Source organism: Watersipora subatra, chromosome 6 (assembly GCF_963576615.1).
Source record: "Watersipora subatra chromosome 6, tzWatSuba1.1, whole genome shotgun sequence".
Classification (NCBI taxonomy): Eukaryota; Metazoa; Bryozoa; class Gymnolaemata; order Cheilostomatida; family Watersiporidae; genus Watersipora; species Watersipora subatra.
This window is the reverse complement of record NC_088713.1, coordinates 47,984,188-48,128,366: the sequence shown is the minus strand read 5'-3', so window position 1 is coordinate 48,128,366 and position 144,179 is coordinate 47,984,188. Positions and strand designations below refer to the sequence as shown.

The 144,179-nt window shown below is 35.0% G+C and overlaps 4 protein-coding genes across 10 annotated transcripts; 3 read left to right on the top strand and 1 right to left on the bottom strand.

Annotated features, from left to right (window-relative positions):
• Nucleotides 1–62,356: 62,356 nt before the first annotated feature.
• On the top strand, nucleotides 62,357–92,743 carry LOC137398532 (70 kDa neurofilament protein-like). 7 transcript variants are annotated; one of them, XM_068084652.1, is made up of 17 exons: nucleotides 62,357–62,495; nucleotides 75,046–75,196; nucleotides 75,825–75,836; nucleotides 76,925–77,014; nucleotides 77,729–77,976; nucleotides 79,643–79,829; nucleotides 80,341–80,424; nucleotides 80,671–80,844; nucleotides 83,200–83,376; nucleotides 84,402–84,571; nucleotides 84,742–84,980; nucleotides 87,576–87,658; nucleotides 87,746–87,829; nucleotides 88,609–88,689; nucleotides 89,255–89,359; nucleotides 90,111–90,157; nucleotides 92,204–92,743. In XM_068084652.1, the coding sequence occupies exons 1-16, from the start codon at nucleotides 62,461–62,463 to the stop codon at nucleotides 90,150–90,152; spliced, it is 1,962 nt and encodes a 653-aa protein (XP_067940753.1). In that variant the 5' UTR covers nucleotides 62,357–62,460; the 3' UTR covers nucleotides 90,153–90,157; nucleotides 92,204–92,743. The 7 variants fall into 7 exon arrangements, with proteins under 7 accessions (XP_067940753.1, XP_067940758.1, XP_067940757.1 ...); XM_068084657.1 differs by lacking the exons at nucleotides 84,742–84,980; nucleotides 90,111–90,157 and adding an exon at nucleotides 86,091–86,182; XM_068084656.1 differs by lacking the exons at nucleotides 84,742–84,980; nucleotides 90,111–90,157 and adding an exon at nucleotides 85,637–85,737.
• Nucleotides 92,744–96,213: 3,470 nt separating this feature from the next.
• Nucleotides 96,214–118,271, top strand: LOC137398645 (uncharacterized). Its single transcript, XM_068084824.1, has 7 exons — nucleotides 96,214–96,332; nucleotides 101,036–101,094; nucleotides 107,155–108,071; nucleotides 110,023–110,188; nucleotides 111,925–112,055; nucleotides 116,787–116,925; nucleotides 117,405–118,271. Exons 1-7 carry the CDS (start codon nucleotides 96,300–96,302, stop codon nucleotides 117,562–117,564), a joined length of 1,605 nt encoding a protein of 534 aa, XP_067940925.1. The 5' UTR covers nucleotides 96,214–96,299; the 3' UTR covers nucleotides 117,565–118,271.
• Nucleotides 118,272–120,041: 1,770 nt separating this feature from the next.
• LOC137398328 (uncharacterized) lies at nucleotides 120,042–123,826 on the bottom strand. Its single transcript, XM_068084436.1, has 2 exons — nucleotides 120,912–123,826; nucleotides 120,042–120,114 (listed from the first exon to the last, which is right to left on the bottom strand). Exons 1-2 carry the CDS (start codon nucleotides 123,824–123,826, stop codon nucleotides 120,042–120,044), a joined length of 2,988 nt encoding a protein of 995 aa, XP_067940537.1.
• A 6,506-nt stretch (nucleotides 123,827–130,332) lies between these two features.
• LOC137398888 (uncharacterized) lies at nucleotides 130,333–142,238 on the top strand. The gene is made up of 6 exons (XM_068085054.1): nucleotides 130,333–130,409; nucleotides 133,637–133,791; nucleotides 137,345–137,458; nucleotides 140,299–140,407; nucleotides 140,851–140,968; nucleotides 142,123–142,238. The coding sequence occupies exons 1-6, from the start codon at nucleotides 130,367–130,369 to the stop codon at nucleotides 142,181–142,183; spliced, it is 600 nt and encodes a 199-aa protein (XP_067941155.1). The 5' UTR covers nucleotides 130,333–130,366; the 3' UTR covers nucleotides 142,184–142,238.
• The last annotated feature ends 1,941 nt before the right edge of the window (nucleotides 142,239–144,179 follow it).

Genomic DNA, 144,179 nt, shown 5'->3' with positions numbered 1-144,179 from the left:
TGTTCTCCAAAAACCACAGTTAAAAATAGCCTTAATAGCATTAGGTGAGTTTGCAACAAACCGATTTAAAATTAATAATCATATGATTATAATTTTGAATAACTATAATTATTACGCATACATGTACATGGCATGTAGCAATGCATTGGCTTTTTTGAGATTTAAGCTGACCAGCGGTCAAAAATAAATCGATATCAATAATGCATTTCATTGACAAAAACGCTGACTTATTTAGTAGTCGGAGTTGACTGCAGTTTAACATAGTCTTTGCAAAAATGTCTTGTAAAGACTAAATAGTCAGAAAACCTTATCAATTGAAACTCTTTTATCAGAAACAACTGTGACAGATCATTTTGGTGTGAACGTACCTTTAGTTTGAAGGCAAACCAAGCCATACTAAAAAGAAAAATCCTAGCTGTGAATCTGGTAAACTCTTCACCCCTGTATGACTGCTTGTTTTTGCTGTTCAGGCAATCCAGCTCCAGTTGTAGTTAAAAACACTAATGATTCATTCTTGTCACACAGAAATATTCTGATTAATTGTAAATTTAAATCATATTCTAGCATATCTTATTCCAAAAAATGACCTTTCAAAATATCCTAATTATTTTACTTTACTTATGCTAAATGTTTGTTTTATGTCGATTAAAGATTTTAAGATTTTCAAAGCATCTTATTTCTTTTAACAGGAAAGTTACAGGTTTAAATTAATTTTAACTTAAGTGTCTTTTGACTAAACATGTTCAACCAATTATTTTACTTTAGTGGCTAATGGCTACTCTTTTTTTCTTTTTTGATCTGTGGTTTTTATTTAACGATGTATGAAAAAGGAACATTTGAGATGAAATTATTGTCAGTAAAGTATTATTTATGTAAACACAACCGCAATATTGATAAGCAAAATATGTTAACCAACCTGCACGCTGTGAATTTTCTTTCACATCTTCACCATTACTAGATACCAAATATCTCAGGTCAGTCATTCCGTGGGTCCTAAATATAATTGTGCTTACATAGAAGATTGTTTCCTCAGCCATGTTCACTTAACTAGATGTCAAAATATACTCACACTCAGGTCTCCTATCAGAGACCTAAAAATTGAAATTCTCACTTTAGGATCTTAACCCTATGAGTAGCTTCTCTGAGACTAACTTGAGTTGATTGTTGCTTGTATGTAAAAAAGCTATATTTGATGTCGGTTGGTTTATTTGCACCCTACACTCCGATGACTCTCTCCCTCTTTCTCCCTCTCTCTTCCTCTCTCTCCCTTTCTCTCTCCCTCTCTCTCCCTCTCTCTCTCTCTTCCTCTCTCTCCCTCTCTCTCCCACTCTCTCTCTCTCTCTCTCTCCCCCTCTCTCTCCCTCTCTCTCCCTCTCTCTCCCTCTCTCTCCCTCTCTCTCCCTCTCTCTCCCTCTCTCTCCCTCTCTCTCCTTCCCTCTTTCTCCCTCTCTCTCCCCCTCTCTCCCTCTCTCTCCCTCTCTCTCCCTCTCTCCCTCTCTTTCCTTTTCTCTCCCTCTCTCTCCCTCTCTCTCCCTCTCTCTCCCTCTCTCTCCCTCTCTCTCCCTCTCTCTCCCTCTCTCTCTCTCTCCCTCTCTCTATCTCCCTCTACCTCTCTCTCCCTTTCTCTCCTTCTCATTTCTTATCTCTCCTTCTCTTTTCTTCTCTTTCCCTCTCTCTCCCCCTCCCTCCCTCCCTCTCTCTCTCATTTCTTCTCTCTCTCTCCTTTATTCTTTCTCTCTCTCTCCCTCTCTCTCTCTCCTTTCTTCCTCTTCCCTCTCCTTTCTTCCCTTCCCCTCTCCTTTCTTCTCTTTCCCTCTCCCTCCCTCTCCTTTCTTCTTTCTCTCTCTCTCACTTCCTCAGTTCAGAGTTTTTCATTATAAGTTATACTCAAGGTATATTTTCCAAACTAAGATTTAATTTAACCCTTTTCTAAAGTTTGGTGACTGTCTAAAATTGGTGATAAAATTTTAGACAGTCATTAAACTTTAGACAAAGAAAAAATTAAAGTTTAGTTTGGAAAATACAAATTACAACTTAGCTCTAAACATGTGTTTAGTAAGCTAAACTCATTTTAAGTTGAATTCAACATTTATGTTGTACCTCCGAATCAGTAAAAGCTCTGCAGTTGTAGAAATTTAAATTTTGACTTCATCAGAATACCAGCCAGCACTATGCATCCAACAGCCACAACAAAGACGGAAATGCCTTTTTGGCTAATAGACATTTGGCTAGTTTCTTTCAGATCTGGAAGCAATTACAACAACCACATGCATAAGTGTCAACTTTTGCACCCCCGTCTACTTAGTACTCGACTTATGAAAATGTGAGTGTAGAAGCAAAAATGAATGCATGGCTAATCTAGGGCCAAAGATGTAATGGTGTATATAATGTATACACTATTACGTCTTTGGCATATGTACATGTATATGTACATATTTATACATATATATATACACATATTTGATAATGTATATATATAATATATATATATATATGTATATATGCATATATATATGTATATGTATATGTATATAATATACATGTATGTATATATACGTCTGTATATTTACTTACATATAATCATAAAAAATGAAAAAAACTAATTTTCTCAAGTTACGGCCTAATGAGAGCAGAAATATGTCTAATCAAAACAGATCCCTTGCTCTTACTAGCAGTTACATGCATATTCTTTCCACATTATGCTTTATATTATAATTCACTCTGCACAAAGCGTTTTGAGTCCTTTTAATTTATTGTTTTTTACAAAATAAAAAACAATAAATAAAAAATAATAAATGTACCGATAATAAATAAATATAGATATATATAGTCAAATCGTAGTGAATAGGAGGCCACTTTGAAAAATATATCCACGATATAGGGCTATATATATATAAATATATATATATATATATATATGTATATATATGTATATATATATATGTGTATATGTATATATAGGACAGATAGCGCAGTTGGTAAGGTATCGGGACCGTGATCATTAGGTCCTCGGTTCAAACCCCAACAACTGCACTTTTCTGGTGGTCCTTGGACAAGACCCTTGCTTGTATAACGTCTACAACTTCTATGATGAGTGCAATAACCAAAGCCATGCCGGCTCGGACGTCGCCCGGTCAAACAAGGTCCGCGCTGCCTGTAGCTGAACCAGAACAAGGCAGTGAAAAATGGGCTACTGGTTCAAAACGGATGAAATGGACTCGGACTGATAACACGGACCTCATGCAGTGCTACTTTATGAGTGAACCTCAAAAGTGGGGCAATATGGAAAGGATGCATCAACTGTGGATAAACATGCGCCCTGAATTGCCACTAACCGCTAAGCAACTTGTAGCTCAGAGGAGTATCATAATCAAGCGGCGCCTCATATCGGAACTTGAGGTAGATGAATTTAGGGAACAGTTCACCCAAGTAACCTCAAACGGATCTAACCACAGTTTGGAGCGTCCAAAAAGGGAAGCCACAATAGAAGCTCTAGAATCTGCCAAACAGCAGCTAGTACCAAAACCAAATAGTACCAAAAAGTAGCACTCTCGGCACGACAGAAGCGGTACACCAAAGAGCGGGATAACAAGAGAATGAACAAACTGTTCATCAATAATCCATCTAGAGTGTATTCCCAGTTCAAAGGTGACCTGCAGAGGCCAATGTCTGAGCCTCCCCGATCTAGCACTTCAAAGTTCTGGAAGGACATCTGGGAGAAAGAGACTACTCATAACACTACTGCAAATTGGCTGAAGAGGCTTAAAGAGAACCATCAACACACTGTGGCTCAGCAAGGACTCACCATCAGCAAAGAGGACATCAAGTGCAGAGTGCAGCGTATGAAGAACTGGGCAGCACCTGGCCATGACATGATTCAAGCCTTCTGGTTACAAAAATTGACATCACTTCACACTAGAATGGCTAAGCAGATGGAATGCCTAATAGAACAAGGTGACCATCCAGAATGGCTGACCAAAGGACGAACTGTACTTCTGATAAAAGATCCAAAGCAGGGGCCGATTCCCAAAAACTATCGACCAATAACGTGCTTGCCCACCACTTGGAAACTGCTCTCAGGAATAGTTGAAGACAAACTGGAAGAGCACATGAGTCACTATATGACCAGTGCTCAGAAAGGAATTGGGCGCAAAACCCGAGGAGCTAAACTTCAGTTACTGGTAGATCGGACGGTCTGTCAAAACAGCAGGAGAAGGCAAACCAATCTTTCCATGGCTTGGATTGACTACAAAAAGGCCTATGACTCAATTCCCCATAGTTGGATACTTGAGTGCCTCAGTATGTACAATGTTCACCCTGCTCTTGTGGCATTCATCAAGATGTCAATGACAAAATGGAAGACGGAACTGGAGGCTAATGGCAAAAAACTGGCGAGTGTAAAAATTAAGCGAGGCATCTATCAAGGGGACTCCTTATCACCGCTGCTCTTCTGCATATGCCTAAACCCTTTAAGCAATATGCTGGAGGAGACTCAATATGGGTACCGGTTTAAGAGTGGCACCAAGATAAACCACCTCTTCTACATGGATGACATCAAGCTGTACGCTAACAAAGAAAGGGACATTGATTCGCTAATACACCTCACTCAGGTATACAGCAAGGACATCGGAATGACCTTCGGTATTGAGAAATGTGGAAGGCTAATTCTTAAGAAAGGCCATTCTATGCTCACAGATGGCGTAAGAATGCCAAAGGGTACCATCAAAGATATAAAAGAAGGGTACAAGTACTTGGGGATTATGCAAAGCAACATCAACCACGAAGCCGAGGTACGTCACAAAGCCATTACCGAATACAAAAAACGCCTTCGGCAGGTCTTACGGAGCCAGCTCAATGCCAAGAACCAAATCATGGCAATAAATACCTACGCACTGCCAGTAATAAGATATCCAGCAGGCATAATAAAGTGGACTGAGGAAGCCATCAAAAAACCAGATATAGCAACTCGTAAACTGCTGACCATGCATAGAGCACCCCACCCAAAATCTGATACTATTAGATTGTATCTTGATAGAAAAGATGGCGGTAGGGGACTCAAAAGTGTACAGCAGACAGTGAAAGAGGAGGAGCAAAGCATGAAAGCATATGCAGCCTCCATGGCCATCTCAGATAAGTTGCTAGCTGAAATTCAATCGGCTGCTCTTACAACAGACCTACGCCCTGATGATGAGGAAATTGACTGGCACACGAAACCTCTTCATGGTGCTTACCACCAACAAATATCTAAGGTTGGTGATTTTCACCAGACATATATGTGGCTGAACAAAGGAAACCTAACGACCAATACAGAGTCGCTAATCATGGCAGCCCAGGAGCAAGTGCTCCCAACAAGGCAACTCCAAACGAAAATCTATCACACTAGAGACGATCCTAGATGCAGACTGTGCAAAGATGCACATGAGACCATCCAACACATCATCAGTGGATGCAGGCAGCTAGCAGGGAACGCATACACTGAGCTATATATAAATTTATAAAAAAAAATTGTTTCCTCACCCCAGATACCCCGTATGGGTGGTAAATTCTGCTCTAACTCGGGTCTCCTACCAGAGACCTGGGAGTTTGAGCACTCGCCTCAAGATCTTAGCTGTTCCCAATAGCGCACTTTTCTGCAACTCACCTGAGTTGATTGTTGTTGGTATTTGGTCAAGCCACATTTTATGCGCCGGTGTTGTTGCGCCCAGTGCCCCAATGACTACTGGGATTACAGTTGTTCATACATTCCAGCATTTTTCAATTTCTTCTCTAAGAGGGAGATATTTCTCTAGCTTTTCTTTTTCTTTGCTGGCTATATTGTAGTCATTGGGTACTGCTATATCTATTATAGTAGCCCTCTTGTTCTCCTTGTCTACCACCACTATATCTGGTTGGTTTGCTAGAACATGCTTGTCAGTTTGGATGTAGAAGTCCCAGAGGATCTTAGCGCGGTCATTTTCATTGACCTTACCAGGAGCTTCCCACCAGTGTTGTGGTTTATTAAGGCCATACTCATCACATAGACTTCTATACACAATACCTGTGACATGATTATGCCGCTCAGTGTATGCGTTCCCTGCTAGCTGCCTGCATCCGCTGATGATGTGTTGGATGGTCTCATGTGCATCTTTGCACAGTCTGCATCTAGGATCGTCTCTAGTGTGATAGATTTTCGTTTGGAGTTGCCTTGTTGGGAGCACTTGCTCCTGGGCTGCCATGATTAGCGACTCTGTATTGGTCGTTAGGTTTCCTTTGTTCAGCCACATATATGTCTGGTGAAAATCACCAACCTTAGATATTTGTTGGTGGTAAGCACCATGAAGAGGTTTCGTGTGCCAGTCAATTTCCTCATCATCAGGGCGTAGGTCTGTTGTAAGAGCAGCCGATTGAATTTCAGCTAGCAACTTATCTGAGATGGCCATGGAGGCTGCATATGCTTTCATGCTTTGCTCCTCCTCTTTCACTGTCTGCTGTACACTCTTGAGTCCCCTACCGCCATCTTTTCTATCAAGATGGCAGTGCAAAGGTATTTATTGCCATGATTTGGTTCTTGGCATTGAGCTGGCTCCGTAAGACCTGCCGAAGACATTTCTTGTATTCGGTAATGGCTTTGTGACGTACCTCGGCTTTGTGGTTGATGTTGCTTTGCATAATCCCCAAGTACTTGTACCCTTCTTCTATATCTTTGATGGTACCCTTTGGCATTCTTACGCCATCTGTGAGCATAGAATGGCTTTTCTTAAAAATTAGCCTTCCACATTTCTCAATACCGAAGGTCATTCCGATGTCCTTGCTGTATACATGAGTGAGGTGTATTAACGAATCAATGTCCCTTTCTTTGTTAGCGTACAGCTTGATGTCATCCATGTAGAAGAAGTGGTTTATCTTGGTGCCACTCTTAAACCGGTACCCATATTGAGTCTCCTCCAGCATATTGCTTAGAGGGTTTAGGCATATGCAGAAGAGCAGCGGTGATAAGGAGTCACCTTGATAGATGCCTCGCTTAATTTGTACACTCGCCAGCTTTTTGCCATTAGCCTCCAGTTCCGTCTTCCATTTGGTCATTGACATCTTGATGAATGCCACAAGAGCAGGGTGAACATTGTACATACTGAGGCACTCAAGTATCCAACTATGGGGAATTGAGTCATAGGCCTTTTTGTAGTCAATCCAAGCCATGGAAAGATTGGTTTGCCTTCTCCTGCTGTTTTGACAGACCGTCCGATCTACCAGTAACTGAAGTTTAGCTCCTCGGGTGTTGCGCCCAATTCCTTTCTGAGCACTGGTCATATAGTGACTCATGTGCTCTTCCAGTTTGTCTGCAACTATTTCTGAGAGCAGTTTCCAAGTGGTGGGCAAGCACGTTATCAGTCGATAGTTTTTGGGAATCGGCCCCTGCTTTGGATCGTTTATCAGAAGTACAGTTCGTCCTTTGGTCAGCCATTCTGGATGGTCACCTTGTTCTATTAGGCATTCCATCTGCTTAGCCATTCTAGTGTGAAGTAATGTCAATTTCTTTAACCAGAAGGCTTGAATCATGTCATGGCCAGGTGCTGCCCAGTTCTTCATACGCTGCACTCTGCACTTGATGTCCTCTTTGCTGATGGTGAGTCCTTGCTGAGCCACAGTGTGTTGATGGTTCTCTTTAAGCCTCTTCAGCCAATTTGCAGTGGTGTTATGAGTAGTCTCTTTCTCCCAAATGTCCTTCCAGAACTTTGAAGTGCTAGATCGGGTTGGCTCAGACATTGGCCTCTGCAGTTCACCTTTGAACTGGGAATACACTCTAGATGGATTATTGATGAACAGTTTGTTCATTCTCTTGTTATCCCGCTCTTTGGTGTGCCGCTTCAGTCATGCCGAGAGTGCTACTAGCTGCTGTTTGGCAGATTCTAGAGCTTCTATTGTGGCTTCCCTTTTTGGATGCTCCAAACTGTGGTTAGATCTCTCACTGAGCCTACTAACTTTCTTGCGCAAGTCCTTGATCTTATTTTGTAGTCTCAGCTGCCAGGATGGAATGGCTTGAAGCCTTGTTGGCATTGGCTTAATATCCATCTCCTCCAAGATGACGGTTGCTGTACTGTAGATTAAGGCATTAGTCTCACTGATTGATCCAGTTGAGATCGACTCCAGTGCCATGTTAATGTCTTCTAACAGCTTCTTAGGTATGGCCTTGCTAACTCTTTGTAGTGGTACCCTGCTTCCATAATCATTAGCAGCTGACATCTTGTTGATGATATTTTCCGCAAGCTCTCTCACCCTTGGGTCAAGGTCCAAGTGCATGTCTTCTTCAACTCGTGAGTCAACACATGATCGTGTATGCGTGACAGTGTGTGTTGATATGCACTCCTCGTTGGTTGAGGTTACTTGGGTGAACTGTTCCCTAATTTCATCAAGTTCCGATATGAGGTGCCGCTTGATTATGTTACTCCTCTGAGCAACAAGTTGCTTAGCGGTTAGTGGCAATTCAGGGTGCTTGTTTATCCACAGTTAGCGCATCCTTCCCATATATCACCACTTTTGAGGTTCACTCATAAAGTAGCACTGCATGAGGTCCGTGTTATCAGTCCGAGTCCATTTCATCCGTTTTGAACCAGTAGCCCATTTTTCACTGCCTTGTCCTGGTTCAGGCAGCGCGGACCGGGCGACGTCCGAGCCGGCATGGCTTTGGTTATTGCACTCATCATAGAGGTTGTAGACGTTATACAAGCAAGGGTCTTGTCCAAGGACCACCAGAAAAGTGCAGTTGTTGGGGTTTGAACCGAGGACCTAATGATCACGGTCCCGATACCTTACCAACTGCGCTATCTGTCCTGTATATCTGTCCTGTGTGTATATATATATATATATCTGTCTTATATAGATAGATATATATATATATATGTATATATACATATATATATATGAAAATGAAAGAGAAATATGAATGAAAATGAAAGAGTAAAATTAAAAGTAATAAGGTCAATTTAGTCACCGTTAACTGTCCGACGTAGACTAGAATAATAAATTAGACATGTCATCACTAAGAAAACATATCAATAACACTTAAACAAGAAAGCTTGACTTTACCTTAATATACTGGTTGAGGCAACTGAGGGAACAAGTTCAATGTCGTAGTATGGGTAGTCAAGCAGCAAATAGAATGCGTTGTGAAAAGAAATACAAACTGTAGGTCAATGCTAGTTGACCAGTGGAAGATCCCAGACAAAGGATTTATTTACCACTGGTTTTTTGACAGTTGCGCAAAAACCAACAATGCAATCGGCTGTAAGTCGTTGTGAGCTTTAGTAATTGAATCACCTACTAGCTAAATAAGTTGTGACACGCTGAGCAAGGAAATAATTTTTTAATTGCCAAAATTCTATATAGTGTCGTGCAGTGTTGTGACAATGGTACCCGGTGTTGAGAAGTGTTACAAATGTCATACAACAGGGCTACTCAGGGTTACAACTGTGATATAATATCATCACTAAGAAAAAGTTTCAATAATATATAAACAACAAGCACCACTTTACCTTAATATACTTGTAATAAGTACTTTTATTCTTGTATAGTGCACCAGCTAAATTGACATCAAGACCGCTTGTATTCGAATGACAAAGATGAAGGTATAACATAATGAATGACGTAACGAATGGCGTAACCACTAGGTAAGAAACACAAAGACAGCAATCCATGAGACAGCAATTAATTGTACACAGAAATGAGTAATAGTATTACATGCAGTAGCAAGAGTAAATGATATAGGCTTATAAAATAATACACGCACGCATAGGTTACTATATATATATATAGACTATACCTCCACCTGATCTCCAAGCTCAATTAAAAGCAGCTACATAAAAATCTGGGTGTTTCCTAGCCCTAGCTGGTCTAGTGGCATTTTTAGCTGCAGTTGTATAATTTTTGTGACTGTTTTTAGTTACAGGTGGAGTTTCAACGTTTACTAAACCCTCAGTTGACTTGTTAGTATTAGTATTAGAATTAGCTGTTTAATTCACAGTCTAAAGTAGCTGGCTGTTTATCAACTCTTCAGCAAAATTGTATGTCTCTCATATGGCGAGTCATGTCATCCAATTTAGCTGCTGTGTTGGAGACCAAGGAAGTTACCTTGCCAGTTTTCCATCCTGATGTGCACTTGGCGTTACCTGGTTTTACATATACCTGATCGCCCACTTTGTAAGGGTTTAAACTAATGTTTCATCTAGCCGATATTCTAGTAGTCTCTTGTTTTAAAGGATTGTAATTAAACAATCTCCAAAATGGCACAACACCATCAGCATTAGGAGACTTGTTGTACCAATATAGCATGCCATCGACAGTGCCACCGGAGCGGGCAAGCATGCGCTTAATAGTACAATGATTGTGTTCTATCATTCCATTGCCAGAAGCTCTATAAGCACAGCTGTAGATATGATTTACACCCCATTTGTCAAGAAGAGGCTTCTTGAACAATCTATTGCAAGGTCCATTATCTGACAATATTTCCACTGTAAATCCACGCTCAAAAATATGTGGTCTAACTGTTCCATGGCAGCAGGACAAGTGTCGTTTCTTAAATTTTTCCAAATTGCCGACCTGCTCGGTCCACAGTCCATAACAAGCAAGTACAGGATTCTCTGGTAGTGTGTTATGTCAGTTGCTAAACGATACCAATCACTTTCCACGTCAATTTGACCAGTTTCCCAATGAGCTGGTGTAGGATCGACTCGTTTGCACACATGACAGTGCTTCATTACTTCGTCAATGTCTTTATTTTTTACAATAGGCCTCCACCTTTCTGTAGCTGGCTGGATACCATGTACAATCAACGCTTAGGTGATGAGCTTCATGTAGATCAAGCAGTTTCCCTTCTATACTGTCAGAAGTTGTTACATTGACAGCACATACTCGTTTCTCCAACCATTTGCAGGGAACTCTAGTCAGTTCATCAGCTTTATTGTCTTCAGACTTTACGAGAGTTATTTGTAAGACCAACTGATACTCACTGATTAAATCATTTAGTAGATTGAGACGTCGTTTCACCAGCATTTCACCGAGGCCGCTCACCTTTGGTCTTTTACAGTCCCGTAGTTCAAATTTCGCTCATTCAAATACTGTGGCAGAATCTGTCAAAATTGTCACATTTTTGAGATTCCATTTCATAGCCATATTTAATGCTTTAATAACTCCTTCTAACTCTGCCATATTGATATGGGCCCCATCATTGACACCTCTCAACCAACTTGCATCCCCTACTATCTGATTATCAATCTCGATACATGCTCCTATTGCCAAGCTGCTAGCATCACACCACACTTTACCACTCTCAGATGCAGGTACTTTCCATTGGCCAGTTACAGGGTCATGGTGGTGTATGCTGTTATCAATCTCATCTAATTTTTTCTTGACATTACTAGGTACCTCATCCTTCCACCCATAGGCGTTAATTCCTTTTTTGAGATAGTTACATGCTACTCGCAACCACCTTGCTACTGGAAAGGGACCAATATACTTTCCACATAATGAGTACAGTTTTCGTTTGGTCACAGTGGAATACACTTCTGGCAGCTCAGAGTCTCTACTCCAGTTGTGAGTACCGCTATTGGAAGCCTCTACTCTCAAACCCAGTACTCGTGCGCTTGACAGACTTTTTGGTTCTTTTGACAGTAAGCCGTACTTCTGCAGATGATCCTTCACTTTCAACACTGACACAACATCTTTAGTTACCACAATATCATCTATGTAATGATCTGTGCCTTTGGCTATCTTTTCTTTCATTGACAGAACCTTTGCTAAGATACGAGACATTATCTTAAGTGCCACATCTAAGCCAAACCTTAATCTTGTTATCATATACAACTGACCATTGCATCAAACAGCTTGAAACCGTTGTAGTGATCTGTCCACATGAAGTTGTAGGTATGACTTTTTCAGATCTAACATACATACATTGTCCCCTAATGTTCTCTACTGCCTCAGTTTTTCTTGACATACAGCTACATCATTTCCAGGATTACTGTTCAAATGCTTGTTTAACTCCCTGCTATAGTCCATCACTGGTCTCACCTTTCTACCTTTGCTTGACTGAAAGACTGCCATCAGTGGAATTACGCCACTTACGTTGCCATTGTAATATTCTCCTAGTAATATTGTACTAGTTTATGTGTTATCAAGATTCAACTGTTTTCTCTGCTCTCTAGCATAAAACTGAATAATATGGTCAAAGCTGTAGGGTTAAGCCAAGCATAGTCAAGGCTAATGTGAGTATAATAGCTATATAAACATAAATGTGGGAAAGTCAGTGTTTATACAAACATTCCGTAGTATGCTATTGCTATGAGAAAATAACATCATCAATGTCAACATACAACAGCCATGAATCTTCCCATCATGTGGCTCCAGCTAGCCATTAGAGATCCACTGCTCAATCTCACAGTTGTATTGTTCTTTATAGTCTGTGTTTATAGCATACTCAGCGCATTGGTTTTTCAACTCTGGTTCGTGGCTTTTCCGTTTCCATACTACCGTCCACTTAGTTCCATCAAATACAGCTTTAAAGTCAGTATCTTCGATAGTCAACTTGTCTGTCCAAGGCTTTTGCAACTCGTCGTTATCTTCATATAACATAGCAACCACAGGTTGTGATGCACATCCAAATGTTACCCTGTCTCTTGCATGTATTGTCATACATTTAAGTTTGTAGATTCCGTGTACACCCATATACTAACTCAGGTACTACCAAGCAACGTACAGTGCACCCTCGAGATACGATTACCCTGATATACGATTTTTTCACCTTACGAAGTCAAACATTGTGAGATCTTCACCACGCTATACGAATTTTATTTCACCATACGATTTTGAGAAATGTTCCGCCCATGTTAAAATTTGGCGGTCGGTGTGCTCATATTGCACGTCGAAAAAAAAAGACACCAAAATATAGTTTACCGAAAACATTTTCAGAACGTTTAGAAGAGACACGATGATCGACTTCTGTCATGGTGGCATTCCACGTTCAAAACTTTGTGTGAAATACACAAGCGAGAGCAAATGTTTATTTGTTGCGTTATAATATATTTCACTTTAAAATTTTAGTCAGCATACGTAAACAACTACAAGTATTTATAATTCATTCGTTTGCTATGGAATCTGAGACCGTTACAAACTTTACAAATCGAAGGAAAAATGATTTCTGTCAACAAAGTTGGACGTCGTAAATAAGAAGGCACACGTATTATAAACATTGTCAAGGAATATGATTGTAACCAATCAGCATTTGCAATTATTATCGAAACAAGAACTCCATTAAAGCAAGCACAAGAAGGAGCTTACGACTGAAGATTTGAAGAAGTTAGAAGGCCATGCACGCAACCAGCATTGAAAAGGAGCAAACATTTAGTAAGAACGAGGAAGTAGAAGATACCACAAAACCCCCACATCGGCGGAAATATTTCAAGTGTTTAATTTACTGATGTGGACCGGTACATTAAAATAATGCATGTATAATATATATTGTTTATCTCTTGTGTCGCATGTTTTTCATATTTTATTCATTTATTTATTTCCTTCTGTTTTTATGTTTTATTTTCTTGTTTAACCATGTCTTTGCAGGTGGGCTTGTTATCTCCTCCATAAATACAATTCATCGTATGTATGTAACTCATATAAGAAGAGTAAAACTAAAAGTAATAAGGTCAATTTAGTCACCGTTAGCTGTCCGGAGTAGACTAGAATCATGAATTAGACATGTCATCACTAAGAAAACATTTCAATAATATGTAAACAACAAAGCACCACTTTACCTTAATATACTGGTTGAGGCAACTGAGGGAACAAGTTCAATGTATCAGTATGAGTAGTCAGGCAGCTACTCATAACAGAAGAGTGAAAGTACTAACGTCAATTGAGTCGATGTTAGCTGTACGAGGTATACTAGAATCATGAATTAGACATGTCATCACTGAGAAAACATTTCAATAATATGTAAACAACAAAGCATCACTTTACCTTAATATACTGGTTGAGGCAACTGAGGGAAGAAGTTCAATGTATCAGTATGAGAAGTCAGGCAGCATTAGGATAGCAATAAGCAGCAATAGGATGCATTGTGAAAAAAAAAACAAACTGTAGATCAATGCTAGTTGATCAATGGAAGATCCCAGACAAAGGATTTATTTACAACTTGTTTTTGATAGTTGCGCCAAAGCCAACAATGCAATTTGTAAGTCGTTGTGAGCTTTAGTAGTTGAATTACCTACTAGCTAAATGAGTTGTGATTGGCTAAGCAGGGAAATAATTTTTTAATCGCCAAAATATTATTTAGCGAGGCAAAGTGATACAGGGCTCTTTTAAGTGACTCAAACAAATGTTTGTAGTAAAAGCGAGGCAAGCTTGTATGTATATTTATGTATGTATATTTATGTATGTATATTTATGTATGTATATTTATGTATGTATATTTATGTATGTATATTTATGTATGTATATTTATGTATGTATATTTATGTATGTATATTTATGTATGTATATTTATGTATGTATATTTATGTATGTATATTTATGTATGTATATTTATGTATGTATATATATTTATGTATGTATATTTATGTATGTATATTTATGTATGTATATTTATGTATGTATAATTATGTATGTATATTTATGTATGTATATTTATGTATGTATATTTATGTATGTATATTTATGTATGTATATTTATGTATGTATATTTATGTATGTATATTTATGTATATATATATATATATATATATATATATATATATATATATATATGTATATATATATAGTATCTAAAAGCAGGTGCAAAAGCATATAAAAAGAGACCTCTACACTAAAAACCTAAAAGATAATTAGTGGAGTACGAAATATTTGAAAAAAATGTTAAGAAGAAAGTAGACTTTTAGTAATTGCGCTACAAATTTGTTTTGTGTGATGCACTCATCAGAACCGCGTCTGATGAGTGCATCACACGAAACAAATTTGTAGCGCAATTACTAAAAGTTTACTTTCTTCTTAACATTTTTTCAAATAGTGTATATATATTGTTTTAGCTTTGGTTCGATTATCATTAGCTAACTTATAACTTTGTGCAAAGCTCATCACTTTTGTGATTTGAGCACTCTGGTGCCAGCACATTGGCTTTCTTAAAGTCTCTGAGGCAACTTAGTTGTTTCATGGCAGGAAGTCAACTCTCATTAGTAATGGGATTTGTGTACCTTGCCTAAGCTCGGAACTGCGCTGATGAGGCTTCAATAGCCGATACAGTACTGTCTGGAGTATATATATATATATATATATATATATATAAATATGCACTATATATAAAAATTGTTTCCTCACCCCGGATACTCCGTATGGGTAGTAAATTCTGCTCGAACTCGGGTCTCCTACCAGAGACCTGGGAGTTTGAGCACTTGCCTCAAGATCTTAGCTGTTCCCAATAGCGCACTTTTCTGCACCTCACCTGAGTTGATTTTTGTTGGTATTTGGGCAAGCCACATTTTATGCGCCGGTGTTATTGCGCCCAGTGCCCCAATGACTACTGGGATTACAGTTGTTCTTACATTCCAGCATTTTTCAATCTCTTCTCCAAGAGGGAGATATTTCTCTACCTTTTCCTTTTCTTTGCTGGCTATATTGTAGTCATTGGGTACTGCTATATCTATTATAGTAGCTCTCTTGTTCTCCTTGTCTACCACCACTATATCTGGTTGGTTTGCTAGGACATGCTTGTCAGTTCAGATGTAGAAGTCCCAGAGGATCTTAGCGCGGTCATTTTCATTGACCTTACCAGGAGCTTCCCACCAGTGTTGTGGTTTATTAAGGCCATACTCATCACATAGACTTCTATACACAACACCTGCGACATGGTTATGCCGCTCAGTGTATGCGTTTCCAGCTAGCTGTTTGCATCCACTGATGATACTACACCATAATATATATATATATATATATATATATATATATATATATATATATATATATATATATATATATAAAGAGTGCAATAACCAAAGCCATGCTGGCTTGGATGTCGCCTAGCCAAACAAGGTCTGCACTGCCTGTAGTTGAACCAGGACAAGGCAGTGACAAATGGGCTACTGGTTCAAAACGGTTGAGTGCTCAAACTCTCAGGTCTCTGGTAGGAGACCCGAGTTAAAGCAGAAATTACCGCCCAAATGGGTTAACTGGGGTGAGGAAACAATTTTTTTTTAAATAGTATAATTATACTCTTTAGGTAGTAGAAAGTTATCTACCTGACTCTATGTAGTAATTAGTTGTTATCTTGTGTCGGTTATGAGCTGCGCAAGCGTTACACAATAGGTAAACAAAAATTGAAAGTTGATGCACATTGCTAATCTATTTAGAGTTATCTTCTAACAACAACAGTTCCCACAGCTGTAAAAATTAAAGTGGCTGTACACACAGTTTTTTATAAAACTGTTGCAAAGGTGGCTATGCATCTTTTCCGCTGTTCATTGTGATTACAGCTAAATCAGTTGATGCTGTCCTAATTTATGACTCAACACTTTTACACCAGCAGAAATTACCAGGTTTTTTTGTTGGGGAAGACGGTTTATTTGAGAGAAAATTGAAAAGTAAATTAGCTGGAAGGGGCCCTTTCTTCTCATGAATAGAAGTCACGTTTTATAGTTTTTCACGAATCATGATAAAAAGTTTTAAAAACAGAAGACAACTCCTAAAATTTTAATATTCACATATTATGAAAAATTTAAAATTGGGTAAAAAAATAATAGTAAAATATAAATATATACAAGCTGACTGAAACCATTATAAAGCTATAACTTTACAATCGCCCATTTGTGCATCATCTTCAAGAAACTCCATATAACCAAGATCTGAGGGCGGAGCTTGTTCAGAAATATCTGATGCTCCACCATAATAGTCTGGATGAGTAGATTGACTGTCTGCTGAACGGGGTAGGGGTGGTGTGATGGCGTACCGGAAAGATCTACAACGCAAACAAGTTGATTGCACCATTTGTCATAATATTAATTTCTAATTAATTCACTTAATATTAATTTTAATCTACAATGCAGTTGATGTTATTAAACAAAAAGTTAGTAGAGCACCGCAGACATCAACTATTTTCTGTGTAGAAAAAATATATATAATGGCGTCTGGTTTACTTATTAGTAAATCACTAGTTTACAATCGGTTAGGTACATTTTTATGTTTTTATTCGTATAAACATCATTATTCTGTTACACAAAATTACAATTTATATCTTTCTTGTATTTTATGGTGTAGTATCAAAATTTTACTAATATTATGATCCGAAGAAATTCAATTCATCAAGTCTTTTTGAGGAATGAAGAGTAAATATGGAGTTGCGACTCCTTGTACAGATATTAGTTACGGTACCCAATCACACTGCTACGAATATACAAACATGCATTTGTACAACTTAACTTCCTGTAACTTGATTCTGCAAGCATCAACATAACAAGGCATCTACTAATCTGTGACTCTGCCATTATTAACTAAATCTACAGAGGTCAGACAAATCCCTCAAGGATAGGCCTGCTATTTGTAGTTAGCTTCATGACAATCACTCATAATCTGAGGCTAAAGTATGTAGAGGTTAAAGCTATATCAAATTTCTTCTGTTACAATTGCTGTAATATACTCATAACTGTTTATAAACACATTAATTGTACTTATTTTCATATTTTTTACTATCATTGCTTGTTGGAAGACATCTTTGTGATGTATTATGGGTAAAATCACTGCTATTTTAATTTGAGTCTTTTGAATTATAAATAATTAGTCATAACGTTTATCAAAGTGTTGATCACTAAATGTCGAACAGGAAGTGGTAGAAATTACATCACATTAGCTAATAAAATGAATGAAGCCATGAAAGAGTATAGCAGTGCACTAACGTAATAACTCAACTAATGCATTATGCACTACATATGATGTGACCTATTAAACTTGTTGTATAGAATTATTATTATGCTTACATTCTGCTAATTTTCAGACGCTCCCCGAGTCTCGGTGTTGGAGGCCCTTTGATCCTTGGTAGCTCCAAGAACTGATAAACATGGTCTAATTCTGCATATTCATTGTTGGGGTTTGTTGTTGTCTGATAGCCACTTGAGCAGCTCTCTTCTGCACATTTCACAAAGTTTAATCAGTGATTACTATACCAATCATATGCATTTATGTTACATGTACAGTTTAGTATATAATCCCTCAAGCTAATTTTCAAAAAAACATTTCAAATTAAAAGTTTAAGTTTAATTTTAAGTATTAAGTTAGTATTGTTTAATTACAACAATAATAAATAATATTTTATTCTTTTATTTTTTTAATTTCTAACAGAATTTTGTGTTTGTTCTATTGTCTTGTTAGAAGGACGGTGTCATTTCTAATGTTAACTATTTAGAGCGCATCTGAGAAGCAAAGCAGCGGTCCAGCAGCATCTTGGAAAGCTATTGAAAAATGCTAAGCCTTGAAGAAAATTCTATTGTCATAGAAAAAATGCTAGCAGATAGTTTCTCTTGTTTAATTTGCCACAGGCAACCTTTTATAGCGAGTTTTAAAATAATTAAGAAGTTACACCTACCTGAGTTTAGTTGCAGTTCACATCCTAGTTTAACATCAGTTTCTGACCCTGTTGGAGACTGTTTAGATAGTTGTAACCTGTAGGAAATACATACTTTATATTAAAAAAATAATTTAAATTATATTTTATTTAACCATGATATTTTTCTATTTTAACATAATATTACAATAATAAAAATATTAATTGTATTGTGTTTGTTTGGTGTGCACCATGGTTTTTAACTAATATATTTAAAATAAAACACTTTCACCAGCAAAATTCAAACTGGCAACATTCACTTAAGTGAGCACCCAATACCATGAGCACGCAAAGGCTATGTGAGTTTTGGGACTAAATGAGCACATGATCAGTTTCTGTGTTTTATCAACACTCCTGTTCATCACTCATGGTACACTGTCTGCCTGGGTACTAGCGTATGTCTTAGTTCGCAGTCTGTGACACTCTTCAGTAATTACATTGTAGATTAGAATAAATCGTAGAGTCAAATCCATAATTCATTCTTGTCCAATTAAATCCACAACTATAAATCAAATAAATTGTGGAGAATCACAAATTCAGAAGCTCTATTTAGCTTTGCTCAAACTCAATTAGCCTTTTTTGTCAAAACGATTTTTGCAATTTTTGTCACTTAAAAACAAGATTATTTTAATAAGTTCTTAGGATTCTCAGCGAGTATAAACACATTCTAATTAATATATATATATATTAATATATTATATTATATTTATATCAATTAATATATAATTATATTAATTGATATATATGTTAATATATTATATATATATTAATATATTATATATATATTAATATATATTTTTATTAATATAATATTAATATATTTATATATAAACATCAATATATATAAATTTATAATATTAATATACCAATATTATATTAAATATTAATTATATAATAAATATTAATTATTATATTAAATATTAATATATTATTCTAATTAATATATATATATACATGTATATATAGGTTTATATATTAATATATTATATATATCAATTAATTTATATTTTATTATTAATATGATATTAATATATATATACATAAACATATATAAACATTTATAAAATTAATATACATATATATTATTTAATCAATATGTATTAATTATTATTAATACACATGTTATTATTAATATAAAAATAATGTATATAAATAATAATATATATACATGCATATGCATATATTTATATAGCATGATATAATAATATATACCCTCAATTGTTTTCCCTCAATGTAAACAAAATGAAATGCAAAAAACGAGGCAACCAGAGAATGACTAAGAAGGAGCAGGGATCAGCCCAGAGCGAATGAAAAACAGGCCCGACCCAGTAGAGCCAGAGAACAAACGTGAAGGATGAGGAATCAAATAAGTGAATCAGAGATAGTTACATAATTATAATGGTCATTGTAGAGAACTATGGCATGTAAGATGAAATCCAATAGATAAAGAATAAAAATAATTTCAAAACATTTAGGCAAGAAAATGAACACAGGCTAGAAGAGATGTAATACACAAAGAGACAGGAGATGAGAGTTGTAAGAAATCACATGACATGACCGAAGACCTTATCACTCTCAATTTAGACATTTATTAGACAGTATAGTTCATGTTGAAAATATCCTGTCATGTAATTTGCAAGTATAAAAACATGAAGAAAGTAAACATGGTAAGAAATTTGAAATTGAGAAAAAAGTCAACATGGGTTTTCTCGGCTTTGTTAATAGACAACCGCAGACTAACATGAACTGTCGATTATTCGTGTTGAAGAGTTGAAATAAAACATAAAATACACAATCAAAAATGTTCACAGATAGCTATTAATAATCTGATCTTTACTATAATAGGAGCTGTGTCAGTCCATCTGCAGTAATGGCTATAAAACATTATTGCATTTTACAGGAATCAAAACTTCAACCTTCCACGTTCGACACAAATGCTCTAACACCTGCACCTTCCCCTTCTATGAATAATTGAAAATAGTTCTAGAACAATCTTTAGTTTAGTTAGATTGTTTTTAGAATATACTATAATAGATTATTTTTTAGAATAAGTTATAATAGATCATTCTCTGTGCTCTTTTTGGCACACTTGACTGTCAGTGTAATAGAGTAACTAATAATATATTCTGTTGTTAGAATGAAAGTGTTTGCTTTAGTCTATTGTTAGAAAAACTGCCTGTTCTATTTTATTGTTAGAAAGAAAATGGTAATCTATATGTAGATAAATTTCAAAGTCTGTGTGTCGTGTGTATGGTCAGCTATTGCAATTAAAAATCCACAAAACACTGAATTTGAGCTCATAACTCTAGAGGCAGTGAACTTAACCATTAGAATGCATTACCCAAACAACCAATTACAGTTATGACCTTTATTACATCGATTAGAAGGCTCACCCTTAAAGCGCTTGGGATCATGAACCAGCGTAGTTGTAACATGTAACAGTAACAGTAACAGCAGTAACATGTAACAGAAAGATTATTAATCCACCTGAAATCAGGCAATAGTTTTAGTGAAAGTAATCTTTCCTTTACTAGCTAACTCAGTAAGTTTCTCAAATTCATTTAGTATTCATCTAGTTCTGTTATATTGTTAGGGTAAATGTATTTGTTCTACCCATCAATAGAAGAAAAATCGTCATGCTGTTCTATTGTTAAAAATAACTTGTTTGTTCTTATGTTTAAAAATTGTTTGCCCTATCCTATTGTTGAAAAGAAATCAACTATTGTAACCATCTCGTACTATAAATCTATTAATAGTTTATAATTACTTTTTACTGGCAAGATGAAGTCTGATACCAGTCAAGGCAGCAATTACAGCTAGAAGGACAACTCCGACTGTGATAACTATAACCATTGCTAATCTTTGGCTGTCATTCATCCCTTCTACTGTTGGAGTTGTGCTCTTCCGGGCTTCATGGTTTTCTACAACAGATTTTTTAGTCTCTCAGTTTATCACATGCATATGAGAAATCAGCTCAAACTCAAATATATTGTGCTTTTGAATTTATATACAGTCATCTAAAATGTGTGCAATATTTGTTGTTCAAGGGATCATAAGTTGAGACAAGCAGTTATCCTCTCCTGGTCACAATCAAATACGTATATGCTATCCAAATAATTTATTGTTAGGTTTAGACTTTTGTCAAAAGTCAACATGGTTCCATATTTTTTATTGATTAGTTTTTACCATTTGAAATATTTTTCTCCTTTTGGATATATGTCTGTAAAGCATACTTATTGAGTTCAATGTATACAAAAAAATAGATATATTACATTTTATATATATAAATACATTACATTATATATATACTGATATATGTTTGAATATGTATCTATACATGTATAAATCTCAAAGTTAGTGTGCTACTCAATGAGTCTGTATTTCGATGGGTCCGGCTATAGCTTTTAAACTATCGAAACGAAAAGTTTGCATTTTGCTGGATATAAACTCACACAGATTTCAACTGCATGTTAGTAATCCAACTGGCTAACCATAAGTCTACGAAGGTCTTTTTTGGATTGCATAGCTCTTAATAAATACTTTTACTATATACCTCTTACCGTATACCTTGCCCAATTTCACACCATAAATGACATATGATTTATACATTGCGCGTACGAATTATGATGCCCCCGTGATAAAACATTTTTTGATCCAACTCTATAAAACACGATGCTTTGTCGTCTTCGCCATACTAAGGCGAATTCGTTTTCCCGCCATTAGTATCAACAAACATTTCTGTTGTGATTAATATTTGTGTACAGTCTGATTATATACGTTATTAAAAATTATACATTGCTTACCATGGCAAATTCAGCATTATCCATTATGGTAAAAAGCGGAATCTCAAATAAACAAGTAATAAAATTTTAGTTTAAAGTTTGAAGCTGACTAAAATATGTGTTTAGTAAGCTAAATTCAATTAAGAAAACTTTTCCCCTGTTTATTTTAGATGTAGTACATTGTAATGTTACATTTTATTGCAGACTGTATCCACAAAATGCACTAAATTTATTGTAGGTAACTATAGTTACTAAGCCTAACATATTTTGTTACTGTTTTAAAATGATAGGATTTTTAACAGGTGTTTGCATTATATAATTAATATGGGTTTCTACACCGCTCTATGCAATATTTGTGCCTAAAATCACTAAAATCATGTACTTGTTTACCAAATAGTTTTTTGATGTAATCATAGCAACACAGACTATATACAGCCAGTACTTGCTAATGGTTTCACTCAGATTCACTTTTAAACACCTGTACAGTTTTATTTTTCCTAATTTATTTCACCAAAATACTTATTTTATTATTTTATTCTTATTATTATTCATTCTTTTTACTTCTTCACTCATTCAAAAAAATGAAAGTTACAAAAAAGTTTTAAAAAGTTTGAAAACCTCTATTTTTCCTTTTAAATCATTGGAACTGAATAAAAACACTTTTTTCACTATACAAAGTTTAAAAGTTAGAATGTTGTATGCGTTAAATGAAAATAAAACTTCTGTCCAAAAACTTGTTGATTACTCGGGCAACACCGGGCATTACAATCCATCGTCCAACAAAGATTTGAATACGGTGATAGTGATACTTCGTGATGCTACCCAAATGTAAAAAAAAAAGATGGATTTTTAGTGCTTAAAGCTTTTAGCTGTTGCCTTTAGGAAGTCCCTAAAATGGAAAGCATGTAACAGCGCATTTGAACTCGAAGCGGCACAATTGCAAATGGTGACTGAAAAAATAAGTAATTGTTATAAAGCTTTTAAAAAATATTTTCAAAAAACAAACAAAAGGTAATATTAATTAATAATTAAAAGTATATATTTAGTTTGTAGCTCGCAATCGCCATAACGATAGATAAACTAGTTAGGAATGATAACAGCACCTTGGCTTGGTAGTTTAGCGCGCCTGTTTGTAGGCTTGCAAGTTGAGTGACGCCGGTTCAAATACAATGCAGTGATACATCGCACATTTTGAGATTTTAACTGCTATATCTGGATAAACACGCAACAGACTGATATTTATATATATGTATGTAAATATATTCATCGAAAAAAACTAGTTAAACATGCTCTTCGCTCTACCACAGGTACCAACCTTTATACGGAGATGCGAGTTGATCTTTCCGAGGTCTATCCATAGGTCCATCACCCCGTCGAGGAAGCCCTAAAACCATATTCGCTAAAACCTCATAAACCATGTTAACCATAGTCTATTCTGATTTACGCCTTCATTGCTTATTCTAAACTAGGAGACACATTTTTTATTAGTTAATCAGCACAAACGCTGCTGTCACTATTCAGTTTAAGTAATAAATGAGCACTAGCCTGTAATGTGAGCTATTCGGTCGCAAATGTTGCAACAGGGTTTTGTTTCTAATCTTCACACAGGTTGCATCTATTAAAAGCCCTGAATATGATAGTGCTTGATTTAAGATGCGACTAACGGTTTACAATAATCCTCTTTTCAAGGTCATTTGAAGGTCATCATGACTCGCGAGGTCAGGTTGTGTCCATACTAGAGCTACGAGTGCTTCAAATCCGACCAATTGTCAGTACAAAAAGAATTGGTTTTTGAAACTTGGAAAATTATTTTTATTTTATTTTATTCAGTTTGAATGTTCTGGAAACCTAACAATGACAAGTATTTTTACTGAAAAGTTAAAAAGCATTTGAAAAACTAGTTAATTTTTGAAATAAAGTTGATAGCTTCAAAAAGATCATGAGCATACCTAAAGTTATGTAATACAGAACATCATAACTTGATTATAAATATCACTTCTCAGTGTCTAGTGTAAGCCTAAGTGTTTAGTACAACTAAACCAACTGTGTCTAAGTCTGGCTACAACTCTTTTAGAACTACTTTCTACAGACACATTTACATTTATATTTTAATAATATTTTACTCTAATGGTTTTCTCTAGTACAGTTTATTCATACTCATTATTAATAATATTATTATTACTAATATTATTAAACATATTAATAGTAGTAGTATATTAATAATATTATTAGTAATAAACTGTGATTAATAATAATATTAATAATAATATTGTTAATAATATTTTTAATTTTATTAACAATAACATTATTAATAATATTATTATTAATAATAATATTAATAATATGTAATAATGTATTTTATCTTATGTAATTATTTTATACTATTTTATTATTTTATTATATTATTTTATTTATGTTTTTTTATTTAATAAGTTCAAGAAACCAATAAAATACTAACCATCATTTTTAGGAGAGTGCCAATTGTGGCCAGGTCTATCTTTTGGTGGTGGTGGTTGTGGTCCAGCAGCTTTAGAAAACTCTAAAACGTATAAAGATTTGAATAATTACCGTATATAAATTTATGTAGTTGAATGCTGAATAAAGTTTAGGTAACTATTGAGGTTTTCTATTTCAGCATAAATTTCATACATAAATATGCAAGTTTCATAAATCTCGTGCATCTCATCAAACATGCACTTTTGAAGCTGTGAGATATCAATGATGCCATTATTTTTCTATTCATTCATACATTCATTAATAAAAATGATATAAACAATTGATACCACAATGTTAATACTAACTATAACTTTAATAAGAAACAGTCTAACCGAGTCTGATAACACCTTAAGTGTTAATTCTAATGGTTGCAGCTTTGCTTTTTCAGTTTTCCTGTTTCTACCAAAATTTGATTGATTGGTCAGCCACATTGTTGGTATATTGTGTCAAGTTTCATAAAACTTTGTTGATAGTTTTTTATGTGACTAGTAGAAAAACTAAAAAATATAAACCGGGTAATTTAAAATGGAACAGTTAAAATAGTTGATCCACTATTTATACTCAGGTCATCTATTATATATACGATATTATAGCTGACTAATATAATCAAGATAATATAACTAAGATAATGATATAATTGAATTGTTAGTATATATAATATAATTACTATATATAAAATAATAACTATATATGATATATTATATATACGATATATAATATGTTATATAATATATATTCAATATATACTATTTATATATTATATTACATATATTATATATAATATATAAATAACATATATAAAACATATATATTATACTATTTATAATAATATATTATTCAAAAGAGTTATACATATATGGTAAATATTACATATAATATATTCTACAATTTACATACTATATATATTAAATAATATAATATATAAATTATATATTCGCTATAAATTATAATAATATATTATATACATATATGTTTATACACGTATATATTATATATAGGCCTAATATATAACATATAATATATGATGTAAAAAATATATATTATATTCTATAATAAGTGAGTATATATGAGAGGTTTTACCAAACTTCTTCCAGAGATGGCTTATATGCATTTATCTATTTGAAATCTATACCCACCTCTCCAGTAGTGAAGAACTCTCAGTTCTGTAGTGTTTGTACCAATTAGCATTAATCCAGGTCGAAGTCGCAAAAAGGAAAGGGGCTGTACAATTTGACATGTGGCAATACTTCTAGCAGAAGAAGTAAAGTTACTCTGGCCATTGCAGATGGAAGATATTATGGAAGAACCTAAATTGATCAGTCTGATCCGATTCATTTCTGGTTCAGTTATGAGTATGTCATGTCTGCCAAGCTTCACTATTGCAAATGGCTGAATGAAAGTATTAGAAAATGGACCGTCTCGATATACGGAAGATGTCGACTGTACCAGAGGGATGACTCTTCGATGCTTCATGCCTATTCTAAGGACTTGTGATGAAGTGGTGACAAAAAAATGTTTTACATTTTCATCAAATACAAAATCAATTGGTGGCTGTTCAAGTTCCACCCAATTTATCACTATATTTCTGTCGATGCTTATTTTACTAATAGCTTTGTTACCGAAGTCTGTTACATAAAGGTCATACTCGGCTTGCAGCACTTTTTTTGGAGTGTTAAACTGTGCTTCCTCACAAGAACCTTTCTGGTATCCAGAGCTCGTACAAGTGCCAGCAAACCTTGACGATTGTTGTGAATCTCTTTGAAGAAATCTGAGACAGTGGTTGTTGGAGTCGACCAACAGGATGTGGGTAGAGTTAATTTGTGAAAACCCTGTTATTTGGTTAAATAAAGCCCCTGTATCGATACCCTCTTGATAAGAATCTACTCCGCTTTGACCCGCTATTGTTGACTGTTCAGTATCATCAAAGCTGAACTTCATCTGTTTAAGAGCTGATCCGTCAGCAAGGATAAACTGACTCTCTCTGTTAATGTCACCTTCCATGTGCCAAACTCTTCTCTCGATGCGAATGTCACGGTCAAGGCTCGCCAACTTTCCAAACTTCAAACTAAAAAATATCAATTGATTCATAATGAAGAAGTGGTTATATTTTGTAAAATTATTGAACATGTGACTTATCTCTTGTGATGGCCTTTTTTAATTATAATATTAATATTTAGCAAAGCACCAACAAACCTAAAATGATCTTTAAATTACATTGAACAGCTTAACTATGTTGTCAAAATATGTATTCCTAGTACATATTATAAAGGAAATATGTAAGTATCAGATTTAAACAAGTTGTCATCAGTCGTCAGATGACAGATTGAGAAAATATGGGGTTTTTGAAACCTTGGAAAAATGTTTGAGAACATTTTATTTAGTTAAAAGAATTGATTCTCTAATTGACCTCAACTTTGGGGGATCTACATAAAAGATTTGGTTGAACAATATGGTCTCAACAAAAATAATTGAAATTTATAGTTTTAATTTTAATTTTCGATTTTATTCTGATAATTTAATATTAAATGTTTCCATTTAAAATTAGCTTAACAAGAGCTTGAAATTCTAATTCAACTTTCTCACGTAAGTCAAAACAGAGTTTTGCTAGCATATTGTGTAGGTGAAAAACTTGATCATGAATAATAAATAACTAGTCAAGGCTTTAAAAGTAGTCCTTGTATCTAAAGCTGATACAAGGCCATTGTGCCAAACACAAGGAAAGAGACTGCACGCATTCATGATGAGACAACTACGCATCATGAAAAAATGAAGTGAAAATTACTAAAATCTTAAAACGAGCTTGTCTTCTATTCACATTATGAAAAAGCTTAGGATTGTTGTGAAATGCGCAAAGAAGTGATAATATAAAAAAAGAGACACTCTTGCTTTTTCTTGAGAAAGAGTAAAAGCAAAAGAAAGAAAATGAGGGAGAGAGAACAAAAGAGAAAGAGAGAAAACGAAAGAAAGGGGAAAGGGGGGAAAGAGAAGAGGAGATAGAGAAAGAAGAGAAGAAGAGAAAGGGAGGAGATAAGTGAGAAGAGGAAAGAAAGAGAAAGAGTGACAGAGAAAAAGAGAGGGAGAAGGAGAGACAGAGGGAATGTGAAAGAAAATGAGAGACAGAGGAGAAAAGAGAGAGAGAGAGAGAGAGAGAGAGAGAGAGAGAGAGAGAGAGAGAAAGAAAGAGAGACAAAGGGAAGAGAGGGAGAAAGGGGCACAGAAGGAAAGAGAAGGAGAAAGCGAGACAGAGGGAAAGAGAGGGAGACAGAGGGGAAGAGAGAGAGAGAAAGAAAGAGAGAAAGCTTTTTATAGGCATTATTTTAATGAAGAAAAGCTATTAATTACTGATGCTTTTGGTTTAATTTTAAAATAATTCTTACAGTATATTTGTAATAAAAGAATATTTTCCAACTCTGTTGAGTCATTAAGACCTCTAAACTCTATTCCTTACTGTGGTAGTCAGAATGAGACTTTTCTAGACCTTTTGTACACTTTTGCTGAGAGCTTTTGGAAAGCTTGACCAAAACAAGCGTTTACCATTAAAGGTTTGAAGCAAACAGATTTTATCATTGCTGTTATTCTCAGCAATTATTATATTATTATATTGTATAGTAATATATTAATACTCTTATAATAATATTATATTACTATTATATTTGCTGCTTTTTTTCTAAATAAGACACTTTGCTTATGTGGTATGAAGCCAGTATGATACACTTTATTCTAACCTGACTAAGTAGCTTCAACTCAACTTAATAACTTGATAGGGATCTTAACCTAGCTTAATAACTCGATAATGTTGCAACATTCACAAATAAAATTTTTTGTCATTCGGTAATGTTACTAGTAATAAACAACTAAAAATTGTTGAAATATAACTCACTTGTCACCTGACTGGAGGTACAAGGCATTTTCATCCTCTCCTTGACTGGAGACAAGTACCTGCAATTAAATGTCAATTATTCTTTACGACACTGCTAGGATCTTTCACTTTACCTCTATCAATTGACAGTTGGTGTTCATCAGAGCATATTTTATGCATGAAAATGGCTAGTGCCATGGATAAACCAGATAATGACCCCTGATGCATCTGATTATTGACCTTTTCTATTAGCAAACTCCCATGAACTCAAATTTGGATGATGAGCTCAACAAAATACAACTACCGGTATGTCTTATTTCGCACTTCCCATAAACTCTAAAAATATTAGATATTAACTGAAGTTCCTAATCAAGCTATTCTTTTAGAAAGCTAAAAAAGTTGTTCTAGGTTAGAAAGTTTACTCATCTAAACAGACTACTAAGAAAGACAGTTTGCAATGTCCAAGATATACTCTATGATTACATGCTTTGGCTAAAATAGATGTTTCTAATTATCTAGGCTGACTACAATCTTTACTATAATGAGAGCCGTGTAAGTCTCTTGAGAAAACAGATTCTCAATCGATCCCAATCGCTTTCCAATCGATTCTCAATTGATTCCAAATTGATCTCCAATTGAGTCCCAATTGATTCCCAATCGAATCCCAATAAAATCAAATTTGTACGAGATTACCACTCATGATTTTTAGCATGTCAGGCCAACACTTTAACACCTGTGCCACTGGTACATTAGTGGCACATTATATTAATTACTGCGTATTTGTATGCATAGTTGTTACACCTAATGGTTTCTCACGGCATACTAGACTATCTGAGTATTAATCTTTATTATAAAATGAGTCATGGCTGTCTGTTCGTGGCCATAGTTGACGGTTGGAAAAGTAATTGCATCATTCAGGTTTTAAACTCACAACTGTTATCATGAAAAACAGTCTACCAAGCGCACCACTTCAATGCTCAGTGCCATCTCTGAATAATTTTACGTAGATTTCTCACACCTGATAATGCCACTAGTAGCTAGTAGTTATAGCAATCGGATTTTGCAGAAATAGAGTAAAAGAAGAAGTTTAATTTTATTATTTGTTTCTTCAGATGCACAGTTTATGTTTCTCATTGTCGTTTCTAAAGATTAGTAGTTTGTTTTATGAAATATTATTTATTTATCTTAACAACCTTTGTTTGAAACCGATCAACCACAACTACATTAAAGTTATATTTTGAAGTTATTATATAGTTTAGTACATTAATCAGTCAGAAAATATCCTGATGCATAAGATGTATGGCATCACTTCATCGTGAGTCTTTTATTTTGCCATATTAGGTTAGTCTAATATTCCTTATTATAACAATAACAATATTAACAATAATAATGTTTTTTGAGACTATACAAAGGACAGCCATCTTAGGAACAGCTCACATATTGAGGAAGGCCCTCTCTCAGTAGAATTGAGGAAGATGTTAGATCATTTAGCCTTTTGCTAAGACCCCAGACTCAATACGGACTAAAACCAGTCATCTACCACCACACGACTGTGAAGAAAAACTTTTATAATAATAATAGTCATCTCAATCATTGTGGGAGCACTGGGAGCAGTTGCAAACCTGCGTGAGCAAATGCAGCTGCTAGACATAGAGAAGAAGGAAGTCGATAGAGTACAATTCTCTGCCTTACTAAGATCAGCAAGGATACTGAGAAAGGTGTTAAATATCCCAGGTTAAGGGCTCTAGCCCGCTACCATCGTATTAAAGGCTGAAGAGCTGAGGTAATCAACAAGGACAGTAAAAATAATACCAACTTTGCCAATCGACCACCAATCAACTTTGCCACATTCCGGAATAATTGTGCCATTAGTTATGACACCTGATGATCTCTCAAGACACAATAAACTGCCAGGGCACTAGCATTAATACATAGAGGTCATGGCATGCAGAATGTTCTCATGCCTAGTTGGCCTCACATCATAAATAATAATTTTTGCGCAAAGACCCTTTTATTTCCCGAGCAGCTTTGGGCATTCATTTAGTCATGAATAAATTATTCTATGAACAATTGCAAAGAAACAGTTCTTTCCCAAAATGGCAAAAAAAGGTCTAAAAAGGTACAACCACTGATAAAGTGTAGTTCTAATGAGTACCTCTGACTTTCTGAAATTAGAGAAAGAGAAAAGGTAAAAAGTACATTAGAGTTTTATAGCCTATACGCATGTATTGGAAGCTCGAAGAGGCTTTATGTACCAGCGGAATGGCTTAATGATGGGTTCTTCAAAATGCAACCCGGTAACTTAAGGTCTGCATGTACCTTCAAATGACAGCAATACTGATATACTAGTACCAGATTACTAGTAATGTTCTAGAAGGCTTTCATTTTTTAAGCTGGTTATACTTTTGAAAAAAATACAATCTTAAAATATTTTTGCAAGTTGCTGCCTTTTTTATTCACTTCTGCGTAGACGAGGACACATTCAACTTCCTACTAAATCTACTGAGAACTAAAAAGTTTTTGAATGCCAGTCGATCAAAATATTGGTAGACAAATTGCAAAATATTAACTGCGCTTTTTTAGATTCCAGAAGTTTACAAAAAAATACTGTAATTAAGTTTCACTTGAAAATGAACTTACACAAAATTTTTATCTGAAAGTTTCATATTTTTCCATCATTTATGTTTGTTTTTGATGTTTGAGGGGATCTGACTGCCAGCATATGTTTCAAGATTAAAATCGACAAAACTTAATCGTTATTCAAATGTTCAGAAGAAAAATACATGTGAAGTGACTTCACTTTTTGTTAACATTACTATAGTTTATATCATCTGTTGCGCTCAATTAGCAGCAGAATTTGTGTCTCTATTCTGTTGTCTCCTCACAACTAATATATATCATAATTGCACTTTTGCTTAATCTGATCATTTTCATTTTATTCCAATTTTATTTTAATCTTGAAACATCTTGACAATCGGATCACCTGAAACATCAAAAATGATCGCAAATTATAAAAAATACTGATACTTTCTGATAAATTTGACTAAAATTCTGTGCATGCTCAGTTTTAATGATGTTTGATTTTGAGACACATCACAGACAAACTTTTTATTATGGTGAAGAATTATATAGTTGCTCATCAGCTTCATGAGGATGAATTGTGAGCAGAATGTTTTGAGTTCCTACAAAGGTTACTCTTCGTGACACAGAACGTATTCGGACTTCAATTACTTATCTACCACGGTACTAACCAGCAGTCTAAGCAACAGAAGTTTTATATTGAAAATTACGTTTAGAAGTTGAAATAAAACCATTTTTTGTCTAATTTTTAAAACTTTGTTGCTCGCTTACCAAAACCGCTTTTTGCGGTGCAATTCGTAACGCTGATATATAAGTCTATTTTAGAACAATAATATTACTTCGCTAAAGTTCATACATCAAGTTGCTTTGACAAGAAAGATGTTAGGCTCATATATGTACACTTACCAAAAAGGAGCAGAGAAAGGTCTTAACTGGCAACTCCATCGGAAGGTAAACAACAGCTTTCTGGGCAATGTGACTCTCACAGACTTGAAGCCTGTTTGTTGACTTACTATGGTTTTGTTGCCATGGAAATTGAGCTCTATATCATTTTTAATCCAGTACCTAATCGGTATTTTAGCTCGCTTTTGTGACCAGAAATTCTCAAGAGAACTGGTAAGTTCTTGCATTAAAATGTGACCTAGCAGTACCTTTTATTGTCATAGAGATATCTAACCATTAGCAGGACATCCGTGTAGACAGGTTGGACAAACATCTCTTTAAGTAAATAAAACGAAAATGTAATATGTCAAAGGTTAAATATCCTACAGGAAATATGTGACACGCACTAATTACATCAGCTTTTTATCTGGTATTAGCTCAGTGAAAGCTGCAATAATGCCTGAGCAGCAGATGACAAGTTAAAATTTAATTCCTATAAATTGCAACTAGTGGTGATAATAAACCAAACATAAATTGCTCTCTTTTTATTTCTCGCGTTATTATAATCTCTTTTTTTTTTTCCTCTTCTTCTTTCTTTCCTTCCTTCTTTTCTCTTTCAACTTCTCTTTTTCTCTCTTTTTCTCTCTTTTTCTCCTTTCTTTTCTTCCTCTTTCTCCTTCTCTCTCTCTCTCTCTCTCTCTTCTCCCCCTTCCTTTCCTCCCTATCCCTCCTCTCTCTCCTTCTCTCGTCTCTCTAGCTTTCTCGCTTTCTTCCGCCCTCCATCGCCTTCCCTCGCTCGTTCTCACTCGTCCTCTTTACCTTCTCTCACCCTCTCTCGCCCTCTTCTTTTCTCTCTCTCACCCTCTTTCTCTCACCCTCTCCTTTTCTCTCTCACCCTCTCTCTCTCGCCCTCTCCCCTTTTCCTCTCTCTCTCCCTGTATCTTCCCCTCTCTATTTCCCCTTTACTCTCTTTTTCTCCCCTTCCCCTCTCCTTCCCTTTCTTCTCTTCTATCTCCCACTCTCTTTCCCTCTCTCTATCTTACTCTCTCCCTCTTAGTCTCACCCTCTGTCTTTTTTTTCTCTTTTCCTCTCTTCCTCTTTTTCTTTCCTTTTCCCTATTCTTTGCTCCTTTTCCCTCTTCCTCTCTCACTCCTTCTCTCTTCTCCCCCCCCCCTCTATATCTACCCCTTTCTTTTCCCTTCTTTTTCCCCCTTCTCTCTTTTCCTTCTCCCTCTCAGGCTCACCCTTTCTCTCTTCCTTTCTCTTTTCCTCTCTCCCTCTCCTTCTCTCCTTTTCCCTTTTCGCTCTCTTTCCTCTTTCTCTCCTCTTTCTCCCTCTCTCTTTCCCTCTCTCTTCCTTTGTCCCTCTCAGCTTCACCCTCTTTCTGTCCCTTTCTCTTTTCTTCACTCCTTCTCCTTTTCCCTTTTCCCTCTCCCTCGCTCCCTCTCTCTCTCTCCCTTCTCCTCTCTATCTCCAACTCTCTCTTCCCCTTCTCTCTTCCCCCCTCTCTCTCTCTCTCTCTTTCTCTTTCCCTCCCACACCTCACCTTCTTTTTCTCTCCCTTTCTCTTTTTCTCTCTCCCTCTCAGCCTCACTCGCACTCTCTATTTCTTTTTTTGCCTTCCGTCTTTTCCACTTTCTCTCTTCTTTGCTTTCTCTCTTTATTTTGCTTTCACACTCTTTTTTGCTTTCTCTCTCAGTCTTTTTTGCTTTCTCTCTCACTCTTTTTGGCTCTCTCTCTCTTTTAATCATTTTCTCTCTCTTTTTCGATTTCTCTTTTTTCCCTCCTTTTCCTCTTTGTTTCTTTCCTTTTTTTCCCTCTCTTTGTTCCCTTTCTTCCTCTCTCTTTTTGCTTTCTCCCTCTTCCCTTCCTTTTTTCCTCTCTCTTTTTCACTTTCTCTCTCTCTTTTCCCTCCCTCTCTTCCTCTCTTTTTTTCGCTTTCTTTTCCCTTCCTCTCTTCTTCTCTCCTTTTCTTTTGCTCTCTTTCCTGCTCTCTCCTTCCCTCTGTTTTTCTATTTCTACCTTTCTTACTTTCTCTTTCTCATTTTCTCTTTTATCCTCTCTACCTTTCTGTTCCTCCCTCTTTCTGTTTTTCTATCTCTCCCTTTATTTCTTTCTTCTCGCCTTTTTTCTCTCTCTCATTCTTTCTCCCTTTCTGTCCATCTCTCATTTTTCCTTTCCCTCCTTCTCTTTTCCCTTTCTTTCCCTAACTCCCCCTCTCTCTTTCTCTCTTTTCCTTCAACTTTCTCTCCCTCTTTCTCTCTCTTTGCAAGTTTGTTGTTTTAAATAGGATTGCTGTTTTCCGTTTGTAAAGGCAATCTTCTTTAAAACCAAAAGCATAAATATCTCTATACGGTTTGTTTGTTTTTAAATTGATTGAAATGATGAGAAACAATACACTAGTTTTAAAAATTGTTTTCCAATAAAAATTTTACATTCTTTATTTTTGTAATATAGAATATTTTTGATTTAAGCATTATTTGCCAATAGCTCAAAATGTAAACTAGAATGCAGAGCTCCAGCACAACTGACTCAATTGATTAATACTAAAATTAATGAATCACACATTTCAAATGTCCATTGCGTAAAGGTGACCTGCAGATTAATCACATATAAGGAAGTGATCTGCAGAATAATTTTATTAGAGCTGTTTGATCAGATTTTTCTTTAAAAGCTTACAGGTGGAGTTGTGCTATACTACATCTGAAAAACCAGTTATTTTGTTCACAATAAAAAAAACAATAAAAATAAGTGTTTTAAATTAATGACAGGTTGTTGTAAAACTAAAAATTTTATTTTTTTATATCCTACAGCCTCTGCCGATAGTCCAATATTGCATATTAACTAAAACTTAAAGAGAAGGCTATGTTCCTCAAACTAAAAACGTTGGTTTATCTTGTTATTACTTGATATCTTATGTCAAAGCCTGAAATGTCTACATTAGATATTTTCTGTCAATAGTAGGCTGATGTTTTATAATGTACTTGAGGGGATGAATGCTTCATGGAAGGCTGTCGTAAAAGAGGTGTAGCAATTTAATTTGGTAATTTACGTGTGTGATTGGAAACAAAAAAATTCCAGACAGCACAAGGCTTAAATGGGTCACTCGTGTCAAACTTTAACCGATTTTATTGGAAAATATACACAACAGATATTTTTCTTTTATTTGAGCTTTATGTTGTTGCTTTAGATTATCTGCCATGATGTTTTAAAACTAAAAACGATCAAACTTTATTGCGACAAAAACGCTCAAAAAAGATGTGCCCAGACATTCTCAAGAATGACGTCAATAGTCATGCATATTCTTTATAGGAAATAAATATACGGTCTCATCAGTTCTAGGTACCTACATGTATATGTTTACAGAGCATTTAAAAGAACAATGAGACAAATTTTAACCTACTTCGCTTCAGAATGTTTTTAAACTTCTTTAGCAATGTATCTGAGGCTATATTTGAGGTCTTATTCCAAATTCATGAGCAAAAACCAAATACAGTGAAACACGGATAAATCACCCTCGGATATATCGAACACATGGTTAACTCGAATGGATTTGCTTTTTCCGTTCCCACGCAATGATAAATGGCTTTAGATAACTCGACCGAAACTCCGTTAACTCGAACAGTCTTTTGCCAAACGGCTACCGAGACGGTTGTTACTATCGCTTTAGAATATCACTTTATTCCAAGCCATAGAGATAAACATCGACTTTTAGTAGTTCTTAGGCCTTGTTATTACCAACATCGGCAAATATTTTCATTAACGACTTTTCTAAAGGTTTGCAAAAATCAAATTTTACCAAACATCTGCTTAGCGATAAGCCCTCCGAAAGCAAAAAAGCGAGGTAAAATTTGGATAACTTTAAAGTAATATTGGCAAAATTGATAATGGGTTTTTAATAATAAAGCAGTTTTGTAATAACTGACTTACTGCAAAATTGATTTTGGTTCAAACGCTCGGTAGAAAAATACGTATGTATTTTTTCTGAGCATTTTAACCGCGATCAAGTTTTGCCAATTTTAATCTGAGAACGTCCTGGCAGTCACATCACCTAAAGCAACAAACAAATCTCAATTGATTGAAAAATATCTATACTTTCTGATTAAAAATATTTAAAACTTCACACGAAAGACCTTTTAACTTGCAACAAGCAATCTATGCTTTTGATTGATATTTAGTTTGTATATGTACATGTATCTACTGATAAATACGTGCACTTATGACTGTCCTGATAACTTGAGCGCTCTAATAACTCAAACACTTTTGCTTGGTCCCTTGAAGTGTGAGTTATCCGTGTTTCACTGTAGTATCTATGACAATAGAAACGCGTAACACAGAGAGAGATTTGTTTCCTTTATCATCTTTTCAGGAGGGATTTTCTTTTGAACATTTTAACCCTTATTAACTTTGATAGTAATCTTAGAGCATTCTGGCAGTCAGATCATCGCAAACAACAACCAAAATCTCAAATGATAAAAAAATAACTATACTCTTTGGTAGAAGCATTTAAAAATTGATTTGAATTACACTTTAAATAAAAATGCTAAAAGACTTGAAAAATCTTCGAAAGTCATGATCTGTTCTATTTACTGTTGCAATATTAAAATGCATTTTATTCTTTAATTGCATGTTAAAATGCTAAAAAGTATTATTTTATCAAACTTACCAAAATATTTTTTTAAACTGCACATTGATATATTTGTTTTTATTTTGATAGCTCTCAGTTTATTTTCAACCTCAGGAAAAACACGTTATAGAAAGCAGCGCATGATGAACTACGTTTTCTAATCCTAGCAAAATAGCCTTCTCTTTAAGTTTTGTAAAGATACAATATTGGACTATCATTAAAGGCTGTAGGATATCTTTAAAATAAGTAAAAATGGTTAACTTTACAATAGCCTGTGAGTAATTAATCTAAAAACACTCATTTGTTATTCTTTCACTATTTGGATGGTGAACAACAGAATTGGATTTATCAAAAGTAATATTTTATAACTCTACTTTTAAATTCTCTTATGCAAATCTGTTTAAACTTTGAACAGTCAAAATAGAATTGTTCTTCAGATCCCTTCTTTGTATGTTATGGATTTGCAGATATCCTTTAAGCAAAACTGCTTACCAAAAATGAAATATGTTTCCAACTGCAAGTTATAATATTATCTGTTTTTATTTCAAGAGCTCCCAGTTAATTTTCAACCTCGGGAAAAAACTACTTATTTTTTGCAAACTGTAAATACTTACAAGCATATAAAAACCGTTTTTGTTCATATGCAACATTCTGAAGAGATCATCAGATAATGAAACACTAATGGTAAGTATATGTATATGCGGTACTATTGCAACTAATAATGCAGTAATATAATGATTCTAAAACTCAGGAAATCGAATGATTAGCGGAAGCGTTAGTATACTTTGCTGTAAAACTGGATGGCAGAAGTTCAAATCCTCTGTCATGGAGTTTGTTTTTTAATCACTTGTGCATAGATGGAAACAGCTCTTATTGCAGTAAAGAGAACATGTAGTTAACGAGTTTTTAAAAATGTGACAGAATATAAAACACGAGCTGAATGCCCGGCATTGCATGGGTAATAAACAAAGTGCTTCTAAACCTTACCTTAGCTACTAGATTAACTGCAACCATTACCTAAGCCGTTTTATCACATGTGCAACACCGAGCTTTCACCCAATGGAGCCAGTATCATAACCAATGTAATGAATATCTTTACCACTAAAATAGTGGTAAAGATAAATTGATCATTAAAATCAATTGAATCAATATAATCTAATAGATAAGCTCAATGCTGCCAGGACTGAAGGTTCCGGGATCTAATTCTCGGTAGAGTGAATATTTTGTTACTAAAACTCTATTGTTAACTGGACAAATGACACCAAGATTTACATACAAATTATTACAGTACTTAGATAGATACTAATACGAGATTCCTTTTTGCTCTGAAATCAGCCAAATGCTTTTCATTAATAATTTTACTGTTACCATAGCAACGATTCGTATCAGTTCATATAACAAAAACTTTGGCAATCAAGCTGGCTGCACATTTTTAGCATAAAAAAGATTAAAAGATTTTAAAAGCGTATTTTTTGTTACATATATGCTTCTTTACTGTATTAATAAACATATTTATAATTAATTTGCAAAAATATTTAAACATCTATATTAATAAATCATATTTTGGTAATGTGTCTGTCTGTTAGTCTGCGTAGATGCTGTTTGGTTTCATCCAAACTTTACGTTCGTTTTTATCCTTCCGCCAGGCGGCTAAAAATAATTTGGTTTCAAAATCCATCTGGTTTCTAAGAAGCAACTTCTTAAACACTCACCTGCACGCTATCTGGCTAAAAGTGAAAAGTATCCCGGGCCTACTGCTAGTTTATAATAGAAATAAAAAAATTTTTATATAGAATATACTGAGTGTTTCAAGTCAAGCTATTTGTAAAATAAATGTTATTTTCTCGACCTACGCTGAACAGTTGAACTATGTTTCATCATAAAGTTATTCTCACTTATAATATTTCCGCATATATTATAATATATAATGTAGTATATAATATATTATATACTATAGTATGATATATACTATATTATATATCATAATATATGCGGAAATAATATAAGTAAGAATACTTTTATGCTGAAACATATTACAAAGTAGTTCGAAAAAATATATTTTATATATTTCAATATATAGTACAGGTATATTATAAAATATCATATAATATAATAAATAATACATTACATACTATTTCATTTTTTAATATAAATTATATTATAATATATAATACCATATCGTATATTATAATATATTTTATGTTAAAATTTTATGTTAAAATATACCAGAATATGTAATATATTGTAAGCTTGTGAGGTGGTTTGTTTGTGTAAGCTTTCTGAATCTATATATAGAAGTTTGAGTTTTCCATTTTTTTGTCTGCCGTTTGTATGTCCAGTTTTAACGATTAAATTCTAGTAACAAAAAACCATTACTAGTGGCCTTGAACTCAGAAGTAACAGATCTGTTGACAATAGCTCTATCAATGATGCCACAAAGTTTATTAGCATTACTATGGATTTATGACGCTTATCTGGGCATGCTAATAATCTAGCACACTTTAAGATCATGATTGCGGGAGAGATCATGACACGTACCGATTATAAGTACAATGATTTCAAGAAGTAAAAGCTGACTAAGAGGGTTGGGTTAGTGGCAGTACTATTTGCTGCTTCTGTGAGACGCAATCTTTTTTCTTAATGTCCAGACGGAACGACGGACATAAGGTGTTAGCACTGACAAAATCTACAAATTGTTATCAAAGCCATGCGTGTCCAATGATTGATGCACATTGTCCATACTTGTTTGACTGAATTAGCATATTGCTTATTTAGCAACTCTTTACCATCTCGAAACTCCGGTCGCTATTTGAGCATATCATACAGTTTTGAACTGATTTTCTACTCAAAATTAAGTGTGTATGTTATACATGGGTAGTTCTATACATGTTATAAATATTATAAATGTGTAAATCTGACAAGGAAATATGTACCCTAGGACACTTTTATTTTTTATAGTATTTAGTTTCGTGAGTAGCATACAGAGTAAAATTTCGCTGCAACTTAATTTTGCGGATCTGATGAGTGTGAAAATATAGTGATGTGAAAATAAATGCAGTGGAACAAACATAATTAGATTCTTCAAGTCTAGTTCGCTAGTAAGTAAAAATTTTCGTAAAAGTTTGTATTTGTAAACCGCAGGTAGAAATGTGTGGGCGAGATCGATAATTCAATTTGATCGCTTGCTGCCATTTGTTTCTTGGACTATCAATGACGCCTAGGTCCCTCTATATGACAATTTTATTGTGAATATCAATGAAAAAAGCTATTAAATTTTGCGTTTTTTTCTCGTTCGTTACGATAGTTTAGTTTTACTCATGAAAATTTCGCAAGAGGGTGACTCCGCAAAAACGCGAAAGTTAGATGACGCGAATACATACGTGCCCTAGGGTATATTATGTTTTCCTGTCTGATTTACTGAGAATGGCTTGCCAAGGAATTATCTGATAATTTTTGTATTGAATGCTTGACACCTTACGAGGTTGGTGTTAGTGAGAAAACATGTTTCAAAGCCTCATTTCTCAAATGATTTATACGCGACTTCATCAGTTTGGGCAACACTCATTTTATGACATTATTGTAGCCTAAAGTCTTCATCCAAGGTTACAAATTATTAGTAGCAACCTCAAGGTCGAATCAATATATCAGCTACCTACACTATTTGTAAGAGTGAGAACTCTAGCCTTTTTTTAGTGTTTTCAAAATACACCAAACATCATTCCTGTACGTTGCAGCTAAGTAGCTTGACAACCCTGCACAAATGGATCCAGTAAAAAGACTGCTTACTTTGAAAAAAGGGTTTTTTTCGGAAAACTAAGCTGTTTATGCATTATTAGGTAATACAATATTTTTTCTGTCTTTGCACACATAAACTACTTGGCTGGCTCAAGGTCATGAGCTCAAGGCCGTGAGACTAATGCAGAAGCTATTAAGCAGCAACAATGCACCTAAATCTGGTCCAATTTTCAGTATTTACCAGGTTGGACTAAATCAGACTTCGCCTTTTTGTTTGTTTGATGTAAACTTGTGCCACGAGCTTGTAGATTTAGGCTGAGCTCCATGTCAACTTACCTCCCATAAATTTTATGGTCTTTTTGATCAGCCGTCCCCTGAATGTTTGCAGAGGGAAAACATGTGATAGCATTATGCAGCATGACACTGCACAGAACAAAAATCTGCAAGATTTCCACTTTGTGGCATAAAAATGAGTAGAGAGATGGATGTCAATGTACATAGTGATATTGCGCAGGCTGAAATTGTGCAGAGTAAAAATATGCCTAGTGACAACTTGCAGAGAGATACTGTACTGGGCAAAAATGTATATAGTGACATTTTGCAGGATGGAATCATGCGGGGTAGAAAGGTGCAGGGTAAAAACTTGCAGAGAGATACTGTATGGGGCGAAAATGTGCAGTGACATCGCACAGATTGGAATTGTGCAGGGTAAAAATGTACAGGGTGGTAAATTGCAGAGATATACTGGGCCAGGAGACAATGCTAAAGGTTAGTATGACAGGTGAACAAACTCTAAACTCAATTTTAGTAACAATGGAGAAGCCACACTCAACTATCATAACACACCGGAACCTTGAATTACAGTGTTTACCACGTAAAAGCTGAAAAAGTGCCTTCAATAGTTTTGATGTAAGACTTTTATTCCCTGATAAGGTTTAAGAAGTCTTTGTTTGGCATCTACTGGCTCTAACCTACCTAGTGTAACAGGCTTGCATTCAGCAAGTTTTAAGTCAGCACTTCTCTGTTTGTTCTCATTACCAAACCTCCCACAACCGACGAAGGTAATCTCGCTACACCTTGTTTTTAATGAAACAAACAGGCTCAAAACAATATAAAAAACAAGCATATTTAGAATATATAAAAATTTTATGTTATTGGAAGGTTATTCTAAAAAAAGTCCAACATGTCCCCATAGCAACAGCATTTAAAAAAACAACTAGCTTTATGAACTTTGACTTTTTTCTTGCTTTTCTCTGCTTTCATCTGATCGGAATGTGTCTTTGCTCGGGTGAGTGAAATGTAGAGATCATTTTCAGGATTGATGGTGTTACAATATTTATTTTTAATAAAAAGATAAAAAATTTGAATTCACATAGGTGAGTTGCTGTGATGTCAAATATACTTTCTTTAATTTCACGAGTGAATCTACTACAGCTTACACCTCTTAGAGATGTAAGTGTGTCCAATCTGGGGAGGGGAGAGCTTTGGTCCAAACAAAAGGAATGTCTAGTAGTTGCTACCAGGTGTATTACCTTCGACTGAAAAACCACGTAGCGCTTTTAATCTCCTAGTTAATATCATATGATCCTATTACAGAGATTAAAGATTAAGTGTCTCCTATACCATCATGTTGAAATATTAGCTTTTCATTCTCAGTTCAGTCACGTTTTGTAGAGACAGATATCGCAGAGTAGCTTATTCTGTTACGGCTCATTCTTCTGCAACCGCTTTTGTTGTGACCCTTTTTTTGTTTGGTCTTTTAGTTGAAGCCCTTTTCAAAGAAACCCTTTCTGTTAAAGCCTTTTCTGTCTGAGAATGATTTTGGGACTTTTTTTGCTTGATTGTGTCGGACTTTTTTTGTTGCATTTGCTCTTTTGAGTCTCCTTTAAACAAACCATCTTTTTGGCGATGTTTTTGCTACAAACGTTTCTTTCGATGTCCGCTTTGCTGGTGCATTTTCTGTTGGAGCTTTTTTAGCTTAAAATTGTTCTGTAAGCGCCCTTTTAGCTTGAAATTGTTTTTTTTTAACCTTAGCCGCAGAAGCTTGCTTTGTAGAGTTTGTTTCAGTCAGAACCTTTTTAGACAGAGCCAGTTAATTGTAGAGGTTTTCATCAACTCTAATGATGATAATTGACTCAAAAATACTTTGGGTTGTTTCTAAGGACTTAAGTTTATAGTTGAATAGTTTATCAGGTAACGTTAATTATTCTGCTACGTGAAATTCATTGTCTTGTTGTAGAAAAGCCACACACATCAATTATACTAGCAGATCTGAAAACCTATAAATCCAAATTCTTAGCTGCAATTGAATTGAAATCTAACTTAATTTTTAGAGGTTTCTAACTAGCTTTTAATAAAGAAACCTTAAAATAGTTGCTGGATGGAATGTTTGTGACCAAACGGATTAACAAACGTAGCTTGGCACACCATGTGAAAATAATACTTTGCTATGGAGTTCATTTGACTCTTTCCAAAGCAGTCACACCGATACCAGACTGTTCAGTGTGAGAAATCAAGTGGTTCCTTGAAGCATTTTTTAGTTTATAAGAATTGTTTTCAATGGCTGTATGCAGTGGTCACTTGTAGCCCAAGTACCAACTTTCTAGTAGCCAAAAAAGTAAAGAAAACAGTGAAAGCGTGAAATTTAAACTTAGAACAAACTAAGGTTTACCAAGTCTTTACCATCAGAATAGTTCCAGACCCTTCTAATGACTTGTTTAAAAACTGCTAGCGTCATATACTTCAAGGCTTTTTTAATAAGGGTCTCAGCTGAAGCTCCCTAACAGACATGGTCTTGAGCTTGTCTCTATATAAAATGCTCAGGTCTTCTTTTGTGTTTTCAGATGTACATAGAGTCTCAAATATATAAACTTTTCAACTCTACCATTCTTTCTAGCACCCATGATATTGTCAGCTAGAGTATTCAGAGCAAACTGGGCCTTTTTTGGTTTTGATCTTTACAGACTCTTGATTTAGTTTGATGATACCGTAACAATAAAAACTGTTAACCGTTAACTGTAAACTGTTAAAATTTTTAACTAGCCGTTAAGACTAAATATTGAAAATAAATATAAATATTACTAAAAACATTCAAGTTACTGATTAAATTTCCGGCTGATAAAGTCTTACAGAACCGAACATGCAAAATAAAAAATAAAAAAACTGTAAACATGATCTTAATTTGACTACAGACAGCGCAGCTACAATAATACATAATAAGGACGCATGTACATGTATGTAAAAATTTTGTATGACTCAGTCATCATCAATGAAAGGATGTTTTTATCACATGCAAAAGTAAAATAAAAATGGAAAAAACAGTAATCAGGAATTATTGAATGAGTTTAACAAAAGCGTTTAAAAGTTGGTAATATAATAGTATTGTGGAGAAATTGAGAGAGTGAATTGAAGGTTGCGGTAACAGAAAGTTCGTAAACTAAAATCTACAGTGTTGGATGTAGTATTTCAGTATAATGGAGTAGGAAATGATGTTTGCCATATGAGTAAAAAAAAATACCTCGGGCATATTTTGTGTAGGAGTTTGAAACTTGTAACACAAATGCAGAAACGACCAAGTTTGGTATGCGACATGTATAGTTACATATAGGCTGAGATAAAGGAAAACCAAACAGCTACAATGTACCACACTATTAGCTCCTTCAAATCATATAACTATATATAAATTTTACATAATTTACTGTAAGTTCAGTAATTTTGTGTTTTTATTGCTTTCCATAATCCTGAGCTTATGGATCCTGTAGTTCTGGTCTCACATCTCATGACTCTGCAGAATCTTGGGAGACATAACGTAAGATTACGGCAAGATGATGATTGATGGTCATTTCCTGTTGTTCATGGCTCAACGCAGGTAGCCTCATGTCCTAGAGTAAGGAGTTTGTAAGAAAACTACTCTATTTTTAAACTACTTATGATTTTAAAAGGAACTTTCATGTTTTAGTAGGTTTCATCAGAAACTAGTAAAGTTTTCTGATCAGTTGTAATTGTTTTTGAAGTTTGAGCTGTAACATTGTAACGATGTTTTAATGTAATAATGTTTCAACATTTACACTGACTGACACTGACTGCCAGAATATTTCAAGATTAAAGATGCCAAAATTTAATCTAGATTTAAATGCTCAGAAAACAAAATATGTGCAAAAATGATGTCACTAGTTATTACCAGTTGCTAGTTGCTATCGGTGGTTGTGTTGAAGTTGCAATGTTAGGAGTTTCTATTCTGTCAGTCTTTTTGCAACAAAAGTTGTCATAATCACACTTTCACTTGATGTGATTATTTGAATAGCGATCAAGTCTTGTCAATGTTAATATTAATACAACCCGGCAGTCAGATCATCTCAACCATCAAAAGCAATTGCGAATGATGAAAAAACCGATACTTTTTTAATGAAATGTATAAAATTTAGTGTAAGTTTCGGTTTAATTTAATGTAAATTTCAATGGTTGGTTTTACAGTTGAAATCACAAACTTTGAGCTTTGCTCTGAGTAAAAATACGCGCACAACTATTTAGAAATTTCAGTAGGAAACTGTTGGTCTATCGTTAAGAAAGTCGAATCCAATTTAATGCAATCTTTTTCCCAACCTTCACTCGTGGCTTCAGAAAGACGAATAAATATGGCTCTTATTATAGTAAAGATGTTAAAATAATTGTCTTCAAAGTTAGCATGGAATGTGTTTTTAAAATTTTTGTGAGGTTTTAAATTTTTATCTGTGTGCATCTTCATTATAAACCCTTTGTTTATTGCCTCCATTTAAAAGCTAATTACAAATAAACTGAAAAAGGTTACACGCGTGAGTAGACAACTCCTTAAAAATAAACTATTCCTTTTATAGCTTGCTGCACGAAGAGCTGCCTTTTATAGCTAGCTGCCTACATATTTACTAAAGCATTTTTTACAAAAAGTTATCTTAGCTAAATATATCTGAGCTCAGCGGTAGGTGAACTTGTCCTGACCTGTCCGGTTACCGAGAGTTGGCTGTCAATAAAAGTTGGATGCCAATTTTCATCACCGTTGGTAGTTTTTACTGGGAATTGTATGCAAGTTAGTCAGGTAGGCCTATCTCAATTGATCAGAGTGCGATTGAAAACTTTCATGGGCACTATGAGTCACAATGTGCCGTTTGGGTGATGCGAGACTGTGATACCACCACTGAGCTATCTAATGCACATCACAGATGCGAAAATGCTACAAATAGATTCCATTATTTCCATTAATCAAAAACTGCCATGTGCGTAGTTGACAAGTACTAGGCAGTGCTTTGCCAAGCTTAGCTAAAACAGATACAGTATATAATATGTGGGATTATCTTCAGACTAACTTCTTATTTCTTGTGTAATCCAAACTATTATAAATTTTGCTTCCGCAAACATTTCTGCACTTCTATAAGAAATAGGCTATATAATTTTATGTAGCCTCTTTTCTCTTTTAATCCTGTATGTAAACTTGTGCTTCTATCCCATAATTCCTTGTGTTTTTATGGAAACTGATATTAGTAATGAACCTTTTGCCTTCATTGTTGCAAAAGGTTACTATTGTTATAAATTTTCTTTTTAATTCACTAGCTTAAAAACATGTGCATTCTACCACATATACCATTATTGTGAGCATATACATCATTAGCCAAACATTGGTCGTAAAAAGCAAAACCCAACAAGCTGTACTATGACAACTCCAAATTTTCTAAATTAGGTGCAGTGCAAAACGAGTTGTGGCGTGACAACTCCAAATTCTATTTTTATCAGCTGCTGCACAAAATAAGATGTAGTAGGACAATTCCAAATTTTCTAAATAGATTGCAATGTAAAACAATTGTGGCGTGACAACGGGAAACTCTCTTTTTATTAATTGTTGTACAAAACAGTTTGGGGAATGACAACTCCAAATTCTTTAAATAGGTTGCTGTACAACACAAATTCAGACATGAGAACTTAAACTTCTTTATATTGGTTGCTACACAAAACATATGTTCACCTCTAGCTTCAACAATAGTTTGTTTGTTGACCATATCAGAATTTAAAGTATATCTCTTCTAATCTACTTTTTCCATTTAACACATTACATCGAACTTTTTTGTCATTTTCTCACTTTTCTGAATAGCCAAAAGACAGGCAGTGGTCAACCCTTCAATCCTTTTAACAACCTACCCAAGATTTTTGCTAAAATTGAAATTGAGCTCTTCTTTACTTAGACTAGCATACGCATGTAACTTTGTAACTTTGATGCATCTGCAGTTCCAAGCTCAAAATCTTTTGTTGGTTTGTTATCTCATTTTGGAATTGTCTTCTTTTGTGCACTGATTTGGGCACATGCTATTTACAAGCATAGGATTGCATCAAATGAGATACGGTTGACTGAGTAAACTTTTAGTCTACGAACATTATTACAATTTTTTTGGACAATTAGAAAAATGACAAACTATTTATGTTGTTAAAAAATTGCTTTTAAAACCGTTTTTTGTTTGCACCATAGGATGGTAGGTAGACATTACAGGTACTATCACCATCTAATAATAATTTTGTAAAAACACCGTTAAAGATTGATGAGGCCAAAATTTGTTTTTAAAAAAGCTATTTTACTACTTTGTGAGACAAATTCGTATACACTCCATCCTTGCTTGCTATTTTTTCAGGACAGAGAATGTTTTATTTATACGTTGATGTCATTGTTCACTACATATACAATAATCAACAAGGTTTAGAAATTGTCTATCCTTGTTCTTTGAGCTGTCATAAAAATATAGAATAGATTATCAATTTAAATTTTAAACATAATGTAATGATATAATATAAATATGTTAGATACATTGGTTCATAAGTTCAAAAGTTCTAAAACTGGCAATAGAGTTTGGCATTGCTTGAATTGTGACTACAATTGGGAATCAGCCCTTGTAACTCCTACCTCACATAAGAATTTGTTAACATCACAGAAAAACACTCCTATTATAGTGAAAACTATTTTAGCTTCAGTGTTTGGGTGTTAAGTGGCCCTAATGGTAGAGTATCAGTCTAACAACCAAATGATCATTAGTTCAAACCCCATACAAAGTAGTATTTTATGATGCACTTTAATTACTGTCTATATTATTTTTCACTGTGACAGTTTCAAGGAAGATTATAAGCTGCCCAGAATTTTACAATTATACTAGCTGAATACCCGGCATCTCTCAGGTAATAAAAAGCATTCGAGTTTCAAACAAAGTAAACTTTTATGAAGCATTCTAATAACTGCCTATATTATTTCTTCAATGTCACAGTTTTGAAGGAAGATTACAAGGTCAGAGTTTTATAACATAGTAGACAGGTAGTTGAGGTAACTAGACACAAACGGATGGTAAGAGAAGGCAAAATCAGAGCTGCATGGAAGTCAGTGATAAAGCCTAAACCATACGACAGTCATAGTTGAAACGATCGACTGCAAGAGGAATAAATACTAGATGTAATTATGTTTTTAAGAATGACTAAAAATTATTCTATGCTTCAAAATAAATATGCGCGCATATTTATTCACAAACAGCTTTTAATCCAAACATTGTGCTTTAAAGTCTCGCTGTACCATCTTATTTCTCAATATTTTTTGTTCATCATTAAGTAGTTGTCATTCCATGACTATAGAATTCGCCATTGTCAGAGTTTACCAGTTGGCCTGTTTGTGGTAAAATTAAAATAGAAAATCTGGGCTTTCTACCTCTGATTTGGTGAATGGACCAACAATTTCCAATTGTTTTTAACAAATAGAGCAATTTTGTGTGTAATTTGCCCAAACAATATTTCACAAAAAATTCGTCTAGTATCATTCATGAATGTTTGTTGTCTGACCTTGTTTGCGGTGCAACAACTCCCACATGGTAATGTTGCTGGCTCTGAATAAATTGACTTGGAGCAATAAAAACCAAAAAAACTGTGTGTACATACTTACTTGTACATATTTAGTTGTACATACATTCATGTACATACTTACTTACTTACATGCACATACTTGCATTCTTACCTGTACATATTTACATATACATACTGACATACTTACCTGTACATACATGCACACTTACGTGTACATATTTATATACTTACATGTGCATATTTACATGTTCTTTCAAAATTATGCGTACATACTTATATGCTCATACATAAATGTACGTGTTTACATACTTACATGTACATATTTACATTTACATACATGCATGTATTACAAGTTAGCTCGCACAACAAGTTTCTTTGAGAGCAAGCTTTAAGTGTGGGTGTATTTTTAACTATTTCCCCTCATCAACACAATGAAAATGATAACTTTTTATAAGAATAACAATCAATGAAAGCTGTTGAAGGCATATTCCATAGCATGCAGATTTTGTGATTATCAATGAATTATTTAGAGAGATTATCTAGTAGCATAGTTAGTTTTTTAATCTCTAAAGATGTTTATTCGGAGTTTTGAAAAGCCTAACAAAATTTTAGCTGACAGATGACCCTAAGGCTAGCTAGACATGAACTGTCAAGCAGGTATGTAAATCAACAGAATTGGGTAAGGCCGCTCAAGACCTGCTGTCACCAAAAGCTGGCTCAGAACTGTATTCAGAATATGAAATTTTTTCCTTATTATGCATTGTTGCTAGATGACCAACTAGCAAAAGGCTGTATATTAGACTTCCTGTTATGGTCTCTGTCTGTTTTTGGTGTCCGCAAAAATCTTTAAGTGACTGCAAGAAGAGTCTTCAGTCAGCTCAACTATTTACTAGTGTGTTCGCAGTTCTGTGCATCATGAGAATATCATGTGTAATGAGTATGCGCACAAGTAATCCAAAATATGGCAAGGTGGTTGCATGGTTTAATAGTGGTGTGCATTAGTTTGAATCTGTAGAAGCGAATATCTTGGTTCGAATCCTGTGCAGTGCATTTTTTTCCAATGCTTTTAGCCTGGCTTTAGGCAAACAGACATACATGGCTCTTATTATAGTAAAAAAAGTTTTATAGTTTCATCTAGAAGGTTTTGTAATCAATTTACTAAAACAAAATGCCTGATTACAAACACTTAACAATTATAGAGTGTGACAGCTCAAAGATCGAGTGTGATGTCGGCTTGGCTGACTCCAAGCAAAGGGTTTGGGCAGGTTTGTTACAATGGCTCTATGAATTTGGTTGATTATATTTGAGACTAGTGTCAAATGAAACTGGGTGACTGGAGATATGTTCGGTTGCGGAGAGCAATTTAAGATTAGATGACATTTCTGTCTTTCCTGGGCATTGAACCTTGACCTTTTGTTTGCAAGTCAAGCGTGCTAGATCACCAGACCACATAGTAATTATGACGTATCATTAATATATCAGTTGCTTTGATAGGATTGATTAACAAGCTAGTTGGAAGTAGCTAATCAGCAACAGGCTCCATTTTTATGATTTCTTTTTTAGAATTTTCTGACCATTTTGGTGCAAAAATATAGCTTATAAAATTCATTTTAAGTAAAAAGACAAATATGTAGCAGGTTGTATAGAAAAATAAAGTAATGCAAATATTCGTGAGGAGTTATACCCTGTTGCACGAAATACTTAGGGTATCAGGGTAAGCAATCAATGCTATGAAGTGCGAGCTAGTCTTCAGACGCCCCAATCTTTTTCAATATAAAAGTAAAGTATCGTAAGCTGAAATGACTATTTGCTGTTTTGTAGTAAAATAAATTTGCTTTTATACTGTTTTGTTACTAGAAACATGTTTTAACCACGTTTGCAAACTAGAAAATGTCTATTATAAATATGGCCTTTTGTATATATTACTTCATTGGTAATAAACTCATTTCAGATAAAAGTGTTTTTAAAATCATGCCATTCAACAATAAAACAAAAATAGAAAAAAGGGCAACAGCTAACCACTAAAATCGAATAAATATTTTGATAAGTAGTGTGTAAAATATCTTTCTCCGCTAAGAGAATGGATACGGTATTATTTGGAAGATAGTTAAAGCAGCTTGAAATGATATTTTCAAAATAATTATTAGTGGCTGTTTGCAATTTGTTCATATCACGTAAAATGAAATGGATTGAGACCTTGCAAATGGCACGCAAAAAATGAGGACACAAAACATGCAAAATCTTGACACTAAATCTTTGCCAATCTTTGCCTAAGAGCGAAAGTAAATGTGCTGTTTCCTCACTACACTTTAGCAACATCTACGCTAACATAGGTTGCCAATGACAGTGTTTTTGTATCAAGCTTCTCGCTACGGTCCACGTAATCACGATACTAAATTCAAGGTGAATGCATTCAGAGTCAATTAACCTTTGTTTATTGCCGAGTGAATCTCCCTGACTAACAAGCAAGGAATGCTTGAGCACCCAACAATGGTGTGAGCCAATAGCTACTATTCATGTATCCTGTGCCATGTCACTTCCTGTCTCCACACGTCTGATCTTTCTTCTCCCTTCCCTTGACTAGTTACTATCTTTATGTATTATAATTATTCGTGTTGCTACCTCGCTATGCACGAGCTGGCAAAGTATGTTATGCATTGCAGACTAACAGAAAAAGTTTACGACGTTTGGAATATTCAGTTTTTTATAAAAAGGGAATGATATGCAGCAAGTAACAATCCTATCAGCTGTCAGATGTCAGTCTTCATTTGCATGAGACAAAATTCTAGCTAAATAAAGGAGTGCATTACCGCATCAGCTGTTCTATAAGAGGCAGCGTTTAAGATATGCTAAGCCTGTCATGTTTTCCTTTGGAAAAAATAGATATGAATCGTATTATGACCGGTTAATGCGTACAAAACAAATTTGACCAAAAAACAAAAAGTTGGATAGCAAATATTAAACTTGGAAGTTTTATATGTGTCTAAAAAGTGTCTAAAAAGTGGCTAAAAGTGCCCATTCTTGCCGTTTATTCGTCTTTTTTAATTTATTTTCTTTAATTTAATTTATTTGTCTCTTTTGCATTTTATGCAAAAATGTTCTACATTTTCTAAATTTTCTACTTTTTCGTTTACCACCACACACCAATTTCCAAATTCAGATATTTTTGGTAACTTTTCAAACAGCGAAAAGTGGACTCATCACTGCCATAGTTAGCCAATTAGACATTGCTACACTAGACAACTACAACTTACAACTTACAGACGAAACATATCTGAGCTCTCCTCGTCATCTACTTCAGTGCTGATCCTCAGGCTGTGATGCCTTCACTTTGACCTTTTCATACAAACAAATATGCCAGCATTACTACTGTAGATGGGCGTAATCATATGACTATATGCTGTCAGACTAGAATCACAATATGTGACATGTCATTCCATTTTTAATACAGATGTGGCCAAATCATAAATTTGTTTTAGCTCTATGTATTAGAGGAGTTTCTAATCTTTTCAAAACTGTTTTCAGAATTGAAATCGAAGCAATTTAACCTGAGATACAGCTTTTTATCGAAGAAGGTGTTGGTCAAGATGGTCGACACCATAAACTGAGAAACTTGTCTTTAAAGTTGATAGATTGAATTTTAAACAGCAATATTTGTTGACTTTTTGGAAGGTCATAGCAACCGCACATGACAACATATTATGCTATGACAGTAACACTTAGCAGTACCAATTGACTCAGCGCAATTGAACAATATGATTAAGTAGTACCTTGAGTTAGTGACAGTTGACTAGTGTACCGAGGTAACACAGACTGAAAAATCTACAGTATATGACTGTGTACAGAATAGTTAAGCATTACTGCTGAGTACTTACTGCATACTTACTGTGTACTCACTGCATACTTACTGTGTACTTACTGCGTACTTACTGCGTACATACTGAGTACATACTGCCTAGTAGCTCCAGTACATATTTTGCATTTTCCGTACTCCGCTGGGTAAAAATATTCATTAAAAATAAAAGCTACAACAAAAGAATAAAATAAATGATAACAAATAAAATATGTAAAATATATATAGATGCATATACTCTGGCCTAGTGAGCTCTTTCTATGAGCATCATTGTGATAATAGCCAGTGAGTTTTACTGTTACGTTTTGTAAAGTGTAAGGCGTAGTGTTTTGACACCCGTCGTAATGCTTTCTCAGATTCTCTCAACCTTTCAAATTATCAAATGAATCAAAGAAACAGTAGAAAATGCTTATTACTAATAACAATTTGACTTTATTAATTATGTGTTGATGAGTGTTTCTATTTTGCAGATTTTCCCTGCAAAATAGAAATTGGCGGTAGGGAAGAAGAGGAGAGAGGAGGTCCTGATTAACAGCAAAAGGTCAGGGTTTGCTATAGTATTGTTGTGTTAGCAACTGTTGACTAGTGGCATGTTGAATAGAAGTCAAGTATGCTCATAGCAAGTAGATTTTCTGACTGAAGCAGGCTATAAGCAGGCAGTTGTTGGCTTGCTACTATCAAGTGACAGTGACAATCAGGTGAAAATATTTTTATGACACTTGATGAGTAGTATGTCAGCTCATAGCTCCATATCATAGCCCGTGAGTGTACGCCTCTTCATTTTAGGGGCGTTTGTAAACTCCCCCTGTTCTTCATAGACAAACAGAAACTATTTCAGACAGAGAATACTATGAAATATTTTTAATGGTTTTAAGCTTCTTTTGTCATTTTCTGATCATTAATATGTTGATGTCTATAATGAGACCAGAGTTTATCAATAAGGACAGAGCCTAAGTAAAGGAATTTAATTAAAATTGTTAATTTTTTCTGCCTTAGGAACCATATGTCTCTAGGAGCACACAGACAGCTCAGGTGTAAAGTTCTCTAAAAGTTATCATTGAAACAAGGTTCACTTGAAGAGTTCATTTTACAAATATGAGTGAACAATGGGAACTACTTGCCAAACTCGGAGATCATGGTAATGAGAAAAACATCAATTAATCTCCTCTAATGGTTAGAATGCGTTAATTCTAGCAATTGAATTTAAAAATTTTCAAGTTCAAAGTTTAAGCTCTTCAAGTCCTAAATCATTCCATTGATTGAATTTTTATGGGCATTCAGAATTGTATAAAGAAATATGACAGACTATTTACACAATCGTGATTCAGTCTTTAGGACGATGGCTTACAATCAGAGGGTCCCTGGTTCAAAACACACATGTACCATTTTTTGTGTTGGTGAAGGCATTCAACCGTAATTGTTTTTGTGCCAAATATTATGTTCAATACATCGCAATAAATCTTATATCACCGGCGACCCTGATGGAAAAGCTGAAAGAAAAAGAAAAAAATATTTTTAGTCACAGATAAAAATATATTAAACTTGTGCAGGCGCATTGTGTATAAGCTATAGTAGTTGATTAGTTACTATAACAAAAGTCATGTCTGTCTGTTTGTCTGTATTCCGTGGCTGGATTTAGAGGTTATAGTTGCACTGTTGGATGAAGTCAATAAAATAAAGAGAGGTTAAGGTAATTTTCATGAAAAAGCATTTTTAAAGGTGAAAATTAAACTAGGCATGGTAGATTACCGTACTATCTTCTTCTAACGCAATTTTTTATAGGATATGTTTACAGTTTTCTATAGATTTCTGTAGAATACGGTTTCGGCATCCTGTTGAGAAAAACTAGTCTGTGTTAGTCGCTTAATAAGCAGCGGCGGCAGCAGCCTAAGCCTCTTCAAAAGTAGATGTTTTTATTAATGCTGGAAGTATTTATCAATGTAATTACACTAGGAATATATGGGGTAATTTTATTGCTATTAGCAGTAGCAATATTAGAAGTGGTACCAGCATTTGTAGTTTGTAGTTAGCAGTTTGTAGTTTGTAGTTACTAGTAGCAGTTTGTACTGCTGTTCTTATTAGTAGTTGTCAGTAGTTATACTAAGAGTTTGTACTACTGCTCCTAGTAGGCGTTAGTGGTGTTGTTAGTAGCCACACTAGTAATTTGAGAATTGCTCATGAAGTTTTTGCTATAGTTGCAGATAGTAGTTTTAATACTGGGACTATAGTATAGCTCTGCTAGAAGTGGTGTCAGTATTTCTTAGTAGTATTACCAACAGTTCTTAGTAGAGATACTAGTAGCTGTTACTACTGATGCTAGTAGTCCTGTTAGGAGTAGTTGCAGCATTGTTTAGTAGTATTACTAATAGTTGCTAGTATTGGTATTCGTAGTTTTAGTATTGGTATGAGTAGTCATTTTTTTGGTGGTATCAATTTTAGTAGTGTCGTTAGTAGTTCTTGCTAGTAGCGTTCTTTGCTAGTAGTTAGTGTAAACTGAGTACCTAGTTGTGGTGAAAAAGTGGGTTTATCAAAGAGAGTAATAGTAGTATTAGTTTCAGTGGTTTGAGCATAGACACTAGTCAAAAAAGCTGTGAGCCATAACAAACACATTTTATTTAGAAAATTGACATCAAGGTAAATTGGACCTTGCAGATGTATTTCCAACATTTTGTTTGTGTAAATTTTTACTATAATAAGAGTCACTTTTGGTTGTTCATCTGTCTTAAGTTTCAGTTGGATCTGGGAAAAGATATTCCATCGCATGGGAATCGAACTCAGACTTTCAGCTTGGGGCCTCTCGGTCACTTTACCGCATTTCAGAATCAGATGCTTTTTGTATTTTAAAGTTATCTGATTAAATCTCTATTCTCATAGAGTTGTGTTTGTTCATCTGTCTGAAGCCACAGGTGGGTGTTGGAAAAAGATTGCACTGCACAGGGTTTGAACCCTCAACACTCAACTTACCCTTATAATAAAAGCTGTGTCTAGGCGAAGCCATAGTAGGATGTTGAAAAAAATATTGCATTGTATGGGATTCGAACTCAAACATTTGGTTCAGCACCACTTTACAACTTTGCTGCATTTTTATAATAATTGTGCAGACAGTTACTAAACATGACAATCTTTCTCATCACACCAGACTGTCAGGGTACTATTTGAAAAAAATTATGGTTTGTGCATTTAAAAATTTAAAAATTTTTAAATTATAAATTTAATTATAAAATCTCAATGTGTCTGGAATTTCACTGCCAGTTTGTGAAATAAGATCAACAAGATAATCCACATATGTTGATTAGCTGGGGTAAACGCTAAGAATGATCAAAAGCAGAGAGAGCGTAGGGGTCGTAGGGGTAAGTACAGCCTCTATTATGTTAGTTAGCTAGCTTAGTTTATAGGTCAAGGACAAATGATCATCTAGATTATTTTTATGTCAGAGACCCAGCAGGAGGTGTTCATATCAAGATGAATCTAATACCTGATGACAGGTTGTTTGCACTAGAGATAATCATAGATACGATAAGTACATACCTACATACAGAAGCAAGGACTGATAAGCACACTTATTTAAACAGGAGATCAACGAAGTCCCTCCTACCTTTCTGATGCTCATTATTTTGCTCTTGTTAAGATGTGTGGTCATAGTGTAGTGGTTAGAATGTTGGACGGTGGAGCAGGAGGTCGGTGGTTCGAACCCTATGGGATATGAACCATATAAAATCCTGAAATCCCATAAAATACGGGGAAAGTTTTCATATTTTATGGGATTTCCATGCCCCATTTCTGAAATCCCATAAAATATGGGATTTCAGAAATGGGACATGGTCTGTACTATACTAGTGCTGGGCAGAGCACGAGTACTTTTTGGCCGACAAGTTTAGACTCACCCTTCTCGCTCAAGTTTTTTCAAGTATTAAGTAGCTAGTATTGCTTGGTACTTGGTACTTCTTGGCTAACTGGTTTCTTTGGGTATCAGATTTGTTGATACGGATTTTATGTCTAAAATTTCCAAACATCAGACATGTATTAAAATTTGCAATGCAATCATAAATCTATTCAGTTAATTTTTTATTTTTTACTATTTCCTATCGACCGATATTCTTACTCGAAGCGTTAACAGGCGGGTTGTTAAACAGTGCTTAGAGCTCAGGGTGCAATAGACCGAGTTTTTGTCTACTCTACTCGACGGATTTGTGTACCGATACCGATACCGAACCTCGCAAGTCAAAACCCGAACCCGCAAGATCGAAATGCTCAAAATTTCTATAACTAGAAAGAAGATGAACCCGTGAGTTCAATGAGTTTTATTTACCACGCCCAGCACTAGTCAGTAGTTCGGATATGGGGATCTCAGGAATGGCAGACGGTCTGTGCTAATTTTTCTGTACTATGGAAAACTAAATATGAAGAAATATGAGGCTGGTAATAGAGCAATTATGACTCAGTGGTTAGGTTGCTGGCCTATGATCAATAGGTCAGTGGTTCGCGTCCGTCGCATAAGGGCCATTGGTAGCCTTAGGAAAGGCATCCAGCCCCAATTACTCCTTTGCTAAATCTGGTAGAGCCATCGGCAACTAGACTGGCTCTCAATCTGCGCTCCAGCATGGATGAGGAAGGTGGAAACCATGTAAAACTAAAAGAAAAACATGACTAACCATTGCGGAACTCCTTTGGGAGCCAACGACCAGCTAGTTAGAGATAGCGTCTCAAGAAAAACGCCCAACCGAAGGCTGTAGCAAACCACTGGTGAAACCTGCCAAGAAAGGTCGTGGGTGAGGGAAGTAGGGGAGAGAAAATTGATAGCCTACATCCTCACAGGACATGATACTTAAAGTTAGAGAATGGGAGACCACCTCTGCTTCCTCCTGAAGAACTTACAATAAACAACTTGGGAAAGATCATGATACAAGTGGCCTGCCTATAACAAAATACTCTGAGCCAATTAAACGTGACATATTGTCTTACTAGTAAATGCAATGGCAGTCTAGTGTGGCGTGAGAGGTAGTCAGGTGGGCCTACAAAACACCGAGAATAAAGGTACGGCCACACATAACGATTTTTCAGTTGCTTCTGACCGAAATCACGAAATGAACTAAAAACACAAAATTATTCGACCGAAATTCACAGAATTGTCAGAGCCGTGCATGCACACCAAAATCGTCGACAAAATGCTTTTAATTGGCTAAACAAATTATTAGCGAGCACGATTCTAGCAACTTTCGCAATTTATATAGTCTGAGGCACATACAGCGATACGCAAGAAAAATACTAACGCAATTCGCCATAGTAAATACGATGCAATTGACTTGATTATGCAATATGGCAACTCTTTCTACAATGGAAATTTTGCTACTAAACAAAAATTGTTATTATAAAAAAAGAAACGATTCGTAGCCATAGTTTTCGAACGATAAAACCCAACAATAGCGCAATCTAAGCAGTCGCATCGTATGTTGAATTGTGCTCGTACTTTTATTGTGTATCGTAATAAGTTTTTTAGACTATACCAACTGCGAAAGCTGCTAGAATCGGCTAATAATTTGTTTAGCCAATTAAAAACGTTTTGTCAACGATTTTGGTATGCATGCACAACTCTGACAATTCTGTGAATTTTTGCAGAATAATTCTGTGTTTTTCGTTCGTTTTGTGATTTCGGTCAGAACCAACAACAAAATTGTTACGTGTGGCCGTACCTTAACAACCTGCACAATTATATTTATACACCAAAAGGTGGTGTGTCGGACTATCGGTACCTAGCTGAGTGCCTCAAGTTTCACTACCATTAAAAACCATTAAAAGCATTTCTACTCTCAAACCATGGCTATGGGTAGACAGACAAACGAACAGCACACTTATCATAGTAAAGATTTTTACCTGCAATATATAGAACAAAATATATAGCAGAATGATAAAAAATAAAATGTTGTGAGATTTTAACTGTAGTCCGTCACAAATTTGTAGTGATTGACGAACAGCTAAGTGCTCTTTATATTGTATTAGGTATATATATCTACATATATGTATGTTTTTATATATACAAAAATATATATATTGTTTATATATATGAACAATATATATGTTTGTTATGTATATATATAGGCCTACATTAAAACATGTATACATAAAAAAAGTTGTTATGTATATATATATATATATATATATATATATATATATATATCTGAAATATTTGAGCTGCGATCAAGTTTTGCCAATTTTAATCTTGAAACATCCTAGCCGTCAGATCCCCTCAAACATAAAAGCAATCACAAATGATAGAAAAATACCGATACTTTCTGATAAAATCGGCTAAAATTTTATGTAAGTTCATGTTTAAAGGAGTCACAAGATTATTGACCCTGATTATTTGTGGAACAGACTTCCTTAGAAAACCAACTTATAAAAAGTAATTCATGATAAACAATTTAGTAAGGTGACGAAAAATCAATACGTTTCCTTGGCATGGACCATGCGGCTTTGGAGTAGTAAGTACGTTGAGTTGCTGTGTGATAAGTGTTTTAACCGACAATCGCATGATGCTGATTAAAGCCGGCACTTCGTTATAAAAAGATAATGGTTGCCAACACAGAGGTGATAGCGGCGCATTTAGAACTGCACAAATCAAAAGAAGAACGACTGAGCCACGCTAAATGTTTAAAATGGAATAGCTCGAACAGCATTTTTGTGCGCATCATTGGCAAGGGGTGTTTTCATCTTTTACCAGCATATAAAATTCAGTGACACTTGGTGAGTATCAAACTCACTTGACTTGTGGATTTTTGCTGTTTCTATTTGTGGTTGATGTAAACTTGTCATGGAAATGCAGCGATTGTGTTCTGTTGCTTTACTATAGAAATTCTAATTGATGTTTCTGAGAGTAAATTAACCTCTCACCAGGGGATGTTTTCAAGGCTACTATAATTGATAGTAGAACTAAAATCTTGTAGTCATCTTTTACATATGTAAAGTAGTATTGTGAAATCACTAAGTGGTTGAAAAGGTCACGGCTGAGCAACAATAATGATATAATGATGCTCCTTATCATATGGCCCGATCTACATGTAGGTGCTGGTGGGCGGCAACACTGCATTCAATAGATGAATGGTGGATCGCTGAACTCTTTAACCCACATGTGTCAAACTCACGGCCTGCGAACCAAATACATCCCACAATGTAATTCTATCTGGTCGCAAGATAATTTTACATTATTGTTATTCATGGCCCATCGATATGAAGCAATACGGGTTTTGGCTACAGATCCCATGATGCAATGCTTAAGCTGCCCTCCTGTGTACTTTTCTTGGTAATTAAGTCTATTTAAATATATTACAAAGTTGGAAAATTTGATTCTGAAAACAGAGCCTTTAATAACCAATAGGAAGCTAAGGATATGTTTACTGACAATGTTATGTAAATTTACTAGGAAATATTTTTTAAGGAAAGCAAAATATAAAATATAATTTATTTAAAGTTTAAGTTTGTTTCAGAATGATATTCCTGTCTATTTTTATCCATATTTATGTTCCAAAAACATTTAGTTTTATTGTGTTCAATAAATGTTTATCATGTTCGGCTGGTGACCTAGATCGTGTTGTGAATTTTTGGCCCCTTGTACAATTGAGTTTGACATCCCTGCAGTGAGTCTAACCTGATAGACTCATCACAAAACTTAAGTAGATTTTATCAGAAGGTATCAACATTTTTCTACCACTTACGATTGGTTTTAATGCTAGAGGTGATCTACCTGATCTTGATGTTTTAATCTTGATGTTTCAAGATTAAAACCGAATTTGCAAGAAGAGCATCACTCGATCTCTCTCAAAAGATTTAAAACGCTGGATAAAAGTGAAAGTAAAGGAGTCTTATATTAATGCAAAAAGAGGCAAACTGTTAGAAGCAAACAAGGCCAGAGAAAACAGGAGCAAAGTTAAAATTGAATTTGATATATTAATATAAATCTAACATAGATACAATGCGACATGAGATTAAAACTTATTTTTTAAATAAGCTAAATTTGTTTAAGTTAAAATTAAAGTTTATGTTATGTTACTTGGTGTCACAAAAGTGTGGAGTATTCAAAGTGTTGCCATAAAGTCTCTCTCACACCGCCGTTACCCACTAGCTTCTGTCTTGAAGGTATTAACTCTATTCTGTTTTGTACATAATATGTTTGCATTTTATTACTGATCATAACCACTAGGTATTTACTGCTTTCTGACCAAATGTGGTGAATTAAAACAATTAACAACATGTTTTTCATTGTAATATCCTGATTTTGGTGCTTTTATAAGGCAGGAATGGATTAATTCGTGTTTAGTTATTTTATATAGCAAAGCTTGATTTGAAATACGAGTGAATTGACATACAAGTCCCGGACTGCATAAAGCTCGTATCTCAAGGTATTACTGTAGTTGGTTATAGGGCGAGCTTTCAAGTATAGAAATCTTACTGGAAGCATTCCAGAGGAGCTCAGTCCTCAACAGTTTGTAATAAAGTATTCTGATACCATTGCTTGCACTTATTGCCAAAGCAGGTCAATTGAAAACCTTTTTATTTAAAAGCGGCCTTCAAGTGTAAGATCTCGGTTTACTGGGTCAAATTGCCCTTTGAAAGTTACAACACATGTACAACCCGAATAACGCACGCATTAAGGTGATCAAGTGTGAACTGTGATAGAGCTTTCCATTCTAAATAATAGCCTAAACTACCTGTTTATAGACCAAATTTTTTTGTTACAACGAAGATTGAATAAAGAGCAAAGAACTATTTTACATTTATATTAACTTCCTGTTTCTTCTAATTCACTAACCCGATTCCTCAGCAATACTATTAGATTAATTATATATATATAAATCTAGGTGTTAGTATACCATCTGTGATTCGGTCTGTCCAGTTATAACTATTCCTATCCAGTAGTGAGGAATCCATAACGCAGAAGATTAGATCTCAGAACTTCCTGTCTACCAGGCAATAAACTAACCCATTGAGCTGCTTGAGATGCAATTGATTCATTGGGCAATACGAGTGGTTATCTAGGTTAAAGTACCCATAACACTCTGCGTTACGGTGCAACGTCACTAAACATTGCTCTCACGGCTTTAATTAGTAAGTTCAGCAAAATTAGCTTTCTCAAATTAGCCATTGGCAATGTGCCAGGCTAATGGTAAGTAGCAGGCAACTACATTACCTGCTTCTGTTTATATACGCTGTTTTTAATACCCGCCCAACACTGGGTATTTGGCTAGTCAACTTATAAACATGTTTGTTCAATTCATTCAATAATTCATGATTTCTGTTTTTTTGGACGCAATGAAACCCATTATTTGATTGATGATTACCTATGCCAATATAAAGCTATATATATTATATATATATATTATATATAAGCTATATATAAGCTATATATAGGCTATATCTACATGTAAAATGCTTTGATTCAAGAGTCAAGATGGAGGTGGTATTTTATATACAACACTGAGTTGGTTGACTAGCAAACATCTGTCTTGCGCAGCCAATATCCTCAACATATTATAGCAATATAATAATCTTTATTTCTCCCTAATGGACTCCTGAGTGTTTTAGAAGTAAACAAAACAGTATTTGAAAGCTATGTTTCTTTGTTTACAAAGTTATCAAACTTCTCTGACGCAGAGCTGTCAGATAACTTCACTCTACTGCAGTATATAAGTAAAAACAGATAGTCATTCCATCACTGAACTTGTGCTGTCCAAAGAACATCATGGTATCTAAAGAACACATTCAATAGGATAATCCATTGAGATTTATCTCGAAACTTCCTAGCATTAGTCTAGCGTATCCGCCATACTATAAGTGACAGCATAGAATATGCCGATGAGTTGGCCTGCTGCATAGCAGGCCTGCTAGGCCTGCTAGCAGGCCTACAGAAACAAATTGATTCTAATCTAGGAGGTAACATGCCTTTGTGTCAAGTTGAATACAGCCAACGCGCTTGAGTCATTCAGCGATTTTGCGTCCTGAGAAATTCTCTGACCAATCAGTGAGTAGAGGCGGAGCCTATATTGAGAACCCCTACATAACATGTGCACGCTTTTGCAACTAATCACTCAGCAGCGTAGGCCCTCGATTAACCGGCTTCTTGCACTGATATTTGGAGATTTCTAAACACAAACTTTCGACACCTCCATTTGACACATCCTTGCAGGTGCCATGTCTCAACAATCAGTCACTAGTAAGACCTCCAGGTATGTAATAAATGGACAAACTCTGTCTATGCTCAATTTTTAATCAGTCGAATGAACTGATTTTAAAAATGAATTTTTTAATAGAGTTTCACAGTGTGCTTGCTTATTTATACTCCCTGAAAATGTAATAGCAACAGATTTGCGTTAAATTTATTAGAAAATGCCAAACAATTTTGCTAAATTTTGTACAAATTTTATTGATTTAAAATAGTGGCTGTAATAAACATGCAATACTGGCATATTGAATGCTTTGAATATATATTTGATTCTGAAAAGCCACAATTATTCTCTCAACAAGGTCATATATCAACGTCCAATATCAAAATATTTATTCCCACTAGTTTGCTATACGCTCCTTTTTTCTCACGCTTAACTGCTTCAGCCATATCTATGGAATCAAGTTACCGAATAAGCCTTGCCTTGGATCCAGTCTAGTGTTGAATGCGTTTTTATCATTTCCAATGTTCAACCAGCATCTTCCTTTTTCATCTACCTATGACTCTCTTATCTAGGATATATGGTATTGCTCTGTAAACACCGCAATCTTAAATACAGCTAATCAGACTTTATCCGTCTGCATAACGTTCAGTTATCAGCGACTGATCAAATATTACCAGACTGGGCCCTCGTCTACATTAGGATTTGATTAAACATACAAGACGTGTATGGTATGACTGTTTCCTGTTAGATTCCTAGCTACTCATTGGTTACCGATGGTTTCTAGGGCTTACGGGGAAACATTTAATGTTTGACAAAATATTAACTGACAAACATGAATTAACATCTCGTCAGCTGACTTTCAAGTTTTATCTCCAATATGATTAGTTGTGATAAGTTTCCAATTTTGGTAATTGAGTTAGCATAGGTTCGAGTATAACAAGAAATAACAACGGGTGGTGCCGCTGTGTCCCCCATTCAGTGTGTCAGTGATGGTATTGTAGCCTATAAGTGAAGATACATAATAAGTATTAGATGAAGGTATCTATGAGGAAAATCATTTTGAGGTTAAAATAAAGGATCCCATCCTTTTCGTTTCTTTACTGGTTTCCTTGTTGGTCAGCAGTTTCCTCTGCTGTGTAGACTATCAGCTGTCGCTGCCAAACCTCATCATGCTGCAATGTTTGCTTAACCTCTGTCCGAGAGCTCTGTTTGTTGATTTGATTAGAAAAAAGGATTGTCTGGACTTCCTGCCCTGCGCTTTGGCTCTTTCCATTTTTAGTTCTCTGATAGCCTACTTCAAAAGTTACTGTTCCTGTTCCTTAAAAAAATCATCGAGCTTTAATCACATCTCATTGGTTTAAAAAGCGATCTCTAATAGTATCGTCTTTCGTGATAAGGCAACTTCCAATTTATGATTTCGGTCATGTCTTGAATAGTTTTCAAATTAATCATTTAGGTTTTTTATGTCTTTCAGCAAACATATCTTGTTACCAGTGCTAAGATTATACTAGAATTATGGCTATAATAAATTGACATTAAGAGCATTAGAAAATACAATTACACTGCATGGGAATTGAACCCAGATCATCTGATTTCCCATCAAGCACCCTACCACTACACCACTGTCCACAGTCCATGATAGTAGGCAAGAAAGCAAAATTTCTAGCTAATAATTTGTGAAACTCTGGTTCTAATGTATTCCTTTTAGCACCAACTCATTTAGGTTTCATCACATTTCCCCGTATCTTTTTCTAGTATTTACCGTGGTTACTAGCTAAGCTTTAAGCCGTTGCCAGGCGCTACGCAGGAACTTGGTAAATATGTCTCCAATTTTATCGCATCATTAGTTCTGTCATCGTCTCTTTGTGTTACCCTACGGATAGCCTCTAACATCGTATGAAAGTAATTAGCTATGATTGTTCATTATTACTCTCACCTTTCCTCACTGATCTGCTTAGAATAAACATGCATGAAAATGTCTTTGAGACAGACTTTCATGTATAACATCGTCAAGATGGCGCAGAAGTGGCAGAGGTGTACATGTAAGTTGTGGACTTGTGTAAGTTGTGGACTTGTGGAGGCAAGGCTGGTGGTTCAAACCCCATTCATGATCATTTTTGAAAGAAAAGGTCGGGGCGTTGTACATTTATGTTTATTAGATATCTGTAGATGTATCTATGTATATTTTACCACCAGAAGCGCTAGTTATGTACATAAAAAATCAAAAACACTCAATAAACAATGTGCAGTGTGAATTATGGTATAATACTAAACTTGTGGTTTGAATGTTGCAAGTGCAACTCTAGTAAGCAGGTGATTTTTTGCTGCTAAAACTTTATCGCTATAACCGGACAGACGACAAACAGACAAACATCAAGATTTATGTATTTATAGAATATAAGGAGTACTTAGCAGTTAGGTAAACACTACAATATTGTTTCAAGCACATATAGTTCAGCTTTCATCAGGTGATAACTTCAAAGAGCTTTTTAGTTTCCATCTGATAAAAGCAGAATTATATCTGTTTGAGACAAGTTGGTAGTGATTGTCTAACAACTAAGTGCTTTTTATATATTGTATTCTGTGTATATATCTACATATATACACATATATATGCTTTATCCATACATGTACAGTGAATATGCATATACATATGTATATAAGCATGATTAGCTAGTTATCTTGAATTTATGTTTAAAAGTAATTTTATGACCAAAATTAGATAAGATAAGGTAATATTTACAGCTGCAATAGAACTCTAGAGTAATAGTAATAAACGGAGTAGTTGTTTAGACTAAGATGTATCTTGAAAGAAAAACTTTCTTCACTGCGAACCTGTTATGCAGTGTAAATCGTCACTTGTTTGTGTTTGAACAAAAATACCTGCGCGACACCGCAAAACAAATTTGCACAGAAAGAAAATTTGGCTTTTTATGTAGGTTTTCGTCTACACATATACAAGATTTCACCCTTAGTGTTAATTTATTAAATGTTCCAATTAAACTGCTACTATAACTATACTGGTGCCTTTAGATAAAGCATCAACTGTTTTGTTCTGGTATAAAGAATAAACTTTTGCCTGCTACTTGTGTATTTCATTTTGTTTCGTCAGTAGGCTATTTATAACTTAACCTAGTTTTCTAACCATAAAAGGGGATTTTCACATTATATCGTGTGTCTAGTTCTTAGGCTATTATTTGTCACAAAAAATGAAAACGTGGGTGTAAAACTCTACACCATGAGAACTTCATGTACTCCAAATGTGCCATAGGCTAATTTCTAACTCAAGCAAACTATATTGAGGCGGGCACCCGCTAGCACCCATCACTAATTTCATATTTTCTAAACAAACAGTTGTATCGGTTGGAAGGAAGTGCTTTGAGGCAGCAAAATATTGTGTCAGCAGGTGGTTAGCTTAGTTATTATAAGAGGGCGGGTGAAGTGACCTCAGCTTGCCTTTAATAGTTCAAACAAGCTCGTGAATAGGGAAAAGCGTCGCCCGAGAAAAGATGCAAATGGATTGAATACCCCTTTGTTACGCATCCAGTCACGAGTAACACCAAACAGGTTTGGCTGTATGCAAATCAGGTATTTTTATCTCTCAATCAATGGACACACTCCGGGGATTGCTAGATCAGCTTTTGTTACGCTAGCATTGTTTAAAAGTGCTCAGCCGACTGAGGGTGACCGGTTTCCACCCCTGAACTTTGCACTGTCTAGGATTTATGCTCTCATTCTATGTAATGTTTTTTTCACAATGGATGAAACAGAGGTCTATTCATGGCTGCAGGTCAAAGGATTAGACTAGATTGTGTAAAACTCATGAGATATTTTGGTTAACAATTGTTGTTATTGCGAACAGCCTGCCGGCTGCTTCACATCGATGAACATCTCGGTGACTTTCTGCGTACCGGTTATTTATCTGTCCCAGTTTATGGCAGCGAAGCAAAATACAAACGGTAGAAAAATAGCTTCAAGTTTTTCTTCTGAGCGCCGGCTGATGACTAGATAGCGGCTGCCTTGTTAGTACTAGTGAATATATTTTATATTTTATTTATCGCTGCAGAATTAGCTTGGTAAACTACCTTCTGGGTCGGTAATTGGCTTAGCATTTTGTTATGATTCGTTCTTAAGTACCTAATCATTGCTCGAGCATGCTAATTGCTGTCCAAATGACCAATAATACGACTCAGCAATACAATTACCTCTGAACCCATGAGCTGTTCTTTTTTGATCTTCTCTTATTTTATCGCTTCTTTTTTAAGGTTTGGTCTGATGCTTTCGTCTAAACAAGGAAAATTTTAAGTTTACCGTCGCCTAGGCTATGCGCAAAGCAATATAGATTAGATTAAGTTTTTAACTTACAATGCAGTTTGAACATTTGGTACTTAGCTAGATCTTGTTACTAGTTGTTGTAATGGTGCTGCCAGATGTGCGTAATGCTGATCCTGGCATTGTGAGTAGTTGCTTGTGCTTTTTTCACCACCAACGATCCTTGCAGGTTTTGAACCACTAACCTACTGTTCTTGAATTAGCGCACCAACCGCTGATCTATGACTGCTTCCTTCATGATAGCAAGTGATTTGATGGTTAAAAAAATAACATTTCTTAAAAATTAATTAACTTTTTTGTGATCTATCAAACAGCAATCAGCAAACAAAAACTAGTCAAAAATCAGTTCAAAGGCAATGTGGTAGTAATTGGTAGTAAGCGTTCAGTCTCCTGATATTTCTCGCAAAACATATTTTGCTAGTTTCAAATAACTTCATTTTTTAAAAGCATTACCACCTCAAATGTTGTGCAAAAAGTTCTTTAGTTTATTGCTGTATATTAATTAGCAATGAAATAGACAAAGAAAAGAGGCAGCGATGCCAATGATAATATTTATCTGGAGGCTGGAAGCTTTATGACTCATCAGCTTTGCAACCAGCAGCCTACGCAAATTGTGTTTGAAATTAGTAGTTGTTTTCTCTTGCCCGAGCAATGCAGCAACCAGATTTAATGGTCAAAATGAGGTTTAAGCGGACCTCATAAAGTTTGTAAATCAGTGGTAATTGACAAGAGTTTTCTTCCCTGTCTTCTTGATTTTCTTTGTTTACCAGATTTTTAGTTTCACAAAATAATTTTATTCATGTTCCATTATTTATATATTTATTTTCAATTTCCTATTTAAACTCTCTTTTTTATTGCTTTAGTTAGTTTTTCTCTTACATTTCAGTTTTAGCTTATTTAACTTTATCACCTCTAGTTTTGCAGTCTTCCAGTTAATGTTTCTGAAATTAAAAAAAAAAATTTGTAGTCATAGGATCTTACCTAATTTCTTACACTCGAACAATGAAGTTAATCTTTGATCCATTTATATGTTGATGCTAACCCGGCTGGCCCTTGAAATCATAAACATAGCACATCAGTGGCAGCAAGCTGGGATAGAAACATGCAACTGTTTATTTAGAAGGGAGCACTTATACCACTTTCTTTTTTCGTAGCGTTTGTTTGCATTTCAAGGGTGCAAATTCACATCTCCCTTTGAGTACTCTTTTGTCAGGAAAAATCGTACTAAATTCATTTCTTGTGGTGATGTAACAATATATTTTCAATAGCATATGCTGCCACTCATATGCTGCCACTCATATGCTGCCACTCATATGCTGCCACTCATATGTTGCCACTCATATGCTGCCACTCATATGCTGCCACTCATATGCTGCCACTCATATGCTGCCACTCATATGCTGCCATATATCACACTCATCTGAGTAAAATTCTACAAACGTTTATTTTTAAATAATCTACATCACAGCAGAAAAAACTTGCTAGCAAAAATAAATACTGTTTTAATGCAATAGCGGCTTGTAAAGAAACACAAAATTGCAGCGTCTGATTGTTTGTGTTTGAGCTAACTGGCCTAATCATAGCCCAGATGGCGACTCACAGAGTGATAAAGCTGTTTAAACGGTATATTTGTATCTGCATAGAGTCGTGCAGGAGCGGAGGAAGCCTGCTCATAAAGTACATTTAGAGTAACTATATGCATTAATTTCACAAATGGATGGTGAATAGTTATTATAGTAATTAGTGTTTTGGCTCAGCAAGCTGATGGGTTGCGAGTTCAAATCCTGCACCATGCACATATTTTTCCAACATCCAATTGTAGCTTTAGAGAAATGAACGTGCATCTTATTGTAATAAGGATTATTTGGTACATCACAGTTTTCTAAAGTTTTAAAAAACATTTCTTGCTAACTCCGTTGTTTTTAGTTTACGGCATCAACCAAATTTATATAAAGTGTCTGATGACTCCACAAAGATATATATTAGCAGGAAGTAATTCACAAATTATTGGGCTGCTCTCTACGACACTACATATTGCTTATCGTTTGCGCAAATAAATGACTATGTTGACCACTCCTTGGTACCGCTTCTATTTTCGCGAGCGTAGTTTGCGTTTCGCTTTCAATAGAGGAAGATTTCTTTAGATAAATATGGCTAAAATTTTATACACTGTAAAGGATCAACAAGTCCTACGTACAAGTCCAACTAGTCCAGCTGTAGAGCGTCTTCAGGCTCCTATTGGTCAGGAGCCATTTTGGAATGCAAGGTTTGTTAGTCTAAAGCAGGAACTCCCTAACTTGTTCGGAAGTTTTGATCCACGCCTTTGTCATACAAGCAGTCATCCAAGTTTTCAAAGTTTAAAAGTATATATTACATTGATATTAAGTTATAATATATTATCTTATAGCACATTGCATTATTGTTTACTATATTATGTTAAATGTACTATATTATGGTATGTTGTTACTATTGACTAGCCAACACAGCTTTCTATTTACTCCTACCTTGCTATCGGTTAACAACCAGGGCTTTCTATTTACTCCAGTACTTATTTTGTTATCAGGGTTTTTAATGTTACATTAAAATGCTTGATCTCCTTATATTGATATATTTTATTACAATTACTAAAGCCACTGTGTAAATACCAGATCACTGAGGATCCGCTCTAAATCAATTCGTTGTTCATACTGTAAACTCAGAGATATTCTAACACGCAATGGATTTTGTGACACGCGAAGGGCAGAGGACCTATGAGACAGATAGATGAATACAACAGTGTTCAGGGATCTTGTTTGAGACTGTCTGTCTATTTTGTCAACATGGTCAGTCAAAACATTTTGTAAATTTTAATAGAGTCTACTCTCGATTTTAAAGTTTACCAAATGCTCTGTTTATAATTATGACAACACGTCAACAAAAATACTCACAACATTGTGATTATGGCAAAAACTGATTAAATTTATGTTATAACTTTAATATATAAATTTTATAAAATATTTTTGAAAATAATCATTTTTGAATTTTTTTAAATGCTATTTGAGTATTATTTTAATAAGACATAGCTCTGTTGATGTAAGCTTTTCAAATTTCGAGTACATTTTGAAAAAAACAAAAATAAATTCTTTTTTTCTCTACGGTAAAAGTATTTTGGTTTAACAAGATAAGATTATACAGATAGACTTCTATTAAACATGGTCTTGACCTAGATGAGAAGACTGTAGGACATTGTTATCATGCAAAACTCATAACAACACAAGTTTAGTGGAGGTTATACAGTAGCAAACAGCGGATAACGCTACTAATCCTTTCAGCAAGCATATCTTAGGAGTCGTACAGTAGCTATCAATAATTCGTGTGAAGCGTGGGTTAGTACGTGTTTAAACAGGCTCAGTTCTCATGAGAGCAAACCCTTGACACTGACGGCCGTATATTATTAGCGTTATTAGACGGCAGCATATCAGCGACAGCTTTAGTAGGATCAGCAAGCATTCAGACTAAGAACATCGGCAATCTAGACTCAGTTGATTTGCTGCCATGGCGAAGTATTTTGCGAAATCTGGAGATCAGTGAGTTTGCGCATTTTTGTGTGATATGAGGTCGCTCTCGGTTGAAGAATGTAATTTTTAAAAGTATTCATAACTGTTTAAAACATAAATTAGATTTTCGAGATTTGTTTTGCAGTATGTTAACTGATAAAGTACTTTTATTGGTTTTTTTTCAAACTTGAAGAGACTGAATTTTATATTATTTACTTTAAAAAAGCTTCCACTGCAAGACAAATATGTTTCTGCAGATGAATTCTAATGCAAAGTATAAGCTAAGAAAGACCAAATTGATCTAAAAAAGTCATTTTAGATTTGACCAATTAGAATGCTTACAAATTATGATTGGTTGAATTAATCTTTTTTGCAGTTTTCAGTTCTCGCTTAAGATTGTGTTTGCCTATTAAACGCAACAATTATTTTTGTTTGTGCTCTTTTATAACAATGTTATTTCAGTTGAGCTTTGGTTAGCCATTCACATGTGTGTCACTTCAGTTAGAGGAATATTTCAGCGTTGTAAAGCCAGTATTGAAAGCCGAATGGGTGATTAATGAAATGTTTAAAATTTGTTCTTCGATAAGATAATATGCTTATAATATCAGAGCATTAGTTTCGTGTTGGCATTTTAAACCTGTATGATTGTCATAGCACAGTAGCGTAACGTTATGACAACATTTCTCAAGTGCTTCCTGATATGTATAATCTCTTCTGATTCCTATCTGAATTGGACAAGTTGATCTGTAGTAACTAGTATCGTGGATTCATCTCCCTTGTTTTGATGGAAACCTTTCGCACTCTTCTGGCCAATAAAAACTGTATGAACATAAAATGGAATAAAAGTTTCATTTTATTTTTGTTTTTTCAAAAGTAAATTTAAAAAGAACATAATTTTATTATTTTCAACGGAGTACTGGGAAACTTTAATGGCAGAGTAATTTGGAATCGTATTGACCAATCAGAGCTTTTGTTACTTGTTGGCTATCAGTCACCAGCTGCTTGATTGGTCAGCCATTTTTTGCAAAAAACCATGTTCTGACAGACAGCTGACATAAAATTACATATATATACTTTTATTGTGCAGACCATGAGTATTTTATAAAGAAAAAAGCTTTATATATAATACTGCCAAAAAATAAATATAAATGAACAAATTGAAAGATATTGCCATGTGGTATCATTAACGAAAAAGCATAAAAACGTCATTTTTATGGTTCAAAGTCAAAAGGGTGTGATTGTTGCACCGATAAGCTTTAAAGCAAACAGAAGAGCACTAGACATGTGTCATCAGTCGGTATCTTCTATCTTCGGTGTTTTATTCATCTTGGACTAAAGGCGTCACATTCCTATCATATCTTATTCTACTCCCTATGATCTTATCATTCTTATGTTACACAAAAATATGCATTTTGTCTCGGCTTTTGATTTCATAACTAACGAGCACCAGTTGTTAAGACCTATGGCTGAGTGTCATTCAAAGAACTGACAGCAACACTCAGGTGCCCTTGAGAGCATATAGAAGTGCTCAGACCTTTAGTTGAACTCTAGGAGAAAGCAACTCTAAGGTTTAAAGCCAGTCACGTGACCTAAATGTGATAGCTTAGTCTGTAGTAAGAGAACAGCTCCCTTTATTGAAGTGTCACTCCAAAATCTGACAGCAATACTCAGGTGATCTTGAGCATATTTGTGTAGCGCTCAGGTATTTACTGTAGCTTTTTTCTTGTAAATCTAGGAGGAAGCAACTCTAAGCCGGTCATAGGACTTCAATGTGGTAGAATTTAGCTGGCAGTGAGAGACAATAAAATAAAGAGAATGAACAGCCCGCTGTTCCTTAGGGTGATCTTTGCTTCAACTAAATTAGCTACTTTATGTCTAGAACAGTTCTAGAGGCTCAGGGGAGGAATATGTTATTAGTATGAACTAAGATCAATGCAAAATGATCAATAGTCACGCTTTTTGTGAAGCAGAAGGTCGCCTAATGTAGGTCATCGTGAGTTTATAATGTCTGGTCACGTTGCAAAACTAAAAGAAAGCATTTTTCAAACTGCTTTTCTTCTCCTAACAATTTTTCTGATAATTAAAACTTGCTAAAGTGTGTAGCAGTCTAAATCTATTTTATTTGATGTTTTCAATTTTGCTGTTGGAGACAGAGTGCATAAATGCATATGCAAAAGTCAGTTGATGTCTTTGATTACAAATTCAGAATTGCCTATTCTTACTGGTTGTCATGGAAATGAAAGTCTGTATAGTGTGGAATTTCAAGGGTCCAATCACCACACAATGGTCATATGGTTTACGAGATTCCAGACTTTTCACTCTCTCCTCTCACTCCCTGTCTTCTCTCTCTTTTCCTCCCTCCTCCTTGCACTTCTTGCACTCTCTTACCCTCTGTTTCTGTATTTTCTTCTTTTTTTCTCTCTCTTTCTCTCTCTTTGTCTCTCACCATTCCCTCTTCCATTCTCTCACTATCTCTCTTACTTTGCATCCCAGTATGTTGTCTGTGAGTTTTGTAAGAAGTTTTTTATTTTGCTCTAGTTTAAATACCTTTTTTCTCTGCATTGACTTAGAGCACACTTTGCTGTCATATTGACTGTCTGACCTCTGACGCCTTTACTCTGTGGTAAAACGTTTATAAATGATTCAAACTTTTTACAGCCTTTTGATCTGAATTCTTCTCTACTTTAACTTTATTGCATGCAAGCGTTTGAACTTTTGGTCTCCTTAAATAATGACTCTTATATTACAGTAAACCTCGGCAGCTGGGTCTGATACTCTGTCAAACGTTGTTAATAAAACTCTACCATATATATTTAGTATCAAAGCATCTGGATTCATTTTAGTTTGGCTCCAGTTAACTTGGTTGCAAGAAGCCCGTTTTAGCATGAGAAAGTAGCTATAAAACACAGCCTTATTGTGCAAGCTGAATCTGAAGTAATGGCGATGAAAACCCTCATCGCTTGAAGCTAAACTAAATGGCACTGTGCTTTTCACGACGTCTGCTGCCTTTGCAGACGCCTTTAAAACAACCCTGGTAGTTCAGCATATTGCCGGCTTTATTGATTTTAGTCCTGAAAAAGCCCTGTAGAGGCATTCGCACACGCGCGGTTCAAACACCCTCCTGTCAACAGCATTGTCTTTTTCTCTCCAACCGTGTCTGACTAAATTAGTTCCGCCCTACTTGGTGCTTCTCATTATGTTAGCTAATCAATGGCAAAGCAAATAGATATTTTCATAGCCCAAGAGTGAATCATACATCTTTTTACTCTCAGGCTACTGTACAAATACTGACACACAACAAACAGATACAGTTCATAATCAAATCACTTGTTTTTGCCGTAGTTAAGATTGGCCGTACTCGGGCATGAATAGTTCAGGCTACAAATGGCGTCACCCGAGTTTGCATAACCGAGTTCATTGCCTGTATGCAAACACGGCGTTTAGTTATTGTGGGAAAGTAATGTCTGGCAGAATAAGTGATTTTCGTTAACAATAGGTAACACGATGCGATTTCTCAGGTAGATAGCTTCATGTCATGTTTGTTCTTACATGAAATTCTAATTGTAAAATGCTATTTAAGACGTGAACAAATTGCCTGCCGGCCGGCTCATTGTTAGCCAAGCATCTCCGGATAACAACGCTAATATGGCATGCACTCAATGAAATGGACAAAATTATCATTTCTATACAAATGAAAAAGAACATGAATGTTCTTTAAAAGCTGTAAAATTTTCATATATTAAAGGTTTTTATTCTAATTGACCTTGAAATTATTGCAATTGACTTCGTTTGTCAAGTGACATGATGTCATCTGCAAACAGGTGCTTGAGGCAGGTCTTATTTTCCCATGTAGCTAGAATGAATTGCCCTGCAGCAGTACTTTACGCCATATCATACAGCACAATTCCATTGACCCGATATCTATATACTCATACTCTCTATGCCTGACATATCATTCAATCTCCTACGCATGTATTTTGACATTTACTGAAATGTCCATCTGTCATAAAAATACTGCTGAAAGATACATTCCTTGGCTGGCCTTAGACATGCCAAAACCTTGCTAACCGTGAGATGGAATGCTACATGATGGGCTTCGAAGCTATTGCACAAACCGTAGGATATTAGAAAGCCTACATTGTAAGTACTAGAGTAAACACGTGATGAGGACCACTCGTAGATCATTAGAAGATATAAGACTCTTTCTTGCTGGAGTCAGTAATCTGAGAGACATTTAACTAGAAAATAGCGCACTATAATTATTCTTGGTGTGTTCTAAGGTATTCTTGTTTCAATCCTAGAAAGAAATACACTGGGCTCCATTTCCAACTGATATAACTATGCAATTTTGCATGACCTTAAAATTTGCACAACACAAATTAAGAGTTGTGTTCTTTTTCTTCTCCGTGAACCTTTACTATAAAAAAACTGTATCCGTTTATCCAAAGCAATAGTAGAAGTTGGAAAAAAGATTACATCATGTAGGATTTGAACTTCTGACATTATCAACTGAACTCTCTTACACCTAAGCTCAGTTGTCCATCTTTGAGCAGATCAGAATAGTTGTGCACCTTTTTACTCTATGCCAGAGCACTAGTAATGAGGTAGAGGCTGTTCCACTTCCTCTGATACAGCCGGCTAATCATACTTTTACGCTGCGGTTTGATTTTATCTCAAGAGATTGCTTCCAACACGTCCTGGCACGCCCAAATGTATCCTCAATAAGTTGCTTATGTTTTTAGAACCTATGAATCGTCATCAGGTTCTAGCGGGGGCATCAACTACACGCCCGTTACCAAAAGTAGAAGCTCAACTGTGAGATCTTCCTTAGGAGGCATGGGTGGATTTGGTGGAGGCAGTGGCGCTGTCTCAAGGACTGTAACTATGAGCTATGTAAGTACACTGCGGAACATTCCGAAAATTCAGTTTGTGTCTTCACCTTTGACCTAATACTCAAACTTTACACAGTCAATATTTGGCATGCTTCAGGTTTTTTGGACTTTTGAATGGTTGCTACCGATTATCATAATGACAAATTTATGGAGTTGTCATACCTGAGCTACTTTCCAGAACATTCTATAAAATGTCATTGTACTTATTTATTTTTTTTATTTGGCAAGACCTTGTTTACATTTAAAGTTGTTTAGATCATCGAACTATTTATGTCACAGACCAATACAACAGATATATATATTAGGAGTTGTCATTCTTGGTCATTTATGACGGGGGGGGATTCGGCAAGTCTCAAGTTTATTATAGCAAAAAGAGATAGGTTACATTTGATCTTTAGCATAGCAGTAACTGGTCTCCATCATAAGTAAAAATCTAGTTCAGGTATGTCATATTCATGTGTTTCTAGTTAGCAAGATTAGACCCGAATGCATGATTTCATTAATGCCTCTGTGTGACCTAGTTCCCTCATCAATCCAACTAGTTTGTATCTATGAAATATGATAATAAATGAGGCTCCTAGGCTGTCTTATCCGCCTGTTTCATCTTTTGAGCTTTGCTTGTTTTCTAGCCTCAGTCCCAAGTAAGTGATTATCCGCTAATAAATATTTTCTGACACATCAACCTGTAGAGTAGATAACTCCTAACATTTTCAATGTTGTCCATTGCTTGTCTGTAAAAGCATCTATAAAACTGATAAAATCTGCTTACATCTTTTTAACAAATATCAGCATGTTCAAGTTTCTACACTGTTCTTATTCACTGGTCATTTGCATGTTCACTGATGCTTTTAATATTGTGAGAGATGGTTATGACATTGCATACCATGTTGTACTCATTTTGTACCTTCAGTTTTTAGGAGATAATTATTCAAGATGAGCCTGCACAAGGGTTTTGTATATTTTATCAGAAAATATCGACATTTTTTACCTTTTACGATTATTTTTTGTGGTGGAGATGATCTGACTGCCAGAACATTTCAAAATTAAAGTCGACAAAACTTGATCAAGGTTAAAATGCTCATAAGGAAATATGTGCCAAAATGATGTCAATAATTGCCATAGTTGACATTGGCTATTGCGTTCAAATTGCAGCTTTTTTCGTCTCTACTCTGTCAGTCTCTTTACATTTAAAGGTCGTCCTAATCACACTCTCTCTCTCTCTCTCTCTCTCTCTCTCTCTCTCTCTCTCTCTCTCTCTCTCTCTCTCTCTCTCTCTCTCTCTCTCTCTCTCTCTCTCTCTCTCTCTCTCTCTCTCTCTCTCTCTCTCTCTCTCTCTCTCTCTCTCTCTCTCTCTCTCTTGATTTGAGCATTTTAACTGCAATCAAGTTTTATCAATTTTAATCGTAAAATATCCTGGCAGAAGATTTTAAAAAATTTTTAAATCAACCTTAGAGGTAGAAAAAATACCAACAATTTCTAATAAAATATAGTAAAATATTGTGCAAGTCCATTTTTAATTATGTTGAACACAACTGTCAAAGCATCAGAATAGACACCTTAACAGGCTAATGTTCTAAATATTCTTTTTTGAATGTTGAATGGGGTATCGATAAAATCACGATAACCCATTCAACATTTAAATATTTATAGTAAATGTTTTATATATTGCTGCATTTCAGTTGCAGCCGGTTTGGTATATTTGTGAAATAGTTACTAACAATTGTTTTAGGGAAGCTCAATGGGAAATGCCGGAGTGATAGCTGAGGCAGGTGTTAAGAATATTGTTGACAACAGAACAAGTGAGAAGAAGAGTATGCAGGTAAATTTAGCCCACATTCTTGAGCAAAATCTGAATAAAATTAGGTCAGGCTAGCTGCTAGTAGAACTTGAGCCGGTGTTAACTTCTCTCCAGCTTGTTTAAATTATATCATTAGCTTCTGCGATGTTTCAGTCTGGTCGCTAGGCTCGGTGTTTAAGAAACCATCTAAAGTAAATTCTAGAAGTCCAATTAGTAGGCTAACTTTTATTGAATCAAGATAGAAGTCTGATAACAGCCGAGATATGACTGTCAATTTAAGTGACTTAATTTGAAAGTTGTTCATTTAATTCATGCGGCAAGTTCTCTTTATCCGTGGGCGTGAGAAAAGTAGTCCAGTTTCTATCAATAATGAGCACTGTGTAGACATTTCTCCTGCTCAATTAATCTTGTAGAATTCTTAGCAATTAAATACAAAAGGAGCACGATTGCCAAACAAAAGAATTCACCTCAATAGATGACCTCCCATTGCCAAAAAACTAGGGCGTGCATTAGATATCTTGCTCTGTCCTAAAAAATTATAAGAGAAAGCCACTAAACATTATTAAAAAATGGGTCAATGTTGAAACATTAAACAGCAAAAAAGAGTAAAATATTTTCCTATTAAAAGTTGTTGCCAGAAATATATTTTCTTTTGTAATATTACGTGTAAATAGGTAACTTTATTTAGCAGTTTTGCAGTGACAAGAAAAGTTAATTGCATTGTTAATTTTTTAGGACTTGAACAGTCGGTTCGCCAACTACATTGAGAAGAACCGCTTTCTGGAGGCTCAACTCAAATCTGTAGAGCAGAGGTTGAAAGACTTGCAGAGCAAATGGGGAAAGGAAACCGAGGTAGTCAAGCAGATGTATGAGGCAGAGCTTAAGAAAGCCACTGACCTCTACAATGACTCTGAGAAAGAGAAGGCAAGAGTAGAGCTCAAGTGTCAGTCACTAGAGGACCAGCTCGCTGACTATCGACGACGGTGAGTGGTGGAAATGCTTGCTGCCGAGTAATTAAAGCTAACTTGTGACAAGTGAGGTGGTCCTACAAATGTATTACCAAACATCTTCAAATACTAGACCCAGAAACATTTTACATGTCTAGAAGCCATCTTGATACTGATGTTAAGTTTTCTGGCTGTCTGTAATAATCATAGGTGAGAGAACCTGATGTCAAGTTAGGAATGCTGATAGCCTGACAGCGTAACAAATACACGAGAGCTGCCAAATTTTTGCAGACGTTTCATGGAGCAAGGTGTGAGCTTCATTACACCAGCATAACAAATTGTAATAATAGCGCTACTCAAGAAATCTAATGGGTGAAAACAAAAACAAAATTTTCCTTGATTTCGCTCTTTTCAATTCTCCTGGCATGATGCAAAAAAAACCTTTTCTGTGGTCATATCTCGTGGCATCTCTAAATAGTACGTTTTGGCTAGAAAATTTGTACAATTTTATTTGTGTTGAAAGATTTTATAAGATGATGCTGTCATCTTGTTTAAAACTACCCATCCCGCTCGCTAACCTAAATTATTGTATGCTATTCTGATGGAGATTGCTTTTTGGAATAGTTGTTTTGCTGAAACACAACTGGCAGCATCCTAATACCTAAACGAAAGCATACTGGTGTCTGAGCAACCACTCTATGTTATTGTTCAGACACAAGTAACCTGCTGTGGTGTGCCACTTTAGCAGACACATTGAGTATGGTGTATGCTAAAGTGATGCTGCGAAGGGATTTTTGAAAGCACTGTTGTGCAAACAATAGCTCTGTGATGTCGGCTGGACATTTCGACTCGAGACACGAGAGAGCAAGTTAAGGTTGGACGTCATTCCTGTCACCACCAGTGGCTATTTCTGGGAATTGAACCACAGCCTGTTGTTTACAGTCAAGTCAGTTCTAGACCTCTAGGCCACGGCGGCTTCCTTATAGCTATCTATTCAACCAGATTAGGAGTAGCTGACCTTGTCTGTTTGTGACAGCGAGCGGCATCACGACATGCCATGAAGAGTTGCAATTAGCCAGAGGCTGTAGAGTTTCTGATAAATTTCCAGTCTCCGATAAAGGTCATAAGAAATGCAGAATTGGTTCCACAGACTGCAAACATTTCTATTACGTGAGAGAGAACTGATATCACGCTGTTGCAGCCTGTTGGCTATTCGGTACAAAATTGAAAGCTATAAACATTCCGATGACATTTCAAAGTGGTGCTCATCCAATGCAAAATGGTGAGAGGATTTGATTGCGCAATGTTGTTTTACCACAGCAATAGATGGCCACAAGTCTTTCATTTTGTTTAACACAGACATGAAAAACAATTAAATGCATAAAATTACGTTTAAGTTGGCTTAGAATAAAACTTTGTACAGAACATAGCTTGTGAACCAGATATAAATGCAGTGATGGCATGTCGTAATGGTACACTCCTTGTAAGGCTTGGAGAGAGAATTTGATTGCGTGAAGCTATTTTACCATGATGGTGGAAGACCCATAAGTCTTCAATTTTTTCTGCTGAGATGTAAAAGAACAACTGACTGCATAATACTTATTTTTATCAGCTTTCTAAAATGGCTTAGAATAAAGCTTTGCATCGATCATAGCCTGTGAACCAAGCACTCGGTGTAGACATGACTTGTAACTATTAACAGACTTGATGACATGGAGAGGCTGAGGCAGCAGGACAAGGACACCATCAACAGGCAGAACCAGCAGCTCGCTGACTACGAGTCCGAACTGAACATGCTGAGGCGCAGGGTCAACGGCCTTGAGCAGGACCTCGAGCACGAGTCCAGCGAGAACAAGCGTATGCAAGAAGAACTCTTCAAAACAGTCCAGGTAGTACAGCTAATCTAAATGCAGATAATTTGTGTCAGCACTGGTGGTATTGTTTTCGTAACACGAAGCTAAAAGTCAGTCATAAAGAGGTCGGGTAACAGCGTGAAAGGTTAATTGAATTGCGGGGTGACTTAATTGAATACGCAATGTTTCTAAAGTACATAAAGCTGACAGCCAGACTGGCATGCCAATTGTCTGACAGGTGTAACGTGTGGGTGTGTGACACCGGGCTCAGGTGATTAGTAAGATGAGCGACAAAGTATAGGTCACATGCAGGGCGCACAGAAATTGTTGAAAGCTGGTCTATAGAAAAGTAATTCTATCTTTGTAACTTTAGGCTTCTTGCACTAATAAGTCATCATGTGAGTCATATGAATAGCCGGTTTTTTAGAGCATAACTATTCGCTTTTACCTTTACCATTCATGAGAAAGCAACTCCTTTTGCCATGATAAATGATAACAGACTATTATAGCGAGAGAGAGGATTGTAACCTATTGGCGATTGTTTTAGGAGAGGGATGCAGAAAGACTTCTCAACATTGAACTAGAGAATCAAGTGCAGGCCCTACAAGAAGAAATCGAGTTCCTCAAAAATGTAAGAATAAAGTAGAAGTTTTCCTATTGTAGGTAGCGCAAAAATTTTTTGGAAGGCAGGCATAGTTACATGTGTATTTAGTCTTTAGTCTGAAATGTGTTTAATGGAGAACTGGTAACCTACCTATCAAATTTTATTTCGTTTCAAAACTTAAAAAGACAAATTTTTCTCATCAATGATTTATTGAAAAACTATATGTTAAAAACGTTTTTCGGTATATTTTAGTGCAAACATTTTTGGTTTTAGCTGCATGAGCAGGAGATGAATGAGCTGAGGGCTCTGATTGGTCAGGACTCGTACAAGGACAACAGGAAGTTCTGGGAAGGAGAGATGTCTAACGCCATCAGAGAACTCCAGAGCGAGTTTGACAGAAGACTTGAGCACCAGAATCAGCAAATGCAGAGCTACTACCAGATGAAGGTGAGTAAACCAGCTTTCTCACAAATTCTTAAATGCTGGGCAAGTTTTATTGTATATATCACTTAGTAGAGAGAAGATAACTCCTTGTATTCAATGAGCATGTGCTTGCCTAAATTGAGTTTCATTTTATTGCTTGTTACATAAGAAAAACCCTGGTGGGTTTGCAAAACTTTTCTGAAATGTTTGATCAGAAAAAACTTTTTCCCTCTTTTATTGTCTTACTTTCTATTTTTGGAATCACTCTGCCTCTTTTCGCAGCTTTTCAAAAGAAGTTAAGTAGGCAAATTGTAAGGTAATAAAATTCCTCAAAGATTTTGAAAAGTTTAAAAAATTTACTTTGCCATGTTGTTAGTTTTAAAGAATAAGTAATGCACCTTTTTTCCTTTTTCAAACTGATCAGGTTTCTGTAGTTCTGACTAAATATATTTTATAAATATATAACTCTTTTAGCCCAGCAGCACTCAGACTGCAAATAGGAAAAAAAGAAGTTCAATGGCTCTCTTTAATGAACCCTAGTTTACTACACCTCTAACTTATAATATAAAAATGAAAAATGCATTTTAAATTATCACTTTAATTTATACTACATTAGTATTATTATTAATTTTATTATTATAAGTATTGGTAATATTATTATTATCATTATTATTATTATTCCAATCAGATTTTGTTTCATTGTATAGATAAAGGAATACTCTTTGTGATCTAAGCAATAGTTGTCAATTTCAATGCTCATTTATGGTAGGACAACTCCAAAGATCTATTGTCACATATGCGTCACATGGAGTACTAAAAAGCTAAGATGAATAAAATTATTTATGAAGTATAGTTTTCGTTAAAAATGAGCCTGCACAAAATTTTAGTAGATTTTATTAGAAATTATTGGCATTTTTCGTATCATTTGCGATTGCTTTTGATGTTTGAGATGATCTGACTGCCAAGACCGCAATCAAGTTTTGTCGATTTTAATCTTAAAACATCTCAGCATTCAGTTCACTTCAAGCATTTAAAGCAATCGCAAATGATAGAAAATACTGATACCTTCGAATAAAATTTATTAAAATTTTCTGCAAGCTTGTCTGTAGCATTACATAAAATTCTTACTGTGACTTTTAACCCTGGTCTATTGAAAGCCACTTATAAATCGACTATCTAGGACATCAGCTAACAAGAGTACTGGGGTTGAAATTTAGCTCAACATTTGATATATTGAGCGGCGTGAATTAACTAAACAATAGACCGGCAGCTGTGATCTTGAAATGAAACATATACCAATAATTGTTCACAGTGTGTAAAATTATTTGCTTTGATTCTTCAAGTGGCACTCTCTAGATAAGTTGGTCTTTCTATGTTAGCTTGGAGAAAGCAGCCATTTTGGTGTCACAAAACAATGAAAGATACTGTAAAACCTCTAATTAAATGCTATGGGGCTCTATTTTTTCTAGATCGTTATTGCTTATTTCTATAGCGTTGTTTTCAAAGTTTAACAAAAAAAAGTGAAAAGCTTTGGAGTTGAAAAATGAGAGAATTGATTGTTGTTAGTGTAAACGATTCATTATTAAGACGATTTTGTGGACACTTTTTTATTGATCACTTGATATTATGGTCTCGTAAAGATTTAAGATAGTTGCCGTCAAATAGAGGGTGGAGCTATATTTTTCAACTGTTTTCTCATAGTGGCCGTCAAATAGAGTTGGCGTTCAAATGAAGGTGCTGTTCAATTAGAGGTTTTATGGTAGGTTGGCATCATAAAAAGATTATATATGTTTTATATATTTACTCTCGTTAAATGTTGTTAAATTAATAACATTAACTTTATGGTATTAAAACAGTTAAAATCATGCGTGTTGGCATACAAGAACCACTGTAATTCTAATAGTCATTGAAGCTTTGAGCACATCAAAAGTGGCTTGTCCAAATGCTGTAATGATCAAAACAAGTCAGTTACAAAGATGGTCTAATTGGAACAGCTAAAATCTTGAGGCAAATGCTCTGACTCCCAGGTGTCTGGTAGGAGACCCTAGCTTGAGCAAACATTACTACCAACCTGGGTTTACCAGGGTGTGAAAACAATAATTTTTACAAAACTCAAATTGTGCCAGATCCTCTACTGCTATATTGATTCAGAAATTAAATTTAGTATTTTAATCTATTACTCAAGTACATCATCATCATTGGCATCAGAGCAGCTTGTTTATGCGACAAAGACTGTCCTCATTTTGGCCTGATCAAACATCTTTAACCATTTTTTATTAACAATTTATTCTTAGCTTTTTCTTGCCAACCATTCTTGTTCTCACAACTACTTAAGTTCTTATAAAAGAGAATAATAATGGCCTCCTATTCTCTTAACAGGTCCAGGAGTCGAAGACAGGTCAGGCCAAGGACGCCAGCAAGGTCGAACATTTGATGTCGGAGACAAAGAGACTGCAGAGCATCATTAATGACATGAAGAACCAGATGGGTGACCTTGAAGGTCGCAACAGCCAACTGGAAAGGCAATACGCTGACTTGCTGAGACAGCACGAGGATGTAAGCATTTAAATTTGGTTTATTGAAACTAGCTTGTTGAAACTAGAGCTCATCATTATAGTTTAATACTCATCAAAATTTGGTAAAAAATATATATCTCAGAATATTTTCGCATGAAAATTTCGCCTTAATAAAAACTTGTTTATTTGGAGTTGTGGCTCTTTTGCTCCCTTGAAGGTATACAACCAAAAATTGTATTTTTAATGCATATACATATGAATATGTACATATTTACGTATGCACCTTTGTATGTATGTGCCTATGTATCTATTTACGTGCTTATGAATGCATGTATGCATGTGCTCACATAGGTATGTATACATGTGTACATGTGTACACATGTACATGTATACATGTATACATGTATGCATGTACATGTGTACATGTATACATGTATACATATATATACATATGTATTTACATATGTACATATCTATTTATGTGTGTATAACTTTTTATTTGCATTACTAATCATCAACAAAATTATGTTTTTCTTAACATGCCAAAGCAAAAAGATCCGAAAAGACAGAAATCAAGAATTATTCAGCGAATTGAACAGTTTAAATAGTCAGTAATCTAATAGTATTGCTGGGGAGTTCATAGAGAAAGTTCATTAACTGAAACATGCGATGGTGGATGTAGAACGTTGGTGTCAGAGAATAAAAAACAATGTTTGTCCTGCGCAAACTGAGCCCAGAATATTTGTTTAAATACAAGTATTCTGGGCTTAGTTTGTGCAGGATTTTAAGACCGGTAACATAAATACTGAAACAAACAAATTCGTATGTAGGATTTGAAAATCGTTATTATTCATTTGTTGCTGAATTATACATCTGGACATACAAAAAAACAGACCTTAATAACTGACAATGAAAGTGTGAGTTTAAAGAAATACTGGTTATTTTATTTTCTGCATAAATTACGATCAAAAGTCGATATGAGTAGAAAGTGTTATAAAGGTTTGTTTGCGCGTTCAGGACATGATGTCTGTGTGTTTTTCATGATGTCTGTGTGTTTATTTTTAGGACATGAGAGCTTGGGATGAGGAGAAGAACAGATACGAGACTGACATCCACCGTCTTACGGCTGAGTGTGAGAAACTTCTGCGTGAGATGGAAGCTATCATGGACAGCAAGCTCTCTCTCGAGCTTGAGATTGCTGCCTACAGGAAGCTGCTCGAGGTTGAGGAGACAAGGTAACAATACTTTACGTAGTTGAGTGTATCTGTTGCAAATCGTTAGAGGGATTCATATCAAATGTATTGGATAGGAATTAATTTTACCCTTTTCTTACCAAGAATTAACTGTCATTCGTGTGCTATTCCGTTTTTAAGTAATTTTTAAATTTCACTTCAAAACTGCACAGGCTCGACGCAGCACAACAAGCCGCCAATAAAATCACCTCAACTACTATCCACACGGTGAGCTCTCACATGAGTGGAGGTAGTAGTGGCGGAAGCGGAAGTGGTGGCAGTCGAGGATATTCCTACAATGTTGATCTGGAAGCTTCTTCTGGAGGCTTAGGTCATGGGCTCGCCCATGGTCAAGGTCAATCTAGCTCTCAGTCCATGTCAATCAAAAGGGGGTCATCTAGCAGTTCAGAAAGTATGAATTATGCGCTCGTGTACAAAGAATGAAGAGTGGCTATCTGATTGGCTATTTAAAAAGGTCTTTGTACATTTGACACATGTCACCTTGTGTCAAATTTGGCACTTGCCACTGTGTGTGTTCCAAAGCTTTGTATGTTTAAAGTCAAAATTGACAGGTCAACCTTAGGACCCCACAAGCTGAACATTTTCAAGCGTTCTACATGTATATTGCATTCTTTGTGAACCAGACGGACATTTGCACGGAGTCTGATTAGCATGGAAGGTGCTATGAGCATGAAGAGAACCATGGCGTGGTGTGTGGTGTTAGCATTGTCAATTGTTTCTATAGGTTGAGTAGCTCAATGATGTCAGAAGGCGGTGGCGGCGGTGCCGGTGGCGCCGGTGGTGCCGGAGGTAGTGGTGGTGGATTTAGTGCATCTGATATGATGTTCACCCAGCAAGAGGCTTCAATGGCAAGAGACAAGGCATCAACTGGCGGTACAGCATACGTTGTGGCATGTTCTGTGTGGTGTGCACTGTACAATTAACACTCACTCGTCTTGCCTACTGCACTGGTTTGGAAGCGGTTGAAACTCAACTACAGCGGCTCTCAATGCACTCACTAATGTTTCCTCTGTCTTTCTTAACTCTATTTCACTCTCTGTCCTACAGATTGAATATGAGTCTACGGGATGTAGTTCAAAGCTATCAAACTACAACCACCGAACATCAAATGTTGCAAACCTCCTCATCGGGTTTGGCAATAACGGGTGGTATGTGATATTCAAAAGAGCTGTTCGCTAAAATTTGCCAAGGAACTCGAGCTAAATTGAAAGTGCTTGCGCTATCTAGCTGGTTTTTAGTTTCATTTTTTGTGAAACTCAAATTATTATAGAGTATTGAAAATTTTTGCTTCAGCTGAGGAAAAAAGCTTAGAGGAAGCTAAACTCATCAAACGTATCATGGCGCCATTATTCCTCCGGGTCTTATGACAATCCACCTTCCATATGCTACTAACCTTCCTAACTACTATGACCTCCTGCCTTCTAACTCCTCTTTATGGCCTCCCTAACCGAACTTGGGTGTTGATTTAGCTACATTAACCAACATGCTGTATCTTTCTCAGGTTGAGTATGAACATGCATAATGTTGTCAACGACTTTGGGGGAGAGCAATACGTGTCAAGGGCAGAGGTTGCCAAGGATTATAACATGTTTGGTAAAGACTTGAGTGCACCCAGAATGCCCTGCCCCCTTAGTTGAAAACAGAAAGTAGCATGTCAAAGAGATATATTAAAACTGCATCAGTTTAACGTTATGAATCCTTGGTGTTATATAACGTTATGAATCCTTGGTGTTATATAACGTTATGAATCCTTGGTGTTATATAACGTTATGAATCCTTGGTGTTATATAACGTTATGAATCCTTGGTGTTATATAATGTTATGAATCCTTGGTGTTATATAACGTTATGAATCCTTGGTGTTATATAACGTTATGAATCCTTGGTGTTATATAACGTTATGATTCCTTGGTGTTAACGTGATAACGTCCTTGGTGTTATATAACGTTATGAATCTTGGTGTTATATAACGTTATGAATCCTTGGTGTTATATAACGTTATGAATCCTTGGTGTTATATAACGTTATGAATCCTTGGTGTTAACGTGATAACGTCCTTGGTGTTATCAGGTTTGAAGATGAAGCTTACACAAATCTTTTGGTTAGTTTTGTCAGAAAAAGTTGGCATTTTTATCCTTTTAGATTGGCTTTGATGTTTGAGGTGATCTGATCGCTAGGATGTTTCTAGATTAAAATCAATAAAGCTTGCTAAAATGCTTAGAAGAAAATACATGCAAAAGGACGTCACTAGTTGGCATCGGCTATTGCGTTCAAGTTGAAGCATTATGGGTCTCTATTACGTAGTTTGCAGCAGACGTCATAATCAAACTTTCGCTTGATCTGAGCGCTTAAACCGTGATCAAGTTTTATTAATTTTGATCTCTGACCATCCTGGCAATCAGATCACCTCAAACATCCAAACAATCGCAAATGAAACAAAAATATCGAAACTTTCTGATAAAATCTACAGAACTGTTGTGTAAGTTAGTTTTAAGTCTACAAAACTTTGTTTGATAAAGCAAATTAGATAGAAGTCGGCGATTGAGTTGAAGTGTTTGGGAATCATTAAACACATCACAGACAGCGTTAGCTTCAATTATAATCTAAAGAAATTTGTCTAAATCATTATTTGAGGTTCATTAGTTCAACAAACTAAAAATGAGTTGATAAAGTCAAATTTAATAAAACAGGTTACAATCTAGCAATAAAACAGTAAGTCATAGAAAAGCCAGGTTAGTAGAAGGGCTAGTAGAACCGGTAGACTGGTAGAAATAATGTATCACCATCTTTCCATCCCACTCATTTCTAAGCTCCCTCTTCTGACTGTGCTTTGAACTTTGGCTAGTAGCTTGCTGCTCTATGTTCCAGCTAGTCTGTTTCATGCTTACAATTATTCAGATGTAAATACAATCAACTTGTATTCTTGACTTTACCATGTTTGGATTATAGAAACTTTTAGGATGCACCCACATCTTTCCACATTTTAGGTCAACAAGCTATTATGACAGGACAGATGTCCCAGAAAACGACCTTTCAGAGGTCAGCTAAAGGACCTTTGGCAATCAGTCAGGTAATGTGATTTATTACCAACCAAGTCAATTACAGGCAGCGCTAGCAACATGTCACCGAAATTGGTAATATTTTAATGACATTGCAGGTTGATCCCGCTGGCAACTGGATTGAGGTAGAGAACACTGGACGTAAGGAGGAGTCGATTGGAGGATGGAGAGTTGGCCGAAAGGTAGAATCTTGTTTTATTTACACGTATTGCTAGATGCAAAAAGAAAGCTAATTGGCTCATTAGGCAGGAAACAGGAAAGCCCTTTGCGCCTGAAATACATGTTGATTTAATCAATCTATCTTTTGATTCAGAGAATGGGAGGCTCTCAAAGTTTGTTCGAGATCAAACGCATATTCTTGTAAATATCGTGTAGCCAGACCGATGACTGATTCCGTCAGCAATATGTATGACCTATATTGACCTATATTGATAGAGTAATCAGGAAATCCTTTCTGAGTAGGCAGAGTTCCTTCCTCCGTTATAGTAGTTAGTATAGTAGTTAGTAGGTTATAGTCATCCTCCATGAATTTGGAATTGTGCGCTCATTGAGTTACGATGCGATGAGTATTTCAATGGATATTTGCATGTTGCGAATTATAACACAGGCACTTTGTTATAAAAAATAAGGAATTCTATATCAGGGGTCATTATAGCGCGGCACCCTTGTCTCGCTTAGCAGCACGCTTTCGAAATAGGAATGCTTGAAATAGGGAAAGTTTTTAAAATGGAATAGCTTGTGCGGCCTTTTCCTGAGCATCATTCACAAGTGTAATTTCCTTGTGAATCGAAACTTGTTTGACTTGCCAATTTTTGTCATTTTCATTCTGTCGATAATGCAAACTTGCCAATTAGCTGTGTCATGGAAACGTAGTAATAATCATTCATGGAGTTTGACTCGCGAGAAACTATATACAAACAACCACCTGTTGACATTTGCCAGTTTGTTACTTCTCGTTCAGGTTGATGGCAAGAATGTTGGACAGTTTGCTTTCCCCGAAGGAATGTCGCTTGGAAACACCAAGGACAGCCGAAGCGTGAAAGTACGTACCTACTATCTTGTGATAGCAACTTGGATTGTTGACTAAAAATTTTGGAAAGGTTTTAAAAAAAAACTGTAAAAAAATGCATTACATTTTCTAATAGATTCTCTGACAATATCGTATTATATAACGAATGCTCTAGATACTTTTAACATTTTTCTTTGTATATACTAAATTATTTCTGAAAGTTTCTGAGAGTTTTTGAATTTTTTTTCTGAAAAAAGGCATCACGTTTTCTAATTTATTCATCAACAGGATCATATTGTATGATAATGCTCGAAAGAATTTTCACATTTTTGTTTCTGGATTCATTAGATTATTCTGTTAATTTCCATTTGTGGTCAAAATAGTTGCAGTATGTTACAATATGTTTGTGCAGAGGATTATATTAAGTGACGTGATACAATACCTTCCATAGTTTTAATTTAAAAATTGAAAGGTTTTGTAAAATATCGTTGGAAAAAAAACTCAAAGAATGCAAGTTCTGAAGTTTGACTTCAACCTTTCAGAATAACTTGTCATAACTAGCAATTTAAATAAAACATTATTTGCAATGACTGTGTAGGTCTACGCCAAGGATAAGGGCCCAGCCGGTTCTCTAGAATATGAGCGAGACAACTGGGGCACAGGAAGTCAGGTGACCACCACATTGATGAGCCCATCCGGAGAGGTAAATCTTTTTAACTCAATTTTTGTATAAAAAAGCAGTTTCACATCGTTTTTTATATTATTTAAATATCTTCACATGTATGCATTTACAAATCAGTCTGTTAGGATAAAAAACCTATCTACAGCGGTGTGGAAAATAAACTGGACCACTTGTTGGAAAACTAAAATATTCTCATTTACTACAGTGTTAATCATTGTAAATTTAATCAATAGTCATAAGTTACATGTTAAGTTATTCCTCATTATTCCTGGTTTCAAATGTGTTTATTTCAAGTCATATACATGTACATGGTTTTAAATAATCCTAAAAATGTACATGATGTGATCATATATGTACAGATTGTTATCTTCAACCATTAAAAATGAAATTTTCAGAACTTAGCGTACAAAATCATTTAAAAATATAATTTTATAGATGTTTTGTTTCCATATTTAAAATCAGGACAAAATGAGGGTTAATTTAATATATAATTTATGGCTATTGACTAAATTCACGATGAGTAACAAGGTTGTAAATGAGAATTTTCTCGTAAAGGGGTCCAGTGTATTTCCTGTAAAGGGGTCCAGTGTATTTCTCACAGCACTGTATATCATATTACATTCATCCTTTCATAAGAGTAATAAAAACAGTATTAAGATTTGTCTGTGTGGCATAGACATTGATAAACAATCGTTATGCATGAACATGTTCCTGAAAACAAAATCTATGTTTGTGCTCTGACTAACCCGTGTGGCGTCTGCTGTGACTTCAGGAACGAGCGGAACTGCTGCAGACCCCTAAACAGTCTGCGTAGCTTATGTAAGATGCCAGCTGGCTTTCTCTGATTGGCTGTTATCGTCCGGCTTGTGATTGCCAGCTAAATATACTATTAGTTCTTCCTACTCCAGACATCGTAACAATTTTATCAGCATGCGCAACCATAACAACACGGTTTTCATGTTTTCCACTAGATGTCTTTCGTTTCAAGTAAACCTCCTGTTTAGAAGTTTATGTGATTCAACTGTAAAACAAAACAGCTTTAGAGTTCTTTCTAGTCATTCTTGTTTCACTTTAAAGTGAATTTCACCAAGTTTTTAGTAGTTTCTAACAGAAAGTATCGATATTTCTCTATCAACTGCGATTGGTTTTAATGTTTGAAGTGATCTGATTGCTAGGATGTTCCAAGATCAAAACGAACAAAGCTTAATCTGGATTAAGTTTTGTCCGTTTTAAAATAAAAGACAAATAAATGAGAAATGTCATCATGAGTTGCCACTGTTGCTATATTTGCTATCGGCTATTGCATTCAAGTCGGAGCGTTAAGCTTTGCTATTTTGTCGGTCTCTTTGCAACTACAGACATCATTGCACTTTTGCTTGATCTGAGCATTTTAACCGCGATTAAGTTTTGCTAATTTTAATCTTAAAACATTCTGGCTGTCACATCACCTTAAACATCAAAGCAATCACAAATTACAAAGATTCTAGATTTAAGAAAGTGAAGAACACCTCAACTTTTAGGCATTAATTCAAATTCTCGATCAGTAGTTTTTTATTCTGTTAATCAAAGCTCTTTCTACCAGTTTTCAAATCATTTTCTTAGATGTTCTTGATTATATACCAAATTTATAAATTTAAAAACTGCTATTCCAATTACTAACACCACAATTTTCTACTAAAGCTTTATGAGGGTCTATGATTCTAAGCAACATTGTAGACGCTTATTTTGAAAAGAGCTAGAAACACTACCGCTCAAAATGTCGAAACATAAAGTACGCCTAAATTTAAACACCTCAGTTTAGTAGCGAAAACTAATGTTTCAGGTCTTATACAGTACTTTACACCGAATATATTTTTGTTACAGAAAAACCATAATCTACGAACAACTCCGAAATTTTACTGAGCCGAAGTTTTAGCGACAAAAATCTATTACAACTCTCTAACGTTACTCTATTTTATTCGCATAAAACTCTTTATATTATTTTGTTTTGTTATTTCTTAATTGTGATAGACTCTGTTGTAGCCCTCATGCATGATATCTGTCACAAACTAAGCATGCCGTCATACTATTTGTTTCACAGGTCCTCTTCTGTTGTCAATTTCATAATAACATCACATTCGTCTTGCGTTCAGTGTTAATGTATTATAAGAAAATAGGGCGTCATGTCTAGCAGTATTGTTGGCAAAGTTCCAAACGTAAACTTTTAGAGATTGTTGAAAAAATTTGAATTACTAACACTAAAAAAGACTTCAGTGTCAAAAGACGACGTGAATTATAGCATTAATATTATATAAAACTGAAAAATTAAATGAAACAGGAAAAATTTAAAATTTGCATTTTTACTAAAACTAAAGTATGTTAGCAATTCAAAAGTTGATTTTTAAACTTCTAGTAAAATTTTCAAACCTAAATTTTCAAATTTAATGTTTAATTTTTGTAAAAATTATTACACTTTTAAATTAAATCATAAAAATTCATTATTTTTATTTCTGGTTGATTTAATAAAATGGCTAAACAAATATTCATTTATGTCATAAATTTTTATGCTAATATATTCTATGAGATTTTCTAACAATTGCCAATATACCATAATTAACAAATCTTTAATAAAACATTGCAATATCTAGAAATATATTAAAAAGGCTAGCTATGGAAACAAAAATAAATATTTTTGTCAAATTTTTTTGCGATACTGTTTGTTTTTTTTTCAATATAAAATAGAGCCTAACAAGGAATTACGCTTGTATAAAAACCTTTGATTTAGTTTTATTATAAATTTATACATTATTTTTGTATTATTACTCCAATATATGGAGCTAAGTTATTTTAAACAGTTTTTGAGATTCTCTGTGACTCCATTCGCAGGACAAGGCCACCCATATTCAGAAGACCACCTATGCTCAGTAAGCATCCAACAATCTAACCAATAGCTACACACGTGAGAACCTTAGCTATATAACCGACAGCTTGACAGCCAGCTATAGATCCCTTCAGCCAATCATTGATCGCATCTATTTAACTAATCAAAGGAAGGAAAGCAATACCGAAGAGTTGTCTTATTTTTAAACTTGTAATCGCGGATTCCAATCTCTTGCTGTGATTTGAAGGTGACAGCTTCAGTATTCATAGACTTTTCCCTATAATCAAGCCATCTGCATTTTATTATCAGCACATAAAGGCTGTTTTGACTCATAGCTATTCTATAATGCTTTCCTGCAGTTACTGTAGTAATGTATATCTATATTGTGTATCGTCACTTTAGCTAGAATAATTTGTACTTTTCTCAGTGATCTTAGAAGTGAATTGCTTGTCGTAGTTAACTAATGCATAGACTTTCATGCTGATATTATTTCACTATTTTCCGGTATGATGTACTTATACTTTAATGAAATATAACAAAACAAATCTGATTTAGAAAATCTTTCAAACCTATAGCAGTAATGTTGCAAATTACATTTTTAAGTGCCAGCACAAGTTGACATTTGCTTGACAAATTACTGTATATAGAAGAGAGGGGAAGTGACTCCAAATTTGTGCTCATTCAAGCTATGGGAGTAATGCCTTTTGGCCATTCAAGCTAGAACTTGCACAATTATAAAAAAGAAAGATGAGGCAACTCCAAAATAGTGTTTACTAAAACTGGAAGTAATTTCTTTTGGCAAGTAAATTGAGCTTTATAATTGCCCATACAAGCTGACATTTGCAAGTGCCAGCACAAGTTGGCGTTTGCTTGACAAACTATATAAAAGAGAGGGGAAGTGACTCCAAATTTGTGCACATTTGAAGTAATGCCTATTGCCCGTTCAAGCTAGCACTTACACAATTATAAAAAAAGGTGAAGCGTTTCTAAATTAGCGTTTATTAAAACTAAAAGTAATGTCTTTTGGCAAGCAAATTGAGTTTTATAATTGCCCATACAAGCTAGCATTTACAAAGAGAAAAAGCAACTCCAAATTAGTGTTTACTATAGCATTGTAACTACAGACTTGTATGTACGTAGTATATAAATTACTTTTTCTATTTGCTCATAAAAACTGAAACTTACAACTCCTTAAAAAAACTCCAAATCACTGCTTACTAAAGCTATAGGAGTATAATAATTTTCTTTCGTTCATGAAAGCTGGGTTTGCACATTTTAAAGAAGGGAGGTGAAGTAACTCCCAATTAGTGCTTATTAAAACTGAAAGTAATGTCTTTTTGGCATGCTTTCATAATTGCCCATAATTGTCAAGTTGACATTGGCAGCTAGTTATAAAAAAGCAAGGGTAAGCAAATCTAAATAAGTACTAGCTAAAACAGTGGAAACACTTTTTCTTGGCATGCAAACTTTTTTCTTTATTTGCCTAAAAAACTAGTTAGCAACTAATTATAAAGATGAAAGGGGGAGCGACTCTGAATTAGTGTTCCATAAAGTTCATGGGCAAGCTAACCAAGCTATTTGAGCTGGAGTCTTTTGCTCACCGAGTGCAAACAACTTCTGAAAGATTTTAACATTTACTAAAATTTAAGCTTATTTTAACAAGATTTACTTGAATAACTTACAATGAGTTCTGGAACTAAATTGTTTCATGATTAGCTGAAGTATTTTAGAAAGCTCTGTGCTAAGATTGCTGGATCAGCTCTCAAACTTCGATATAAAGTAGGTATATGTAAGGTTTACTCATATGTACATGTATATATATATATTTATATATACATATTTATTTATATATATTCATATATATACATTTATTTATAAATATATATACATACATATCTATAAATATTTAGGTATTTATATTTGTAAATGTATACATGTATATAAAAATTGTTTCCTCACCCCAGCTAACCCATATGGATGGTAATTTCTGCTCTAACTCGAGTTTCCTACCAGAGACCTGGAAGTTTGAGCACTCGCCTCAAGATCTTAGCTGTTCCCAATAGCGCACTTTTCTGCAACTCACTTGAGTTGATTGCTGCCGTTATCTGGGCAAGCCACATTTTATGCGCAGGTGTTATTGTGCCCAGCGCCGCAACGACTACTGGAATTAGTTGTTTTTACATCCCAGAATTTTTTAATCTCATCTCCAAGAAGGAGATATTTCTCTACTTTCTCTACTTCGGTGGCAGTTCTTTTAAAAGAACTTAGCAAGCATATATGGCGACTAAAAGATTCCAACACCAATTTTTCCATCAACTGGAGAATACTAGAGCAGTCCATACCGCTGGCCAATGGCTCTAAAAACTGTACCTTGTGTCTGCAAGAAAATTTTATATTATATACAGGCCAAACCTTGGTTCACCAAACAAACACACTAAACTCGTCAGCACCTGCAGGCATGTTAGCAAACTTCTACTGTTCAATTTTAAAACCTATGAATCAATAATCTTCCAGCTATGAAGTTTTAGTAATTTGAATAGTTCTAGCTGCCTGTAAAGTAATCAAAACTGGTACAAGCACTTTATCTGAAGATTGCTTTTACCAGGCATGAAACTAATAGTAATCAAGGGTTTTATCTGAAGTTATAGTCTGTTTTATTGATTTCAACTTGCTCTGATTTTATCATTGAGCACTTTGCTCAGATCTTATGTTTTTACTTATGTATATAAATAAATATATATATTTATTTATAAATATAGATATATATTTATTTACAAATATTCATTTATATAAATATTTATTTGTATAAATATTTTATTTATAGTTATTTTCTATCTAAAAGTTTGTCATCTGTCCAGTCATAGCCATAAAGTTTTATCAACTGAAAACGTGCTGCACATTGGATTTGAACTCATGAAGATTGCAACTGTAAGGTTACTAACTCGTGCACCTTGCCATAAGGCTACGCTGCCTTAGGTATTTTATCTATGGTATCTTTATTACTAAATGAGGATGCACTTTTTATTATTCAGTAATATTACCTTTTGCGTTTGTCTTGCATTATGCAGTCATGCTAGGTTAAATGGAAACGGTACATTAAATATAAAAATTGGCATACACCTTGCAGTATGTATTCTAATCATAAATTGTACCTTAACAAACACATAATATCATGTTCAATAAATAAAAAAAGTAAAAATGTATCAGTTCGTTTCACAATAAAATCTTTCAAAAGATATTTTTTATACTTGATTGCTTAACCTGAATGAATGAACTATTCTATGGCAAAATCACACTGCATAAATTGCATTTAAAAAATTACTTACAATAAATATTTATCACAAATGTTCAGCCAACTATTTGTAGATTAGAGCACCTGTTGGCGCTGGAGATAACTATTGTTTGGTAAAATGTGTCATGTAAGGTTCATGCATCCTTTAACGGATATAGACATAAACATAAAATCACATACTTTTTTGGTAGTCCCGATTGTTCCATTTTCAGAAATTTAAAAGTATTTGATGTTCTTATGAAAATTAAAGCCAAAACAAGAATTGAAACTATAATTTTTACTATACTAAGACTTGTTTATTTACCCATCTGTCTGGAGCCACAGTTGAAGGCTGGAAAAAGATTGCCCCAAACGGGGTTCGAACTCACAACTTTTAGCACGATAGTCCGATACTCTAGCAAGTGGAAAAATTGTATATATCATCACCACACTTAGCCATCTTACACACTAATCCGGCAGGTGACTAGCGAACATAATTAAGAAGCCCTATTTCATGATTTCTTAAAAATATGAAGGCAGCCGTGGCAGTAAAGCTGCAAAGAGAAGGAAAAGTGCCGCTCTCTCCGCTACTGTGATATCAGGCATGGCTATTTATGAAGTGAGGCGCATTCTAGATAACATAAGTCATCACGATCATTACCTTTGTCATTCGTCATGCACAGACGCATCGAGATGAATAGTGTTTAGTGATGGAGATGTGTACAAACTGGAGAGGTATCTCACGCTTCATTTACCACAGCTTGATAATGCAGCTCTCTCGACACTCACTCAGTCATTGAAGTGAGTTTGGCTTTTTGAGAAAGGAAGAGATGTTCGTTGTTATGTTACTAAATGTCGGCATGGTAAGTTGCCTTTACTAGCAATATGCTAAAGTAATGTACGTAGATGGCGTAGACAGTTGAACTAGTTCTATAATCTGCTTTGATGAACCTATGGCTTTTTCAATAAGCAACATCGCTATGTCAGGTAGCAGGGAGGGAAAGCATGTCAGCACCTGTGCGGACATTGTTGATACAATCAGCTGTGAGCCAAGCGTAGCCTGAGGTTTCTTCAACTTTTAATCAGATAGCTCGCAGGTAGGTGTTTAAGAGACCAGTTCTCAATAACCCGACAGTGTTGAATATTTTTAGCGGCGTGGTAGCAGACACAAAGTATATGTGTGCCAAGTGTGGATAAAATCGGTCAACGATTGGGAAAATGCGAAGAGTTTATACAAAATAACAGACACAGACAAGGACCAAATGGAATTTATTAAAGTAGATTTAAAAGACCCAAAAACAGTACCTTTTAAGTTTGAAACTCATAAAGTTATCCCAGACAAGTCTTTTGGGCTATTCGCCAGAGTACTGCTAAAGTTCGGCGGAGAAACTTCTTCTTTAGGCGGTTCCCATTAAAGGTTACCGCAGCAAATGGTCATTCTCCTGGTATTAGAATTATTGCTATTATTGCTATATATTGTAAAAGCTATATGGCGATATAGCTTTTAATACCATCCTTTAAGTACCACCCTTTGGTTGACGCTATATCGCCATACCTCAGCATTGATGCGACAATCCATCGTTTTTTTTTACGTCATCAAGTCGTTTGCACATGCGCTCGTTCACGAAAAAGCCGCCATTTTCGTAGAAAACGATTGTTTTTCTTTGATTTATTAGTACTTTTAAATGTTGTTTTGATACTATAATAAAAAATTGCAAACAAAAACATCGTTTTCAAATTATCGTTGCAAAAGCTTCGTGTTTCTAACGAAAAAATTGTCTATAAAGATGGCCGACAACAATAAAATGACGTCACGAAAAAACGAAGGATACTTCAGTGATCGTCAATGATAGAAATGTTCACACTATCACAAGCCTATCCACGTTTGCATCAGGAAATACTCCGTGATGTAGTGTTTTCATTTATCTTTTTAATTTTTCGCAAAAAACCCTCTTTGTTATCGCGTGCTCAAATCAAATACTAGTCTTGCAGCAACTGTTATAAACAAAAACGAATCACGCTTTCCGTGACTGCGAGCTTTTATCACTGAAAAGGTTTACCTTGGACAGGTTGTCGTCGATGCTCAGCGAAATGTCGAGAAGGTTTGACAGCTGCAAACCTTTCCGACGTATCCGCGATGCTTTGTTGATGCCATAAGTTTACGGCCACAGTCAATGATGAACGATGAAAGGAAAACGCCTCCATATGGTGATAAAGTTTAAACCAGTATTTATGCTTAAAGCTTCAATATTTATGCCTCTATTTGCTCTCCCTCTCTTTTCCTATTTGCTACGACCATTGTAATTATGGAGTTGCTCTCACAACGCTATTTTCCTTATTGGTTGAGGCAGGATACTTACCCAACCCTATTTGGTTATTTTTACTGCCATTCGGTCATGAGAACACCTGACTAGCCATTTTTCTTATGCCTAAAATTACATGTGAATTGCAAGTCATCCCAAACCTCTTTTCAAACACGTCATAAAACCCCATTAATTATATCAAGCCAAAAACATTAAATTTTGAAAGTTGAGTTTTTGTTCCAGAATAGAATAAGTCGATTCAATTTTGATATAATTGTTCCCGAATCCTTGGGAAGAATGGAATCACTTATACATGAGTACTGCTTAATATGATGCAATTTTTTTGTTTTAAACTACCTCTAGACATATGCATGAGTATACATCGTAAATTCAGATGTGAGCTGTGTTTTGGATATTTCCAGGCACCAACAAACATTACATGCAAGACCAAACCTGTAACTAACATAATTACACAAACTACTCCAAACATCCTCAAAATTCATGACTTCGTTTTTTGTAGAAATACAGTGCTGCCAGTTCACTCAAAGTCAGTGTCAAACATAAGTTTTTTTAATGCACTTAATCTCTCATGGCGCACAAAACTCCAGAGTATTAGCCATAATAAAAGATACTAGCCTTAAATAATAATAGAACAACTGTACACACTTATTACATCTGACAACCTCGCACGGTGCGTGAGACTGCCAGGGCACTAGTTTATATGCTAGTGGTTCTGTTTGAACTAATAAGTGAAAGTAGCATTGAGTTCCTTTTAGCTTGGGAACAGTTGAGCAACTACCAGATTCCGAGAAGATACCTACTTAATACTGCAATTGTAATCATAACTTTAAGCCTTTTTTTAAAAAGTACATATATAAATACATCTACTGTATACATGTTTATAGCGATGAAGAAGAAGGTTGCAGTTTACTAGAAGCAGAGTGCTCAATATTAACGTAGGAATCTATAGAAAATGTATTTAGAACTGTAAACTTTAAAACTATTTACTACCTAATGTTTCACGGTTGTTACCATTCACCGGGTTCATTAGTCATAACCGTAACCTGTGAATATGGGAGAAATACTTTATTCTATACAAACCTGAGCTTGCAAGTTTGAACTCACAAAATGATCTTGTGTCAAATTGCAGACATTATAATTAACAATACCCGTCATGCTCTTGTCCCGTCGCGCTCTCGTCCCGTCGCGCTCTCGTCCCGTCGCGCTCTCGTCCCGTCGCGCTCTCGTCCCGTCGCGCTCTCATCCCGTCGCGCTCTTGTCTCGTCGCGCTCTCGTCCCGTCACGCTCTCGTCCCGTCGCGCTCTCGTCCCGTCGCGCTCTTGTCCCGTCGCGCTCTCGTCCCGTCAATGATCACCTATAGCGTGATCATTGAACATCAAAAAGATTTTCAATGATGTCACATAAACAATAATTAGTATTATGTATTGTTGGCTTTAATCTTTAGGCTACTTGATGTGTTGTTGCATACAGTCACATGAGTTCCAGATCATTTCAGTTTTACCTGACGAATGATAACAACCATGACACTTTAGGTAGTAAATAATTTTTAAAGTTTACAGTTTTCATTACATTTTATAGTATATGTTTATATATAAATCAATATATAGTGTCTATCTATATATACATAGATAACATATATGTACATACTATATATATACTATGTTATAGTATATATCTATAAATATATACAGTATATCTCTATATACAAGTTTTTTTTAGTTTTATATCTGTATACGACTGTGTATACAACTATGTATACGACTATGCACAGGTATATGACTATATATATGCGTGTGTAGGCCTATATATGTTGCACAATATTCATGTGTACGTGTATATTGTTTCCTCACCCTTGTTTACCCAAGTGGGTGATAATGTCTACATAAGCTCAGGTCTCCTACTAGAGACCTCGGAGTTTGAGCACTTGTCTCAAGATCTTAGGTGCTCTCAATAACTTTCTTGCAAGTCACTTGTGTTGATTGTTGCTGATATTTAGCCAAACCACATTTGATATGCAGGTTATTGTACCCAATGATTCAATGAGTGCTGCGATTACAATTACTCTTGCATGCCAGCACCTTTCAATCTCCTCTACGAGCGAGCGGAGATATTTCTAAACTTTTTCCTTTTCTTTGCTGGCTATATTGTAGTCATTGGGCACAACTATATCTCCTAATAGTAGCCATCATGTTCTCCTTGTCAACCAATACTATAATCATTATCTTGCTGGTTTGCCAAATTATGCCTTTCAGTTTGGGTGTAGATCTCTCAGAGAAGCTTTGCGTGGCCATTTTTATTCCGCTACCTACTAGCTGCTAACTACTAGCTGCTAAATACTAACCACTAACTACTGACCACTAACTACTAACTGCTAACTACTAACTGCTAACTACTAACTGCTAACTACTAACTACTAACTACTAACTGCTAACTACTAACTGCTAACTACTAATTAATAACTGCTAACTGCTAACTACTAACTGCTAACTGCTAACTACTATCTGCTAACTACTAGCTGCTAACTACTAACTGCTAACTACTAACTGCTAACTACTAACTGCTAACTACTAGCTGCTAACTACTAGCTGCTAACTACTAACTGCTAACTACTAACTGTTAACTACTAGCTGCTAACTACTAGCTGCTAACTACTAACTGCTAACCACTAACTGCTAACTACTAACTGCTAACTACTAACTGCTAACTACTAACTGGTAACTCCTTACTACTAATTACTAACTGCTAACTACTAACTGCTGACTACTAACTGCTAACTACTAACTGCTAACTACTAACTGCTAACTACTAACTGCTAACTACTAACTGCTAACTACTAACTACTAACTGCTAACTACTCACTGCTAACTACTAACTAATTCTGGTTAAAAGTACCTTAAACATATATAGTTACAAGGGATTGTAGTCCTGCCGTTTTTATTCCAGGTGCCGACTGTAGCTTCTATGGTTACTAGCAATTCTAGTTCATTCAGTTATATTTCAGGTGCTGTCTGTAACGTTTTGAATGGCTTTGACTGCTAGCAATTTCAGGTCATCTGTGGCTATTTTAGGTGTTAACTGTAACATCCATGAATGCTAGCAAGTCTAGTTCATCTGTTGCTGTTTTAGGTGCTGACTGTAACATCCATGAATACTAGCAATTCCAGTTCATCTGTTGCTATTTCAGGTGCTGACTGTAACATCCATGAATGAAAGCAATTCCAGTTCATCTGTTGCTATTTTAGGTGCTGACTGTAACATCCATGAATGCTAGCGCTCCAGAATACGTCAGAAAGATAAATGGGTGAGTAACTGTGACACGCTATAATAGACTCCACACAAACAGACTCGCGGCAATGTTATACTTTTTGTATAATACTGTATATATATATATAGATATGAAAGCGTACCGGCAGGGATGTGAGTGTCTGTCTTCTACAGCGTCATTTGGTGGTTGTGAAACAAAAACTAGAATCCATCAAAAACTAGAGAGATAATGAGAGTGTTTAGGAAGCCAAGGGTAACAAGGCTAATAATAATTTTTAAATCGATAAGATTAGGTAATAACAATTGCTTGAAGAGAGAATTCACTTTTGAAAGTACAATTTATTTTGAAAGAGTTTTCTTATAATTATTTATTTATTATTAATTATAGAGTTATAATTTATTTTCAGTTTTCTAACTAAAGTCATATCACAAATCAGCTGTTAAAAAGTGATTTTTTTTAATGTGAGCTTCATTTTCTGAGTAAATCGTTACTATAATACGTGTCTGTCTTTCTGTCTGTGTGTCCATCTGTCCATTCAAAGCCACGCTTCGAATGAAGACATGGACAGCTAAGCGTTTGAGCTTTAGGAAAAGAGTACGTTGAGTAGGAATTGAACTAGGGTTTCTAAATTTTACAGCCAAGCACACTACAAACCGAGCAACTGTACCATCATGTGGCACCCAAGAATAAGTGTGCGTATAATGATGATGAGCTCTCACAGCGCACATGACTATAGCGTACTGTTTTTGCTATAATTAGAGGCAAGTTCATCCCTCTGTCCAAAGCTTCAGGTCAATCTTGGAACAAAAATTGCTTTGTATGGGATTTGAACTCGTGATATTCACCTTGAAAACCATGCACTCTACCATCTGGGCTAATTGTTCCTATTTCACGATTTGAGAATAGTTGTGTACATACTTATTCTCTGTGCTTTGTTGGCACACTTGATGATCTCTCACAGCACGCAAGACTGCCAGAGTACTAGTCTTCTTCACTATAATAATAATATTAATACAATTATAATAATATAACAACAATATAATATGATATACATGTAATATAATATACTATAATAATAATATATTAATATTATAATTTTCGCAAGATGGAAATGGCAAAAAGTCAAGCGACTCAATTTTTACTGAATGTTTACGAATGATGGACACTCGCGAATGATGCACAAGAAAATGCCATGCAAGCTATTCCATTTTAAACATTTTCCACAGTTCATTCATTCCCATATTGATTTAAGAAGTCTCAAATTACAAAGCGCCTGCGTGTATCCATAGCATGCAAGTGTCCAGTGAAACATCTATCACACAATAACTCAGCATGCGCACAATTCTAAATCTGTTGCAACTACGGCATGTAAATCTAATGAGTCATACTCACCAAGGCATGCTTGTTTTTGTTAGTTTACACATAATCTGTTTCGCAATATGTAATCTTCCTAACACCTTTTGAACTTTTGATGAAAAGTTTGTTGGAAGATTAAATAATAGCTACCCCAAGTGTTTGTCCTTATATAGAGTAGTGGAACACTAATCTGGCATGGCAGAGAGAGCTATTAAGGTCATAAGTCTTTTTTGTCGTCAATGGTGACCTTGCCAACAGTGGAACTACAACATTTTTTTCTCTAGTAAGGCACAATAGACTACTGCATTTGCGTAACACGTAATTACAATACGCATAGTTTATTTAAAACACGAGGTGATATTATAATACACTGTAACACTTGTCAGTCCAATGCACTGTGAAAGATCACAATGAGTATCAGTTATCGGCATAATTATCTAGTGATGGAGTAAGCATGCTTGCTTTTGAACTTGATGACCCAGGTTCGATTCCCGTGTTGGACCATCTCCCTTTTTTCTAACGCTCTCATCATTGCCTTGGACAAACAGACAGACATGACTCTTATTATAGCAAATATTATGTATTTAATATGTCTTAATATTGTAATGCATTATTTATAATTATATATTACATAATTAAATTATGTAATTATGGTAGTATATGATGTTTTATATATCATGTAAGATCTCACGCCTAAAATATATTACATATGTTAGGCGTAAGATATTACATGATATATAAAACATTAGGTAATATCATAGTTTATTACGTATCAAATATATCATAATATTGGGAAGCATAATATATTATTATGCATTAAATATATTACGTGTAAGATATTATGTAATGTTGTAATACATTACATATAAAATATTGCATAATAATATAATAAGTTATACATATACTAGCAATAAGTGTGGCGATGGCCAAGACTTCTCTTATTCTCCCTCAGAATAGCCAGCAGGTGGGTGTGTAAGGGGCTGATTCTGTGAAACCAGACAGAGTTTTGAGAGCAAATATTTTAGGAGCTGGTGGAAGGCATGAAGCATATGGGTGTGAAGCTTGGATCAAATTGGTCAAAACATATGGAGATGCATAGTATTCACACAAACTAATACACACTTCACCCGCAACAAAAGAGATTTATTAGTATAAATATGGTAGACTTAATAATAGAGTAGACTATTATAGAGCAGTAAAGTAGACTTGTCCTTGGTTTCAAGATCACTTTTTAATTCATACGCTAGTGGCACTAAAAAGCAATTATTTTGTCACGCTCGTATGAGCATTCCATCTTTGGCATGTCAAAGCTAACCCAAAAAGCCACACAGAAACAGTGTTGAGTAACTGTAGAACGCTTTCATAGCGAGACCCGTGTGTGCGGCTGTGTGCTGAAATCTTTTTACCTCCACTACGGAGAGCTCAGGCAAATATTATTGATTTAGAACCACCAACAGTGAGTGTTTTTATGATATTGAAGTACTTTTACAGCAAATACCTTTGCACAAATTTAGCAAAGTGAAATGGTGCTGAATGTGTCTGGATTTTACCATGTCTATGGTTTGAAGAGGAAGTAACTCCAAACCAGTTCAAAGTATGGCAACACAGTGTTTGTTATGAGTACCCTGGCAGACTAGTGTGCTTTTAGGAATCATCAGATGTACTAGCTTTGTGCAGAAATATTCCAAGTGGTTGAGTGGTGCAGGTGGCAGAACTTTGCTTTAAAGTCATGAGTTTGACTCATGTTAGAGTGTGGGTCTACTGGGTTGTATGTTAACAAGTTCAAATCCTGTAGGGACCAATCTTTTATCCAACCTTTAACAGTGACGTTAGGAAGAGTGTCACACAAGGCCCTCATCATAGAAAAGATTATAACTACTAGTATCCTCGCAATTCAATGTGCCGTGAGAGATCATCAGATGTAATAAGCATGTACACAGTTATTCGTACAATTTTCCTGGAACTCCAGCAGGCGGTTGAGTGACATGGCTGTTAGAGAAAGTCACAATAAATCCGATAAGGCTAAATCCCTTTTCTAACCTCTAACTAAGGTGTCAGACATATGGATGAACAAAAAGATATTTGCAAAAGTATGGAGGCACGTTATAATTTTCATACACTTGAAATTCAAGGCTCAATAAACTTCATATAATCCACTTTAATATAACAAAGCTATATATTGTTTTAATTTTAAAAATGTACTCTCTGTGATGTTATTAGATTGTTTGCGTGGTCAACTTTTAATGAAACTTTAACAAAAGCTGATTGAGGTAAATTCTCTCTATCAAGCATTAAAGTTCTTTGAAGATTTTTCAGGTGTTAAACGTTTCTATTTCCCCAACAGTGATAATTTAGTTATTTGTGACAGTGTAAGCATTCGTTTCTCGAAACAATATTTAGTGAAAAAAGGTTTATATTTAACACTGCTCAGCGATGTAACAGTCAAAGTATTGTTTTTAAAGACTACCAAATAAGATAAACAGAAAGAAAAGATTGTAAAATGGTACCAGGTTTTTGGGTTGTTTTTTTCATTTTTTAAGAAAACTTACAACTGGTTATATGTATTTCAGAAATACTAAATTACTAGCTGTGCTTTCCGGCGTTGCCCTAGTATTAAAAATCAGCTTATAAGCAATGAGAAGTAATAAGAGTTGCTTGCCACTTGCTATTAGCCTGGCACACTGCCTATGGAAAAGTTTAGTAAGCTTGCTAATGAGAGCTATTCGGCTCACATTACGCAATCACCCTACATAGTAGCAAAGCCAATGGGTATTTGCTCCCATATAGTGACATATATCGGCTAACGAACAAATCAATCTCTGTGGCCTAATAAGCCTTCCGACTGGTGAACGGGAGGGTCCGAGATCAAATTTTCTCGGTACAGATTCTTTATTCCAAGATTTTAATAACTACACGTATAACCGGAATGCAGACAGACAGATCCACAGACGATAGACTTTGATAAATATATATAAAAGATTGTAGGTGGTTCCATACTTTGCGCATGACTGCAGCTATCAATTGTTTAAAGATTGTTGTGTTTGACTGCTTTGAGGTCACAGTGTTTCTTTAGAGTCCATGAAGTCTATGTAACTTCTACAGTCGTTTTACATATAACTAGATGAATGCCTGGCGTTGCTCGGGTAATAAAAAAGTCTTTTGACAGAAAGTTTATTTTATTCAACATATACAACATTTACCATTCTAACTTTTAAACTTTTATGTATATAGATGTAGATTATGTGTTTTTGTCTAACTACAAATCCCACTTTGCCCTTTTGAACTTGCTAAGGCCACCCTCTAGAGTATAAATAGCTTATAAATAGTGCTGCACAATAAATTGATATTGCACGGTAGGCGTCGATTTTGTGTGGGACGATTTCATTTTGGGGCGTTTTGTAGGTCGATTCTGTAATCGGGTATATCCACATTTTTGATATTATGTCAAAACGATAAATATCTGTGTTTAATTAGCGTGACCAACGTCGGTTATCGCCAGCTTTCGCGACTCAATATCAGCACAGCACTAGTTCCTGAAAACTTATTTGTGAGCCCGCGGATTTTTTTCTCTTAAAATCATCTAGAAACGACCGGGAGGTAGAACAAAAGTTTTATAAAAGTTTTAAAATAAAGTTAAAGAGAAAAGACAGCTACTATTTTTTTGTGTTTAGCCACGATTATCACCCTTGTATTTCTGTTTTTTGGTGAAACGTCACAATAACCTATATCGAGAGAGCATAACTCAAAAGTTTCGATACTGAACGATATAGATAGTGTAGCTCACAGGGCCAATATATTGTTTTGGCATGCATTGTCATATTGCACAGCACTACTTATAAATATTATTTTGTACAATATAAGACAAACTGCAAGCTTTTCTGGATCTTCTATAAAGATTACCTGGCTAGCAGTCTTTTACATTGCACCAGCCAGCATCCTCTTTAATGATTGACTACGCTGGCAATCTATTAAATGCACCAATTTAGCGTCAGTCTCTAATTGATTAATAGATTAGTAAATTTTTGTGATTAAGCAAAGTTCTCTCTAAAGAGGCTATGTAATAAACTGTATCTTCCCTGGCTATTTCCATTTGTCAGAACCTAAAAGGTGTTATTTTCCCTTTGAAATCAGCAAAAAACTTGGAGTTCTGATCTCTTTAAATATAGGGTCAAGGATTGAACAGCCTCTTCCAATTAGCCTGCTGAGCAAAATCCAGTTCATCTCAAACGAAGCTGATTTTGAATAAACAGAATTACAATGGAAATTGTGATCAAATATATAATCTACAATAATCTATAATATATAATATAAATATATAATATAAATTGTAATCAAATTATTTATCATTTGTCAATTATGAAGGCTTATGAACAGAAAAGGAAGTAGCTATTATTTAGTCTGTGGTCTATCATTTAGCCTGTGGTCTATTATTTAGCTTGTGGTCTATCATTTAGCCTGTGGTCTATTGTTTAGCTTGTGGTCTATCATTTAGCTTGTGTTCTATTGTTTAGCTTGTGGTCTATCATTTAGCTTGTGTCTATTATTTAGTTTGTAGTCTATCATTTAACTTGTGGTCTATTATTTAGTTTGTGGTCTATCATTTAGCCTGTGGTCTATTGTTTAGCTTGTGGTCTATCATTTAGCTTGTGGTCTATTGTTTAGCTTGTAGTCTATCATTTAGCTTGTGGTGAATTATTTAGCTTGTGGTCTATTATTTAGCTTGTGGTCTATTATTTTTAGGTTTGAATTTGAGGGAATTAGCACACTACAGCAACCGCCAGAGGTTGAAATAGCTGTATGGTACATACAAGAGGACATTACAGAGGCAGGAACATTTTTATTTTCCGATGGTGCCACATTAAAAACATTCAACCCGGTTTCGCAGAAGGAATCAATCATAGTCGGAAGTAACCTCAGCCCTTCATATCAGGAAGGCGTATATATGGATGCGAGTTTTTCCACCATAACTGGATTTACTCAAGTAAACCTCACGCATATTGTCATCGTAGACTCGCTAAACCACTGCCTTAGGTTTGTAAGCCGAGCAACCAGACAGACATCTACCTATGCAGGCCTTTGTGAAGAGCCTGGCTATCGTGAAGGTGAAGGAACATTGGCGCGATTCAACACCCCACACCAAGCTGTTATGGTGGATAGCAGTATTTTTGTGACAGATTATGAAAACTTTGCCATCAGGATGATAAATCTGTCGACTTCCCTTGTATCAACTTTTGACTACTTAACTCAACAACCGATAGCCATAGCACTGAATAACCGTAGGCTGTTCATAAGCACGCCTTCTAGTCTGCTGAGAATAAATCTGGATACAAACGAGCAGAGATATATCATTGAATCAACTACTCTGGGCTTAAACGATGGCGCATTCAGAAATGCTCAAATTAATCGGCCGAATTCTTTACTGATTTTAAGCAAAGATACAGTTCTTCTTGCCGAGAGCGGTAACAGTCGTCTACGAGTCGTGGATCTGGTTTTAAAAGATATTTCCACAATTTGCAAGAAAGGTCGTGACACGTTTGAGGATGGAAACCTAAAAAATTGTAGGCTAGTACAACCTTTGGCTTTAGCTCGCTTAAATGAAGGCAGTATATTCATTGGCACCAATTCTACCGAGTCTCGACAATTGACCTTCACCTTTGGTGAGTGAAGTTAGGAAAGTAGACCTCTTATAGTCAAAGGAGTTTTGTAGATGTAGTTAGTGAATTGGGCTTGTTCAGACTGGATAGTGCATTAGCATTTCATTGGTCAATTACTGGGACTAGATGAACGACTTTGTGCATATTGTGTTGTTCTTAAATCCCAGTTGAATGAACTGTTAAGAGTGTGTAACCTTCTTACAGTAGACAGGCTTCAGGCTACCTAACTACTCTGTGGTGGTCATTAATCCTTCGAAGAATTGAGTACAAGCAGGTTTCATGCGTAAACTTGTAAATAATAACTGCTGATTTGGTTGGTAGAGATCGAAATGGGTATAAAACTGGTGATCTGAGGATTACATTTTAAATAGTCATCGAACCATTCTAATCGTTTATAGCTGCCAATCCTCAGTGACAGCAATTTCTTTCTTCACGCTTTTAGTTTGTAAATAAAATTAAAATATATTATCTTTATAAACCAATAGCATATTTTTTAGGCTATTTTCTCTTTGTAATTTTTATTTGTAATTAAAATTGAATTAAATTTTTTGTTATAGAACAGGAGCATCAATTATTTTTATGTCACTCTTTTCATAATTTTTTTATGTAGTTAAAATTGAATTAAGTTATCTTTTATAGAACATTAGCATATATTCTTTTTAGGTTACTTTCTTTTTTTAATTTTTGTTTGTAAGTAAAATTGAACTAAATTATCTGTTTTAGAGCAAAAGCATCAATCTTTTATGCTACTTTTTTCATGATTTTTGTTCATAATTAAAATGGCCACACACTATTTTTTATAGACAAACTGATAAAAATTGTCACCCCCAAAAATAAAATCAAATAATTACTGGAAACTTTACGCTTTTGTTTATTTACTAGTTACTAGCAATATAAACTTTATAACACAAGGCTGATGTAATTAAATAATCGGTGTTTTTTACAAAGTATCTTTGATTGTATTTGATAAAACATCTACGTACAGCGCTGTACAAAACAGTTGAGACACAATCAGCAATGCACGGCTGTTTAGATTTGGTCTTGAACAACCTTCAGGCTTATATAAAAATACCTCCAAAACTATATACTCGTATATTCTGGTTATTTATACTGATCATAATCTAATTAGTTAAATTTTTGGTAAATTTTAGTCCAGCTAAAAATCATTTATGAGAGTATATCTACAAGTATGACCAATTTTCACATTTTCAATAACAAACCTCTGTGATCAGAATTTCCTAAAATTCATTTTTCAAGATTTTGAACAACTCATTGAAATATGACGAGTATGAAAACAGCCATTGGATTAACAAACTTGTTTTAGTACTTGGTAGATTAATTTTTTTGAATTTGGTACTACTTTAAGCATATTTTAACAGGTTATAGTTTAACCGACACATAGTTCAGATATCTGCTGCGGTTACACGTACTATGTTTTTATTGTGCGGGTGATGGGGATTTGGAATTGTGTGCACATTGAGTTGCCATGTGATAAGTGTTTCGATGTACAATCGCAAGTTGCAATGAACGTGAGCGCTTTGTTAACAGAGCTTAGGAGTTCTACACCAAAGATCGTAGCGGTGCACTTCCGTTTTGTAAAATCAAAATAGGAATGACTGAACTGTGGAAAATGTTTATAATGGAATATCTTGCACAGCATTTTATTGTGCATCATTTGCAGGTGCCGTTTCTATCTTTCACAAGCATGAAACATTCAATAAAAATTTGTAACAAAATTCTCGTGATTTGTGGGTTTTAGCCACTTTCATCTAATGAATGATGCCAACTTGCATGATAACCGCATCATAGAAACATAGTAAATTTCACCTTTTCCTTCCTTTTCAATAAAAAATGTTTGATTTTTTTAATCAATCAAACCTTTTGATCAACTCAAACAAATCTATCGATTAAAACGGGTTCTGATCTTGAGTACCCATCTTACTTGTTATAACAGAGCAAGAGGAAGAATCGACCGATTCAGCAACGACAGAGACAACCAAACAACCATCATCTAACAACGATGTAGTTGTGTTGACCACAGGTGTGGTTGCAGCCATTCTCATCACAGGACTAGGCATTGGAATCCTTCTATTTGTTATCAATTGGCGGAAAAATAAAAGGTAGGTTTATAACATTAATGATTTGATGCGGTTGAGAGGGTGGAAAGGATCTCGTCCTTTCACAGAGGTCTGTGAAATAAACTAGGCCTCTTTGTTGGGAAACAAAATTTGTATTTCCAACATAGTTAATTACTGTGAATTTAGTCAATAGATATAAATATTATTATTATTCTTAATTTTGTCCTGATTTCAAATATGTAAACCAAACAGCTTTTGAAGTTACGTTTTTGAATGAAAACATCGTTACGTTACGGGTAAAGTAACGATCAGCAAACGTGTAACGATCAGCTCAATGATAGTTACGATGTGCAATGATTATTAAGCTGGTTTCAAACATGGCTAATGTTTAGTAAAGATTTAAACTACTAGCTTATGAGGTAAGTTACTCAAAATTAGTAGATAATTATTTTCTTATCCCTGCCAGGAATTCAGCCAGTAAGTATATACAGCGAAAAATTGTAAAGCCAACAATATTTTCATAGTTCTAGTGCAGCTAGAAATAGTTGCGTAAACTGCTTTTTAATATCATCGACAAAAGTTCTGTGAAAATAAAATAAGAGCTCAAAAATTATTAATATTTCACTGCATTACTATAATATCAAGATAATATTTTGGGTATTTACAGACAGAGTCCCGCAATAGGCCTTAACCTATTAGCAAAGTGCATCAAAGAGTAGGTACAACAACAAAGTGCCTGTAACTATATTTTCACTACAACTTCCTTTCGGCAAATATTAGACTTGTTTTGTGCCATCTACATTTTTATTTAGAACAGAGTTAACAGTTAACAAAACTGTTAACAAAGTTAACTTATGTTAAACTATGTTAACTTACTTTGCTAACACTGTAGGATTCAAAATACTAGATGGTTTAATTCCTTCATATATCCCTGATATGTTTCAATTCCCAAGTGCCAAATATCAAGTACTTATGTGATGGTTTTATTTTGTATTTACAAAAAAGATGCACTCAACAATTGTATTGCTAAATCTTTTAATCCTTCGCCAAATTTTTAATTTTTTAATTTTCAATATTTATTCAAAATACATTAAAGGTATTTTACCTAAGCTTAGGAGTTTCAAGCAATCCTTGTAAGAAATTTTGTTTTTGCGTTTATGACATCATGCGGCTATTATTAGGTTTCTTTTTATACTTTTTTATGGCATCATATGTAAAGCATTATTTTTATTTAAATGATTGTGGACCCCCCAATAAAAGCATATATAGGCCTATATGTATACCAGTATACACGCACATATCATAAGCAAGGTTTTAAAAATTTTGTGGAAAAAGCAGTAATGATATATTGACCAATAATTTACTTAACATTTTAAAATTTAGAATCGCATTGAATTTGCATACTGTGCATACTCGCTTGCCAGCGAGTATGCACAATATTTCATAGTTTTCCCAGAAGTAAAATCAAAAATGGGCAAATATAGCATACAGCATCTCACTGATCCTGTGTCTGCGACAGGTAAAAAGCCATTTGTACAACAGTTTTAAAGGTTGACTTGCAACAAATTAAATTAAATTGCAACTTTATATTAAACCGTCTTTCGGTATAGAAGTGATCCCTGTAAATCGTCCTGGGCATAAACGCATCTTCTCTACTAGGTTCTACTGTTTTGGAACAACATGACCTATATTAAAAATTATGACCTACTTTAAATAATATGGCCTACTTCAAACAACTTGACCTACTTTAAACAACATGACCTATATTAAATTTACAGAATGAAGAAGATGGTTGGATCCTGTGAAAAGAGAATTGAAAACCAAATTAAGAAGAAGGTTGAAGCAGAGATTCAAGAAGCCAACAAAATGAAGCACATGCTGAGTGTAGAAGAGACGAATGGCGGCATCGGTATGCGGGTTTGATTAAACGCTTGAAGTTTGACCATTTCCTGTTTTCTAGCAGTTTCCATGTACAGTTGACACCCGCACAATGTAAATAATTCATTTCAAGATTGTTTAGGTTATAGGGATTTCATGGTATACGAACAGTAAAATAATGTGAATTGCCTAATCTATTTTAAAATCTCTCAAATTTCCTGTACAGTAACTGTAGCATTAATGGTTTGTATTGACAACTTTTCTCTTTTTTTCGTATCACTTTCACTTGGTTTATGGTTCATGATTATGGCAATTTTATATTAATTTAAGGAGAGCGCATGCATTGCAAGATCTTACCAAACTCAGCCCCTTAGCCCTTCCAATATTAAAAAACTAAACTTAACTTTTTAATTTAACGAATGCGTCATAGCTGTAGTATGATTGATGGGTATTGAGAAATTTTATCTTTTTTTGTATCGATTTCACATGGCTTAGAGTTCATGATTACGGTAATTTTACCATAAGTTAAGGGGATCGCAAACATTCAATGTCAATTTGAAAACATTTTTTTCACTTTTTTATACAGCAAGGTCTATGCTGCAGAGAAGCCAGGAAAAACTATCGTATTCGTCTCGAATAAAGCAAACCAAAAATACATCTTTCATATAATAAGAGCGTCGTATGTCTGTTTGTCCGTCTGTCAGTCCAAAGCAAGGGTTAGAGGTCAGGATAAAGGAATGATTTAGACGAGATGCAAATCCGTGTCATTCAGCTTGGTAGACAACATAGCACTCAAACATGTGCATCAATCTTTAGTTGTTTCCTAATAATATATATTATTATATATTATAATATATATAATATATAATATTTATATATTATATTTCATTTATTTATTCCCATTTATTTATATTTCATTCATTTATTTATTTTTATATTATTCCCAAGATATTTCATTACTATTTTTAAATCTCCGTAGTTTATTGGTACACCTGAAAGCTCTCTAGACACACTAGGCTGCCTGGATACTAGTATATATAATAAAGATATCGCTACACATTGGTTTCTCTCTCAAGTGGGACAAAAGAAAAAAAAATGATATCTTTAGCGCCAACTCTAGATCAATAAATACTTAAAATTTGACTATCTAATCTTTTGAGTAGTTTCCAGATACAAACTAAGCTTTTGTCAGAGTTATCATATCTAATCTTCTGAGTAGTTTCCAGATACAAACTAAGCTTTTGTCAGAGTTATCATATCTAATCTTCTGAGTAGTTTCCAGATACAAACTAAGCTTTTGTCAGAGTTATCATATCTAATCTTCTGAGTAGTTTCCAGGTACAAACTTAGCTTTTGTCAGAGTTATCATATCTAATCTTCTGAGTAGTTTCCAGGTACAAACTAAGCTTTTGTCAGAGTTATCATATCTAATCTTCTGAGTAGTTTCCAGATACAAACTAAGCTTTTGTCCGAGTTATCATATCTAATCTTCTGAGTAGTTTCCAGGTACAAACTTAGCTTTTGTCAGAGTTATCATATCTAATCTTCTGAGTAGTTTCCAGGTACAAACTTAGCTTTTGTCAGAGTTATCATATCTAATCTTCTGAGTAGTTTCCAGGTACAAACTTAGCTTTTGTCAGAGTTATCATATCTAATCTTCTGAGTAGTTTCCAGGTACAAACTTAGCTTTTGTCCGAGTTATCATATCTAATCTTCTGAGTAGTTTCCAGATACAAACTAAGCTTTTGTTCGAGTTATCATATCTAATCTTCTGAGTAGTTTCCAGATACAAACTTAGCTTTTGTCCGAGTTATCATATCTAATCTTCTGAGTAGTTTCCAGATACAAACTAAGCTTTTGTCAGAGTTATCATATCTAATCTTCTGAGTAGTTTCCAGGTACAAACTAAGCTTTTGTCCGAGTTATCATATCTAATCTTCTGAGTAGTTTCCAGATACAAACTAAGCTTTTGTCCGAGTTATCATATCTAATCTTCTGAGTAGTTTCCAGGTACAAACTTAGCTTTTGTCAGAGTTATCATATCTAATCTTCTGAGTAGTTTCCAGGTACAAACTTAGCTTTTGTCAGAGTTATCATATCTAATCTTCTGAGTAGTTTCCAGGTACAAACTTAGCTTTTGTCCGAGTTATCATATCTAATCTTCTGAGTAGTTTCCAGATACAAACTAAGCTTTTGTTCGAGTTATCATATCTAATCTTCTGAGTAGTTTCCAGATACAAACTTAGCTTTTGTCCGAGTTATCATATCTAATCTTCTGAGTAGTTTCCAGATACAAACTAAGCTTTTGTTCGAGTTATCATATCTAATCTTCTGAGTAGTTTCCAGATACAAACTTAGCTTTTGTCCGAGTTATCATATCTAATCTTCTGAGTAGTTTCCAGATACAAACTAAGCTTTTGTCAGAGTTATCATATCTAATCTTCTGAGTAGTTTCCAGATACAAACTAAGCTTTTGTTCGAGTTATCATATCTAATCTTCTGAGTAGTTTCCAGATACAAACTTAGCTTTTGTCAGAGTTATCATATCTAATCTTCTGAGTAGTTTCCAGATACAAACTTAGCTTTTGTCCGAGTTATCATATCTAATCTTCTGAGTAGTTTCCAGATACAAACTTAGCTTTTGTCCGAGTTATCATATCTAATCTTCTGAGTAGTTTCCAGGTACAAACTAAGCTTTTGTCAGAGTTATCATATCTAATCTTCTGAGTAGTTTCCAGGTACAAACTAAGCTTTTGTCAGAGTTATCATATCTAATCTTCTGAGTAGTTTCCAGGTACAAACTAAGCTTTTGTCAGAGTTATCATATCTAATCTTCTGAGTAGTTTCCAGGTACAAACTTAGCTTTTGTTCGAGTTATCATATCTAATCTTCTGAGTAGTTTCCAGGTACAAACTTAGCTTTTGTCCGAGTTATCATATCTAATCTTCTGAGTAGTTTCCAGGTACAAACTAAGCTTTTGTCAGAGTTATCATATCTAATCTTCTGAGTAGTTTCCAGGTACAAACTAAGCTTTTGTCAGAGTTATCATATCTAATCTTCTGAGTAGTTTCCAGGTACAAACTAAGCTTTTGTCAGAGTTATCATATCTAATCTTCTGAGTAGTTTCCAGGTACAAACTTAGCTTTTGTTCGAGTTATCATATCTAATCTTCTGAGTAGTTTCCAGGTACAAACTAAGCTTTTGTCAGAGTTATCATATCTAATCTTCTGAGTAGTTTCCAGGTACAAACTAAGCTTTTGTCAGAGTTATCATATCTAATCTTCTGAGTAGTTTCCAGGTACAAACTAAGCTTTTGTCAGAGTTATCATATCTAATCTTCTGAGTAGTTTCCAGGTACAAACTAAGCTTTTGTCAGAGTTATCATATCTAATCTTCTGAGTAGTTTCCAGGTACAAACTAAGCTTTTGTCAGAGTTATCATATCTAATCTTCTGAGTAGTTTCCAGGTACAAACTAAGCTTTTGTCAGAGTTATCATATCTAATCTTCTGAGTAGTTTCCAGGTACAAACTTAGCTTTTGTTCGAGTTATCATATCTAATCTTCTGAGTAGTTTCCAGGTACAAACTAAGCTTTTGTCAGAGTTATCATATCTAATCTTCTGAGTAGTTTCCAGGTACAAACTTAGCTTTTGTTCGAGTTATCATATCTAATCTTCTGAGTAGTTTCCAGGTACAAACTAAGCTTTTGTCAGAGTTATCATATCTAATCTTCTGAGTAGTTTCCAGGTACAAACTAAGCTTTTGTCAGAGTTATCATATCTAATCTTCTGAGTAGTTTCCAGATACAAACTAAGCTTTTGTCAGAGTTATCATATCTAATCTTCTGAGTAGTTTCCAGGTACAAACTTAGCTTTTGTTCGAGTTATCATATCTAATCTTCTGAGTAGTTTCCAGGTACAAACTTAGCTTTTGTTCGAGTTATCATATCTAATCTTCTGAGTAGTTTCCAGGTACAAACTTAGCTTTTGTTCGAGTTATCATATCTAATCTTCTGAGTAGTTTCCAGGTACAAACTTAGCTTTTGTCCGAGTTGTCATATCTAATCTTCTGAGTAGTTTCCAGGTACAAACTTAGCTTTTGTCCGAGTTGTCATATCTAATCTTCTGAGTAGTTTCCAGGTACAAACTTAGCTTTTGTCAGAGTTATCATATCTAATCTTCTGAGTAGTTTCCAGATACAAACTTAGCTTTTGTCAGAGTTGTCATATCTAATCTTATTTAACATTGAACTTACACAAAATTTCAATAGATTTTATCAGAAAGTATCGACATTTTTCTATCATTTGCGATTGTTTTTGATGTTTGAGGCAATCTGACTGCCAGGTTGTTTCAAGATGAAAATCGACAAAATTTGATCGCGGTTAAAATGCTCAGAGAAAAAAATAATGTCACTAGTTGCTATCGTTACTATAGTTAATATCGACTATTGCTTTCAAATTGCAGCATTACGCGTCTTTCTTCCGTCATACTCTGTGCAACTAAAGACAGTATAATCGTGCTTTTGCTTGCTCCGAGTGTTTTAACCACAATCAGGTTTTGTCGATTTTAACTTTGAAACATCCTGACAATCACATCACCTCAATTATCAACAACAATCGCAAATGATAGAAAAATCCCTATACTTTCTAATAAAATCTACTTAAATTTTGTGTAAGTTTCTCAATAAGTGAGTAGTCAGATGTAAGTATTTCTGACTGCCGATAGATACTGTAGTTATCTAATAGAAATGCATTTCATGTTCAGCCCAAGAGAGGGGAGTGCATGACGAATATGCTGACATAGACGAAACATCTATATATGAAATAGTAGAGGAGACAGACATCGACTGTTCCTCACAGATCGGCTGCGAGGGGTCGACTGACACCTGCCATAGAGACAAAATGTATGTTTCTTTCCTTTTACTAGATGTGCATTATCTGATGTTGATATTAGTTTTATGTATTCAATAAACCTTTGACAGCGCAAATCAGTGCCATGTCATTTTTTGAGTTTTGGATTCAAAACTAATATTTTTGATCGACCAATTTATATTGCCTATTTACTTCATCAAATTATCTACATCTAGTTTTCTCAACTACAAATGATCTTATTTTTTGGGGGTTTTCCGAGTTTTAGTAACGTTCTAAATTTTAAAATTCCTTCTCATTGCCAACAACTTTTGAGGGTAGAAAAATGTGGGTATACGCAATATATTAGTTTTTATTTTTATTATATTAATTATTATTTTTCATTTTGTATCAAAAGCTATTTTAATTTAAACACAATTATATTTTTCTTACTTTTCTTTTTCATGAAAATATGAAATTTTTGTACAGTTTTTTAGAGCAAGTAAATAGCATGAGTGACAATTTTGATTTACAGACCATCAAGGCAAGGCTCTCTGCCGAAAACGCCTTCAAAGAATATAGAAGATAACTCCAATGAGAGAGATGTCAAATCAGGCAGCAGAAAGCTATCGACAGAAGAAAACCTCGGTTATGTTGAGTTTGACAAAGACTCTAGCATTCACTGCAAAGCTTGATCTAAAGCTGATAGACTGGGGCCAGATGAACAAAAAATACGATATAAACTGTTTGTTACTAGCTTCTCCAATTAAAGAGCTCATGCTAGTTTCAGAGCTCCTTTAGTTTAATGTACGTTTGAAAATTTGAAAACATGAAAACTATATACGGATACAGAAGTGCATTAGAAGGTAACAAAAGATGCAGGACTGAAGGGCATGTAGGAAAGAAAAGAAGCTGTTGTCAAAGTGGAAAATCCATGAACATCAAAATGGAAAATCCATGATGGAGATTTATTGGAAGCTTTGTAAAAATTTGAGGAACGTTACTGTTTACCGCTAAAACTAGTTGTGCTAACACTTCTACATAGCGGTAATATTGTTAGTTTGTATTTTTTAAATTTAGTATTTGGCAAGTTATTTCAGAGAAATTTTATTTTTAGTCTATAAAATAGAGGTGATCTCCAGAAATGTATGTTTTTATTTTTTTTAGTAAATATTGATCAGAATTGGTCCTAAAACTACTTTTTATATCAGAAGCCAGTTTTAGAAGATGATTTTGTTTATTATAAAGTTTTACATTACCCACTCATTTGTTTGTTTTGTGACTTTTTTTGCAGATTCATGGTTCCTAAATCACTCGCCGGTTTGAAATGTTTTTAAATTTGCTGTTTCTTATCTCTACTGATTAAAATAAGCTTGACACATTCAAATAATCCATAAATTGCAACTGCTGTAAGATCTATTATAAGTATTAATATGTTCACATGATATCTAAATAAAGTTTTCATGGAATCAGCAGAAACAAAGTTTTATCTTTAAAAAATAACCCCCAGCTTTCTAAATTTTACAAAAAACCACTGTATGTTCTTTTTTAGAGCCCATTTTATCAATGTAAAAATTAAAAGGAATTGCAAAATGTGGACGTTACATGTCTATACTCTCAGTCTATAAAATTAAAACTGCCTATTTATAAAATTATCAGCAATACGAAAGTTTTAGGACCTAAAGCTATAAAATTACAGCCTATTCATGATTTTAGAACCAAAGGCTATAGAATCACCTTATATTTATAATTTTAAAACCTCAAGCTATAGAATCACAGCTTATCCCTGATTTCAAAACCAAAGGCTATACAATCGCATTGTGTTCATTATTTTAGAGCCTAAAGCTGTTAAATCACAGCCTATTTATAATTTAAGAACCAAAGGCTAACTAAGTAATTTTTTTGGAATCGGAGGCTATATAAATGAGTCATCTAGTTACATGCTATATGCGTTTAATTAAAGATAGTTGCGTTTGATTCATTTGATGGATTGAGGTTTTGTCTAGCAATCAACAGTATACTATACTTACCTTTTTCTACTGGACAGAAAAAAAAAATTTTGCTGACAAATAAAAACTATGATTGCGCTTGTGAGTTGCCTGAAAGAAACCTCTCTTCTTTGTCATGCTACTGAGAGCATTTAAGTCTTTAGCATTTTTTATTGAGAAAATGCTAAAGAAAAAGTGTCGGAAAGACAACTTCCTACTTGTAAACAACTGTGGAGTTTATCTCCCAAAATTCCTAAAACAGGTCACTGGTGGAGACAAAAATGTCATCGAGTCTCAAGTAAAGCCTGGTTCCCATATCGATTGCTAGACTCCGGCGGTAACATGCGCAGTAAAACGCTTGCGGCGCTAGGCTCTGCGGGATATGTTCACAGGCCTGCCAACCCAAAAGTGGGGCAATGCGTGAGATTTGGTTTTGGGGCAATTGATGTATCAATGATAGTATATACAAAATTGTGGAAATTGGGGCAAAAATCTCACGCATTTCTCACGCATTTTCATTTTTTTCTTTGGGGTGAATGCGTGAGTCTCACGCTCAATGCGTGAGAGTTGGCAGGTATGTATGTTCACATAAAGCCACATCGTTAATAATATCATAAATATAATTGCGTAATCAAATAAAATTTTCACTCGCCATGCCGTTCCTATAATGGTGACCTTTACCCATACAGTGCATTTCGGGAATGTTTTGCCTGCAGCCGTTTGCGAAATTTGAACATGCGCAAACTCTTGCGTTGACCGCCGGCATCCACCGGCGGTGCACTGCGATCCGCGGCGTGTAGGTTCCCATTTTACCGCAATAGCCTGCGGTGCTGTCACCGGTGCTTTGCGGCGTATATGGGAACCGGGCTTTACTCTCTGCAACTTGGCATGTATCCAGCTGTCCATGTTAGCCAGTTCCCTTTCCACTAGACTCAGACATGTTCAGAGAAGATCACCGAGCCATCATTTGTACAACAATGCTCTTGAAAATATAAACAGAATCGGCTTGTCGTAAGCTAAGCAGGCATCCATACACGATTTCCCAATACTGTTAACACACTTTAATTGTTAGATGTAGATGTTTGTTGTTAAATATTTTGCATTGGCATGTCGATTACCAAACGTTTCAAAGTGTAACTACAGGAAAAGTACAAAAGCTTACTGAATATTCTTGTACCGTATGATCAGGTTTTCTGAGTTTGAGTTACAACTGATGCTTTATTCTTGTAGAATTCACACAGAATTACACCATGAAAACTAAAATATGAAATGATATAAAATATAATGATATAATGTACAATGAAATAATGTGCGTTGATTATAATAGATCCAAAGCAAGCAATAGTATGGCAAAGCTATTCAGTGGTATCATGAAGCTGTGTAATGTCATGTAATGTCAAAAGCTTGTAGTATGCTTGAAAACATAATAGTCTGATAAAAAATCACAGTAAAAACATACATTGAAGTAAAACATAATAATATATTTATGTACCTTGTTGGCTCCTTTTCCTGGTCATACAGTAGAATGGTTGTAGTATATAGTAAAGCGTTTTTGTCCAGAAAAATATTATAGTATAAATGTAGTTAAAATCTCAAGCTAACTGTGACAATAAAGGCATAAAGCCACGAGCAAGCATATTAATGGTTGTTGCTCCTTAGAATAAAAATGCTGACTAGTTCACAGTATCTGTGCTGACTTCTTTTATAAAAGGCAGTATATGATTCATAGTTGTTAAAAATAAGCATACATTTGGTAAAAAACAAGTGCTGTCATAGAGGCAGCATCTTGGTGGTTGGTGATATCACTTTTATGGCTGTGATGATTCTTTTAGTTTGGTGATTTTGTAATCTAATGGGTAAACATATTTGTTTTCTTAAAGGTATGATTATACATTTTGGGTAAATATTCTCAATCTTACACTCCCACCTAAAATTTTAGTAAATTTTTACGGGTATAAGCTTTGACTAAAACTACAACTTTATTGACTGGTCTTACAAGGCATCGTGGTTTGTCACTTGGATAACCTTTTGATTCGATTAACAATTTTACTGACCTGACCTCTCCATCATGAGACTGGTCTACACCAACTACACGTGCTAGAGACCAATCATTTCGCAAACTTTCTTCTTTTAATACGTGAACAATGTCGCCAATCGCTAGTGGCTCGCGCTGCGCTGTCCACTTTTGCCTTGCTTGTAGTGTTTGAATGTATTCGCTACGCCATCTGTGCCAGAATTCATTTGCAAGCTGCTGTATTGTGCGCCAACGCTTGCGAGAATAGATGTCTACATCTTCAAAATGGCCTGGTAGTGGTAGAGTGATTTTAGATTTCATGGTGAGCAGCATGTTTGGTGTGAGAGGAATATGATCATGAGTGACTGCGCCTAACGGTCTGCTGTTCATTACAGCCATGACCTCATAGAATAGAGTTCTCAAGTTAGATGTACTCAACCTTCCACCATACTTTTCTCCCATCCCCTTCAAAATGCTCCTAGCTGACCTGATGAGTCTTTCCCAGACCCCATCCATGTTACTTGAGTGTGGAGGATTGAAGGTGAATTTGATATGAAGCTTGTGGTTTAGCGGGCCTTCCATATTCTTAGCCAGGTCATTGAATGCACCTACAAAGTTGGTACCTTGGTCGCACCTTATGGAAGAGACAGCCCCACGGATTGATATGAAGTTGCGTAAGGCATTAATGAAGCAGTCTGAGGTCATGTCTTCTAGCAGCTCAAGGTGAACTGCTCTAGAGGACATGCAAGTGATAATGAGACCATGGCATTTTCTTTCTTTTCTACCATCTTTTGTGATAAAAGGGCCAAAACAATCTAGACCACAATGTGTGAAGGGTGGTATCTCTGCAAGTCTTTCAGCTGGAAGAGTTGCCATCTGGGGTGCATGTGGTTTGCCATGGTTTCTTTTGCATGTGACACATTTGTTCAAGTATATTAGTACATGTGCTCTGGCATTAACAATCCAAAAGCCTATAGATCTGATTTGTGCTAAAGTGTGTTCTCTACCTTGGTGCGCAGCTAGTTTATGGCAATGATCAATTATTAGTGCTGCAAGGTGACTAGATTTAGGTATGATGATAGGATGTTTTTCTTCAAAACTAAGCACAGTGCTTTCATGTAACCTACCACCTATCCTAAGGATGCCTTTATCATCCAAGAAGGGACTGAGTTTTATTAGACTACTTGATTTGTTGATTTCCTGGTTGGATTCAAGACGATCTATTTCTGCTGAGAAATGCTCGTGTTGGACTAGTTTTAAAATTGATTGTTGCGCCTTGTCAGTATCTTTGTGTACAGTTTTGTTTATGAGACGCTGTAGGGCTGCAATGCATGATACAGTTTTGTTCCAGGTGGAAAATTGGCTCAGGCGCTGATCAAATGTTATTGTATGACTGCTGAGTGTGGTTTTTAGTGTGGTGAGTAGTTGTTTGACCTCAAGGTCTTCAGGGTTAACAGTAAGCTGAGGTTGTGTAGGTAAGACTAAAGGCTCGTTCCATAAGAACTTTGGGCCTGAGAACCAGCATGAGTTGATAAGAGTTGAGATGGCTGCGCCTCTGGACGCTAAGTCATCAGGATTTAAGTCTGTGGGAACATGTGACCAGCAATTAAGGTCAGTCAGTGACCTAATAGTTGCTATTCTGTTAGCGACATAAGTATGGTATCGCTCTGTGGTGTTGTGGAGGTATCCCAACACTACAGTAGAATCTGAGTAGAAGTGGTTGGTGAGATTTGAAATAACCAGTTCTTCAGTGTATTTCTTTGTGGCATGTGCAGCGCTACAGGCTGCCTGCAATTCCAATCTAGGGATTGTGACTTGTTTGATTGGTGCAACTTTAGCTTTACTAGCTAGCAAGGCTACATGAACTCGGTTGTTGGTGTCAACTAAGCGTAGGTATGAGCAATGGCCATGGCCAGTGGTGCTTGCATCAGCAAAGGTGTGTATCTGAGCTGATTTAAGCTTGTCAAATGTACTCGGTGTGAGGCATCTTGGTACTCGGATGTGGTTTACATTGGTCAGATCTGATTTCCAGTCTGACCATCGCTTGAGAAGGGTTGGATCAAGAGGAGCATCCCATTCAGAGTTGCTTTTGCATGTGTCCTGCAGAATCGTTCTACCTTTAAGTGTGAACGGGGATATGAGACCTAATGGATCAAAGACTGATGCGACTGATGATAGAACACCCCTACGAGTGTCAGGTTTAGATGGAACTTCATGTTTGAAAGTGAAATGATCGGTGTTTGTGTCCCATAAGACACCTAATGACCTCTCTGGAGGTAGTCGTTTGGACGTGAGATCTAGGTCGGCCAGAGCACTGGCACACTCACTCCTGGGTAAAGCAGCCATGACTGCACGACTGTTTGAGATGATTTTGTGTAACCTCAGCTGTCCTGCGGCACACAAAGATTGTGTTTGCTTGACTAGGTTTATGGCCTCTGTTTCACTGGAAACACTTGCGAGACCATCATCAACATAGAAGTTATGGTGGATGAAATGATGTGGTAGACAATGATCTGGTGAGTGGAGTTTGTACTGGTCTGCAAGATAGCGTAGACCATAGGTTGCACATGCTGGAGATGATCTTGCGCCAAATAAATAAACTGTCATTTTATATGTGGTGGGTAAACCTTCCGAGTCATACCAAATGAAACAAAGGTAGTCTTGATGGTGGGTACTGACTTTGAACTGGTGGAACATCCTCTCGATGTCTCCCATTATGGCTATTGGGTAAATGCGGAATCTAAGTAAAATGCCTTGCAAGTCATTCATGTGGTCAGGGCCTTGTAACAGAAAATCATTTAAGCTAACCCCTCCCACCTTGGCAGCATAATCGAATACAACCCTAATTTTATCAGGCTTTTTGGAGTGAAATACACCAAAATGTGGTATGTACCAAGAAGTATCGCTTTCTGTTTGGACATGCACTGCTTCACCTTTAGAGATGATGTCATTCATGAATGTGTGGTACTGTTCTTTGAATGTTTTATCTTTGGCAAATCTTTTTCAAGTAGTTTGAACCTGTGTAAGGCTGCATGTTTAGTGTTGATCGGGTGAGGTTTAGATTTAAACGGAAGTGGCATTGTTACTCTTTTGTTGGATATGGTGGTTTGCTGTTTCATTATATCAAGGAATTGGACATCTTCAATAGATAATCCTGGGCTTTTGTCATGAGCATCATGGAAGTCAGTGTTAAATACGTCTATGAGTTTGCTCAATTCTTTATTAGGTTGTGGTGAAAATTTAAAATTTACAAATTGTCTTGCTGTGGGTTGATCTACTAATGTGGCTAGGGTTCTCTTTTTAGCATGACCCATTATCTTCCATCCTATAGCAGTTTTGATAGCAAATGGTTCGTCATCTGAGTTGGAATCAATAATTTGCTGGGGACGATAAGCATGCATGAAGTTGTTACCTATTAGCAGACCAACAGGTATGTGATTGTGAGCTGGTAGGTCATTAGCAATCTCTACAAGGTGAGGCCATTGCCTTAGTTTGTGCTTCGTGGGTATTTGGTTCGAATTGATAGGAAGTTTCAAGTGTGAATAGCTTGGTGGTAAGTCATATCGCTGGTTGTCATTGTAAGCCCTAACTGTAAGGCCAAGTACAATGTGTGAATCTATTGGTTTGCGTTCTGATGTCATGGTGGACATGTCAATGCTAGTGGGTATACATTCTGGTTCAATTTTGTTCATTGCTGCTTGTGTTATGTATGTAGTATCCGACATGGAGTCGATCAATGCATAGACTAGAGTTTCTTTAGCGGGGTTTTTATTGCATGAACCCCAAACTGGTAATACCCATGATAATGAGCTATTGGAGTCATGGAAGCTTGTATTATATGTGATCACTTGTTTAGCTATACTTTGATCTAGTCATTGGAACTCTGGTTTCTCTGGAGCTTGAGGTTTTGCAGGTTCTTGTGTTTGCTGAGCAGGAGACTTATGTTGTGCTGGTTTAGTTTGTGCTTAGTTTGATTGTGGTTGCGTTGGTTTTGGTTGTGTTTGTTGACCTTGAACTCTCAATGTAGTATTTTGATTGCTGCTGGATTGAACTGGCCATCTTTGATATTGACTATTTTGCGATTGTAGTGTGCTAGCAGGTGCAGTGTTTGCCCTCATGTTATGAAGTGCAGATGGGTGATTTCCATTACATTGTTTGCACTTGGCCGGCTTGATGCATTGCCTGTAGCCATGTGATCCATCTAAACAAGTAAAGCAGAGGTGCATTTTGCGTAGGAATTCATGCTGTTCATTGATCGGTAATCTATTAATCACACCACATTCAGAAGTTGTATGGTTTGACATGTTACAATACAGGCACTCAGTAGTGCTACTTGTGTTACTTGCTCTTGTGATTGGTTGTGATTGTTCTTGCCTACTTTGCTGGGTGGCATAAGTTCGCCTTTCATTTCTACTTGGTCGTGTTTCTGGTTTAATAGATTCCATGAATATTGGGTTACAAGCAACATCTGTTTCCCTTGTCAGGAACTGAGTGAATATAGCAAACTTGGGGAAGGCATTATGGCGATTGTGATAGTTTGTGGCATATCTAACCCATTTGCGTATGATATAGTCAGGGAGCCTTGATATTATCTTTTTGTTTTCTCTGCTGTCATCAAGTATTTGCAACTGGGAAAACGATGTCTGAGCTGTTTGGCATTGGTTCAAGAAATCTGAAAACTTTCTTAATGCATCAGTGTCTTTGGGCCTTATGCATGGCCAGGTTTCAATCTTAGTCCTGAAAGCTTCAGTGACTGTGAAGGGATTGCCGAATCTTCTCTCCAAGGCAGCCCTTGCTTGTGTATAAGCATCGTGACCTGGGAGAAGGAAGTAACCCTCAACAGCCTCTAGAGCTTTGTCTTTTACATATCTCTTGAGATAATGCAGTTTTTCAATCATGGTGCATTGTTTGCTGCCTACAAGGTTGTCAAATGCAAATATCCAGTCGGGATAGGTTATGGGGTTGCCATCAAAGATTACTGGTTCTGGAGGTGGCAGTCTGTTCATATTGAATGCTGATGTTATTGCTTCAGCCAGCCCGTTTGTTACATGACTTATATTGCTTACATCATGAGGTGGGGTGAAAGTATTAGGTTCTTGGTGTGTTAAAAGTTTAGATAGCTTTCTGATCATTACGTCACTAGGGATAGGAAGGTCAAGTTCCTCATCAGAGTCAGCATTGGATTGATAGTCTTCGTCAGGCAGGTTGTTAGGATTTTGCATGTCAGGTTTGGATTGGGTGCTATTTTGATTGTTAATGTTTGATGTAGGCTGGGTATTACTTTGATCTTGAGTTGTTGTGGTACATTTGGTTTGATCTTTTGGCGGTGAATTGAGTGAGTTTGAATTTTGAGTATTTGGAAAAGCTTTGGCGTTGTCATTTAAGCCGGATGACATCAAAAGACTTGAATCGTTTTGCTCTTCTTCTGCAATCGCCTGCGCATAAACAGCAGCTTTACGAGTTTCTGCATCTAACTGACCCTGCAACTCTGCACTTTTTTTGGCGCTCTTTAGCTTAGCCAGCTGAGCTTCAATTTCCTCTTGTACTTTACTAGCCTTTAATTCGGCTTCAATCTCAGCGGCTGCGGCAGCAGCTTGTGTTTGCATATATCTTAATTTAGAACAAGTGGAGCTGCGTACACTGGTAGCAACTGACGATACTTTAGTTTTGTCTGATAGCACGCTTTTTGCCTTCTTTTGTTTGGTTGTCATACTATCCATCTTTTGGATTACCATCTCCATTAGCAGTCGTATATCATGTGTGAGCTTGTCTATAGCTTGGTTAATAACCTTATCTGGTTCATCAAGGGTTTTTCTGAACTGGTTATAAAGAGCATGAATGTTTTTACTGCTGGTTTCTAGGTCCGTTTTTATTGTCTGTAATCTTTTCAAGTCAGGGTTTTGGTTTTTAATTTCAACAAGCAGTAGGGTGTTAACGTCACATTGTAGGTTTATGGAGTCAAGTAGATTTTGTTTTGCTTTTTGATTAGCAATAGTTTTTGAATGACGCTGTGCTTCATGCTCAGTGCTTGCGCTAGCTTCATTGTTTTGCATTTCAGGTACATTAGCAGTAGCTGGGGTAGACTGCTCCTCATACTGTGAGGTCACATCAACAGATTTTTCACTCATGGTTTGTTTGGTAGTAAACAGGTGACAAGGTCAACGCAAATAAAACAGTTGTTATTGCGTAATAATCACAGCTTCAACCAGTGTAAAAAGGGTTGTTTAATTTGTATCCTATTATGTGGGGTGTTTTATGTGAGCTTGTTAATTGCTTTAACAGTCAGCCAAGGTTGTGATATCACCAATATCTCAAAGAAAACTTAAAAATTCTTTTAGATTATAAACAAACTTGAAAAATGGAATAAAAAACTACTCTTGTCTATTGTCAGAGTCAATATCCAACCAAAATGAAAGGTTTGCTTTTGCAAACGTCCCAGTAGACAGTGGCGTGTGTGTATGTGCCGTGTGTAACTTACAGTTTCTGTGCCGGTGTCTTCGCTGGGCTGTCTTTGCGTTGAGTTGTCTTCCTTCAATTGTTGAGTAGCCTTTCTCCACAAGTTTTCACTGTACCGTATGATCAGGTTTTCTGAGTTACAACTGATGCTTTATTCTTGTAGAATTCACACAAAATTACACCGTGAAAACTAAAATATGAAATGATATAAAATATAATGATATAATGTACAATGAAATAATGTGCGTTGATTATAATAGATCCAAAGCAAGCAATAGTATGGCAAAGCTATTCAGTGGTATCATGAAGCTGTGTAATGTCATGTAATGTCAAAAGCTTGTAGCATGCTTGAAAACATAATAGTTTGATAAAAAATCACAGTAAAAACATACATTGAAGTAAAACATAATAATATATTTATGTACCTTGTTGGCTCCTTTTCCTGGTCATACAGTAGAATGGTTGTAGTATATAGTAAAGCGTTTTTGTCCAGAAAAATATTATAGTATAAATGTAGTTAAAATCTCAAGCTAACTGTGACAATAAAGGCATAAAGCCACGAGCAAGCATATTAATGGTTGTTGCTCCTTAGAATAAAAATGCTGACTAGTTCACAGTATCTGTGCTGACTTCTTTTATAAAAGGCAGTATATGATTCGTAGTTGTTAAAAATAAGCATACATTTGGTAAAAAACAAGTGCTGTCATAGAGGCAGCATCTTGGTGGTTGGTGATATCACTTTTATGGCTGTGATGATTCTTTTAGTTTGGTTATTTTGTAATCTAATGGGTAAACATATTTGTTTTCTTAAAGGTATGATTATACATTTTGGGTAAATATTCTCAATCTTACAATTCTTCTGTTGGTTACACATAGATTTTATATGACACCAAAATCCAACCCAAATAACAAGAAGTTAAATATACAGCCTTTTAGTAGCTGGTCAGTCAGCAACAGTGCATAATAAGGAAATAATTTCATATTCAGACCAGGAGCCTGAGCCAACTTTTGGTAACAGCAGGTCTTGAGCAGTTTTACTAAACTCTGTTGATTTACATATTTAGGTTTCAAAAGATTGCTCAGTGATCACACTCGTTATTCCAGATGATGTAAGGGTATCTTGGTCGACATGCTTTCTAAGCTGATGGTCACAAGATACCTTGGCCAGACCACCTGTTCTACAATTCCAGGTTGCTATCAAATTGTATGAAAAGATCTACGAAATTTATTAAAATTCATTGTTTAATAATCTACATATATAGAGCTCAAATTTTGTGTAATGTCTGCGATTTGGTCTTTTCAGCTGTAGCTGTTAGTATCTAGCAATGAAGAAACCGTATTGCAGCATATTTGATGTCGGAACTTCTTTTTCACCAAGTGACAAGCTAACCGATAGAGCTACTTGCATTTAGTGCAACCAATCTATGAATTTAGTACATTAAATTCATTGGGCAATACTTGTGGTAACCTAGGTTAAAATACGCATAGCGACTCCGCATTACGTTACGCCGCAACATCACTAAAGCTTGCTCTCACGGTTCTTAGTAGTAAGTTTGGCAATACTGACACTAGCTTACTCTAATTAGCCATTGGCAATGTGCCAGGCTAATAGCAAGTGGCAGGAAACTACATTACCCGTCACTGTTTTTAATATGCACGCAATGCCTTGCATTCCGCTAGTCTACAATATATTTGCAACCCTATAGCTCAAAATACAAAATGTTAAATGTTTACTAAAAGATGAATAAGTTCAAATAAGCTAGGAGTGAAGTACTAGGTGCATATCGGGAAGAAAACTTCCTACTTTATTATAAGCTACTTTTCCAGAGGTTGTAAAGGTACTTCCGTCAATGTGCCGGCTAGCGCTGAATACTCTAAGGCTAAGGCTACTAGAGTGAACAGCTGACAGACGCTAGAGGTGGGACTGCTTCATGATTCATGATTGCTGTATTCCCATCAGATGCTGCACCTCCGCTGCTATCTTGTTGCGAATGAGTACTCAACCTTGACAAGACGTGGCAACTTTATTGCTGCTCTGACAGAAACAAAAAATTAATCAGAATCTTACAACCAAAATTAATCTTTGATTTCAATTAAGGAAAATCAAAGGTCACTATTTTAATTAATTAAAATTTTAAAATTAAATTTAATTAATTAAAATTAATTTTAAATTAATGTCGACAAGTGCACCGATCGACTGAATGGCGACGACGTTAATTAAAATTAATTTTAATTAAATAATTTTAATTTTAATTAATAAAACTTGAAAAACTCTTACAGCCAAAATTAATGTCATAATCAAAAGCTTATGGCATAATTGTGACAATTATAGAACACCCACTATCGAACAATCTCGCCATCTAATGCTAAGGCAAGAATATCTAGGCACGTTTAAAAGGCTTCAATGTTGATAATAAGAGCTTAGTTTTGCGAGCAAGAGCTCAATGTTTGGTAAGAAGAGGTCAATGTTGTGAGCACAGGCTCGGTGTTTGGTAGTAAGAGCTTTGTGTTAATAGTGTGAGCTGATTTTTGTTAATAAGAGCTCATTGCTACAAAAAATTTCTAATTTAGTACGTGTGCTTGTATAAAGACAGCTGTTTAACTACATGTTTAGGCTCCTGCAGGTGATAAAATTAGGGGGCTCATTGATGAAGCTCTTTCTCAGATGCTTTTCCAACAAGAAATTGCAGGCTATGTTTTACCAATTCAGGTGATGTCAAGATTACTAGTAGTGGATTCAAAACAACAATAATATATAAAATATAACATAACAAAATAACATATTTATATTTTCAAAATCATATAAACTAGTTTTTTTTCTCAATGTATTATTTCCTTAGAATAAAAATTTTGATGAGTTGTACTACTGCTTTAAGATTACTCCTTAAATGAAATCATACAAGAACCTGCTCCTCTGGTGTACATTTAGTCTATCCACTCTTGGGAGTCTGCATTAGAAGTCACCTGCAATAAAGTGTCACTACTCTGACAGCTCTCAACAATTACTTGACAGTACCTTTTTACTCTCTAGCAACAATCATGAAGTTTCAAATTTCCCAGGTTGCAATGTTGGCAGTTTGTGGTGAGTGCTTGCTTAAAGAATCCGCTCAATTTTAATATTCATCGTCTAAATGGCGAGAATAAATATACTTTTATAAAAATTGGTTAGATCTTAATTTTATTTCATCGGGCAATGCTGATAAAGTCAAATCAGATTGTGGGAAAAATAGCTACATATGAAATCAATAGTATTGAAAAAAAGAAGTTTTGGTATGGTGGGCATTATGCTTGTCTAGTTTGTTCAGTAGTTTAAGCTTGTGGGGCAAAGCTATAGAGTGGATGGTTTGGTAATATTTTAGAGTATTTTAGACAGCAGAAATTTCAAAAGATTAAACTGATACAAATAGCTTACATTTTCAATTAAATATTTTCATGTATTTTTTAGTTTTGATGCTGTTTTAACAGATGTTTTGTGTTTTAATCACTTGATTTACTTCAGCTTTAATTTAATCAACTTTAATTTATGATTAATGCATATGAAATTACTAAAAAATTTGCAAAGATTGTTTGTTGATATACAGAAACAAACTTGATAACTTTTTAAATGTACGCTTAAAAAATTATGCTCTAGTTAAAACTTACTCACAAGTATTTAGGCAAGTTGTAAATCCAGCTTCCTAAATCCAGTAAATCCTAAATTTGGTCAGAATTGGATCAACAAACGCAGCAAAAGGGTTTCCTTCTGCGTTAAAATCTTTTCTAACTCACTTATGTGTTAGTTGAATCAGTTTCCGGAAAGTTCATTCAGAGGAAATTAAAAATATTCATTCAATAAAACTATTACTGAAAAGTCTCAATTCAGTTTCTCTTCAGATATCGACAAGTTTGGCAAATTGACAAATAATTAAAAGTTTAATTTGAATAATATGAATGACGATATAAACATAATTGTTTTCGGGAAAGTCTCTCAACTTTTAACTAATATTTAGAAAAAAGATAGTTATTCCACGTAGTAATAGCCACTACCAATAGTAGTAGTCGTAACCACTAATAAAGAGATTCACCATGACAGACACGTGTCATCCATTTTACATCAAGTTTGGTTTACTCGTCGGTTTGCACCACACTTATCTCCAATTTTTGTGTAGCAATTTTTTGAATTTTTTGCAATTTCTTTCTACCATTTTTTTAAAAGTTACGTCATAAAGAACTTATACTAGTTATTTAAATTTAGCCATTTTTGTAAAACAAATTTTATGCAGAATCTGAATGAATAATCTAGGCGCTGAATAGGTCAACACTTCAACTTCAAAAAGTGCTGACCTGTTGAAGTTAACAGCAGTTTGATTTCAATAGGTCAGCATCAATAACATCGGCATCAAAACTAAAATGATGATGTTTGTTTAGATCTCACGTGCATTTTACTTGCATCGTATTGTCTAGTTCTTATTTTACTTGCATCACATTGGCTAATTCTTTTTTTGCTTGCATCGCATTGGCTAGTTCTTATTTTGCTTGCATCGCATTGGCTAGTTCTTATTTTGCTTGCATCGCATTGGCTAGTTCTTATTTTACTTGCATCGTATTGGCTAATTCTTAAATATCCAAGTAGCAAAATGTTCAAAATTACAATAATTGCTTTTACGTCTAAAATTAGAAAAGATTTGTTATATACAGTTTTTGGCGTGCGAATAAAGTCTTCCATACTATTAAAAATTGCTTATAAAATTGTTTATAAAAGAACAGGGAAAATGTTGTAGTACTTGATAAACTTTTGCAGCCTCCACAAAGTCTCTCTACAAGACAACATATAATATAATGTAGCATAACAATATATTGTATTTATTACATTATAATAAATAATGTAATAAATACAATATGTCTAATAAATAATGTTCTATTGATCTATCTCCTGTCTCTTCCGCCAATTTTTAACAAATTCAAAAATCGTTTTAACTTTTTCAAGTTCAGACTAAATAATAAAGATCAGCAATAAAAACAACTCTAGAACTAGTAGTACTCACCTGCTCTGTTATCAAGCTGGTGATTGGTTTACTGCCTCTTGACATTAATCTTCTGCGTGAAAAAATCTTCTGTGAAAAAATGTAAAAAAGCCTGTACCGCAGTTGTACATCCCGCAATGATATTTGGGAGGCGGTTATGGAATTCTACTAAATGGCTTCTGCATCTCATCTTGCATTAAATAATTCTTTTATACAAATTAATAATTAAAAAAAATCTTCTACAAAAACCAACTATGATCAAAACTAGTTTTTTGTAAACCTATTATTGCATGCTTTATTTTTATGAAGGATTTTGACGAAACAATTTTTAAATAATTTTACAAAAAAGACATAGAGCTGGAGCCGTTTATGGCTGCCATCTCGCATCGATCACGAATCCGTATGTCAGTTGACACGACTCCAAGAGTTGATAAAGCTTATCGCTGGGATAAAATTACGCAAGAATATTATTGAAATCCAAATTCTCAATGGTATTTATTTATTACTGTTAATACATTCATGTTTTTTGCTGTCAGTTAACCTTTAAGAAGCTGAGATAGACCATTCACCAACCAATTCATACTCGCAGCTGACACACAGCATACCTGTTATGAGTTACAAATATTCACAAAAACCTTTTAAATATACGTTTTATGAATAAAAAGAAAATTAGTCTGTTTTGACACGAACAGCTTTTCTACAGAATAGAAAACTGTCATTAACAAGCTAGAAGATGTCACCATATTTACACATATTTATATATATATGTATGTATATATAGACATATATATATATGTAAAAAAGAAATAAAAATATATAAAATAAAAAATATTTAATATATTATATATATTACACATTTTTATATTATATATATATATTTATATGTACATATAAATATATATATGTAAAAAAAATATATTTAAATATAAATATATATATAGTTATGTGTATATACATGTATGTATATATATGTGTATGTATGTGTATATATGTAAATATATATACGTGTGTATATATATATATTACTTTCGTGGAAATAATTTCATTACAACCAGAAATGTTTTTTAAATTATACCATACAAGCCTTACCACATACCTGTTGCCTCGATGATGCCACCAGCCTACGGCGTACGCACTCGATGAATAATCATTCAGAGCAACACCTCGTCAAACTGCGACCAAGCGTGAACCAGCCTTTAAAGCGATGTGTTGGTCTGGATTCTGTTTGAACCGATAAGTAGGGTTGATGGAATGCACTTATGCTCTGCTCATAACTGGTTGTTGATCAACTCTCTCTTGTTTCTAGCGCTGGCCTGTTGTGGAAAGGTGATCGAAGAGGAGAAGCATGAAGATAAGCGACAAGTCGCTACAGCGCTAGCGGTAGCTGCTGTCGTCACGAGTGTTATGAGCAGCCTTGCAGGTTTCATTAGAGGACTCAATGGACCAAAAAACGTTAAAGATGTGAGATGCTTTAGTACGTTAGTTATTTAGGAGGTTTGCAAATTCGTCAGCATAACATATATTAAATGTATGCTACCATGACAACCATAGCAACCATTGTAACTACGTGTACTAACTATTGTAGCCATAGTATTTATGTATGACAACCAGGGTAACCATAGTAATCGTCCTATACATTTAACCATAGCTATCCTTCGTTTTTTTCGTAACGTCATTTTATCGTTGTCGGCCATCTTTGTAGACAATCTTTTCGTTAGAAACACAAATCTTTTGCAATGATAATTTGAAAACGATGATTTTGTTTGCAATTTTTTATTATAGTTTCAAAACAACACCTAAAAGTACTAATAAATCAAAGAAAAACGATCGTTTTCTACAAAAATGGCTGCTTTTTCGTGAACGAGCGCGTGTGCAAACGACTTGATGACGTCAAAAAAACGATGGATAGTCAGAAGCTGTCAGTTATTAATCTCATTGACAGTGGTTCAGACATTTGCGGATGTTTTCAACAATGACAAATGACAACATGTTAGAACAAATTAATGGGGTGCTGCAATAAGCATAAAATTAGCTCTATGCATATCTGTAAACACGGAGTTATCTTCTACCCGCTGCTTGGAATACTCCATAACCACATTTGATTTGCTGATATTGAAATAATTTGTCAAATTAAAAAAAAACAGGTAGACGTGTAAAACTTTTTACATCAGTCATTGTTTTCCTATAAATGTTATGTAACCACACGAGGACCCTACACTGGTGGGACCACATAATTATTGCTTATAAGCGATATGCATAACTAGTGATGTCAATTTTGAGGATGTCTGAGAATGTTTTTCTTTTGAGCCTTTTAACCGCTATCAGGTTTTGTAGATATTAATCTTGAAACATCCTTGCAGACAAAAAACCTAAAACAACAAGCATACCTTCCGATGAGATTTTTTTTAACTTGACAGGACTAACCCTTTACATAAATTTTTTACAAAATATTCATCGAGAAAGGTCACAAAATTGGTTTTAATACTAAGAGTCGACATACAGTGAGCTATTGTGTTTGAGATGAAATGACAATGAGCTCCGTTGCTCTAATAATTGTTGGAATTTAAACAATGCCATGTTGTAAGAACCATTTACTGGGTTTCCGTGCTTCCGATGGATTCAGAGTGAAAAAAACTCTGAATCGTAGAAATGGTACACCTGAACATATTCGTAGCCAGTTTGCTTCACTAAGTTTGTGCGAAGACATTCATATTGAGACTACTATTTGACGTCACAGAAACACTGTGGATGAATTCAAATCAGTAATAACCAGGAAAGCTCTCCTCAGCTAAAACTAAACTCTCCTGGACTAAAAAGTGACCATGACCCAAACGCGAGCCTACTGTAACAATTCTGTTATGAGGGGTACATCGGTCATTTTGGAAAAATTATAAGTAAAACTCCGAATGGTTGAGACAGTAGGGTGTGAGTTCGTCGGTAGAGGTCAACTCCGGATCCATTCGAAGCATGAAAACCCAGTGATTGTGAACTGCAGGACCTTGATGTATAGATGGCGGAAGCTACTATAAAAACAATGTCATTATCAGATGTCTTCTAAATCTGTGGGAGTTAACAGGTGTTGGCAGGTGAAAAGCAGCTTAAACTGCTTATAGTTTTCATGGAGTGATAACACTTGCCTGATGCCAAGCACTTGCATCCTATAGTGATAACATGCCAACTGATGGGAATTTATTGTCTATAGTGTATCAATGGTTGGTGAGCAGCACATAGCCTAGGAGTGTGAGGCATTTGATAAAAAGTGCTTGCTTTCCAATTTCAATATGTTTTATACATGTATATGATCACAGACAGACATGACTATTATTAATAGTAAAATTAAATTTTTGTTTCACTTTATTTAGATAAATACAATATTTTTTATTGCTTTTCGTGCAGCATGAACCCTGCTGCCTAAAAAACTAACAAAAAACAACAATTTAAATTTACATTAAAAGCATGCAGTCTCCTTAAATTAACGTAAAATCACTGTAGTTATAGACCATACACCAAGTGAAAGTGGTATAGAAAAAAACGAAGATTTGTCGATACAAACGATTATTACTACAGTTACTGTACAGTCTTGAAATTAGAAAAAATTATGTCTAGTTTTTTTCTTTTGGAAGGGCCAAAGGAGTGAGTTTTAAAAGATCTTAGAACGGATTAGAGATTTTTCATGTATTTTCCCGCTAGTATAACATAAAATCCCTACAACATAAACAATCTCGGAAAGGACGATTTACTTGCAGTAGTGTCAACTGTATTTACAAAGAATGTTGGCTGAGTGCCAACTAGCAGATCTTTGGCCATAGAACTAGTTAAGAAAATTATGCTGTGCGCCTCCATTGAATTTAAAGCTAAGATTTATCTATGCTGAACACTTGGGCATGTTGGTGTTTAAAGGGGAATATCAGATGGTGGTCACATCTAAATATATCTATGTTTGTTACTTACCCTTTTAACATTTCCATATTTCCATCCTCTATTTCTATATACAGTGAAACTCGGATAACTCGAAAACTCAAAAATCGCCCTCGGATAACTCGAAAACACGGTTAACTCAACGTATTTGTTTGGTCCGTTCCCACGCAATGATAAATGGCTTTGGATAACTCCACCGAAACTCTGTTAACTCGAACAGTTTTTTGCCAAACGGCTACAGAGACGGTTGGTACTATCGCTTTAGAATATAACTTTATTCCAAGCCATAGGGATAAACATCGACTTTTAGTAGTTCTTAGGCCTCGTTATTACCAACATCGGCAAAATATTTTCATTAACGACTTTTCTAAAGGTTTGCAAAAATCAAATTTTACCAAACATCCGCTTAGCGATAACCCTCCGAAAGCAAGAAAAGCGAGGTAAAAATCGGATAAATTTAAAGTAAAATCGGCAAAATTGATAATGGGTTTTTAATAGTAAAGCAGTTTTGTAATAACTGACTGACTTACTGCAAAATTGATCTTAGTTAAAACGCTCAGTAGAAAAATACATATGTATTTTTTCTGAGGTTGGGTTATCCGAGTTTCACTGTATATATATATTTTTCAATGTTGGTTATCAGTAGTTGTATATGTCCAGCTTCCAGCTATAGATATTAAAATCTTGGCTTTAAGAATCCATAAGACAGAAGATTTCATCTCAAACTCTTCTGTTCACAGTCCAACTGCCTTACTAACTAAGCCACACAAGCTTGATAGATATGCAAGGCGATATATGTCACTATATGGGAGCAAATACGCTACGCTTTGGGTCACAATGCAAAGTCATGACACAACGTCACTAGAAGCCATAGCTCTTATTATTAAGCTTACTCAAATTTTCCATTGGCAATGTGCCAGGCTATTTGCAAGTGGCAGGCAACTCACATTACCTCTCATTGTTTATAAGCTGATTTTTAACACCCGGGCAATGCTGGGTAACACAGCTAGTATATAATATATCTAACCCAGATTAAAGTTTGGTTTAATAAATTTTTTCAGCAACACTGTTTTAAACCATTTATATCCATTTATAGACTGTGGTCACTGGCAGAGCTATACGAATTGTTGTTAATGATGATAAAGGATGCGCCTCAGTCACTGACAGGGACACAGGCTACAAGTCTACCAAGTGTGCCTCATCTTCAACAGTAAGAACACGCCTTAATTGTTGTTCTACAATACTTTTTGCTCGTTCTGATGGAATTAATGTAAAAAATTAGAAATATGCTAGAAATGTAAAAATAATTAAAAAATGTAAAATTAATGCTAAAATCTCTTTGCTGATGTGTACTTGGTATTTAAAGGTAGAAACTAAAAAATTTTTGTTGAGGAGCTTGAATCTAAAATTTTTGGAGTCAGCAGAAAATTCTGCACATAATCAATGCTTCTGACAAACAAAACACATGTTTAATATTTTTCTTAGCCTAATAAAACCAGCTGCAAAAGAAAAATACAATCATTTTTGCAGTATGACTGGAAAAAAGCTCAGAAATATGTAAAGCACAAATAAATAGTTGAATAATTAATATCATAATATAATTAATAAATCGTTGAATAATTTCACGAGCCAAAATACGTTCATGTTATTGTTTACAATTTTTTTTTTCATCAATCCTAAACAAAAAAAATGGAAGCTGCGATATTATGCTGTAATTTCTGAGTAAGAAAAAACTAGCTGATTTGTTTTTTATTTGACAAAATGATAGCCCGATATCCTAAATTTATTGTGGCAAAGTTTTGGGTAGATCTGCTTGCGCTGTGATCTGTGATCAATGTTTTTGTATAGGTAATAAGGCATTTATAAATTTTCCGCAGCAAGAGTTGGATTGATGATGTGGGATATTTTGTGGAACGTGTTATTGAAATGACAACTTTTGTATTAACCTCTAAATTATGCAACCAGGAATTGCTTGTTAGTCACTATGCCACTTTTATGGCTGTATTGGCTAAAGCAGCATTTGCAATTTTGAGCCTAAGTCTTTGGCAACCATTTTGAAATTTAGATGAAAAGTTTGTCAACTAAAATCAGGCACATAGTAAACATAATTGATTAGAAAATTGCATGAAATCAATGTTACCTGGCAGTTATAATCCTATTACAATCGGTACAATCGGCGTAACAATGATCAGATGAGAAATGTAGAGGACAACTACCAAAGAAAGTTCTTGCAGACTTTACATTGTATATTGTAGTTAGTTACTGGCCAGCCATTTTAGATAGTTGACTCCAGTGTTGACAGACTACAACATCTACTAGTAATTGCCAACATAATATATCTTTACTGATATAACATATAATTACCAATATAACACATAATTACCAATATAACATATAATTACCAATATAACACATAATTACCAATATAACATACAATTACCAATATAACACATAATTACCAATATAACATATAATTACCAATATAACATATAATTACCAATATAACACATAATTACCAATATAACACATAATTACCAATATAACATATAATTACCAATATAACACATAATTACCAATATAACACATAATTACCAATATAACATATAATTACCAATATAACACATAATTACCAATATAACATATAATTACCAATATAACACACAATTACCAATATAACGTATAATTACCAATATAACATACAATTACCAATATAACACATAATTACCAATATAACATATAACTTCCATTATAACATATAATTACCAATATAACACATAATTACCAATATAACATATAACTTCCATTATAACATATAATTACCAATTTAACATATAATTACCAATATAACATATAATTACTAATATAATATATAATCACCAATATAACATATAATTACCAATATAACATATAATCACCAATATAACATGTAATTACTAATATTATATATAATCACCAATATAACATATAATTACCAATATAACACATAATTACCAATATAACATACAATTACCAATATAACACATAATTACCAATATAATACATAATTACCAATATAACACATAATTACCAATATAACATATAATTACCAATATAACATATAATTACCAATATAACACATAATTACCAATATAACACATAATTACCAATATAACATATAATTACCAATATAACACATAATTACCAATATAACATATAATTACCAATATAACACATAATTACCAATATAACATATAATTACCAATATAACATATAATTACCAATATAACACATAATTACCAATATAACACATAATTACCAATATAACATATAATTACCAATATAACACATAATTACCAATATAACACATAATTACAAAATATAACATATAATTACCAATATAACACATAATTACCAATATAACATATAACTTCCATTATAACATATAATTACCAATTTAACATATAATTACCAATATAACATATAATTACTAATATAATATATAATCACCAATATAACATATAATTACCAATATAACATATAATCACCAATATAACATGTAATTACTAATATTATATATAATCACCAATATAACATATAATTACCAATATAACTGCCAATATAACATATAATCACCAATATAACATATAATTACCAATATAACTGCCAATATAACATATAATCACCAATATAACATATAATTACCAATATAACATATAATCACCAATATAACATATAACTACCATTATAACATATAACTACCAAACTACTCTTCTAATACCAGACTAGGCTTCTCTACTAGTAGTCTTAGTGAGAAATTCAGGGTACTTTATATATCAGGTATTCTCTTTAATATAGATTTTCTGATGTAAAAAAATGGTAAACTGTTTGAAAGCTTATTTTTTTTGTAATAAAATAGATTAAATTAATTAAACTACTTATAATGAAAAAAATGGTTTCGGATTTCAAACAAATCACTTTTTGAACTAATTATGTCAAAAATCGACTGTACTGCAAACTGTTAGGGAAAAGAAGAGCAGACGAGACAATGCCGATCATATTATGTTGTTTTAGGAAGCGACTGCTTTGGCTACAGAGGAGCTGATAACACTTCTCATCAAGTTAGGGCAGATTTCACAAGATGACCTTCACCTCCGCCCTAAGCCTGTTACTCGCCCTCCAAGTAAGTGCCAGTTATTGGGCCCACCTTAATCGTGGGGAATAAATTTGAAAGTGCCAAATGAAGAAGCTGATTTTGGGATCTGTGCTATTATTAAAGCTGCATTCGTCTGCCTGTCTCAAGCCTCATTTGAATATTGAAAAAACGATTCACTGTCACTACGATTTGAACTCCCAGCTTCTTGATTGTCAGACTAACATGCTCTACCACCTGAGCAAATCCACCGCCTTCACATAAGTACTGCGCAATTATTTCACAATATTATTGTGAAATAACTGCGCAGTACTTATTACACCTGATGATATGATCAGTCACGGTGCACTGGGCTACCAGGGGCTAGTGTTTCATCATTGGTGAAGCAGTCTTAGGTTGCAGTGGGGGAGAATTTTACGGATGAATTCCGTCATAATGGAAATTAGACTGACTTATATGACTCTTTTCTGCAGCTCTCTGCAAGGACCAGCTCAGTACGGTAAAGTGCCAGAAGCACATAGGTGAAGGTCATTGCGACATCGGAAGCACTTTCTTTCACTGGATGCATGAGAATTGCTTTAGGTCTTGCGCGTGAGTATTGCTACTACTACTAGCATTGAATCTGTTTCAAATCAATGGAAAGCCACTAAATCTAGGCAAAGTTTAAAGCTGACCTATAAAATTGGTACTTCTGAAGGATGTCAAGGCCAAACGCTGCTCACAGCAGTTAATGTTAGATGCTGCTTATAATGGTCCCACCTTGTCTTATGACCGCTAGTATAGAAATTTTGAATATTAAAAAAACTGGGAGTAACTAAAAAACTGACTCGCAAAGATTGACATTCAAACTCTGTTCATAATAAGTTCTTTTGGGAAGTTGCGTTCCCTTACGTGTGATGACCGACTTGTATTTGGAATAACCAGGACTTGGCCTGTAACAACATGCTCAATGTAAAATATGCATGAAGGAGGATCACCAGATCAGCTCATTTTTTGGGAACTGCGATTTGGTCCCAAGCAGAGTATTTCTTGTAACAAAACTAAATAAAGCGATGCCTCGTAGCCGTCTGCCTGTGGAATAATGATATTTTAACACCTCAACTGCTTGTCTATTACACATAGAGAATCCAAAAATATTCTAAGTTCTGAAGTTATAGGTTCAAGACACTCTTGTGACGGCTTCTTACAAGCATATGCCATATTTTCCGGACTATAAGTCAAGGGTTTTTTATAGCTTGACTTATAGTCCGGAGTGACTCTGTGTGAAATTATTATCACCGAGTGAGAAAGAAAAAAAAGTTGAAGTTGGTGACCAACTTGTAATTGTCTGTCGAAAGGTGGAAGTAACTTTTTCTTAAACAAAGTAAACAAAAACGTCAATTGCTGGCTAAAAGCTAAGAAGCCGATTCTCTGGCCTCATACTTCTGCTTCTTTATAATATATATTATATACTAATATATATTATAAATTTGGTAGAAATATATATATAATATATTATATAAATAATATAAATTATGCGCACTATATATATATGTGCATATATATAGGGCAGTCCATAATCATTTTCATAATAACTTGTTACTCTTATGAGACTTAGGCCTACATACATTATCTGCTGTGAGATCTTAACTTCTTGATAAATATTTAATAAAAACCTGGTTGAATGTCTACAACTAAGTCTTGGGTTCAATGTAGTTTAATTTTAAGGTTGTACTTTACAAAAAATGTTTATTTTATTACTACAGAGGTTGCAAGACACTTGAGGAAATATTTCCAAACAACCAAAATTCAGCAGTTGGCAGATAAAGACGACGAAGGGCTGACAGCAAAAAGCTAAAACGTCTTGATTTCTCTTTTGTCAACCATTTTAGAGATTCAAAATAAACCAACTTGCAAACCAAATTTTTGCACATGCAAAGCTTTTCTAACAAACCAAAGGCTGTGGGAATATCCTGAACGGTCAGTGACATAGAATTATTACATGTTTACATTAGTACATGCATATTATTACGATGGATGTTATCAATCAATACTTTTATTGATATAAAACTTTTATTCTTCTATGTTGCCTTGTTTAAACTATATGACGAGACAATAATAATAATATTAAAAGACAATGTAAATCCAAGTATTAAAAATAATATTCAAAATATCGAAAAAAAGAAATGCCGAAAATATCAATGACTCTTAGCCACCATCTCGCTCCTGTGGGCTACAAACTTGATATATTGAACCAATTTGTTAAGTTGCATCTAGAGCTGCAATGGCAGCTACAGGTACTTTCGTATGACTGAAATGGCAGGCGTACGAATCATGAATTGAAAAGTGACCATGACCCGAAGGCTAGTCTACTTCAACAAGTTCTGTTTTGAAAAGTACATTGCTAGTCTTGAAAACAGCGATATCATGCAACTACGAATAGCTGGAACAGCAGAGTGCGAATTCATCGGCAGCTGTTGATTCCAAATCCATTCAAATCATGGAAACAATCATCCGTCACAATTCTCGGAGTTTTCAAATGGTTTTTCCTCAGTTTCGTTTTTATGTAGACCTATGTTTGGCTGGCTATATCTCAGCTTCTGGTGGGTCAATTTCCTTGATATTTTTTATAACATCAGTAAACACCTCAAGATACATAATAAAGCATAATAATATTATACTTTCTCTATTCTTTAAGAGACGATGTGATATAAATATAGAAAGGATGATTAATTTATGACAGGTTAAAAATGCAGATAGAGGTTGTTTAATGTCTCCTAAGGCGTTGCCTGCAGAACTGTGTACCTATACTATGAACTGTAAGGTTATGCCATTAGAATGAACCTGCATCTTTACCTATGATAGCTTGGAGAGAATTGTAACGTGTCTAATGTGAGACTGCTGCAATTGTGCAAATTGCAAAGCGAGGTTAGTAATTTTAAATCCGATTAAACAAATAAACGTTCATTAACACTTTTGTACACTACTTGTAATCCTTCCTATGGAATCCTAACAGAACAAATTGCTTGTATATGAGCACCTTTACTTTTCAAAAGATCATTGATGATAACATTTTAAGACCAATTCTTTAAGATGCTTTTATTATGTGCTTTATCTTTCGGAGATTTGTGAATATCTACTTAATTTTGCGATTTGAAAAAATAAACAAAACCAGGTCGGTAATTTCAAATCTGATGACAGCAATGCTGATATATCTATAGTAGGGTACAACCTTGATCTCGCAATCTTTTTTAAAACCGTCTCAATGAAGAAATAATATCAACAGTAATTTAAGCGCTTCATAAAAGATAGCTTTGTACAGGGTTTGATCTCATGACATTCGGTTTGGTAGACAGACACTCCACAACTTGTACCACATGACAGCATTCCATAGTTGAGGAATAGTCTTTACTATAATAAAAGTGATGTTCCATGAGGTTCTGGAATGTTCCGTGGTGTTCTGGAATGTTCCGTGGTGTTCTGGAATGCTCCGTTGTGTTCTGGAATGTTCCCTGATGTTCTGGAATGTTCCGTGGTGTTCTGGAATGTTTCCTGATGTTCAGTGGTGTTTCGTGATGTTAACCTATTCTCATGTGAGAGTAGAGTTATAGGAGCAGACTAACTACATTTTATTTAATGTGTAAAAGCAGGCCTACTTCAAGTAATGCCTGGATCAATTGACAAGAACTTTAGTTTTCCGTATGAATGTGGAACAATCTATTTGATTAGAAACTCAGAATCCATCTTCGCATGCCTCAAGAAAGACTGTTCACAATAAAAACATTCATGAAATTTTCTCGTGAAACAAGTTGCTTTGAAAATG

Bases quoted from the DNA above. Each gene is read 5' to 3' on its own strand.
- LOC137398888 (XM_068085054.1), top strand. From the start codon at position 130,367: ATGAAGTTTCAAATTTCCCAGGTTGCAATGTTGGCAGTTTGTG. The intron at 137,459-140,298 runs GTAAGAACACGC...ATGTTGTTTTAG, and splicing joins AGTGTGCCTCATCTTCAACA to GAAGCGACTGCTTTGGCTAC. The intron at 140,408-140,850 runs GTAAGTGCCAGT...TCTTTTCTGCAG, and splicing joins GCCTGTTACTCGCCCTCCAA to CTCTCTGCAAGGACCAGCTC.
- LOC137398532 (XM_068084651.1), top strand. From the start codon at position 62,461: ATGTCTCAACAATCAGTCACTAGTAAGACCTCCAG. The intron at 77,015-77,728 runs GTAAATTTAGCC...TTAATTTTTTAG, and splicing joins GTGAGAAGAAGAGTATGCAG to GACTTGAACAGTCGGTTCGC. The intron at 80,425-80,670 runs GTAAGAATAAAG...TTTTGGTTTTAG, and splicing joins AAATCGAGTTCCTCAAAAAT to CTGCATGAGCAGGAGATGAA.
- LOC137398645 (XM_068084824.1), top strand. From the start codon at position 96,300: ATGTTCGTTGTTATGTTACTAAATGTCGGCATG. The intron at 101,095-107,154 runs GTGAGTAACTGT...TATTATTTTTAG, and splicing joins TACGTCAGAAAGATAAATGG to GTTTGAATTTGAGGGAATTA. The intron at 110,189-111,924 runs GTAGGTTTATAA...TTAAATTTACAG, and splicing joins AATTGGCGGAAAAATAAAAG to AATGAAGAAGATGGTTGGAT.
- LOC137398328 (XM_068084436.1), bottom strand. From the start codon at position 123,826: ATGAATGACATCATCTCTAAAGGTGAAGCAGTGCATGTCCAAACAGAA. The intron at 120,115-120,911 runs GTCAGTAAAATT...TTCATATTTTAG, and splicing joins TCTCATGATGGAGAGGTCAG to TTTTCATGGTGTAATTCTGT.